This window comes from Hakea prostrata, chromosome 5 (assembly GCF_041222555.1).
Source record: "Hakea prostrata isolate BN-2017 chromosome 5, UWA_Hpros_2, whole genome shotgun sequence".
Lineage (NCBI taxonomy): Eukaryota > Viridiplantae > Streptophyta > Magnoliopsida > Proteales > Proteaceae > Hakea > Hakea prostrata.
The window spans coordinates 7,965,254-8,066,371 of record NC_142604.1 but is presented as its reverse complement, the minus strand read 5'-3'; the positions used below and the strand labels follow the sequence as shown (position 1 = coordinate 8,066,371).

At 37.7% G+C, this 101,118-nt stretch overlaps 8 protein-coding genes and 1 non-coding gene across 13 annotated transcripts; 4 read left to right on the top strand and 5 right to left on the bottom strand.

Moving 5' to 3' along the window:
- Positions 1 to 410: 410 nt before the first annotated feature.
- Positions 411 to 11,627, bottom strand: LOC149014832 (DNA-directed RNA polymerase subunit beta (DUF616)). Its single transcript, XM_089155607.1, has 6 exons — positions 11,037 to 11,627; positions 8,032 to 8,246; positions 7,619 to 7,795; positions 7,374 to 7,529; positions 2,024 to 2,300; positions 411 to 880 (listed from the first exon to the last, which is right to left on the bottom strand). Exons 1-6 carry the CDS (start codon positions 11,383 to 11,385, stop codon positions 648 to 650), a joined length of 1,407 nt encoding a protein of 468 aa, XP_089011733.1. The 5' UTR covers positions 11,386 to 11,627; the 3' UTR covers positions 411 to 647.
- A 3,392-nt stretch (positions 11,628 to 15,019) lies between these two features.
- Positions 15,020 to 40,390, top strand: SUVR5 (histone-lysine N-methyltransferase SUVR5). Of its 4 annotated transcripts, none has more exons than XM_089155011.1 (12): positions 15,020 to 15,074; positions 20,863 to 21,351; positions 23,935 to 24,237; positions 24,340 to 24,450; positions 26,077 to 26,187; positions 30,205 to 33,009; positions 36,006 to 36,167; positions 38,094 to 38,210; positions 38,294 to 38,397; positions 38,478 to 38,615; positions 39,118 to 39,205; positions 39,678 to 40,390. In XM_089155011.1, exons 2-12 carry the CDS (start codon positions 20,896 to 20,898, stop codon positions 39,783 to 39,785), a joined length of 4,503 nt encoding a protein of 1,500 aa, XP_089011137.1. In that variant the 5' UTR covers positions 15,020 to 15,074; positions 20,863 to 20,895; the 3' UTR covers positions 39,786 to 40,390. The 4 variants fall into 4 exon arrangements, with proteins under 4 accessions (XP_089011137.1, XP_089011134.1, XP_089011136.1 ...); XM_089155008.1 differs by lacking the exon at positions 15,020 to 15,074 and adding an exon at positions 15,248 to 15,735; XM_089155010.1 differs by lacking the exon at positions 15,020 to 15,074 and adding an exon at positions 15,752 to 15,957.
- A 744-nt stretch (positions 40,391 to 41,134) lies between these two features.
- Positions 41,135 to 41,207, bottom strand: TRNAA-UGC (transfer RNA alanine (anticodon UGC)). Its single transcript has one exon. It is a non-coding gene; the product is annotated as a tRNA-Ala (tRNA).
- Positions 41,208 to 45,443: 4,236 nt separating this feature from the next.
- Positions 45,444 to 50,698, bottom strand: LOC149014829 (putative E3 ubiquitin-protein ligase ARI2). The gene is made up of 7 exons (XM_089156983.1): positions 50,361 to 50,698; positions 49,565 to 49,597; positions 49,148 to 49,427; positions 47,824 to 48,304; positions 45,928 to 46,476; positions 45,708 to 45,854; positions 45,444 to 45,605 (listed from the first exon to the last, which is right to left on the bottom strand). The coding sequence occupies exons 1-7, from the start codon at positions 50,463 to 50,465 to the stop codon at positions 45,548 to 45,550; spliced, it is 1,653 nt and encodes a 550-aa protein (XP_089013109.1). The 5' UTR covers positions 50,466 to 50,698; the 3' UTR covers positions 45,444 to 45,547.
- A 1,586-nt stretch (positions 50,699 to 52,284) lies between these two features.
- On the bottom strand, positions 52,285 to 55,342 carry LOC149014828 (protein DETOXIFICATION 33-like). The gene is made up of 9 exons (XM_089155872.1): positions 54,905 to 55,342; positions 54,595 to 54,790; positions 54,155 to 54,500; positions 53,965 to 54,051; positions 53,477 to 53,533; positions 53,123 to 53,361; positions 52,903 to 53,021; positions 52,716 to 52,802; positions 52,285 to 52,503 (listed from the first exon to the last, which is right to left on the bottom strand). Exons 1-9 carry the CDS (start codon positions 55,154 to 55,156, stop codon positions 52,447 to 52,449), a joined length of 1,440 nt encoding a protein of 479 aa, XP_089011998.1. The 5' UTR covers positions 55,157 to 55,342; the 3' UTR covers positions 52,285 to 52,446.
- A 7,335-nt stretch (positions 55,343 to 62,677) lies between these two features.
- Positions 62,678 to 66,007, bottom strand: LOC149014827 (uncharacterized). Its single transcript, XM_089157207.1, has one exon. It carries the CDS (start codon positions 65,833 to 65,835, stop codon positions 64,753 to 64,755), a length of 1,083 nt encoding a protein of 360 aa, XP_089013333.1. The 5' UTR covers positions 65,836 to 66,007; the 3' UTR covers positions 62,678 to 64,752.
- A 1,959-nt stretch (positions 66,008 to 67,966) lies between these two features.
- Positions 67,967 to 73,534, top strand: LOC149014826 (BTB/POZ domain protein). The gene is made up of 2 exons (XM_089156369.1): positions 67,967 to 69,352; positions 72,158 to 73,534. The coding sequence occupies exons 1-2, from the start codon at positions 68,717 to 68,719 to the stop codon at positions 73,118 to 73,120; spliced, it is 1,599 nt and encodes a 532-aa protein (XP_089012495.1). The 5' UTR covers positions 67,967 to 68,716; the 3' UTR covers positions 73,121 to 73,534.
- A 983-nt stretch (positions 73,535 to 74,517) lies between these two features.
- 5PTASE11 (inositol polyphosphate 5-phosphatase 11) lies at positions 74,518 to 77,687 on the top strand. 2 transcript variants are annotated; one of them, XM_089156065.1, is made up of 8 exons: positions 74,518 to 74,883; positions 75,029 to 75,179; positions 75,329 to 75,459; positions 76,183 to 76,259; positions 76,349 to 76,474; positions 76,559 to 76,746; positions 76,916 to 77,053; positions 77,165 to 77,687. In XM_089156065.1, the coding sequence occupies exons 1-8, from the start codon at positions 74,807 to 74,809 to the stop codon at positions 77,324 to 77,326; spliced, it is 1,050 nt and encodes a 349-aa protein (XP_089012191.1). In that variant the 5' UTR covers positions 74,518 to 74,806; the 3' UTR covers positions 77,327 to 77,687. The 2 variants fall into 2 exon arrangements, with proteins under 2 accessions (XP_089012191.1, XP_089012190.1); XM_089156064.1 differs by having other exon boundaries at positions 75,026 to 75,179.
- Positions 77,688 to 92,219: 14,532 nt separating this feature from the next.
- Positions 92,220 to 97,530, top strand: LOC149014824 (BEL1-like homeodomain protein 2). The gene is made up of 5 exons (XM_089155870.1): positions 92,220 to 92,492; positions 92,745 to 93,943; positions 94,548 to 94,933; positions 95,340 to 95,400; positions 96,319 to 97,530. The coding sequence occupies exons 2-5, from the start codon at positions 92,822 to 92,824 to the stop codon at positions 97,051 to 97,053; spliced, it is 2,304 nt and encodes a 767-aa protein (XP_089011996.1). The 5' UTR covers positions 92,220 to 92,492; positions 92,745 to 92,821; the 3' UTR covers positions 97,054 to 97,530.
- Positions 97,531 to 101,118: the final 3,588 nt, after the last annotated feature.

The following is a 101,118-nucleotide window of genomic DNA, read 5'->3' as shown; positions in this document are numbered from 1 at the left end:
ATTTTTTTTTAAAACTTTGATCGAGAATTACTCCATTTAGCATGTTTGTCAAAATGAACTTGTCAGTGAGAATTGTAGCATTCATTGTATTGTCACACAACATATTTTGGGAAATTACGTGCGTGCTACTTAATTAATGCGCAACACCTACAATGAACGGCGGTCAAGATTTCGATTTAGATCGTTTATTTTCGAAAAGTGTGTTTTTACACTTTTAAGAAACGGACGGTCGAGATCAACCATTCACGGCACAATGTTGTACATTAATTGCGCAGCATTGAAGTCAAGCCCCATATTTTGGCCTACTCTTTCCCCCTGCTCCAAGAGTGGTGTCCTTTGGAAGCTCTAGCTGTGGCTCCCCCCCCCCCCCCTCTCCAAGAAAGGGGGAAAAAAGAAAAACAACAAAGTTGAAGCCATAGAGGATTTGAATCCATAAAAACTTTTGCTGCAACCTAACTCCGCAAAAATGTTGACAAACTTTTACATTGAAAACTATAGACAATACACATCAGATCAAAAATATATCAACTGTATCACTGAAAATGGAAAAGGTTGAAGAGGATGGAAAGAATAAGGCAGTTAAACTAATCTTGTTCAGTAAAAACCTACAAATTAATCAGCAATGACAACAATGGCACCAACAAATCTCATGTCACCAAGGGCTTTGCCTTGCGCAAGTGGCCCATACTATTCACAAGATCTTTGCGAGTACAGACTGGGAACATATTTACAGTCTTGAGCACTTTTAATTGCCTCAGAACATAAGGGAAACTCAGCTGATCACGTGACGTGAATCGGACCACCTCGTTGAACCATAGGCACATCAATAAATTCGTCAACGGTGTGTGCTCCCTCAAAATAACAGAAGCTTCAGAAAGAGCTGCATAGAAACCAGATCAGTAGGTCTAAGATAACCAACCTTCCAATCATCAAACATTAAAAAATGGATTATTTACCAAAAAATAGCATTAAAAATGGATAGAATTGAAGTTTCAGCACCCATTCCAGCAGGCCTAGTTTCCATAACGTATTTTTAAACCATCGCATAGACACTGATGGCAGCCGCAATGAGTGTTACGAGCCAGTGATTGTGTTGGCTTCAGTGTGGGTTTCAATATGGATATGGAACATGATCCCACCGAGTAATAAATCTATCTATTCCAAGCCGGAAAAAGTAAATCTATCTATCCTATAGGATATTTCCGTGCGCAGATTTTACTTTCAAAAGCAAATTGTGCTGTCCGTAATTTGTTCAAAGTTACTGGATCACTATTACTTCTTTTCCATGTTTTCTATCAACAAATATATTCTTTTCTCAAGAACAGCTATACTAGTTAAGTATTCCTATGTAATTTTATCTATCTACTCAATATTTTTTTTAAAATGCATTTGTTTGTTTTCTATGAATGACATAATGAACCATGCAAATAAATACATTTATTTGAAGCATTTATACTCATGTAGGTGCAGGTAATATAACGCTAAGGGTTTTTCGGGTTCTAGGATGGTCTTGCTTTTCATGTATAGGGTATATTGGGGTTCTAGGATCCCAGTGATCTAATGAACATTCTAAGGGGTGCCAAGAAGAGAGTTGAGAGTTGGTGTTATGTTTTTCTTGTATATGCGAGGAGAGATTACCTCAACCATTTTCATATTATTCTCACAGTACAAATCAATGTTTTTCCCAAGATAAGGAGGGGGGGAGGGGGAGGGGGGAAAAAACCATTGTAGACAACAAGTAATCCATGGATGCCAAACATGACATTGCTTTCAGCGAGATAAAGCATCAAGCATGATGAGAAAGCAGTTACCAGAAACGGGACCATTAGAGGACAATAATGAGAAAGGAGGAAATAACATGAAACAGATGGAAGGAAAGGATGTTTAATATGGCTTGACTACACGATCAGCATAATATTTTTCTCAGTTATATAGCATGAAGATATCTTCCATATTGCTAAATTAAGATTCTTCTCTCAAATTGAAGTACTGGAATAACAAGAGGCAGTAATTAGAAGCTCACCTTTCTTGCCATTGTACCTCTTGTCATCAGGGAAACCATCATGACGATACTGGCTCAACTGCACCTCAACTTCTTCTGGGCTCGCTTTGTGTTTCTTAACCACAGCCTTGGCCTCATCATAAACACTACTACGAGCTCCATGCTCTGAAATTGCAAGTGTAGAATTTGTACGCCAAAGGAGTGCTTCCAGCACACCTAACGGATCCCTTCGAAATTGAGACTTGGAGTCTACCCAAATTGAATACCTTGCTTGAGGGAATAGCCGATGGCTCAACATCTGTGCTAAGGAAAAGAAGGAAAAAAACTCCTGTGGTCAGGTGGGATTTATTCTTCTTCTTTTTTTTTTTTTTTTTTTTTGAGGGGGGTGTTTAACAAGAAAAAAAGGTGCTCACATGGAATTTGAGTTGGGAAATAAACCAAAAGTTTGACAGAGGTAATAGAATTTGTTCAGAAATAAGGGGGAAAAAAAGGGGCAGACCGATGACTACAAAATCTGGAAATTCTGCATATTTGACTTCAACAACAGTACATCATAACCTTGGCAAATATTAAAAATGAGCAGGCTTCTTTTTCTCTACTGTAGATTTTTTTTAGTTTGATTTTAGCAAGATACACAAATAAAATATCTCATTTGGGAAAACAACCAGACGTATACATAAAAGTAGATTTTACAAAAGAAAAGTGGTATAGGATTAGGTCAAATAAGTGAAGAACACTAACCTGGGGGCAGCAGCCCAACATGGACTTGAACCTGAGACCTCACACCTGTGGGGGCTTTATTTTCTTTGTACCTCACATCTCATTATTACCCAAAAAAAAAAAAAAAAAAGGGTGGGCTGGTGTCACATCGGCACAAGTCACAGTTTCCAAAACCATCATTGCATCAGAGCCCTAGGAAGAATGGACCTAACGAATCTTGAGCTTAGCCACTTGGTGATAAACTGGACTCCACTGCAAATTCTGCTTCCACTTTATCTTCTGCATGGTTACCTTCAGATTCTGCAACCCTAGGCATTTCTTTTGCCGGTCTTTGTGCAGCCACTATTTCCCAATTCTGGATTCTAGAATCTGGCCCTCATACCACATAACCAATAAGGCCAGTTTTTTAATCCAGAAACTCTCCGTTCTCTAGTAGAGACAAAGTTCAAATTGCTATGGCTCTCTTTCCTTTTTTTGGGAAGGGATCCATCACATAATCTCTCACCTTGACATTAAATTCTGTTTTACATGCTCCCTATCTTATCCAACACTTTCCTTTTGATAAGTCATCTGGTTTCTAACCTTGATTGTAAAGTGTCATTTTTCCCTTGAAATTGCTTTTTCAGAATCTACTAATGGAGGAAATGATTGGCTAGCTTAAAAAGATTATGGTGTATCTATTTACTTCACCCAGCTACTTCTCCTGTTAGTCATGTCATCTGACTGTTGCTGATCCCCGTTGTTTATTCTGATGTATTAATTTGGCATAGATGTTCAGGTCTCCCTTCTTGGCCCCCGTACCGCCCATGAGACCCGTATTCCCAAGACCGCCACCCTTGACAATTTCATTTCCAATGGGTCTTGGTCCCCTCTTCCCCACCCCAGTCTCACACTTGTGTGGAACTCTCTCCCCCCTCTTCACAACCTTTCCCAAGACATCATTGTTTGGACCCCTTCTCCCTCCAAATCCTTCACCACCTCCTCTGCTTGGAACCTTCTGCGCTCCCCTCATCCCTCTGTCCCGCCTGGTTTGGTTCAAAGGCCATATCCGCCCGTCATGCCCTAACCCTCTGGAGATCTCTTAACCTTGCCCTCCCTACCTAAGCCTTCCTCATTAGCTGCCATATCCCCGCCACCCCTTGTTGCTCCCTTTGTGGGATTGGTTCAGAGGACATTGACCACCTTTTCTTTTCTTGCCCCTTCTCCCGTCCCCTATGGATAGAGTCCTTACATCCATTTGGCCCCGCTTGAGACGCTCATACGAGTTTGCTCGTGATTGGACTTGAATCTTGAGGTCCTTTGCCGGTCACTCTATTTGTGATAGCCTTGGCAAGCTTGTCTTTGGTGCCTCCATCCACCAATGTTGGTGGGAGCATAACCTTAGAAGATGAACTTCCAAATCTCGATCCCTAGACCAGATTTGGAAAGCCATCTACTTTGATGTTTCTTCTAGGTTAGCTTCCCTCCCCCATCCCCCTGTTGTTGACAACCCCAGAAATAGGCTAATTGTTAGTTACTGGGGTCTTAGTTGCCCTCTCATCCCCCCCTCTTGAGCTTGTGCTCCCCCCCCCCCCCCCTCTTCAGCTCTTGTTGTAATTTCCCTTGTTGTGCTGTTTGTGCTTTTAATATATTATTTATTCATTAAAAAAAAAATTATCTTTCAATTGCACCCCAACATTTCATGATGATGCTTCCATTTTAACCAAGCAAGCTCGGTCTTCTTATTCTACTTGAATGCTCAAAGTAATTTCCTTTTATGTTAATCCATCCAGATGCATGGAGCCCCGCCAGTGTTCTTCAATTTCTAGTTATAAATGATTTGTTTCCTTTATGAAATATCATATTCATTGCACTTGGTTTTTATTTGATGCACCATGAAAATGGTATTTCCAATTGTTCCATTATTTAGTGTGTACCTAGTTTATTGCCCAGATTAAAATTCATTGTGGTGATAATGGGACAAAATATACAGATGAGACATTTCAGGCATATCATGCATCTCAGACATGCTTCACCAAACCAATTGTGTTGTCACTTGTCACACAGTGATACAGTTTCATAGCCCAAATGGGCGTCTTCTCTTAGGAGATAGTTAATGCATTGTGCACCTTATGGACCTTTTGCACTTCAAGATATGTTATACAACCACATGCCTTTGATCCTATGGATTGAACCTACACAGGACCACCTTTTTGTGGACTAAAATAATGGTACATAGGCTGCATACAGATATGGCTTAAATACTTAGTTTATTTTGTGTTTAAAGTGTATGGAGAATAATATGGACAAGTTAAATTGAAATTTTCTCCAGTGTGAGACAGCTTTGTCTAGTGCTTCAAGTCTAGATTGTTGTTTGCTTGGTGTTCCAAGTCCACGTAAGCTGAGCTCATCAGCATTTTGAAGTCCAGGAGAGCTGTTGGTGTTTGGTGATTCAAGTCCAAGCAGTCGGTGCTTGAATATCTGCCTCACAAGCTGCAGCCAGTGAAGGACCGCAATACAAGGAGATCCACCAAACCCTAGCCCCTCTTTCCCATTTCTACTTTTGTTGGAGATCCTCCATAACAAGAACTCACTCCAAGGCCTGTTTTACGGTCATAATTCATTCAAACCTACCCAAAGCCTCCATATTTCAGCTGCTTCATTAACCCTAACTGCTGCCCAGAACCATCAAAACCCTAAGTTTCTAATTTCAACACTAAAGTTTCTAGTTTTGACAATTTCAATTATTTTCCATCTAACCATTGGAATCCTTCCATATTGGTGCACACTAGGTCAAAACACACTTTGATGACCCAACAAGTTCCCAGTCGAAAAATATAAAGAGTTCATCCACCTTAACATAGATCTCATCTATTTGGTTCTAACAAAGTCACAATCTCATTTGAATCACTTGACTCATTTATGCATCAAAATCTAAGTGTTAAATTTTTAAATCATTCTAAAGTAAGAATAGTTGATAATCTCCAGCCTTAAAGTTTCTTTTTTTCTTCTGTTATTTTTAAATTTTTTTTTGAAGGTTCTTAGCAGAGATATCAATAAATCTATGTGTTATATTTGAGTGGTTCTGTACTTCTGTTACACATTTTTTTTATGTGAAATACAGAGAATGGGAAGGAAGAAAATCTTCTCTAAAATCAAAGTGAGTCGTTTGCCCAAGTGCAGGAATGGTTCAGGATTTTTCACCAATGATAAAGCCATGGCACCTAGATAGTAGATATTTAAGGACCCTGACACTGTGCATGACTTCATACTTCCATTTAAAAGTTTTTGCTTCCAAATTTTATATGTGCATGAGCATTGAGCACCCAAAAAAAAAAAAAAAAAAAAAACGTGTTGTTAGAGGGAAATATCCCTCTCAATTTGACACTAACTAGTGCCAGTGTCAGATTGAGAGGTTTCCTAATTAGAATATGACTCTTCTTTAAACTCATTAGATCAACTCCTAATTGGAGTGAGATACTTCCTTTAAAATTCTATCTTGATTATGTTTTTGTTTTCTTATTATCTTTTCTATTTAGGTTTCCCATTCTGTGTTGGACTGATTTCCTAATCAGTCTAGAATTAGTTTTTCTATTTCCGCTTGTTTTCATATTTCTTTTCCCACTCAGAGTAGGACTTACTCAGAGTATAACTATAAATAACCCATTGGGGCCTATGAATAAATCGTACTTTCTGAGCAATAATCTCTCAAACTTACATCATGATATCAGACCCTATGCTCAAATTTCGATCCCTCTTAAAGATTTTTTACCAAAACAATACAACTAGTAGCTCTTCCTCAAAATCACAGCAAGGCCCTTTTTGTCTCAATTTTTGTACCTTAGCAGTTCTTACCCTTTTACAATCTCTTTTTTAGGCCTGTAAACAGTAAACAGTTCAGCACCTTTGACTCTATGTTTTCCTTTTCTTTTAGCAATTACGCCATAGTTATTACCCTACAATTGGTTGTAATTCTGCCCTAGTTGGAACCCGAAATCTGGTCTACTACAGGATTTGGGTGTCTAAGTGCCTCTTCCCGTGATGCTCTATTGTGATAACAAAGATACTATAAGCATTGCCCTTAATCCAATCCAATACAAATAAGACAAAGCATGTGGCGATTGATAGACATTTTATAAAAGAGAAGTTGGAAAGTGGCAGAATCTGTATATAAAGTCTAAAGATCAAGTAGCAGACATCTTTACCAAAGGTTTACCTGGACGGATGTTTCATCCAATTGTAACAATGGGCACATGTGATATTTATGCCCACTAACTTGAGGGGTAGGGTTATGAGAAGGAAATATCCCTTTCGATTAGACACAGCTAGAGCTAACACAAGAGCAATAGATTTCCTAATTGGAGTAGGACTCTTTAAAACTCCTATTTTAATTATGTTTTTGTTTTCTTATCTTTTGTAATTTGGTTTCCTATTCTGTGCTAGACACTTAGACTAGTCTTCTAGTCAATCTAGGATTACTTTTTCTATTCCTACTTGTTTTTGTATTTCTTTTCCTAATCAGAGTAGCACTTACTCGGATCGTACCTATAATTACCCCATTGGGGCCTAGGAATAAATCACACTTTCTAAGCAATAATCTCTCGAATTTTCAACAAAAAAACTGCATAAAAACTCAGGAGGTAGTGGTGAAACAGGATGTAACTATTGTTACCTTAGGGATTTTACCATTCAGCCGTTGATCTGTAAAAGGAAGATCCTTGACAACCACAATGCGCCATTTACCAATCATATGGTTCTCATCAATTTTCCTTCCCTCTGCTTCATGAGTGTTGAGAGTAATATCATCCCAAAAAGCGACATAACAGACCTGCATGACAACCACAACTGTCTTCTAATTACAAGAAAAAGCAATAGTTAACCAAAGTGAGAAAAGTCAAGCAAGCTGCACAAGATAACCTTTCTAAGAGACTCTTCAGTCATATTTATAGGTTGATAAAGATCATCTCCACCACCGAATGTGCAAGTAGAGACAACAACTTTGCATGTTTGCATGTAATTTTTGTCCTCAATAGAAATCTTAAATCCTCCTTTTTCACTGTAGAAACCACAATGCACCACAGTAGTTTCATTCACCTGAAAGTTCATTTATGCACAATAACAACATAATAAATTTGACACCAACTTCAGCGTCAGAGAAGCAGTTAAAAGCACATTAAACCAGCACTTCTGGGAACATAGAAGATACAAATTTAAATCATAATGACAGTGGTTCTGTAGTAAAAACTTGGAAAGTTAACTCTGGGGCTTTCGTATTCAATAAGAATGAAACTATTATAGTTCTTGAAAATGTTGAGACGAAAGATAACAACCTTGAAGCTTTGTTCTCTTTCATGAAGAGTTTGGTATCCTGTGAATAAATTGAATCTTGTAACTTCTGTATGTTTCTGTAATGCTGTAACGTTGTCTGCATAAGATGACTCGTAATCAAATTTGTATTCCAATCTTTTGACAGGATTGGTTGGTTCTTTGCTTGGGGGTATATCCAGATGCTGGAGTTGTTCTGCAGGCAGAAGCTTCAAGCAAGCTGCTCAAATCCAGTAAAAAGAGAATCATTACATGAATTGGTTATAATTTTCATAATACAGACTACCAAAGAAAACCAACATCTTGTCTAAAGCAAATTTCAATAAGTCACTTCCCTAACCAGATGAGTTAAAAATGTCATGGCAAGAGTACAGATTTGGAGTGAAAGAAACAAACTCGAGCAAATTACCAAAAGAAATAACAGTGCTTTTGTGTAAATTACATACCAATGACTACCTGGCTTTACCACTAAACTAAGGCCCCCTTTATTTAGCAAATCTAGTATGATACCAATAAAGCATTGTCTTTATGTTAAAAAAAAAATAAAGCATTCTCTTCAACTTTGCAGTTAGGATTTATGAGATAAACCAATCTCAAGTGAAAGAGCTCTTCTTGATAAGGCTAAATGCACATCCCTCTTCAACTACGTATGTAAGTATTACCTTCATTTGGATGATTGTGATTCATGTTCCATGAAAAATACACCAGAGGCATTCTCCAGCAGCTTCTATTAAGATTGGTTGATTGGATAATGGTGAGGCCATCCCCATTTGAAAGATTAGGATGGTTGAAGAATTTAGTTGGGTGCTCTGTTTGGATTTTGCATTATAGAAGGTATGTTAGAATTAAACGATCATTGCTCAATGCTGATGCAAGGATGAGAAATTCAATAACCTTCCATCAAGTGTAAGATTAGAAAGCTATATGGAGATTCAGTTGTCCTCTTTTAATAAGGTTAAACCAAAAAACCAGAGATGTATTTTATGGCTTGGATTCAATTTGACATCCATGGGTATATATTATGAAGATACAGTTCCATCTGCCATCAATTATGGATTATGAAAGAGAAACTTCAAGGGTGTTTGATGACATTCACTAACATATATTGGATCTCGTTAGCCCAATATTTTGGAGGAGTGTCATGATGAAAAAATAGTCCGGATGGAAGCGAATGCATTTTGAGGTGCTGAAACTAATAGATAAATAAAAATAAAAAAATCCTGCAGTAAATGATATCTCTAAACTCTAAGCGTGGCATAATGGGCATGATGCATTGTCTTTGATAGCTCTTCTGTAGTTGCAGTTTAATGGAACCAATACCACATTCTTCCAAAAGGAAAATAAATAAAAAGAACATATCAAATCAAATACTATTGCTTTTAGTTTGGGAATTCTCATCCAGTATCATTTTGGATAACTACAAGATCCTCACTTATACTCTCAGCAACAACAACAACAACAAGCCTTATCACAAGTTCCCAACTAAGATCCAAGATTTCGTTTTGTCTCAAGGTTTCAGCCACCTCGAGACGACCGAAATCTCTAGATTTCTGAAAAATCTCTCCAAAATCAAGTACAAATTCTGCCAAGTTTTGGTGGGTTTTATGCATTTTATGGCCTCTAGTTCTTTTCTTTTCTTTTTGGGACAAAACATTTTAGGGCCTATAAACACATCTATGGTTAGTAAGGTTAAAAACAGCCACAATGGTCTTTTGGATTTGCACTCTTGCTTGTGGCTATGTGATCAAATCTGAATGTATTTTCACACATCTAAACATTCTTGAAGTATAAATTCACATTTTCTACCCGGAAAAAAAGTATAAATTCACATTCATGGAGATCCTATTTTAGGCCATGTTAACACAAGTTAACGATCATATTGCAAAAATAGTTACCTATATAGGTATTTTGAATTCGCCCTTGATTGGTAGTATACTTTGAACCCTCATGTATAATTCCCGAGATATTAACCAAAATTTTTGAAATTTCGAAAGAAAAAACCGAAATTTCGATGAATTTTGTCAAAATTCCAATCAATTTCATTTTGCATATGTTTCATTCCTTTTGACCTTAGAACATCCAAAATCTTGCAAAGTTTTGGCGAAGTTTCACGAGATTTCGAACCATGACCCCCAACCTATTCATACTCGCAATGAAATCAAAATATATCTTGCACATTACCCCACCTACATGCAATGAATCCTGTTCCACAAATTCACTCTACGTAGGACCTATATCTTCAATTAACTGAGAGCATCATGTTTTTTTTATCTCTCAATTGCCATAGCCAATTTGGTCTTCCTCACTGGCAACCATTGACCATCCTTGCATATGTCTTTACCTGTTCAGTAAGTTCCCCCATCTACTCAGAGGTTAAAAAACGAACATAAGATAAAATGGCATCTCCCAAAACCTAGAGGCCATAAGAGGTAAGCTACAACCCAGGTTCTTCAAATCCCATAATCATTTTAAGAACTCAAATGGATCAGTGTCTACCGCTAAAAATCTTGCTATTGACATACTTAAATAAAATATTCCATGGAAAGACGCAGGAAAGTTAACTAGCCACCTAATGACATACTAACAGTTATTAAGCAACGATATCTTCTATGCTTTATGAGTCCCGACTGCTGTTCAAATACTTAGTTACACCCTTAATTATACACAAAAGTTTGAACGATATCCATTGTTAGTAATAACCTTCACTAAACTATTTCATGATTTAGGGTTTATAAAGCAAGGATATCATCAAGAAATGGTTCTCAGCAACTTCGAGCTACCCAGATAAGATTACAATCAGAACACCAACAGAACTGAGGTCAAAAGTAGAAGAAGACACAATGTATAAACAGCAATAGATCAAGAAAGGCGGAGTTCCAGAGCAAGAACCACTTCCTTGGACAGCGTCCAAAGGAACACCATATAATAACTGCAATGCAGGAAATGCTTTCTTTGGCAGAAGTCATTTAAATTTCCTAGTAAAGAGATTAGAAGGGTTGAAGGGACTCACGTTGTCTGACGCCGTGGATCACCCTTGTCGTCGGATTTAGATGATTCAAGCTTCCCTGCGATATCCTTTCCTCAACGACTTCGGATTTCGACAATGATTTCGGCTCTTGATTGGGTTTTCGGGAAATTCTTGACACCTCGAATATGAGCAATCCAATTGCAGGCAAGAAGAGCAAAAGCATCCACCATTTCAACAACTTCCTACACATCCAACTTAAAAGATCGTCCTGCCCTCTAGACCTTAATTTCTTGCGTTTCCTTCGAGGTCGAACTCGCATCTTACCAGCAAGCCCATCCGACTCGTCGTCGGAGATAGAGATGGATACACTATTGAACATTGAAGAAGACATAAAAACAATTGCCAGATCAAGTGGCGCCGGCTGCAGCAACCGAACGATACAAGGAACAAAAATCAGATTTCTTCGACAACGTTCAAAAACTGAAATCGACCCACAAGGGTTTTCTAAACTGAAATACCAGACGCTGGAAGTAGATCGGGGACCTTATGCTAAACAGGCAACAGAGATACAGTCAAGGCTCTTTTGTTTTGAGCAGACAGTCACAGACGACTCCGCCAGAGAATCGAGCTTCTTCTCAATCTTGGATTAAAACATGACATCACATTTGAGGTACCTGTCGGTGAAATGATGTACTTGTGAGGTTATTTTAGTAATTACATATATGTTTTAAATGTTAATTATGTTATATATTCCTATTTACGTAAATACCTTTATCTGCTTCATTTTCGAATTAAAGAAATGGATATTGTCCATTTTGTTGTAAATGTATGATATGTGTCCAAACATCACATCGAATGATGAAAATCCATTTACAGGTCACATCAATCAATTCTTTAATATGACTTATAAATAGATCTCAACCATTTGATGTGATATTGGGACACGTGTTACACATCTATAAGAAAATGAATGGTCCATTTCTGATAAAAAAATGGACCTGATAAATTTCCCTTCCTCACTGGTCGTAGAATGCCTGCACTTTTTTCTTCTTTTGAAAAATATGTAGGGTCTTCTCTTGAGTTACCTCTCCAAATTAATGCCACTTTTTGAGATGACAAATTTATCGATAGACTCTTACCCAAAAAATATATATATAATATCAATAGACCCTTTATAGATCTCTTGCATCAAGCTCTCCGCCTCTTTCTCCCTCTCTTTGTCCTTTATCGCCTCTTCTTTTCTTCTTTTCTTCTTTTCTCTCTTTCTCCCTTCTCAGCCTGCCTAGAAGTTAAGATTGTTGAGATAGAAGTTATGGTCGGCGCTGCGCTTTTGATCTTGCCTTTGATGGATGAATTTGCTCTGTGTCACTGAAGAGGCTTTGCTCTTCGTGGCTTCAACGATCATAATCGGTTGAAGCTAATTGAGTTTGGGTTTGTTTAAATCTTTTGCAAGATTATATCTATTGCATCTTAAGTAATATCTGGGTGAAGTTACAATGCGCAAATTGGTGGTTGGAGTGCCGGAGTTATCCTATGCACAATTTTAGCGGGAATTCACCCTTTTTCCGGTGATTCGATGGCTGAGATATTCACAGTACTGCTTTGAGGGACTCATCACTTTCCAACTCAGATCGTCCATTCCACGTCAACGGCAACAAATGATGGTAGTTCAAAATCAAGCTCCAACCCCATGTGCCCTGATTATTTCAGATAGATGCATCATTTTTCAAATCCACTGTAGCAACAGCCTTCCTTACATTACCGATGCCACTATCGTGACAACTAAATCACCGTTAGTGTTTCTTAGCCCTTGTGGCGTGTTTGTCTTTGCTTTTGTGGCGTGCTTTCACATATTTTGACGCTTGTGATGGATGATATGTATTTAATGTATCTTAAGCTTAATTGTTGATATGGTTGTTACAACGTTTATTCTAAGCCTTCCTTACATTACCGATGCTTTCACATATCTTGTGTGCATATATATATATATATATATATATATATATATATATATATATATATATATATATATATATTTTTTTTTTTTTTTTTTTTTTTTTTTTTTTTTTTTTTTTTTTTTTTATTTGTTTTCCTATCAAATTCATTGAATGAAGTTTTTTTATTTTATATATATATATATATATATATATTTAACTTATTACCTCTCTCTCTCTCTTCTATATATGTATCAAGAACATTCTTTGCTAGTAAGAAATCATACTTCATAGTATTGATGTAAACAATCTAGTTATTTTAGAAAGACTATAATAACCTTGAATGAAAAACTAAGCTCAACTCATTTATTTGTCTCATTCTATCATCTATAACTTCTTCCTCTCTCAGTGATAACCTCACAAAGTTTGTGACATATGGTCTCTATAAATATTTTTTTATAACTTAGGTTGTGGGAATAATTATGGAAACTGATGAATAAAAACTAATGGAGATTAACGGTGTTAATAATAAGGGTCTAAATGATAAATTCAATAACTTAGCAAGTTAAATAGTGGGGGGTAATTTAGGGGTGACATTGAAATGATGTCCTCCCCTACAAGGTGTGCCGTCTATTGGTGCCCCTCCTTCTTCTAATGAAGACCCCTTTGGCTCATTTTTCTTATTTTTTTGTCATTTGGTTCCAATGTAATCGTGGTGCGCGTAATCTAGCCCGGATGAACCTCATTAAAAAAATAAAAATAAAAAATCAGCATTGTTCCTCCCTATTGAATAAAATTTGTAAGAGTAGAGACAATGGGTAGAAAGATTATTGTGGCCCCCTAGTATTGAATATGGACTTCACCCCTAATTTGTTGTCCCTATCACCAAGTGTTGTATGTGCGGTATTTGATTATTTGTTTATGAATTCATTTATTCTACAACGCTATAGATTTTATCTTCAACATAATATTTGTCGAACTTGTTAGGTTAACTCTCTAAGTTTATATCATAATATATATATTTTTTAATTTAATACAATATGAGATGTATTTTCTATTTTTCTAAGTATTTTCATGAATTTTCTTAGTAAATAGTTGTTGTCATAGATGTTTATTCCAAGACGTTTATTTTTATTTTCATTTGATTTAACTATATCTTATGAATGTCTTTCTCTTCATTATGTGTACCGCGACTGCATGTAGGAGTGGGACTTCACTTATAGCCCTAAGAAGATTTAAAATATTGATCTCAAACTAAAATGTGTAATTTTTATTTTGTCAACAAAGCCAACCCAGTGAGGTTTACATTGAAATTTACTATAATTAACCAAATGTTGTGGATCTAAGTCTAGGTCAGTTTGAATTGAATGTTATTGCTTTGGTTATAAATGTGTTTTTTTTTTTTTACATTAAATCGTTAAAAATTCATTAGAGCAATAAATTGAAAAGCTGACTGGACCTAATAAAAAATCTAACCCTTTGAATGCAGGACACTTTTCAGTGAAGAGGTTGTCAACTGACATCTCTTATGTATACAAAAGTCTCCCTTAAACTTGCAAAAAAAAAAAAAAAACTTGAAGAGAAACTAAATCCACTATCAATTTTTTTTTCCCAACTCTTTTCTTTATTAAATTTTTATTACAAAAATAATTACATTGAATTTAAGCCAACTAAGCCAAACCGAACCCAACTAAGTTTTAAATTTGGGTACGGAATTGGGTTCAATCAAAACCAAATTTTTTTTTTAAAAATTGTAAATTTTAAAATTATTTTTTAAAAATAATTTTTATATATAATTTAAATATACTATGAGAAAAAAAGATCGAACTTAATCTCTTCATTAAGAGACACTGGCGTTATCAATTTGACCAACTCTTTCATCAAAAAAAAGAAAATTCAATAAGTTTGGACACATTTTTTGCATTCCCTCCCATAAAAAATGCCACAGCACATACTTTTTTCTATGGTTTGATAAAACAATGTAAGTTATGAACCCTAATCTCGTGAACTTGACCATTATTTCAGGTTGAACTAACAAGCCTTATTTTTTCTTTCAAAGGCAACAGAAGTTGTTCAATGAAGATTTCAAAAGGGAGTTGATCAGAGATTGCTGTCACTGTCAGAGCTGACAACCAAATCCTATTAGGTAAGGCGAAACCATATGCTAAAGCAGAAAATTTTACCGTTCCCCTAACTTTAAATTTATTCCCAAAAAGAAAAGAAAAGAAAAAAGATTTGAAGCTATTATTAACATCGCTACCCAGAAAAGGAAAATCAATTATTAACATCTATGGTGGCCTTAATTTATGTTCTTTTTCTTTTTTCGTAAAAATATCTCCCAAACCCTAAGAGGTCAAGGGAGACAAAGTGGCCTCGCAATGTTCTTAACATGCCTTCAAGTGAAGAGATAGAGCTTGACCTGTAACCTGACCACGGAAGAGAAGTTTTGCCAGGTGGAGATTACAGGATTGGCCAAAATTCTTCCGCTAGTTTACAGGCCATAGGGGGAAAAAAGAAAAGGAAAAAAAAGGGGTAGATGCAGAGCTGTAGATTCGCATCAACTACAATAACAACAACCACAATTTGTTTAGATCTATTAGGCACCCAATTGTACCCCGTTGAGGTCGCCTTCTTCCCCTGCTGTATCGGTATTTTCACATTCAGATACACGAACTGGTCACTTGGAACATCATCTTAGGATAAAATCGCCAAATTTTCAATTGCACCCCACCACCAAACGTTCATGGACAAAGAAGATGATCATCATCTGGGCACTCTATCTCCTGCACCCTTTCCCCTTTAGAGAGGTACATTAACCTTATTTCTTATCACCTTCTACTACGTTAGCGTGTGTGTGTGTGTGCGTGCTTAGACATGTCTTGCATGTAACCTTGTACAGTCTGTGTTTTGTGTCCTATCTCAACTTTCAACACCTCCAGGCAATAATAACAATTGGGTTTACTAGTTAACTAGGAAAAAAAATGGAAAAACAGGGACGGAAGTCACGAAACCCTTGTTTGATTGAATGAGTTAGTAGTTTTTCCATGAGGGGAATTTGGGTTTTGAATTTTGATTGTGTTTTTATTTTAACAAATTGGTTGTTTGATTAAGAATTTTAGATTTGGCTTGGGCCGTAATTTTAATCTAATTCTTTATTTTCTTTTGCCTGCTATGGGATGTAACGTTTTTCATGTCGATGATCTGTGTACCTGTTAATTGTGATAAATGTGGGTTTCTAGAAAAAGTAATCTTGTTGTTCATTACAATCTGGGTATTTTAAGTTAGATGTTTTGGATCGTGATCGCTTATAACTCAGTGATTGTGGTTTTGTTCTTAGATCTGGGCATCTCGGCCATTGATAATAGTGGTTATACGGAGTGATTCTTTCTTATGTAGTCGAACAGGAAGAAAAAATAATTTGTTTCTTTTAAAAGATTAATTTTCTGTTTCTTTTAAGAGATTAATTACCTAGTTTCTAAGAAGGGTTAAACAACTACTAATAATTCTGGCATTTTTATTTCTAGTTTAGGAGATTTCCATAATTCGAGAGTCAAGACCTGAAGGTTGATGGCTGAAAGTTTTATTTGGATGGTTTTGAGGTGATTACTTTCAAATGCTTGAGTGTATGGGTATATCATTTATTGAACTTCTTTTAAGGTGCTGAAAGGCATCAATTTACGTCGTATTTGGTTACTGTCGTAATTGTTTGTTAGACTGGTTTTTTATCTATAGCCTTGGACAATTCTGACTGTTTTTTCTTTTCATCTATATTTTTTATTTATCCGCAGAGGGGTTAAGAAAACAAATCTTAGGTTTAAATGATAAAATTAGGGTAAGTCACTAAAGATGCGTTAAGAACACGATCCATGATTCAGCTTCTTTATTTTCTTTCCTTTTGCATACATGTATGTAGACCATACGTAGATGGAAAGTCTGAACAGTTAGTTTGAGATGTTATTGTTCAATGATTGGTTGTATAGCACAAAGGATAATTCCCTCGCCCCGTGCAAGCAACTTGACTTGAGAGTTGAGAGAGCATAATCAAGTAGGTTGGAAGAAGGGTTTGGATTTTATGACAGTTTTGTGGCATCTCCTTTTTGTCATGGAAATTTGTACTTTATTGTCATACATGGTAATTTTACCATATTATTGATGGTGGTCAGCTGTACATCATACATAGTAGTTTCAAAATCAAGAAAAAATTGGATGGAGCATAATCAACTAGTTGGAAGAGGGGAAAAAAAAAGGGATACTAGTGACAGATTTGTGGCAACAATTGTAATGGAATTCTAAATATACACGTATCTCTTGCTTAATATTATATCATGCAATCTGGACTACCTCCTCTGAGTTTTATTTTGATTATTTTCTTAACTTATGAAGTTGCTGGGAACGCTTTTCCCATTAAGTCGTATCTTTGTGTCTTTGTTCTAGCAAAGACTTGTGTTGGCATGTTGTAGTACATGATTGAGTTTTTCTGTATACTAGTCATTGAGATGCTACCATATAGGTCTGCTGTGAGAAAAACATGTTACCTTCATATTGAAAGGTGATGTTCAGGATCTTACCTACTCTTCAAGGATGGGGAAGGGAGGCATTAGATTATTTGTATTTTCTGTTTGAAGGGTCTTGGTTGAAGACTTTTGGTGATCTTTTCCACTTTGTACTCATTACTCTTTTTGGGGTTGCTCACTAGCTTAGAAGCTAAGATATGATCACCAGCAAACCAGGAGTTATATTGACAGAGCTTAGGTTGGCAATACATTGGCTTTAACATAATAGTGTACAAGAAAGTTGCTGGTTTTAAACTTTTAGATTTATCTGAGAATTTTTCATATGGTGACTAATGTTGAGCTCCACTTTTGAACTTCTAGTCACCAAGGAATCTTTTCAGCCATGTAGCGTATAACATTAAGTCCAGTCTTTTGATTTCTGAGACCCTTTCTATTATTTAGGTTCACATTTTGGCCTAATCACTTAGTTACATTGGTGGGTTTTTTCTGTTTCTATTTTGTAATTGAAAAATAAATCTTTAATCATATTTGCTTTGTTTCATGCTTCTCACAAGGGCAGACAGATGACAGAAAACTAGAAAGTTTGTAATTATAGGTTTGATCAATCAACATTTTCCTTGCAAGGAAATAGAACTTTGTTTGACTGCATGAATTTTTTTTGCTCAATTTTCGATTGAAAGATTTCAACGCTTCAAAGGTCAAGGACTAACATGTAGTGGTTGGCGTCTATATTCTCTACACGTGGTATGTATATGTTCTTTTACCAAAAATTGTATATATTTCTAAAGGTCCACGAGGATATGTGTTAGATGGATGTAAAATGGTGTCAATATTTGTTCAGAGATCTCTTTAAAATACTGGTGCTAATAGTACCATCTCTTCTGTTATATTGGCTGTGCTCTTGCCTGGTTTTGCCTTTGGTAGATTTTCCATCTCCAATTATATATTATTATATTTTCAGATTGTTTGGCAAGACTTTGCTAAGGCTGAAGGCTGCTTTTTTCTTGGTCTTCAAATAATTGGCAATTTTCTTTCAGTGGTTCGGGCATGGATGTGACCAGTTTCTCGGGTGACTCTCACATAGTTAGACAGTCTTTTTCTCTTAATAGTACAATAGTCCTACCTTCGTTTCATGCATCGCTTACTATTTTGTGAGAAAGCTAAATTTTGCTCACTCCTTACCTCCTTTTTCTTCCTCAAACCTGGAAGGTTGGGTATGGGGGTAAAGGCACATATTCTGATACAGGATGAGGGTGAAATTGCTACATGTAATCTATACGAGGAGAGTACTGAATTCTTGTTGGAATATCTAGATCTGATTCTTATGTGAAGCTAATGTTGTTTCTTGTATGCTTTACATTTATGATTGTTGATGTTGGGATTAGAATGAAAGGAAGGTCGGTGACTGCTGGTAGTTTTATATCATTTCAGATGAAATGTGTTCTGATCAAGGTTTGAGATTTCAGTCTCGGGTTAAAATCAAATTTTCTTTTGGGTTTCGACCAAAATCCAACTGAATCACTGCATGTTTTGTGTGGCCATTTTGGCGGTCTGTATTTTGGCCTAAAATCTTGAAGGAGACCCTAATTTAGAGACTTTAAACATATTGGAATCTTAAGATTGTGAAAGGAAGAGGGAAGTAGTTCTATGTGTGAGAGTATGCCATACATCATCACTCCCATGTGTTGTAGAGGTGTCTTTTCATATGGGGAAGAGAGAGAGACTCATGGGCCAAATTCTTGGACAAAGTTCTTCTTGCAAACAACAGAACACCTAAAAATGGTACTGCGTTTCATAGTCTTAGTTGGTTCTGTGCGCCATTCATGCTGTTTACTTTCTCAAATATAACCTAATTTAGTAAATGGTACTGCGTTTCATAGTCTTAGTTGGTTCTGTGCGCCATATATGCTGTTTACTTTCTCAAATATAACCTAATTTATAAATGGTACTGCGTTTCATAGTCTTGGTTCTGTGTGCCATACATGCTGCTTACTTTCTCAAATATAACCTAATTTACACATAATTTGGTATTAGAAACAACACAGAATTTAAAGGAATCAACTAAGATATGCGTGAGGAATAAAGAAACACCTTTTAATATTACACAATGTTGATGTATTATGTTGTAGAAGTGGTCCAATACAAGTTTACAACAATTTTTAAAATATCCTATGAAGCTGTTCTGCCCATGGTAGATGATCTCGCTACCATGAAAAACCGAGATCTCGGTCGAGATATGCCATTTTTTGGGCGTCAACTTGGTAGCCCATCTCGGTGGGTTTTAGGGTCACATTTGGGCTAAAATTTGGTAATTAGCCTATTTTAGGCCTTTCGAACACACTAGTGGCCTTGGATTTGTGAGAAAACAGCCCTAAGTATGATTTCTAAGTCTACCCATAGTGTGAAACCGAAATGCTGTAGGATTAGAGAATGCAAGGTTATATAACATGTAATATAAAACCATTAAGGCATATAAATGAAAATCAAGTGTATCAAATACATCAAATAACTTAAATGTCATCAAGATTCCATCCATTTGAGTATTACAATCTTGACTTTCGAGAATAGAATGATAAAAGTATACAATCGTTAGAAGTTCTATATAAGTCATTAACGTATAAGTTCATAAGACAAGTAGAGGATGATTGAGCTTCCTTTGATGTTGTAGATGTGCTAAGAGTAGTTGCAAGTGAAACTTTGGCTGAAATCCGCAAAAAATTGGACAAAAATTGAGAGTTCTTGCGAGATATGGCGAGATATGGCGAGATCTCGAGCGAGATATCCCATTTCGCAGATCTCGACCTTGATCTTGTCTCGGTTTATGGAAAAACCGAGATATCTCGCGAGATCTCCCACCATGGTTCTGCCTACTTTATGTAAATAGCATCGAGAAGGTTGAGAATCTTTATGCATCCACCAAAAAAAAAAAAAAACAAGAAGAAGAAGGTTGAGATTTAAGTCTTATGTGAATCTTGCTCTGTTGTAGCAAATCGTCACTGTAGACGCGCTGTAGTATTCCTCAACACTTTGTTCTAGCAAGAAATGTGGTGATTTGCCTAAATTATCAAACTTTTTGGTTGGATTTTTCTCCTCTGACAGGATAAACCACTTAAAACTCTCGAAGAAGGTCAATATTTCAATGCATTTCAATTGAAACAGTGCTTTTTACTTTTAGTGTTTTGTACTTGAAAGTTGAAACTGAAATTTCTGTCGAAACCCTCATTCCTAGTAACTCTCACTTAGTTCCGTTTTGACCTTTGTCAACACTGAAGTAATTTGCAAAATCTCGGTGGTTTGGACCAATGTTTTGAATTATGGTCTCTAGAAACTATCTTGGCTTTGGTTGGTTTTCACCAACTTTTGCATTTTTAATCCTTGTTCTGACTTTTCCATTTTGTTGGTCTTTGTTATTGTTTTTAGAACACTTTATGTCACCGTGAATCTTGAGGGCTTATGGAAGTGCTGCCATGTTCTGATGTCAATATGTTGGAGAATCCAACTGACTTCAGAGGAGACCAAGGACAGCTGTCGTCTGTGGTGGGGAACCCAGATCAACAGGAAAAACAAGTAAAAGTATCAAACGGTACATGCATGGTGGATGTCTCTGTGCCAAAGACTGAAGGTTCAAGTGGAGATATAGGGCTTATAGCGAGTCTACGTGCTCCAGAAGGTGTTGACGGTGGAATTTCAGATTTTGAGGGGCAAGGGCCTACTAACATCCATGATTTTCAACACGGTAACATGAATGAGCAGAAAGAAAGTTCAGAACCTTTAATAACCTCTGAGAACTCCAATCTGATTGTGGATAAAATTGAAGGTGCACTACAAAACCGAAACTTGGAAGGAGAATCTCATCTTCCAGTGGTTGAATGGCCAGATCAAGTTGAAACTGTAGCACTGTGGGTCAAGGTATCCCTTGCTCTTATTTCTTTTAAGTTCCAGATTCCAGACTTCTCTTTTGATAATCATGTTGTTTTGACTAACTTTACCATCATGGAATTGGTAGTTCTTTAGTTAATGAGAATTCTGATACGATTTGTCTCTTGGGCTGTGTTTGGTTAACAAGAGATGGGTAGAAATGGAAAGAAAAAAAGGGTACCTTGAAAAGAGAAGAAGATAGAGTTTTATACATTTGGCTTAATAAAAGCTCAAAAAGTTGTGGGACCAAGTTCCATGCTCACAATTTTTTTTTTGAGTTACTAGTGACACCTTACAAGAAAAAATAAAAAAAAAATTTGTCAGAAGCATCTGTATCAAACCAAATATCATGAAATTTTCAATCCATGGGAAATAATTACAATAAGGTGGTTTTTCTTGTTATCTCTAGTCATCTCTTGCCAACCGAATGCTGATTTGGGTTTTGGTTTGAAACGCATTCATGAAGCCATATATGTGATGGAAATCTAAGGACCTTTCTAGATTAATGATGATACTCCATTCCACCATACTAGTTGTTGCAGCATTCAGCATTGATGGTTCCGCTATGAAAATTTCTTGTGCTGCAGTTGTCTAGTGGCTGTAGCCCATGTGCTGTTACTCTTTATTCGATTCTTTTGAATAGTTGTAAAAGCAAGGCAAATTGACCAAAAATTGGGTTGCAAGCAACTCCTATTATGTTATTACGGGGATGTACACCTTGGTTGTCCTTACTTTTATCTATTGCCCTCTAGTGCATCATCTCAGTGAATAAGGTGTTCTAGTGGGTTATTTATTTATTATTTTTAATATTATATTATTTCTTAATTATCTCATTTTATTTGGCACAAATAGCATATTAAAATTATAGAAATCTAGTTATATGATAAGCAAATATAAAGAGTCATACTAATGCTAGATATCCATAAAGAAATACACTTCAACAAAATGTTTGTCATGCTATGACAGTAATATAGCATCTAAATATGTTCATCTCTACGAAGATTGATCAAATGATCTTATTGTTCCATGAGACCTTTTGTATAGAGAGGCAAATCAATCCTTATTGAAGGCTTGGATCTAATTTATATTGAAGGCTTTTTGTCTTGGTCAAACCTTATTTTTTTGGGGCAAATCAATCCTTATTTGGTGTGTGGCATGTGTTGTTGGTATCGTTTTAAATGAAAATATTTTTTTAGATATCAAAACAAATGAATGTTATTTCGCACTATTCGTTTTTACCAATGTTTGATGATATTTAGATCTTTGATTTTTTTTAGATATCAAAACAAATGAATGTTATATCGCACTATTTGTTTTTACCAATGTTTGATGATATTTAGATCTTTTTTTTTGATTTGAGAAAAAAAACCAGCATTAGAAAGTTGAAAATTCCACCCACTGCTGAAAACTCAGCTTTTGATCTTGAACTTGGGGTTTGACTTTTGATTCTTTTGGATTTGATTTTATGAATTATTTTTATTGGATTCTAATAAGGGTTGCATTTGCATATTTACAAATAGAGTTTTTTACATGTCACCCATTATTTTTGGGGTGAAACTCGGGGTTTCCCACTATTATGGCTAGAATTACATGTCACCCACTCACAATATTACAAGTTAGCCATAGCTAATGCCCTTTGGGCAGTTAAATTATCTAATTACCCCCATTTAATACCCTTTCATACCTACTTCGCTGGAAACTACCCACATTTACTAGAAACCACCACCACCTTGCCAGAAATCTCTTTGCCCACTGTCCACATTTACTAGAACCTCCTCTGCTCCCCTCATCCCTCGTCATTCCCTTACCCTTTGGAGAGCCTCAACCATGCTCTCCCCACCCAATCATTCCTCATTAGCCGCCATATCTCCGCCAACCCTAGTTGCACCCTGTGTGGGATTGTTTCAAAGGACATTGACCACCTCTTTTTCGCCTACCCCTTTTCCGGCCCCCTTTGGGATAGAGCCCTTGCCTCCATTTGGCCCCGCTCGAGACGCTCACATGGTTTGCTCGTGATTGGACTTGGATCTTGAGGAATTTTGCCGGTAACTCTATTTGTGATCGCCTTAGCAAGCTTGTCTTTGGTGCCTCCATCCATCACATCTGGTGGGAGTGTAACCTTAGAAGATGAACTTCCAAATCTCGATCCTTAGACTTGATTTGGAAAGCCATCTACTTTGATGTATCTTCTAGATTGCTATCTCTTCCCCAACCCCCTATTGCTGACAATCCCAGAAATAGATTAATTGTTAGTTTCTGGGGCCTCAACTGCTCCTTCATCCCCCTTGAGCTTTTGCTTCCGCTCCCCGATCCCTCCTTTTCGGTTCCTTGTTTTCTTGGCCTTTTTCTTGTTGTTTGCTTGCTAGTTTTTAATATATTATTTATTCATTAAAAAAAAATTTATGGCAATGTCTGGCACTTAACTTTAGTCTTTTCTTTTTCACCATAGTACTGTTTGATCATTACTTGTCAAAATAACGAAATATGACAGTCAGTTTATTATTTGAAAGTGTGCATGAAGCTGTTGCACTAAACTTCTAGTCTGATGTCTATTCTTCCTTGTCTTACAAATAGTGGAGAGGAAAGTGGCAGGCAGGTATCAGATGTGCAAGGGCTGACTGGCCATTATCGACTTTGAAAGCAAAACCTACACATGATAGGAAGAAGTATATCATGGTGTTTTTTCCCCAGACTAGGAATCATTCTTGGGTTGATACACTACTTGTCCGTTCCATCCATGAGTTCCCAGAACCAATTGCACATAGGACGCATCACATTGGAGTGGAAATTGTCAAAGACTTAACCATTCCACGTCGTTTTATAATGCAAAAACTTGCCATTGCCATGCTGAATATCAGTGACCAACTGCATACTGAGGTATGGACTCCATATCTCCCTTTCTATTCTTTGCTTTTTGGGTATTGTTTCTTGCATTTTCTTACATTTGGTTCTCTCTTTCTCTCTCTCACATATCAAAAGGCTGTAATTGAGAGTGCTCGAAGGGTAACAGCCTGGAAGGAATTTGCGATGGAGGCTTCGCAATGCAAAGGTTATCCGGAGCTTGGAAGGATGCTTTTGAAGCTTCAGAGTGTAAATTCCTTCACTTGGTGGCTTCTAATTATCCTCTCTTTATGTCACTGTTTAACATTCAGCTATCTGTTAGCCTATTTTCATTTGATAAATTGTAGAACTAGAGACAGATTAGTGAGCTCTTGTTGAACTCTTTGAAAGAATCACCATTGATTAATGCAGTCAGAGATGCACAAATTTTTATAATGTCTGCAATTTCGTAATGATTCTTTACTTTCTATGGTATTGACCTCTTGTTTATAGTTTCACATAACTTTTTTAACTTTGCAGGTCAATGAATCTTTTTTCCCAACGGAATGTATCAAGCAATTTACATCAACATTTCTATTGCATCTTTCATGTTGAATTTCCTTGCTCTAATCTCTGTGATGATTTAAACAACTCTGGACTTCATGGTGTTGATGTTGTTTTAATATTATATATTTATTGTCCCCCTTTCTTTCTTTGAAGGAAAGTTAATGTGTACTCTCATTGGGTGAATACAAAAAAGAAAAAAGAAAAAAAATCCTTCACAGGGGTGCACAGAATCAACATAGCAACCTTGGAAAGAGAATCTACCATATGGAAATCAAGCAATTCCACACCACTGAATATTTACTTTATCCACTGAAATCTGTGACTATAGGCAACAAAAAGAAACCATCTATTTTTCCCTTTCTGACCATTATGTACAATCTTGGCTTCGAAAATATTTGTTTCCCTCTCCAGCCCTATGCTGCAATACAACATTGGCAAAGGTATGATACACCATCTATTCTCTGATTGGTAAGAATTCCCCCTCCCCTCCCCTGCTTTTTCCTCCTTTGCAGCAAGTAGGGAATATAGAGACATCCATCTATACCTTATCAGTGATATCAAGCCACACCAAACTTCTGAAGCAAACTACACTGAAGAAAACGATATTCAGATGTTAGTGTACGAATAAGCTTGCATTCATTCCTCAATCACCCCTAAATACTTGTTGATCAATTAAATGTGAGACTATGACATGAATGGGTATTATCAATTTGTTACTCTAAACAAATATGGCCGGATAGGCAAGAGGGAGGTAGCCACTCTCTGGTCCACGTTTTTGGTAGGAACAAAAATGAAGTGGAAACTAGGGAACAAGGTAGTTTATATTAACCCTATATCTGAGCCTGACAGAGTTATTGTCTTTTATTTTCTGGAAACTTAATAGGATATGTGGTATAGAACATTTTACTGATAGAAATTTTACGCCCAGCCAAAACCCAAAAAAAAAAAGAAAAAAAAAAAAAAAAAAAAAAAAAAAAAAAAAAAGAAAAAAGAAAAAGAAAAAAAGAAAAGGAAAAAAGGAGAGTGGATGCAACCTCTCTTGGCTAATCTTAATCTGCTGCACCTGTCTCTAACCCATTTAGTATTATATGCTTGGTTTCATTTTGGGCCTCGGTTTAACTGTGCGGGGAGCATATACTAACTCTGGACCTCTTTGTTTGCTCCTTGTCTAGGTTTTCTGTTTATAGTTGACTGGTTGATGCATGTGCCTTGAGAATTTGAAATTTACCTCCATTTTTGTTTCTTCTATTATATCTTCTTTTTGTTTTCAAATTCTATGCATCTACAGAATTGCTTATGATCGACAAATGGATTTCTTTCTCAATGCAGATGATATTGCAGCACTTTATTGATCCTGTTTGGCTACAACATTCTTTTGATCTTTGGGCACATCGTTGTAGGAATGTGGAGAGTGCTGATTCCGTTGAAACACTTCAGGAGGTACTCATCCCATTTGCCAAACTTGTATAAAAAAAATACAAGGGGTACTTTTGTGGGATTATTTTTTCTCAGATATCCAATGTGTTTTTATAGCTCCCTTTTCTAGACTCATAATTTAGATTTTTTAGATGTATTCCAGATTGTTGAGGTTTCCTGCAACCTTGAGTTTCTTATATTGACGTGTGTAAGTTCATCTTGCTGCAATTAATCATGGCAATTTGAGTATGTCACATGGCATTCGTAATGAAATAGGGTATGTAACGGTGTCAGGGCAACATGGTTTGTCAACCATTAATCTTGATTCTATGCTTTAATGTGAAATCCTTTACTAGAAATGGTTTAAGGTGTTATTTTGTTTTCCAGCACTCTTCAGAACTAAGGTTTTGAGTGACCTGGAGCCAAGCATCTCCTGACACAAGGTCAAAGTCTAATTGTTCCTCCAGGACCCCCACTGAGATAGCAGAAACTCACATTCATGAGTTTATTGTATGAACATATAGACTAAAACATAGACTTAAAGCAACAATGAGAAATTTAGTGCTAGCTGAAGCTTAACAGGGCTTTGACTGGGAAATGGGGGTTATAACCAGAGCAGCGGAATATAAATTCATAGCGTGAACTTTCAATATTCCTCCATTCCCCCCAAACTTCCCCTTTTCCAACAAAAAAGGAAAAAAAGAAAAAAAAATTTACGTTGTTGATTACGTAACCACTCAGCTAACATATGGTTATCAAAATATTCAATATAAAGGGTAAACCTGGTGCCAAAGGCTTCTGCAGAATCTACACAAGCAGAGTCCTATGCAGTCTTACCCCAACAATTTTTGCTGGGAGGCTATTTCGATGCCTTGACTTTAGGGCTACAACCATGGTCACCAACCATTGTGCCAAGGCTCACCCTTCCATAATATTTCAATATAAACAGTAAAATGTTATTAAGAAAAAAGAGTAAAGAAGAGGGTGGGAAACATTTATTGACAGGATTGAGACAGAACTTAACCACTTGATCAAATAGAGATGGAAAAGAAGAAACAGATGATTGATACTAGGAGGGAGAGATCTCTTAGATGATGGAGACAGGAAAATGCAAGTACTAATCATGCCTCATACAAGGCAGTTTCTGTTCATATTCACTTTGTTGCAGAGAAATGCCAAGGCAACAATAGAAAGTCTAGAGTGGAGAATAGAAGAAGAATGAAAGAAGAAGAAGAAGAAGATGATGAAGAAGAATAAGAAGAACTGGATGGTGAGTTGGGAGAGTATAATTCAAGAAGAACGAGAAATAGACCAGGAATTGAGTGAGAGTTCCCGCTCGCACTGGGAGAACCTCTGTTAGTTCTTCAACAACATTACCAAGTGCTGTGGACTGCAGTAGTGTTTCTTAGGGTAAGGAAAGAAAAAAATTATAAAGGGGTTATAAGTTATAACTGGAGGAGAGGGGTTGGAATTGTCTATATACATGCTGTGGTGGGTAGTTATACACTTATGCTGACATACTACAATTTTGCTAAAGTAAATGATACTCATGTTGTACTACAAAGGACAGGCCTACATGCTGTGGTGGGTACTTATATGACATACTACAATTTTGCTAAAGTAAAAGATACTCATGTTCTACTACGAAGGACATGCCTTGGCTCAATTGTTGGTGGACCAAATTTGTAGCCTCCGATCAAGGATCAAAGCAGCCTCTCAGGGCGAGGCTGCATATTTAAATTGTCCCCCTCGACTCTGCTTGTGCGGAATCCTTTGGCACCATGTTTGCCTTTCTTACTCATTTTTGCTGAGTCTTTTTGGTATCAATTTTCATTCATTTTTTTTTTTGGACAGTTCTTCGTTTTTTTTGTGTGTTTGGCATCTGTTAAGAAGGCAATTTGGGACAAGATAGTTCCATCGAGAGCTCTCGATAGGAAAAAGAGATAGTAATAGGGGTTCTATACCAATCGAAATTAGTTGATACTCTCCTATTTTGATTCTACTTTGTTTCCTATATAGAATAGACTTGTAAATTAGCCTATAAATAGTGAAGTTATTTTTAGGAGTGCTCACGAGTTCTATCTGAGCCTCCTCAACTAAGTCGTCACTTCCATCTTCTCCTCTCCCTCGTTCTTCACCTTATTCTTTCTCAAATTAACAGCATCTATTATGGAACCTATTGTTATCTAAAAGAATAGAAAAAAAAAAAAAAATCTCATAAATCATAATCCATTTAGTCTATTATGGAGTTTGGACAAAAATTCATTCTTATCATTTTTGGAGTATCTTTAATGACCATGTGCTCATATTACCTAAAAAACAAGGGTAAGAACGTTATTTACTATATTAGAAAAACATATCCCTCCCTACCTATTTCTCTCTTAGATTCTTAACCAGCTTGCATCTCATTTAAAAAATATTACAGAACTATTTACAACTATTCATTTACCAAACATATTTTTCGTTCCATAATTTATTCTAGAAAAAGGGTTTTCAGTAATGAGAATGAAAATGAATAAAATTTCCGAATAGTTGCCGAATAAAATTTCATTTTTGATGAAAAAGGGTTTTCAGTAATGAGAATGAAAATGGATACTAAAAAGAGCCTAAAATAATAATAAACACAAAATAAAACTAAGACTATGCTTTTTGTGCATCACGTTGGGGGCCCACCATGGGTCCTATTAATATTATATCCCTCAAGCTCATCATCAGCCCAAAGAGATGCCATGGAGGGCTGATGTTTGTGTATCCTCCTTTGTTAGCCTCTAAAGCCACAGCTGGATGTCCTCATTTCAAGGTCAAGATAGTTTGATCGTATGATACACATGGTTGTCAAGGCGTCGCCTAAGCGTCGCCTTAGTGTCTGGGCTCCTTCAGAGTGCCTCAATTTGGCATCGCCTTATTTTTAGGCAATAAGGCGTCTTTTTTTTTTTTTTTTTTTTTTTTTTTTAATCACGAGAAAGATGCCTAATCGAAGGCATATATTGAAATACTTATTAGATTTCGATTGTAAAGTATCTGTTGTTTGAACCTATATGCATATGTATAATGATGCTACATGTGATCAAATGTTAAAATAAAAATAAAAACAAATAAAATCGAAAGAGAATAAGTTCTTGGCTCAAGTCTCACACTCTCACTCTAATCCCTATTCTCTTTCTCTCTTCCTCTCTTCTTCTCTTCCATTCTTCTCGCGACAAGCAACTTCTTCTCTTCCTTTCTTCTCGCGATTTTTTATTTAGGACCTATTATGTGTGGTTTGTAGTATGTTGGATGACTTGAGGTAGTTTGATATTAGTTTTTTTATTATATAAGATATGATAGATTTAGAGTGAATGAGATGTACACAAAAAATTTCACTTAAAACGCCTCAACCGCCTCAAAAGCGCCTCGTCGACTCATCGCCTCAATTAGCCTAAACCGCCTTGCATCGCCTCGTCGCCATGACAACTATGATGATACATGTCACCAATCTGCTGGAACACTGACATTCCCCCCCCCCCCAACATAAAATTGGATAATCAAAGAGTAGCCATTGACAGAACTGCATTTCCTCGAGCACAGACAGCTTTTAACAGCATGGCAAAGTTGTTGTTGGGTTCTTTTTTTAAACTTATTGGCATTTATGAAACTCCTTATTGAATGCCACTGAAATCACCATGGTAAGTCTCCTGGATTTAACACATGACACAATTATTTTTCCTGAGTACGGAGCTTCTGGTAGCATTGTAAAGGTATTATTGATCCTGTTCTTTTAGCTTGTTGGCTTTATAGAATTCCTTATTTAGTGCCATGGCTGAAGCTTTACATTTTTATTTTTTTTGGTTTTTAATTTCTGGAATATAAGGTGGCCAGGAAAAGTCAAACATGTAAAAAATCTTCAATATACACCATTGTCATGATATAAATTGAAAATTTTGCAAGATTTCCTTCCTACACTTTAGCTTGAATCTCTTCATTTTTGAATTGATCAAAGTCAGTTTCTTCCCATTCACATGCAGCCACAATCAGTGTGTTATTTTTTTTTGGTTGACCCAGGAACTGGTAGATTCTGTATTGTGGAATGATGTTGAAGTACTCTGGAATGCACCTGTGCAGCCTGAGTTGGGTTCTGAGTGGAAGACCTGGAAGCAAGAAATTATGAAGTGGTTCTCAACTTCACACCCCTTACCTGTTGGTGGAGACACAGAACAACAAAACAGTGATGACTATCCAACAATGGGTCCCCAAAGCAGCAGGAAAAGGCCCAAGCTTGAAATCCGTCGTGCGGATGGTCATGCTTCCCAATTGCAAACTGTGGCTTTGCATGGTGTTCACCTTCAATCCAAGACGACCGAGATTGATTCTTCAGTTTTCAATAGCCAGGGTCCTGGAAACACCATAACATTTGAGCCAGAGCGTCCAAAAGAGTGCGCAATTACTGAGGGAGCTGTTCCAATAGGGTATCATGGTACCATGGGTGACCGATGGGATGAGATTGTAGTTGAAGCTGCAAATCCTGAGTTCATCCGAATGGCCGAAGTGGAAGGGACAAATGTAGCTGGAGGGAGTAGTGGCAAACAGTTGGATCCTAGAAATAAATACCGCCAGTGCCTGGCTTTTATCGAAGCTAAGGGAAGACAGTGTGGGAGGTGGGCAAGTGATGGCGAGGTTTACTGTTGTGTACACTTGGCCTCTCGCTCCATGGGTAACGGTATAAAGGAGGAACAATCTCCATCTGTTGATGCACCAATGTGTGAAGGCACTACTACTCATGGCATGAAATGTAAGCATCGGTCTCGATATGGCTCTCCGTTTTGCAAGAAACATGAAGTTCAGAATAGTCAGTACTTGACTAATATTGAAAGTTCAACTACATCAGGTACTAAGCAAGAGGGTGATCTCAGGGAGAAGATCCCTGGCTCGGGAGCTGCATATGGCAAGGAAATAATTTTAGCTGAACAAAACAATAGAGTAGGACCTCCAACTGTGAAACCCGAGCATCCCATTAAAGACTGCACTGACATGGAGTTTCAGCAGTGCATCGGCTTGTATCACTCAATCAGCGAAGATCCTTGTCGTGAACGTGCCAAGCTGCATTCATTGTATTGTGAAAAACATAAACCAGCCTTTCTTAAACGGGCAAGGAATGGTAAAAGCAGGATAATCTCAAAGGAAGTATTTGTTAATCTTCTGCGGAGTTGCATCTCCCATGAGAAAAAATTACATTTGCATCAAGCCTGTGAGCTTCTTTATGGTTACATCAAGAAGGTTCTATCCCGCCGTAACCCAGTCCCTAAGGATGCCCAACTCCAGTTGATCTTATCTGAAGCTTCTAAAGATTTATATGTTGGCGAGTGCCTCAAAAAATTAGTTTACTCTGAAAAAGAGAAGCTCAATAAGCTCTGGGGCTTTGATGCAAATGAAGAAAAGCCAGTTTCCTCGTCACGTGCAGAACAAATAGTCCCGAAGCCTGAGCCTGTGGGCCAAGAGAATGCCGACATGACTCAGAAGTCTGTTAAGTGCAAGATCTGTACGGAGGAGTTCTGTGACGGGGAAGCACTTGGAGCCCATTGGATGGGTGCTCATAAGAAGGAGGCACAATGGTTGTTCAGAGGTTATGCCTGTGCATTCTGCATGAATTCTTTTACAAATAAGAAAGTTCTAGAGACCCACGTGATGGAGAGACATGGAGTGCAATTCTTAGAGCAGCACATACTTTCTCAGTGTATACCTTGTGGTAGCCATTTTGAGAATGCCAAACTGTTATGGTTGCACGTCTTCTCCGTGCATTCTGCGGATTTTGGGCAACCAAGCATTCCTGAACCTCAGAAAGTGTCTGCAGGTGATGCTTCTCCGAAGACCAAGCTAGGCAATGAGGATCGTGTGCTAAATAGCTCGAAGATTCAAGGTGGAGCCCGAAAGTTTGTTTGTCGGTTTTGTGGATTGAAGTTTGATCTCCTTCCTGATCTAGGTCGCCACCATCAAGCTGCTCATATGAATCCAAGTTCTATCAGCCAACGTGCACTCAAGAAAGGACTCCGTCATGAACCTTATAAACTAAAATCAGGGAGACTTACCCATCCTAAATTTAACAAAGGTCTCAGAGCAGCATCATACAGAATCAGGAACAGGGGAAATTTGAATATCAAGAAACTCATTCAGCCATCGGGGTCAGTTAGCAATGGGGGGATGAGACTGCACACTCAGGTAAATGAGAGTGATGGTCTTGGTAGATTGGAAGAACCACAGTGCTTGACTGTTGCCAAGATCTTGTTTGCTGGGATTAAGAAAACAAAGCCCCTACCAAGTAACCCTGAGATTCTTTCTGTTGCTCGCTCAACTTGCTGCAGGGTGAGCCTCCAAGCCACGTTGCAGGAGAAGTATGGGGTGTTACCTGAACGTTTGTATCTGAAAGCGGCAAAACTCTGCAGTGAATCTAATATTCAAGTGCAGTGGCATCAAGAAGGGTTTGTTTGCCCTAGAGGATGTAAACCATTGATAAATCAATTCTCCTCACCCTTGATGCCTCTCCCCTGTAGGGCAGTGGAACCCACATCTACACTTTCAGTAGGTTCTATAAAAAACGAGGAGTGGGAAATGGATGAGTGCCACTACGTAATTCATTCTCAGCATGTCAAAGAAAAACCCATGAGAAAAGTGACAGTCTTATGTGAAGATGTTAGCTTTGGGAGGGAATCAGTCCCAGTAACTTGTGTGGTGGATGAGGATCTTATGGGCTTGGTCTACAATAGTGCTGAGGAAGGGTCTACACAAAGAAATGCTGTCTGTCAGATGCCTTGGGAGACCTTTACCTATGTAACTAAGCGGTCTCTTGATCCATCCCTAGGCCTTGACATGGAGGTATGCTTTTGCTTTTTGGATTTCCTTGATCTTTGATAGACACTGTTTAGCTTGGATTATGAAGTCTGCCAGCATTGAACTTCTGGATGTCAGTTTGGTTTTTTCATGTCAATTAACAAATTTACAGGGCATGTGGACCGCAATGCAGGTGGTTTCACCTTGGAGATTGTGTCCCGGCATATATTATTTCCTTCTGAGCTGTACATTTTTGCTTTACTCTTTTTTTTTCTTTTCTAATTGTTAGAAGGGCATGGTATATTCGCTAGTTACCTTGCTATGTTGGACACTTGTACTTGGGATTCTTATCTCTGAATTCTTCCTATTTTTCATTTTATTTCTTTGTTACATACAATGTGTATATATGTGTTTGCCTGGAGGATCTGTTTGGTATGGTCTGTTGGCCTTAGGTGGTGGTTGAGGTGGCATTTGAATGTAATGCCAAGTTAGCATAACCCACATACAATTTCAGCTCAATACACTTCCAAGGCGGTCATGGTCCTTAAAACCATGCTGGTTTGGTTGAGCTGGGTTATACTGGTACTAGAAGTTCTTTGGTGACAAGCAACCATAGCTGTCAAGGTGACGAGGTGACCAAGGCCATGGAGGGACTTCCAAGGTGCCTAGGCAGTCAAGGTGCCTAGCATTAATTTTTAGGCGGTCAAGGCATTCTAGTGTTACTTTTACAATGTAAGTAGGATATTTGGTCCAAATATCACACTAAAAGTTACATAATTTATTCCTAGCATGTAAGTAGGAAACCTTTTGCAATCTTTGTAAAAAATCATCCTATCATAACATTTTAACATGAACATGGTCATTAGCTTCAAACATTTTGACGACATCAAAGTCAAAAATCATCCTTTAAGTTCAAAGTTTAAAAACCATAAGATCAAAACAATCCTACTCCCCTACATATCAAAAGTTCCGAGTATTCAAATACGTATCATATCATCAAAATACATCATCATTGAGTGATATAGGTGGCAATCCTTCTGATAAGCCCCTAATATCCAAGGTATACAAGGGAAGCGATAGGAGGGAGTATGCAACATTACCTACTGCTGTTACAGGGGATCTAAATATAGAGAATATAAATGGCAGCCTCCCAATGGACAGCAGCAAACACCCTGCTGTGAACAGAGGAGCAGAAGAGACAGCCAGGTGGCAAGAATTGATTGAGTGAATGTGTAGGAGTTGTTATGCGGCAGAGTTGGTTAGAATTGAAGGGGGCTATGTAAGGAGAGGGGAGGGAGAGAGAAAGAGGGGGGGGGGGGGAGAGAAAACAGGAGAAACAAGCTGTGCTTGTGGGAGAGGGAAGACCTCTCGGGGAAGCTCTGGGTGTGCAGAGGTTCTGGTTATCAGGGGAGTGGAGCTGTTCTTGTCATCTAGTCTTTTCTTTATTTCATAAGTTCTCATCAGTTAGTAGTATCAGTCGGTATTAGTATTAGTATGGATTCAGCAAGTGATATATCCACTGTTATTCTGCTGTTTTACTGGTTCTGTTACAATGAATGAATATCTACATTGCTATCAGTGAGGTTCTTGGTAGGATTCCGGGTAAGTTAGGGAGGGTCCTAACACATTCTTTTTCCTGGTGTTGTATACTTGTATTGGAGAAACTAGATGTTGTAATTGTACTATCACTCAACAATTAATACCTCAGGGTAGAGAATAACTGATGACAGAAACAGGAGTTGGAGGAAAACTGCCGGAGTCAGAGAAAGAAAAGTGCTGTACTTAAGAGAGATGAATCTTCTGGAGGGAGGAGTTGCAGAAAAACAAATGACACCCTAAACTTAGAAATGAAATAAAATAAAAAAACCTATTGGAGTTGGGGGAAAGAAAAAAAAGGCCTATCATCTCCTGAGAAGAAGTAGTTACTGGTGGTGCTGCTACAAGCCTGAGGTGGTGCCTCACAATATTAAAAAAAAGAATCGCCAGAAGCAGCTCACTTCGGCTGTGAGTGTGAAGTTGCCTATTGGTGAGTGTACACAAAAAAAGGTTGCCGGAGAGTCAAACTTGCTGGAATCAACCTTCGACTGAGAAGAATGCTTCCTCGAGAACTTCTGGTTGCCACTGTGACTCCTGCAAGTGTGATAGTGCCTATTGGTGCTTGACAAAGTGAAAAGAAAAGGTGCCGGAGAGTCAGGGTTTTCACCGGCGACGACTGCTGCCGGTGCTTGGGGGTTCAGTTTTGCAACATGGGAACTTAGGTGTTGTGAACTTGAAGTGTTTTGTGATTTTAGTTTAGTTATTTGTTTTTTTGTTTTTTTTTAAAATTATTTATTTAAAATAATAGTTGATCCCATGTAGTAATGCACATTTCAATACAGTTTACCATCCAATTGATTTGTTTAGATTAGAATCTATTGTAGTAGTAAATGCCAGCCCTTGGTTTAGAACATTCAGAGTACATATATTAAATAAAAAGGACAAACGAAAAAGCAGACGCCTTGACTCTCAAGGCGCCCACCTTATTGAATCCCCATAAAGTGACGCTTGCCTTGCACATGAGAAGACTGCCTAGACGCCTAGGCCTTGACTAGGTGATCCCTTGACAACATTGCAAGCAACAGTAAAATAGGAAACGGAGATGGTCCCAACTTTTTGATGTTCCGGATTTCAAATTTACAGTTTTAGCAGTTATTGTTGTTTCAGTGCCTTTACTAATAAATTAAATAATTCTGCATCTGTCATTCTTAAGGGAGTAAGTCCAAAACAATGCGCAATGTGTGTTTGACGTGGGTGAGGCCATTTGTTAGATGACCAGTCAAGAGGGATGGTCATCTGATGGATAATTTGAATTGGTTATGCCAGCACGTATCATTGCTATTGTAAAAAGTTATGGATGGTTAATGCATGAAATCACTTTGTCCTCTACCTTCCTAGGATCAAGTTTGATTGGTCTTGAGTGCTTAGTATGTGTGTCAGTGTGTGTGCACTTAACTTTGTTGCAACAAACAAAATACTAATGTATTCTGAATTTTTCTGCACAGAGTTCACAGCTAGGATGTGCTTGCCCGGATTCAACATGTTATCCTGAAAAATGTGATCATGTGTACCTCTTTGACAATGATTATGAAAATGCAGAGGATATTTTTGGTAAATCAATGCGTGGCAGATTTCCATATAATGAAAAGGGCCGGATCATTTTGGAGGTAATTATATGGGATATTTGCCTTCAATGACTTAATATTATATCACCTTTTTCATTTTCTATGCTCAACTGTTGGAATTATTGTCTTGACCATAGTTGTTGAGGCATCACCTAGGTGTCCAAGCGCCTTTGTTGATCTTGTTTAAAGATTATGATCAGATTAATGATAATGATGGGCGACGTCTTTTTAGTCATTCATTGAATGATAAATCACTATATGTGAGGGAGATAGATGATTTAAATAACGGAAGTTGGTATTGCCTCTTGCCTTATTCTTTTTGCTGCCTCAAATAATTTGATATACCTAGATGCCATGACAACTACTGTTGATGGGTTGAGGGTTTTCTTGGTTTTTTCTGTTCTTTTGGTTTATGCATGTTCTGAGAAGGCCTTTACCATCTATCCATAATGAAATGATGCACACTTCTTAATGGTGGAGAATTTCTTTTCTTTGTGCTCTGCGCTTAACTTTTGATTGGTCCTTTGAGAATTCTGATGTTGACAAATCTTTTGGTTTTAGTAAGATGATCGCATCAGATGATCATGAGCATTCAATCTAGAATTTCATTTTGGACTTGTATCTTCTTTAGGCCCAACAGACTATTGTTTGGCTTTTCCACCTTCAATGACTTAACGTCCTATTGCATTTGTTGTTTTATATGCTCAAGCATTGTGATAGAGCCCTGGGATCACAGTATTATGCTATATTGGGAGAGGAATGATTTGCTGAATATCTGGCAAACAATAGTTAGGGAAAGAAATCATATCTGGTCCTAAGAAAGAGGTTGATGAATAAAGAATGATTTGCAGAATATTGCAAAATATTTACTACTGAATAAGAGAGATTTGGGGACAGATAGAATATTGCAGAATGTTTACTACTGAATAAGAGGGATTTGGGGACAAACAAAATATTGTGAATGATTTGCAGAATACTATTGAATAAGAGAGATTTGAGGACAGGCGGAATTTTGCAGAATATTTACTATTGAATGAAAGAGATTTGGGGAGATTAAGGTTGATTAGGGGTTATAAATAGGGATAAGATGTGAGTAGTAGTTAAGGATTATTTATGTGAGTGTTTGGGCAGCAGAATGTTTACTACTGAATAAGAGGGATTTGGGGACAAGCAGAATATTCTGAATGATTTGCAAAATATTTACTATTGAATAAGAGAAAATTGAGGACAGACAGAATTTTGCAGAACATTGCAGAATATTTACTATTGAATGAAAGAGATTTGGGGAGATTAGGGGTTATAAATAGGGATAAGATGTGAGTAGTAGTTAAGGATTATTTATGTGAGTGTTTGGGCAGCCAAAGGCTGAGGGGCAGCAATGTGCCGTGGGGGTGACTGGCACCATTGTAACCAGTTTATCATTGTTCTTCGTTATTCTATCAATTAAATAATATCAGTTTTGCATTTGATTTGTGGGCTCTTATCAACTTGGAATACAAGTCTTGACTGGTTGAGGATTGTCCTGGTCTTCCATTTTTCTGATTTGTACATGTTTTGAGAGGGGCTTGGCTATTTATCCATGCTAATATGATGCAAAATTCTCAATGATGGAGAAGTTCTTTTCTTTGTGCTTTGCAGTACCCAGTTTTTGGTGGGTCTCTTTCACAAAATTCCACCCAATCTGGAATTTTCTTCTTGACTTATCTTCTTAATGTCCAACAGGCTTCCTGGTTAGATACAGAATAACATTGACTTCTAAATCCCCCCCCCCCCCCTTAAATATAATGACTTCTAAATTCTCTGCATGTTGGTTCTCCTTAAGTAACAAGCTTATAAAACAGTGTGTTGTGGACATCTTAATTCTTAATAATGACATTCTTTTATGGAATGTGGATTATTACACATTCGTTTTATACCCGAGGAAGGCCACTAAACTTGATACTTGCCTTGTTTTCCTGAACTTTGAAGGAGGGCTACCTAGTATATGAATGCAACTCCATGTGCAGCTGCGACAAAAATTGTCAGAATAGGATTTTGCAGAATGGTGTTCAGGTCAAATTGGAAGTCTTCAAGACAATTAGTAAGGTAACAATTGATGGAGTTTCTTGATGGAGTTTCTGTTGGTGTTCATGAATTCTAGATTGAACACCTCATTTGCTAATTCACAGGGTTGGGCAGTAAGAGCTGCTGAAGCAATATCACGTGGGACTTTTGTGTGCGAGTACATTGGGGAGGTTTTAAATGACCAAGAGGCAAACAGGAGGGGCGAGAGGTTCACTTCAGATATAATCCCATTATTGAATTCTATTTTCTGATGATAGGCCTACTGCTGAGCCTGTTTCAAAATTACAGGTATGATAGCGAGGGCTGCAGCTATTTGTATGACATCGATACTCATATTAATGACCAGAATGGACTGACCGAAGGTGCTGTGCCCTATGTGATTGATGCTACCAAATATGGGAATGTTTCACGGTTTATTAATCACAGGTAAGTAATGAGCTACTAGTGAAGCTGTATTGCTGAATTTGAATGTGATTTCTTGCCAACGAGCATAGTAAAATGTATTCCTTTATACATTGTGCACCTACAAATCAGTTTGGAGCATTAATAGAATCAGCGTAAGATCCTAATTTCTTACATGCTGGGAGAATACTTATTTTAGTAATTTTACTTCCTACTTCCCTTTCCACCCCCCCCCCCCCGTTTTTGCTCTTGAATGGTCAACCAAGTTAATTAATTTTGATGTCTGTATTTGGATATCTGGTCTATGATCCCATGTGGAACTTGTTGACTAAAGCACTCATTTTGATGCTCTAGGAAGGCAAACTCTATTGGTGTATACTATCATGAAATGATGCCTGTGTTCATTATGTGCACAAAATTAGATTTGGGAATTTCCTTTCCCTGTGGGTGACAAATGTTGCTTTCTATTTCTGCCTTGGATATATTGACTGCTGTTTGACTTACTGTACATTAATTTTGGTTATAGTTGCTCACCAAACCTCGTGAATTACCAAGTGCTTGTGGAGAGCATGGATTGCCAGCTTGCGCATATTGGTCTCTATGCAAGTCGTGATGTATGAACTCTAAACTTTTACAGTATTGAATGCATATTTCTTTCCCTAACATAAGACGTGGCTAGTAGTTTTGACAACTGAATTTTGTATATGGCTTGACAAAACTGAGGAACCTATTCAGTATCACTGACCATGATGCATAGGAAGATATTCTGCCATTTGATGTGGGATGGTTGAATGAATGGCCCCAGCCTCTGTGGTCCTTAGGCTGTTACTCTGAAATTGTCTGAGTTGGTAAGGATCAACTGACATGGGAGATCCATTGTGTGATGGGAAGAAGAGATTGTACCAAATATGGATGTTCATTGATGTTCTTCTACCACCAACTTTATTAAGGGAAAACTGTTTCTACGCCATCAGATGACTCGTGAAATTTATAGGCGTATCATCTAGTTTCTTTTAGTCAACACTGTATGCTGTCTAGCTAAAAAAAGAACACTGTTTATGCTGACTTATGGTCTCTTACGGACAGATTGCGGTGGGAGAGGAGCTAGCTTATGACTATCGCTACAAGCTGCTACCTGGAGCTGGTCAGCCTTGCCAGTGTGGTGCTAGTAACTGCCGGGGTCGCTTATATTGAGCTTCTGGACAGTTCCACCCAGAAGCATAGTGGAGGTCTAGCTCTTCTGATGCAATGTGAAATTTGGTACCAAGAACCATCGGATAATAGAAAGCTGCTGCTGATTATATGGGAAAGCTACTTGTGTTCAAGCAAATATCTCCACCATTCTTTGCCTTTAATGGCCTTTCCGAAAAATAAAAAAGAAGTCCCCAAAGATGATTTGTTGATTTGATTCAAAACAGTATAGAGGTTTTGTAGTCAAAATCAATTTTATTTATTTAGAGAATTTTATTCTGTTGTACAAGGCAATGCAAAAGCCTTCAATGTATTAGCATTTTACTTGCTGTACAACAGAACTTTGTTATTTGAGTGTTGACAGTAATTTTCTGGTGTTGTAAAAGCCACAACGCCAAATCATGCGTCGTTTTAAATAGTAAATTTAATGAAAAATATTAGCAAAATTGATAAATGCTATGAGAAAAGAGCCTAAATCAAATAAATTCAGAAAAATTATAATTGGGCACCAATAGAAAATATGAGAAAGCTGCCCTAAAGAAAGTATTAGCAGCAGTTTGGGTAGGTAGTGTTAAGCGGCTAAACCAATGTGGAGGCTTGTACAAAGGCCAAATTGTGAATAGCGGAGACGACTGAGTTTAGATCCTCAACTCCTATACCACTAAAAGTTTTCTCTCACAGTTCACCTGATAGGGTTTGGGAGATCTTTGTCGGACAGTCTGTGAGAGAGAATTTTGAAAATAAGGCGTAGAGAGTTTGATTTAGAGATGATGAGAAAAGAGCCTAAATCAAATAAATTCAGAAAAATTATAATTGGGCACCAATAGAAAATATGAGAAAGCTGCCCTAAAGAAAGTATTAGCAGCAGTTTGGGTAGGTAGTGTTAAGCGGCTAAACCAATGTGGAGGCTTGTACAAAGGCCAAATTGTGAATAGCGGAGACGACTGAGTTTAGATCCTCAACTCCTATATCACTAAAAGTTTTCTCTCACAGTTCACCTGATAGGGTTTGGGAGATCTTTGTCGGACAATCTGTGAGAGAGAATTTTGAAAATAAGGCGTAGAGAGTTTGATTTAGAGATGACTTGAGCGTAATTTAGAAATGATTCTCCAATGCTACACCATCAGATGAACAAAGGTAAGTTTAATTCATCATCAGATGAACAAAAGTAAGTGTAATTTCCTACTTAAAAAAAACTTTAATTCTTCGTGCTTTTACAAATAATCTTATTTACTTACTAAAATTAAAAACAAATAGTTTTTAAAATTTAGTGACTAATTATTTGAAGTAAATCAGATTTTTTACAGACTAATCTACAAAACAAATGGTTAGACATTAACATTTGATGACGATGGAGATGCAGGGGATCGAACCCTGTACCTCTCGCATGCAAAGCGAGCGCTCTACCATTTGAGCTACATCCCCACGGTTTAATAATATTTTAATCCCAACAATCTAAGCTTGTTTTCTAATTCAGTACTTTGATTGATCGGAGAAGATGATGATGAAAACCAGAAGCCATTGAAGCTGAAGTACCAGCAGTAAGCTTTTCATCAATTTCCTTCCGAGGCCTTCTTTATCTTTTGCTTCATCTATGAAGATTTCTCTAAATCCATTCTCAGCCCAGTTTGTACTGATAACTCAAGAGAAGACGCTCTCTCACTCTTCTTCTCTAAGTCGAAGGTTGAGAAGCAATGGCAGCTTGAAGGGTCGGCAGGCTTCGCATGTGCTTGGAGAAGATTAGACAATGGAGAAAACCAAAAACCATGAAGGCAAGGTGATGGAGATCGATGAGAAAGAGGGAGGTAAGGAGGAGTTCAAGGATGAAGAAGGTGGAAGGGATTCATTTCCACCTAGGAAAAGAGTATCAGGATTAGAGCGACACACAATGGGATAGAAAACAAGAAAGGAGATCCGGATTAACACCCTGGTTCACATGTTTTTCACTATATTCTTCTTAAAAATAATTCCATACAATATTCTGTTACAAAAGAAACCTAAGCCACAGCTATTCATGGGCTCAAGGACAAACTGTAAAGAAATCTCGAGGTCCATAGAAACATGAACCCTCTACAGACTACAGGCGAGGCACTGTCTTCATCGATAATACAATGTAAAGCATGAGCCATACTCAACAAAGAGGAAGTAGAGAAATTCGATGAGAATTGAATTTTCGACCCTTTTTGCAAGTGAAACTCCATTTGCAGAGAAAGAGAGGGGGTTTAAGGTTAAAAGCATTCTTTTTATATTGTATAAATTCAACCCAGCTAACAATGATAGAGTGCCTCTTTTCCTCCCAACAATTACACATTTTTCATAGAAATCAGAGGAGGCTAAACCTGTTTTGTCAAATTCTCATGGCATTTATGTATGTTTTTTTTTTCCGGTAATTGACATCTCATTAAAAGGAGTCAAAGGAGTGATTAAACACAGGCGAGCCACTCAATGGAAATAGGCCATTCAGTTGGGTTTTTAACATCGAATGCCTTTTTAGAAAGGAGATCCACCACAACTAGAAATATACTGAATTCTACACTCGAACCATTCTAAACTCAAGAATTGAATATCTTAAATAATAGGCAAAATGAAAGGGAGGGGTGGGTGGTCCTATGTATGAAACACATCAATCAGCTATTTGTAGTCATCCTCTAAATATAGTCAACCCCTTCTCCGACTGCCTCTAGTAATCCAGCCCTTAATGCCAATGTCTCAGCCTTCATTGCCGATGAACGCAAGATAGATATGGATTTGGCCAATCTAGGCATACTGTCCACGCCTCGAATAATTATACCCAATCCTCCTAACTTCCATTTTTCTTTCCAAGATGCATCTACAGTTAATTTCCAAAAGGGAGGTTTAGGTGGATCCCACTTACCTGCACTCTCTGATACATCCTCGTTGAGCTTAATTTCAGAATTGACTGTTTCATTGAATTCCAAGCATGGGCCCGTAAGACTTCTTCTAACACCTCTCGTGGAGACCATCTTCTTTCTCTAGTGACTCTATCAATATTTCCCTTCCACAACATCGAATCAATGAAAGAACCAAGACTTTGTAACTTAAGCGAGTCTCCATCGCTAATGTTCGTACCTGCTTTTCAAGATGCAATCTATGTTCCAAGAGAGTTGTCCACTACTTCCGGCACTTGCCACGAGTATGGGCTTCCAAACCACACAAGTTTTGCAAATTTACAATTGAAAATGATATGAGAAATGGATTTGTTGTGGTCGCGGATATCGCTGAACTAGAGGGATAAGTTTTGGAACTGGTTCTAGACAGCTAAGGAAGCCTCAGGCCAACTCACCCCCTACGAAGGACCTACGTGGCAGGGGACCCATGTGATTGAGCCGATTATCCAAACAAGCCCAGCGTCTGGTATGATTTGGGGTCTCTTCGAGCCCAGGGACGACAAGATCTCTGTCGAATCTTACACGCCGAAGGACTGTGGCGGCTGAAGGGACCCTTGTCTCGCACAACTGCCCATAAGTCACGGAGAAGGGTAAGGATCCATGATATAGTCTCTCCTCATGCCAAGGACGAGGTAGGCTCTACACACTCCAGCCTCCGTTTCTTTTAGCTCTCAAACCCTTCAAGAGGATGAGCTTCATCGTCTCTTGGGGTCTTGACTCCTCTATGAAGCCTCTTATTTATTGGTCTTAGCTAACTAGATCGTCGGAGGTGGCTTCCAGTCCTCAAAGGCGGCCCACTTTCACATTGCTTTGACCTCAGGAACAAGGGCTGGATCTGGAGCGAACCAAAGAGCCAAGATAATATTTCTTGCACCAACAGGATTCTTTCGCTACTCCACATTTACCACACTTGGAATTAGTTCTCAATCTTTGGGCATTCAATGCTTCAGCTGAAGCTACCCCTTCATTACAAGCACGTAACATGAAGGTTCTAATTTTAGAAAGTGTTGGGCAGTTCCATATCTGATTCCACATTTTTTCAGATAGAGTTTCCCAATCCTTTACTGTTGATGAAGAAGCTGCTATCTCTTTAAATCATCCATTTCCTTCATTTGAATTTTATATGCTCCCCCTCCAAAAAAAAAAAAAAAAAATAAAATAAAATTTCATAATATCATCCGTAGGAAATAGTGACAATGGAATAACTAGGATTGCATCACTCTCTATTGGAGTGAACCATTGCCGAATCACATCTTTCCAAGTGCGGGTTTGTTGACAAATCAGCTCTTTGACCCTTTCTAAACACAGCCTCCTGGTTTATTGGATTGAATTTGAAATTTTCTTAGGGCTGTTTTGGTTACATGAGTCTGGAGATTTCAAATATCTAGAGATTTCAAATCTATAGACTTCAAATCTATGGAGTTATCATATATAAAATTAAGTGTTTGGTTGTGGAATGAAATCTGTGAATTCATCCTAAAAATTTATTTGATCGACATGATTTTTGTGAATGTATAATTGTATAGATTTTTTGAAATCTCTGGATTTCACCCCTTACCCATAAATCTACAGATTCACCTTTTTACACTAAAAACGTGAATCTGTAGATTTCATGAATCTAGAGATTTTTACAACCAAACGGGTATAATTCTCAGATTCATGAATCCAGAGATTTGAAATCTCTAGATTCATGTAACCAAACAGGCCCTTAAAGTTGGCACCCATTTATATCATATTTTACCAAAACTTCCACTTCCCATCTTCAATACTTCCCTATCTTCTAAGTATACTTCTCTATGCCAATGATGGGTTGTCACCATTTCTTGCTTCAAAGGAATGAGGTAGCCGGGAAATAAATTCCCTTAATAAATTGTGCCATGTAGTATCAAAAACAAACGCCAAACCACTTTGCTCAATAATGCTCTGTTATAGATGTATGAATCCCTTAATCCAAGTTCGCTTTCGTTAACCCTTCCCATGCTATCTAGTGAATGATAGTTTCGCCCTCTGACCCTTCCCAATAATTTATAAGTTTTCATGTTTTTGCTTTTTCCTTATCCGCCATACAAACAAATAAATCAGATGTCAAGTCTCCTATGAGAGTCATTCAAATGAAATGAGCCTTTTCCCAGGACAGGAATATTTACCCCACAAAAAAAATAAAAAAAATATTGAGCTTCTAAAATTTATATCAATCTAAGAAAGAAATAATTATTGAACATGAATGTTACAATTCCAAATAACCTCAGGAGAGGATTATTACCCAACAAGAAGTAGTTCAAACTAAATTTAACGTGCTGTTACATCCTTAAAAAGGGAAAAAGAAATATATCAGGTGTGGAGAAGAGCCTAAATAATTGTTGTGGCTTCCTGCAGTTCAATAGAACATGTTGATAGAGGCTAAGCTTTGAAAAAACACCAAGCCAAAAATCTTGACCCATGTGATTGTCTACAAGATCTGTGCTTAGCAAACAGATTCAAACCTTAAGCAGAGGATATACATAACAATTTTGCACATTCGCCTGGACTGAGAAGGGCATCTACAGAAGAAGAATGTAAAACTAAGAACAAAAGAAAGACATCAAATCACCCCTTGAAGGGTGTTGATTGGGGTGTAAGTGAAATGCCTCAGGACTGGAAGATAGAGAAATGCAGTGAATTCTTCCAGTTAGGAATGTACACTTTCTGAGAATGCAGGGACAGACTGCACTAAATCAGCTCTTGTCAATTATTCTGCAGGCATGTTGAGATCAAAGAGGCCACCTCCAAAAGCTTTTCTAGCAAGTTTCTGAGAAGAGCAACCGCTACCAATTAAGATTAGGGAGCTTGAGGGCCAAGCAGTTTCCATCAATCCTCCTATATATTGCATACGACAGTAGCTTTTGAAAGACATGGTGGTTCGCTTCTGGTTAAGCTAAAATTGAGAGAAAAGTAATCATGGTGAATCAATTAAAATGCCATGTCAAAGTAAAAGAGAACAGTAAATAGGATATCAAAGGTTTCTATATATCAGTACCTTTTATAGTCGTCAATATCATCTGCCTCGGAATTCAGACAAGGAGAAATTTCTGATGCCTTCTCAACACCATTTGACTGGTAAGATGCTATTTTATGGATCGTTGACTGGCAGGAGCCCAATAAATCATTTTCAATGCATTCATACCTGTTTACATTGTCAAATTGATTAAGTACTCATGAATCTAAACAATTGAAAAGGTTTTAAATATAACACTTACATTTTTTCACAAAGTTTATCAATGACAACAGAGAGGTTGATGACTTGCATCCTTATCTCCGAGACCTTTTGCTCCACATGTGAATCGAAGGGTTCATCTATTAACTTAGATAGCCTCTCTACATTTGCTTGAAGCTGTTGTTGTTGGTCCTCAAATAGGTTTTTCTTTAACTCCCTTTCTTGTTTCTTCATCCCACCCCAGAATAGGACATCCCCAAACATGTAAAATGCAAATGGATAAGAATATGAGAGAACCCGTCTTGATCTGAACAGCCTGTTGAGCCCATTTGTTAGCCAACTGAAGTCTTTCAAAATCGAGTCCCTGCGCTCTAAAATTGAAATCCTAGCCTCAATGGTTTCCTTGAGCTCGCTTTCAAGCTTAAAGGAATCTGAGTGAGCTTTAAATCTGTCATGATAGTGCACATATCGAAGTAAGTCCCGTTTGGCACGCTCGGCTTTTTGCTCATGGTCTTCTTTATACCGCCCACAACTGTGACCATCAATATCCGTCCATGTGTGACTCCGGCCAGTGGCCCCACCACACAGCCAACTGCATCAAGACAACCCAAAAAAAAAAAAATAGAGGGGTCAGCTTAATATCAATTATTAAGCAAAAGAAACTGTGTAGTATCATGTGATCAGCAGTTGGAAGTCCAAATTGAGGAGGAAACAACTCAAGACCAGTAACATAACACATATTCAGTATCTCTAGCTACACAGAACTAAATATTCCAATAAGAAAATCAAATAGGAAGGCACTCGCATTGGTGATTCTCCAAGTCACACAGATCTTGACAAGAAGAGTAAACTAGTTTTGCCAAGAGAAAAAACCAACTCATACAGAGCCCAGGTTACAAAACCCAATCAGGTAACAACTACTCAAGTTACAAGGAAATAATGGCAACTTTGTAATTGACGGAAGCTATAAAAGAGGAGTGCTAATGATGTAATTAAACACAACTTGAAAGGCTAATGGGTAGGAACAAAGATAGGACACAAAAGGTTATATTCGGAGGATAAGATCACTTACAGTTATGGTCATAAATAGACAATTCATGCCCAACATATGAGGAATTAATAAGAGCAGAAGAGAGAAAACAACCCACAAACAAGAGGGCTATTTATGTGCCACAAAGGGGATGGAGAAAACAAAACCAGGGATAAAATGAGAAGAAAAATAATGAGGAAAAAGCTAGGGATGGAAGGTTCTTGCTGGAAAAAGCAGCAAGAAGAAGAAAAGGGTGCAAGAGAGAGACAGAGATTGTACAGTGTGGGGTCTGTGTATTGTAGTTCTCACAATCAGCGATGCAGGTTTCAAAATACAAGCACACAACTCAGCTTTTCATTATTCTCCCATCATTGGGTTATAGTAACAACAACAACTCATCCTTATCCCAACTAAATGGGGTGAGTCACATGGATCCTTGCCCAGCAAAAACCAAAGACTCCTAATTACTTACTAAAACATAGACAGCCAAAAATAGAGACTCAATAAACTTAAAATAAAAACTTCCGCTCATGTCTAATTAGCTACCCAAACTAAAAGATTATCTAATATATAAATCCTAAGTATCACAGTGAACCAAAACAAGGTTGAGATCTGGCTTAGCCCAGTCAAAAGAACTTCTCTTGCATCACCAACGCTTAGTCGGCAAATCAACTTTGCACCATATACGTTTATCTTGGGCAACAAATACAAATAGAGTGAAAGTCACCCTAGCATGGGCTGATATGATAATGTCATTACACAAATGCAACATTTGTGACTTTGTTCTTGTCAGATCTTTGGTGGAGATGAATATTGCATAATGAAGTCAAAAAATATTAGTATTGGAGGATCATTGAGCAGTCAACATAAGCACAATATTGAAACAAATACCATCTTTAAAGAACTCACCAAAATGCTTGTCCACAAAGACAGCTGACTAGATTGCAGCCACCATTCTTTTCTACAGGTTTCGAACACTTTGGACAAGGCTTTGTGTTGACAGTAATCCAATTAACTGTTTCCGATTCATCTTTACACTTCTTAGTCCAAAGCTCCCACATCAAACATGAACAAGGTGAGTGTGCGTCAGTTGAGCAACTGAAACAGAACTGCAATCCGCATGCACATTCTACCTCACAAAACTTATCATCCTCAACACGTATTGCATTACCGCAATGTGGAACACTGGGGCACCATTTTACCTTTCCATTATCCTCAATATATGACTCTAGGAGAAAACGTTCGAATTTCTCTGCCAGATGAGGATTCCTCGCACTCACTAGATTTCTGACGATAGCTTCATCACATATTGCATTACACTTGTGCTCCATGCACCTAATGCGTCTGCTTTGACCCTCCTGTATCTTTAAAATAAAATTCTCTGTCCAGCCTACAAGAAATTGTTACAATAATGAAAGCCTGTATTTAATGTATAGTGGAGATTAATTGAGAATGGCATTTTACTGGAAAAAAAAAAACTAGTGCCGATTTCCTAAAGCATTCAAGATACAGGGGAGAAAATGAAAATACTAAAACAGACTCATTAATATGAGAATGCATACACAGGCCTCCATTTTTTAACCTTATGCCTGCAGAAGGCTGATGTGGTCAATCCAACTGCTGGATAGACAAGCAACACCTTAGATTGTTCAGAGGTCAAATTTTGTTGCCCATCACCCGTGTGTCGCCCATCTAGCGGATTTCCTCATGCACTTTCAGCCATCAACCAGTTGAAACTGATCTGGCAATTCCAACCATACATAATTAGATGACCACACAGACTGGTCGTTTGTCACTATACACCCCCATCGTAAACTGAACTTTTATCCTTGTATGTTAGATCTCAACATGAACACAACTGTTGATTGTGCCATGGTGCAATGCATTTGGGCTGATACATATGACACGGGTCAAGTATGATGTTCGATGATAGTACACAAAATTAGATTGCATCTGAGCTTCCACATTAGAGATGTTTAGGTCCAAGTAGACTATCTTCTCTTCATGGACCATTAAAGACACTCGTATCATTGCAGCAATACAAATTTGTGACGCACTATTACAATTTTTCAAGCACATATCTTTTTCAGGCCACTTGGATACCCATGAGAGTTCTTAATTTCTGTAGATTTCAAAAGATTAAAAAACTAGCAATAGCAATGACAATATGCATGGTTAAGTATCTTGGTTATGCCATTATTGTGTAATTTTGGTGTAAGGAACCACAACTTACAATTGTTGCAGAAGCAGTGGCCACACTCCATTGCTGTAACCAAATTGGCAGGAATATCATCCATGCATATGTTGCACAATATCGTTGATGAGGACTGCAGGGAGAAATCAGCTTTCTGCTCAACTACTTTGACACCTGCTTCAGCAAATAATTGATCTTTCCCCTTCTCTACAAGTACTGTAAACAGCTTGTCAACATCCCAACGGTGGAAAATAAGTAGAGCCCGTGCATGCTTCTCCCTCAAATTTAGGCAGTCCATAACCCTATGCAACTCTTCTCTCTGCACTCAGTTAAACAAGTATATTAAACTCCTTTATACAGAACTAAAGGACATATACAGGACAATGCTTTTAATCATTTGATTGTGCCCATGTGTGACTATGGGAGTAGGAGAAAGAATTACAGTAAGGAACATACCTGTGCGCTCAAAAGGGATTCCTTTGTGATCACCTGCAAAAGATAGAATCAAATAAACAAAGTTAAAACTCATAAAAGCTCTAAATTGGATGTCAAAAGAATTCTTCAATGCTTGAATTGGCTAAGAAAGTACAAAACTAACTTGCATAATAAACAACCTCAATACTGTGTTTAATACATTCAAAGCTATTTCAGGTTTACTTTGCTTAGTTAGGACTAGAAATATGTCTTCTACACCAACGGGGGTTGGTCCAAGTGGAAAGCAGCTTGGTCCGCTTAAGGAAGGGTTCCGGTATCGAATCCTTGTGGATGCAAAAAGTCCCCACTGAGAGACTCACCCACCACAGCCAGGTGTGTGACGCGGTCTAACACCGGTTTATAAACCGGGGTTGGCAACAAAAAAAAGAAAATAAATATGTCTACTACAGAGTACATTGTTATTCCGGGCATCTATTTTAATTAATTCTTGAAGAAGAGAGGTGAAAAATCATCAAAACTCCAAACTTTAACCAAAGAAAAGAGTAAAAAAAGTCGTTGTCATCAAAATCCTCCCCAAAAAAACGGTTCTGCAACAACTATCAAATACAGTTAAAACTAACTTGATCAATAGACGCCTGAAACAATCAATCACAAATCATTACATATCATCAACATTGGACTACTAAGAATTCAGACTATTCTCATTCAGAATCATTGCAGTTGCTCCGGGGAAAGGAAATCGTGAAACAAAACGAAGCCAAAGATCATAACAATTTCTTGCCAATTTAAGAAAACTAATGCAAAAATAAAATTTTACCTGACAAGAAGCACCCTTAGACTGCCCGTTAATATCATCTTCGTCATTCTCCAGTTCTTCGAAGGAATCATAATCATCTTCGTCACTGCTCATGTAATACTCCATCGGACGGAAACCAGACAAAAAAAATGATCAAGAGAAATTCACGATTGCAAGAATTTAGAACTATCCGTATATAAACAATGAGAAATTTCAGAGAATGATCGCTGCAGATTCTCGTAGGTTTATAAAGGAAGAACTTAGTAATGAAGCAAAAGAAAGAGTAGTCAAATTAGCAAAAGGAGTTTCTGAGACACTCAGAACTCCACAGTTCTGCTGCCTAACAAACTAGAATTATAATAGGATTAGAATTTGGGAATATGAAGTGAGAAAACGTGGAAGGAAATTGAAAGAATATAGAAAAGGAAAAATATTATTTTTAAAATTTAATATAGTATTTAAATAAGATTATGAATTCTAGAATATAAATACTTCTAATAATAATCTCAGATTAATTCCAAATCTTCTATTTTAAATATTTAAATAGGGTTTATGGAATTGGACTTGGTAAACTGGTAGGTCCCACACATTACACATTTAACGGCGAAGAAGATCATCGTTAGTTCTGCTTAGTGTGGATACTTGTAAGTTGTAACTAACTTTAAGAAAATCAAGTAAGACTTTACGGCCGTTTGGAAAGTTTCTAACCTTTTACTTCCCGGGTCCGGATCTCCAATACGTCGGTGTATTCTCCGACGGTTTTACCACCACAAATAACAGGGTGTTCAGGAGGAATCTGGATCCTCACCTTGTCGGGGTAGCACAGAGTGCTCCCCGATGGGTTCCTGACCACACAAAACGTGGGGCCCACGGGTAAAATTTAAATTTTTTTTTTGTTTTTTTCAAAAAGTGTTTTTCACCGGGGCCCCACTGCTTTGTGTGGTTAGAAACCGTTGTGCTCCCCGTCGGGGGAGCTGATCCGGCCTAGTTCAGGAGTTGGGTAATGAATTTTTTTTACCTGTGGGGCCCACCGATTTTGTAGTGGTAAAAATGAGAGTGCTCCCTTGACGGGGTGATGATCCGGATAATTATTTCTCATTCCTTTTGTGTTTTTTCCTTTCTTTTTCTGTTTTGAAATTAAATTAAGAAAAATAAACAAATCAATGTCCACGTGTCAAATATGTAAGTTAATTACCATCTTTGATGGCAGCATTTGTGGCTTTCTTTGCATTCATAATTAGGTAATTAAAATTACAAGCTTATCAAGAATAGAATTGGAATTTAATTTCCCAAACTATCCATCAATTATATTGACAATCATAATATTTATAGGGTAAAAATATATCATTTAAATTAAATTAAATGCTAATGTGAGTAAGTTAAACTTTTCACGAAGACAAGAATAATTTTGAATGAAAAACCTTGTTCTCGAATTTTTTCTTCATATTTCTTTATTGTCTGTGACTTCTTCCTCCTCAATTACAAGTCTTCATAGTTTGAGCGATATGACTCGTGAATAATGTTTTTAAATTTAAGATATAGGGAGTTAACATTGAAAATAAATAAATAAATAATTAAATAGTGCTAGTAATAAGGGATCTGATTGATAAATTTGATAACTCAGGAGATGGCATTAATATCTGGGGTTGCTTAGGTTGCTTAGGGGTGGAACTGAAAATCTCCCATTATATTATCCCAAGTAAAGATGTATAGTTCATCTTGATCTTCAACATGAATCGCTATAAATCGGAAAAAAGTTGTTTATAAAGAGCCGGGGTTAATCAGGATCATGGTCTGAATGTTTCAATATCAATTACCCAATTTAGAAAATTCTGACAATAAAAGTAAATAAGTAGGACAAAATCATGCTTTTAACTAGTAGACTTGATATATATAGTAGAGTTCTTCAAAGCCAAATGACCAGAACAACCAAGAAGTGGTCATTGTGAGAATGTAATTGCTACTAAAAAAATTTAATGTCCTTGGCTGACTAGATTTGTTACAAAACTGCTTCAGATATTGAGTGAATGAAACCCTTTTCTTCTCCATGAGCTCCTTCCAGAGGTATATTATTGCCCAGGTGCAGCCATACCTCCTTGAACACAAATCACTCTTCAGCCACAGATCCTCCCCATCTTCTCATACGGTCTCCTGCTTCAGAGGCCTGTGAAACAGTAGCAAAAGATGTCAATTAGAAAGCTTTTCAGTTGAATCAGCACCTTTAAGGTATGATAGTTTTGCAAGAAAGACAAGAAAACTTTTGAGAAGAAGGAAAGAGATATGAGAAAGATATGGAAACTCAGTTAATGATTTAAAGCCTATTTGAAGAAAAGATTTGAAAGGAGATGAGTGAATCCCTCAAAAGGGCTTAATTACCTCCTTGTTCCAATTAGTGCACAATGTGACTCCCACCAAGATTAATGTCTGCAGAACAATGCCACCAATCATCCCTCCCCAGACACCCTGCAGCTCCATATAAAAATTTACAGAACATTAGAATTGAATACTTTTTAAATACTTAGCTTCATTGATTTAAAGAGAAAATCATGGTTAAGTTGATCACCTGAACACCATAGCCAAATTTGAATCCCAAGAGTATACCGGCGGGCAGTCCAATTATATAATAACTTCCAATGTTGATATAAGCTACCAGAGCTTGCCATCCAGCTCCAACAGCAACCCCTGAAGGAAAAGCAAAGAAAATCATCATAAAGCCATGGAAATTAATTAGATCCCATAGCTTGAAAGTCAAACTTATTGTTAGTATTATTTCATAAACTCACCAGACAAGACTGGTTGAAGGCTATTTAGAAGCACAGTAGTTGCTAGCAAGGGTGCAAGCTTGGTGACTTCCTTCCTTACATTTTCGCTGTTGGTGAAAAGAACAGGAAAGCTGTCTCTAGTTGCCAAGACCAAAGCCATACAAATCAGTCCTACGGCTATGGATGTTGCAGATACCACTGCTACTGCAAATTTTGCTGCTCGAGGCTTTCCTGCTCCCAATTCGTTTCCTACTCTCACACTATTTGAACAAAAACCAGAGGAAGATTTTCATTTAAGCATTATAATCTTATAAATAAGCACATCTTATTCCCAGCTCAACAGAACAGGGAAAGAAGGAGAATGGGTGTACAAACCTTATTGCAGCATTGAATCCAAGTGCAATCATCAGATCCCATAAGTTAATGTTCATGCTGCAACCCCACAAAAAGAATTAGTAAATATAACCAAGTAAGGATTCAAGTTTGGCCAGGCAAGCCTAAGCTTGCCCAAAATCCATCATGAGCCTGGGTCTGGACTATGCACCCATGTATCAGGCCCGGGCTAGAATTTTCAGGGTTAGGCCTGGGCTGAGATATCCCAGCTTGGCCTTGATGGGTCTAGGTCTGTGTTTCTTCCAAAAGATATTGCAGTAAAGACCTGAACCAGTTCTACGCTTGGAATCAGACATTAGTGTTTTCTCAATGCTCTGATTCTACCGGTTGGTGGGTTGTTTCTCAAAACCATGGTCATGGTCATGGTCATGGTCATGTTCTTTTCTTGTGTTTTCTACACAAAAAGCTATGTTTTTGGTCATTCATAAACAGAGAAAAAAAAGGGGGGGGGAGGGGGAGAAGAGTCATACCATACAGAGATGGCATCAACTGCTGTCAATGAGTTCTTTAGGTGCCCTGTTATGATTAAAATCACCATCAAGTACCAAAACTCCAAGCTGTCATGTAATGGAACCAGACAAATTAATATTAGGCACAAATTGCATAAGCCATAAAGGGTGGCGGAGAAAGAGAAAGCAGCTTAAAAGTGTTGTACCATACCATAGCATTATAGCGGAAGCCAAGGAAAGCTTCACAAAGCCATAGAGGTCTTTAAAAGCTTGGAAAGAGAAACCAGTCCAAGCTCCATCAGATTTTCCTATGAAAATGTAAGCCAATTGACCGAAGACGACAAGCCACCATGACAAGTTGAGAGTGATGGCAGCCCCAACTAAACCCCACCCTAACTTCAAGATAAGCAGCCAACTAAGGATTACATGTATCACCAACACCACTCCTGCTACTGCTGCCATTACAAAGAACTTCCCTTGAGCTTGCAAGAACTTCTGTATTGGGAAATTCAATGCGTAGGCAAACAGTTGTGGCAGCATCCAGATGGCAAACTGCCCTGAACCAACAAATTTTAAATTGAATTAATTCATGGATCACATTTTAATCATGTTTGTGAAATCAAATTGGTGTGACAGAGAGGGAGAACTGACCAGTGGCATCAGCAATTTCATCAGTAAGGCCAAAAAGCTTTAGCAGGGGAGCAGAGAAAACATAAACTGGGACCATAATAAGAGAAGTGACAAACAAAATGACCCATGATCTCTGCATGTATATACCAAGCATCGTAATCTTTCCTGCTCCAAATGCTTGGCCACACAGTGTCTCCAATGCACTCCCCATGCCCAACTAAATAAAAGGTTTACATCACAATTCACAATTCCGATCAGTTCACCTAGTTAACATTCAAGTTAAGGAAGGAGGAGATGAGATGAGATGGGAGGAAACAAGAGCAAAGCTTACCATGATACCGAAGGCCAGTCCTGCGATGACCGAGTTCTCGACGGAAACTGCAGCAAGTGCAACTGCACTTATTTGCCCTGCAAAGGTCTGAGTGAGTCCTCCCAGTGAGTACTGACATAAGGCTGTGAAGATGGCTGGTCCTGCTAGCATCCATAAGTTTTTAGACTCCTGCAACACCCCCTTCACGAACCCAACCTTCTCCTCTTCTTCGTATGTATAACTTCCATTTGAATGGAGCAATGGGGATTCCATTTCCTTGAAGACTGAATCTTTCCCCTTCAATAGAGACTAAAGAGGTTTCTCTATCACTTGGCTCTTCCGGTCTGTTCCCCACATACACATATATACCCAAACCCAAATTGTTGAAGTGAAATAGAATAGCATCCATTTAATCCATACCAACATTTCACTCAATCCATCCAACCAGCTTTCTCTGAGTCTATGTTGATCAACTAAACTGATAGGTACCAAATATCTCCACCAACATTCTTTTATCAAATACTTGGTGGGCGCGTCGGTAGGCATTGGACTATGGTCCTTGAAATCAAGTTCCAATCGTACTGTCGCGCAAGCGTCTGTTATCTTTATCTGATGTCATTGTCTTTCTCGTTGGGCAATCATCGCTCGTGTTTTATTTTTCATTCAGATTGTTGTTGGAACTATTGCAATCCAGAACCATACTTCAAATTTTTAAACACAATCAGCCGAAATACCAACGGTCATTCAAACCATTGCTGATATAGTTTTGGTATTCTTTATTATTCTCTCCTTCAATAATTAATTAATTTGAGCTCACTTGACGACAACAGTTTGTGCATTTATCATTCATTTTTAATTCCTCCTCCCAAATTTCAAATATATTTTTTTTGGGCCAAAATGATGATTATATTAAACGCTCCAATATAATACTGGAGGTGAGAAGACCATGCCGTACAAGAAAAGGGGGTGGAGACTCCCACCAAACATGACTCAAAACAAATTTCCTAGCACCCCTAGCAAGGTAATCTACATATCTATTATCAGGTCGACTAACATGGCAAAAACAAACCAAACTAAAATGAGTTTTTAAACTTATTACATCTCTCAAAATACCATCACTTGTCCAATCTATCAATTGAAATCGCCCATTAAGAGCATTGATAGGCAACTAAACAGTTTGAAAAAACTGCAATATGAGAGATATTAAGTGACACACTTAAATATAAAGAGTCCCTAATGGCTTCACACTTTAGTGCAAGAGTGGATAGACCAAGACAAGCAACCGATCTAGCAATGACAAAGTGTCCACCAGGATCCCAAATTAGACTACCACGTCCTCCAAGAGAAGAACTTGCTCCCCAAGTTGCATCACACTGAATTCGAAAACACATCTCCAAGTTTTTGTGGGTGTGGGGGGGGGGGGAGTAGGTGTACCAATGGGCAAAGAGTTCTACTACAAGACAAAAAAGGATAAGTAATGAATATCATCTAAAATCTTTAAAAGTCTAAACATGGAGCAAACTAAATAGGGATGACTCCTTGAAATAAAAAGTGGTTCCGATCATTCCAAATGATCCAAACCAATGCACTCCAAATAGAGTGAACCCAATCTAGTTGATTGGAATTGCCAAATTTGGCGTTGATGAATCGCCCCCAATTTTGGATGGATTCTCTAATGAATTCCTTGCTGTTTAACCTAAGCATGGATGCTCTCCAACATGCAGCAGCATGACTACAATGGAATAAGGTGTGAACAATTGATTCCACATGAGACGAACAAAGGAAACATATGGGGGGAGAAAGAGCTATCCCTCAAGAAGAGGCTGCTATTGGTGTGAAGGGCATCATGGCTAGCTCTCCAAACAAAATTATTTATTTTTGGGAGAGTGTCAATGTTCCAAATTGTCTTCAAAGTGAAGATGTCTCGGACTCCTTAATGGGGAGCTTTGTAGGTAGTAGGCCGATTTTTCAATAAATTTATCTGTTTTTGATCCTTTTCAAACCCATTCATCTTGAAGGTCCTGTGATAGGATGGGGAGAGAGAGAGGATAGCTCAACATTCAAAAGGGGGAACAAATTCTTTAGAAGTTGGGTATTCTAAGATTGGATGGCTAATTGATTAGCTCTGACACAAGTTGGGAGCCATAAGGAGTAAAGTTGTGGATGAGAGGGGTGCAACCCAAAGCCCAATGATCTAAGTAAATATGGGTCTCCCTTCCATTTCCCACCCTCCTCTGGAACCCCAAAATTTAAAATCTCCCTACCAACCATGATACTTCTCCACCCCCTAGACGAGTCTCTAAGTAATGAGGCTTTTAAGAAAGTAGTGTTCGAAAAGTATTAGACCTTCATTGTTTTAGCCCAAAGAATGTTTGGTTGTGTGAGATCACAAAACCCAAGGCCTCCTTGTTTTTTGGAAGACAAATTTTCCCATTTAACCCAGTTGATGCCGGAGTTACTACCACTTGTCTACCAAAATTGACAAATTTCTTGGGTAAGTTTAGAGGTTGTTTTCTTTTTGGAAGAAGGAAGGTGTACATAGCGTAACCCACATTTCAACCGAAAAATGAGAATTTCCTCCTCCCAACCATAAATTCTTTATTTTCCATGAAAGACACTTTTTGTTAAAACATTTGCAAAGGGATTTGTTGACAGTGTCTTCGATATTTCTTATTTTCCCTTATATTCTAAGTCATAAAGAATATTTTCCATAGTGTGAAAAAATTCTAAAGGTGATCTGCACCAATCAGATTTGGCTTTACTGCTTTAGTAGGTCTTTTTTAGTAAGGGAATGATCAAACTAGAAAATATTTTTCCTATCTGTGTTCATGGATAAATTAGTATTGTGTTTTGTATGTATTCTAGGATTAAAAAACAACAAAAAACAACCATTTTTACAATAAGAGAATGCAAAATCAACCTTGAATCTATGTCAAACACCACCAAGATTTATCCAAAGTTTTGTTACATTAGGCATCAAACAACCACTCAAATAGTGTTTCAAGGTATTAAGCATGAACTTGCAAAAAAACCCTAATGTGCTTTTCATTTTCTGATAATTTTGTTTTTCTCACAACTCAAAATGAAATCTTCTGACCATATGAAATCCAACTTGGCCACCCGCTTTTTGTTGCCTCCTTGCAATGTTTCTATCTTTGCCCATTGTATCTATTGCTTGTTCCTCAGCGCCCTACCATTCCAGTTGCTTGCTGTAATAGCTTGATTCTCGGGAAACTTGCACCACAGATGGTAATAATAATTGTTCACAATGCAGGGAACCCATAAGCAATAATAATCAGCTACAAATTCCACATTTGGTGGGTTGAATATAGTTCTAACCTTAAGAGTATGTTTTGCATAAATAGGCTTCTCCTCAATTCTCAAAGCCACAACTACACAGTAGCAACCCCACCATCTTATTATATCAACAAGAACCCATCCAAGAAAACATAATCCTTGTAAAGGTGCAAGTCACACATAAGAAAGTAAGTGAACCATAAATTTATGATGGAGCCCAAAAATGAATCAGTATGGAAACATGCATGTGATTAATCATACATCTCATTGCAAAGCAAGAAAAATGAAATTTTGTAATGTTGAAATTGACCACTAGAAGGGCTTCAATTTGCCAACAGTTGTACCACGTACAATCATGTTGAGAAAGTTAGCTGACGAATATGAAACCTGATAATTGAAATGGTGAATTATAGGTGGATCACTTGCCCAAGAAAGTCATTTGTGGAGGTCATACTTATGCCATGATATATTACAGTTGTCAATAGAAATTACCACCAAAGAGACTAGAATGCATCCAAACAACAAAATTCACTATTGATAATAACTTTGTAAGAGGGACACCGTTTCCCTTCACCCACAGTGGAGAGAAGCACTTAATCCATGGGGATTTAACTTTTTGATCAGATTGAGAATGGTATTCTGAACCTCTATGGGGGTCATTCACAATCCCAGGAGTCCAATCATGATGTCAAATCACTTGATGAAGATTCACTCTTTCTCATGGGTGATGGATAACTTTTTCTTTCTCTATACCATAACCAAATTTCTAGATATCCTCTTGTCTTCTAGCTGCTACTAGAAGCCTTGTGTTTAAAATGACCTTGTGTTTAAAATGACCTCCTTTAGAAGGAAAGAAGAAGGAACAAATTAATAAAACTACTATATTTCCAACATTAGAAATAAAAATACAAATAAATTTACATCAATTGAAATGATTAAAGTACAATAACATACAAAAGGAAGGATTATCCCTCAATATCAACCCAAATGTTTCTAATAGTCTTACAAAGAAAGAAAGAAATAAAGGAAAAGTAATGTGCAATATAAATGCAAATACACAAAAAGTCTCTGAAGAAATAAACTTTTATCAAAAGCAATATAGAAAAATAATTCCCGACCAACTACATTGTCTACTTTAGACAACAGGAACTTATGCTACTTCAATACCAAAATTATGACAACTAGAACTACTTGCAATTTGAGAAATGTGAACTCTTGACATTTCGAAAAATCCCCATTAGGAAGCAAGAATAGAAAATGTAGGGACAAGTACGATGGCACTGGCAACAACAAATTGTATTTTGGGTTGTCATACATGATGAAGAATTAGGATGACTTGAATATAGTTATATACAGAAGATTTTCTAAAGTATTACTTTGAAAAAATATGGTCAACCCACTGAGTAAAATCATCCAAAGATTGCTACATACATGAAGTTCTTAGTTGCGGCTCCATAAAAGCTTATACAAAAGCCTCCCACTACTTTAGCAATAACCAACACTATGGACAAGATCAACAACAAGAAGAAACCTTGTCCAAACTAAATGGAGTCGGTTACATAGATTCTTGCTTCCAATCAGATTTACTTGAAACCATACTAGACACAAGGCCTAAGCTAAGAATATCCTTTCTCAACACTTCTCCAAAGGTTATCTTAGATTTTCCCCTAGTTCTTTTAATTCCTTTGATCTTGATTATGGACAATATCAAATAGTCAAATAAGATTGTTGTACACACTAACCAAGAAAAATAAATTAAAGCTGACTACTCCTCATACTATAGCCTTTTATTTACTCTAAAAGGATTCTGAAAACCAAGGAAGAAGCTTGGCAATCCTTGCAAATAGAAAAGCAGCAGAATTCCTTCAGATAGCAGCACTCACCACATTCAAGATTGAAACAATTTCCAAAGAAAAGATAGTTTAACAAGAAAGTCACATTCTACTTGAGCAATGAAGAACTTGTCAACTACATCAAAGTAAAGATATTGAAAATATTCTAGGCAGTTAAGTAGCCAAGCTGACATTGAACATTGTTAGTTAAGTGTACACTAAATTGAAAAGATTTTAAAAAAATGCTTATAACTAGCTTCGAGTTCAAAGCAAATGAAAGCAAATGAATATGTTTTCAAAACGTAGTACACTATCAAAATACCATGCGTGAGAAACTAGAATTGTTGGTACAGGCCAATAATGTAACCAAACAAGCCAAAGAAGTAATTGGTGGCACATGAAGACCATTTAGGAAACTGAAGTAGAAACAGTTGACATAAGAATTGAAAAGATTTCAGCATAATAATGAAAGAATTCAAGCAACCTAACAACAATAAGAAGCCTTATCCCAACTGAAATGGAGCCGGCTACATGGATCCTTGCCTTCCAATCAGTTTTGTTTGAGGCTACACAAAATACAAGGACTAACTCATGCATATTTTTTCTCACCACTTCTCCTAAGATTATTCTAGGTCTCGCTTGGCTCTTCTAGTTCCTTTGACTCGATTAAATCACTCCTCTATACAAAGGGCCTTAAAGGCCTCCATTGAATGCCACCTCAAACGACTTTCTTGTACCATATCATTTACAAGGACTACTCCCAAACAAGCTTTAAGGCTACACAAAATACAAGGACTAACCCATGCATATTTTTTCTCACCACTTCTCCTAAGATTATTCTGGTCCGCGCCCGTCCTTGACTCGTATCTCTCTCCCCTCCGACTTTCTTGTCCTTCTTTCGGACTCTCCCAAACAAGCTTTAGTATGATTTTTTCTTACTTTATTCCTGGTTTTGCCACTCATCCATCTCAACATCCTCAATTCCGCAACACTAAATCTATCAACTTGACGTTATAACAGCCCAACACTCTGCACCTAAGAGTTGAGAAAATTAATGACCTACACTTTGAGCACATCCAGAAAGATAAACAAGAGAGTAAACCTTGTTCCATTTCTAAAGGAGAAATGAAGTAATATTTAGCATAATTTGATCAACTGATCTTTGATTGAGAATTTCTAACAATTTTACCTTGATAGCGGTTCGATTTGTATCATGACTTTGTAATTCCAGTTTTGGCAAAAGTAGATCATAGAAGGTTGGGCATGCCATGGTGGTCAGCATGTGGCACTCTCTTTCCTCCCCCCTTCTATAAAGAGCCCCCTTGCCTCGTATGTCAGACCTTGCGATTGATTGCATGCCACTAGCTCACCAAAAGTTGGCAGCGCAATTGTATCAAAATGTATCAGCCATTACTAATTGATTTGACACCAGATGTTCCTTATGTCGAAACCATTGAACCCATTCGGGTCCAATGCTCACTAAATGTTCAGCTGATATAGCTTGATATTTTTGAAACGGATACTACTAACATCCTAAAAAAACCCATTTCCTCAATGATCCACCCCCTATTCTAACAGGAAAATGAAGGAAAACCCTCAACCAGGAGTCTAAAATCTTCATTAAATCTTGGTTTTTCACACTTTTGGACTAAAAAACCAAAAAAGGGAAATCCAGAACATTATCCTCTGCGTCATCCAGTATTTTTCATGCATATAAACTATTACAATGTGTTGGAAACCTCATCTTTAATAGCAATATCATTTTTTTCCCGGATGAATAAATAGTAAATTACCCTAAAAAAAGGAGAATAAAGAGGGGGGAGAGAGGCAACATCGTCAGCTCTAGAGAGCAAGGACAAATCTAAAAACCAGGTAAGAACTACATGCCTGTTCCTTGGGGAGTCAGAAAGAGGCCTATGAGAGATCAAAAAGAGCTTAGATACATCCTTGCAGATGGCCTTCCAAATTTGATCAAGAGATACAAGCTACAGAAAGCCCAGTTGTAAAGTACAGTGGTTAGGGCAAAGACCTCTAGACATGATAGATGGAATTGTTAATTTCACATGCCACCCACTAGATTTGGAAGTCCATCTACAAAGGTTCCACTTCATGCCAAATGTGAGAGATACAAGCACTAAAGACTAGCTTCCCGATTATATCATTAATAAAGGAGACCTAAAAAGAGGAGGAGAGCCAACGAATCTCAAAGACCAAGGGGTCTCGGGCATCTACTATGGAGCCAAATGGAAGCGAGGGCAAGTCAGCAGATGGGATGGGAGAAAGGACTGGAAAAGAAGAGGTAGGGGGTCCTAGAGACCTAAGCCACAGAGAACACATTCGAGGAGATACAGATGTGGCAATGGATGAGGAGGGACTAGGTGGGGAGGCAGTTGGACAAGGCTCGCCAAGTGGTGAAGGCTTGTCTAGGAATGTGGCCTTTAAATCAGACTAGTTTAGACTAGGGAATTGGAATGGAGGGAGTGCAGATATGGTTCCAAGCAGACGAGGTAGATAAGAGACCATTTTTGGAGGGCAACTAGATGATTCTATCTTGGGACAGGTGGGGGGAAGGGAGAGGGGAAGGTGGGTCCAAATGGGCTCAAGATCGGGGATGGAGGGAGGGGGAACCATGAGCTCTCAAAGATAAAGAGGGACAAGGGGGCATCTTTGGGAATGCCAAAGAGTAGAGACCAGGGGTACCAATCACCTTGGTCAGATTGCGCCATGGTTGGGAGGAGCATAAGAAATTTAGCTCATATATTTGGAATTACCCTAGCTAGTGGTGTTCACAATACAATACTCCATGTTAACTTGAAATGACACAGATTGAGCTCCAAACTAGTCAGTGCTAGATTGCTAGTGTTGGAACCGAAACAGTTTTAAGGGTGAAATGTTCTACACACTGATTCACCCCTCTTCTTAACAGTGTTGCAGCCTGTTCAAAACATAAAATGTTAGTTTTACAACATAAGCAACAAGAGTTTATATGTGGACAAGAAACCAACTGTGCCATCTAACATCATTGCTTTAGCAATCCACTTCGCTTGAACAAGAAAAGAAAATCACCACACCTATGTGCCTTCAGCATATAAGGGAATGACCATTCTTGATGAAGGAAAACTGTCATGTGAATGCTATGTGAAGATATCCTGAATATTTACAGTAGAATGAAGATCACATCCAAAAGTGATACATTACGATTAGGACCTGAATAAACTGAAATATCTTAGGGAAGATAACCTTGCTTTGGAGTTTCTCAAGGACGAAGACCTTCAGGTTCTTCATGAAAAGGATGTTCTGAAAAGATGTCCATGCTAAAGCATACAGGTATCAAAATCTAGGTTCATGCAAAGAAACTAAAAAGCCATACCAGGAGGAAGCATTTCCACACTTTGGTGTTACTCTACAGGAGAAGTCTTCTGCTTGCTAATACAGTTGACTACATGAAAACAAATCAGTATAAGATTATACATAAAATGAAGAAACATATTCTTGAATACATCTGGGAAGAATACCCATTTTCTGCCCAAAATGACAAAGTGTCCTGTCTGAAAAAAAAGGGGCAATTTTAAGCAAAGCATGTCATAGCACATGTATTCACAACCTAGTGAATGGCCATTGCCATTTTCCAGGTAGCATTTGAGATAGCAAAAATGCACATCAGCTGACTAATCCTAACTTGAGATCCACATATTGTCAAATTTAACTATTTCATCCCAGCTGATTTTGAAGTAGGCCAATTTATATGAGAAATGAGTCTCAGCATCAAATCTATCTAACTGGGCCGCACATTCTAATCCTGAAATGAAATGAGCATCAATGACTAGCCAGAACCATTTAGGGTTGGTTATAGTGACTCTGATCCATGTATGCAAATTCTCTGGGGCTGTTTTCTCTGATAACAGAAATCCTAACCATTACTTACCACAATATAAAACGTGTCTGAAAGTCAAGAATTTTCCTTTGTAGACACTTCATTTCCCATGGACATGGCAAGCAACAAGGTACAAAAACTAAAATTGCAAATCATATATTATCAGTTTAAAATCAGTAAGCCAAAGGTTACGTGAATCACTACAGCTGCAAGAACATGGAGATATTATTAATGATTATCAAATAAGCTTTGGAACTAAGCAAGTTGCCACCACATGGCTGCTCCAACAGTTTGTTACAGTAAAGCATATCATCTAAAAGTAGACATGATGAGCTTAGAAAGAAAAAATTAGAACAAAGAGAGACAAGATGCTTATAACTCAGATCAGCTGAAGTATATCATCATCTTCATTATCATGTTTAAAGAGAAAAAAATATTCCTTATCTCAGCTGCTAATGCATGCTTTGCTTGGGCAACCAGAGAAATTATTCTAAGAATCTTGGAGTATGCTTCCTTAATACTTGTACAAACTACAGAGAGAAACACATAACAGAAGAATAGAACAACTGTTCAAAATTCTGAAATACGTTTGTATGATTCTTAATTATAATTTGGATACATGATACACAAAGAAATAAATAGTAACAGCACCAAAATTTCTTCAAAATGAAGATCAACAAGTACAACACCGCAGCAGTTACTAGCCTTTTCAGGTTCTTTCTTCAAACCTTGTAGAGGAAGCATTACCTACTCCCGTAAAAAATTGAATGATGACTTCTGAACCCTCTACTTCGTGTTTGCAAGAAATCCCATTTTCTGCTTATTAGTTGAGAAATTATGCTGAAATAGCATTACTGTGCAATAAGTCACTGAACATCCACTGATTGAGAGGTAATTGCCGTGAATTCTACTTCTCCATCTGAAGATTCCAAGCTAGATGATCTACACGTGAAATAGAAAACTGCACTCATCATAGAATCTACAAGCACCACAAACGAATGCATCATCACCAGCAAAGGTCCTTCCCATATCCTGGATGACCCATCTCCATAGCTGAGTGTCTTCACTCTGTGATCAAACAACCCCTCCACGAATGAAGTCCCCGCTGTCGAACCAAGAAATAGTAGAAGACCAACTTGAGTCTGGCCCTGTATTAAGATGCTCGACCTAAGCAAAGCCTGTGGCCCTGATATGTCCTCCAAGACAGAGATTACAACGGCAAGATTACAGATGATGATAGCGTTGGCAAAGATAACAGAGAACGCTAGTCCAACAATGATTGCAGCAAATACAATCAGATCTGAAGGGCAGCCTGCCATAGCAAAAACATTACCCACAACAACAAGCAGAAGAAAAAACAGAGCAAGGCAACCAACAACCACCATACAAGCCCATAAATAAGTCGAAATGAGACGTTTCCAGATCTTGATAATGGATCTTAAGAACTTCGACATTTCCAAGTTCCTTCTCGAGTAGGTGCAGTCAACAGAGTACACAACAGCAGCTTTGGATAATAATGAAAATGTTATGTACAAAGGGAAGTAAAAAGCAGCTGCAAGTGCCATCTCTGATAAACGTTGACACCACGGTTTGATATAAGGCTTCAAAGGAATTCCAGTAGAGTGTGCCACTAAAAGAAGCCTAAGAGTCAGTCTCTTTGCGATGGACTGTTTAATGAAAACATGGGAGAGGATTACAGCAGAAACAGGGCAAATAAGAACTGCAGCAATCACCATGAAAGGCGACGAATTGAACCGAAGGATTCTAACAGTTTCCCTCAAGATCTCCAGTGCATTCATGGAATTGAAACGTTGATCGATATAAAAGCTCCTACGAACACCAGAATCTGATGATTCCATCTCATAGTCCAGTGGATTTGACTCTTCCGAAACTCCATTATTCGAGCAACCCAACTCGGATTTAGGACAACCTCCTGTAGAAACTTCCATCTCTATGGATTTCTCAACAAATTCGTAATCAGACAACACGCAGTAGTAACAAATCCATAGCAATAAGCAATGATTCACTACCCAACTAGGGCTTGAACGAATAAGATCTGAGATTTACAATCTTCAAAGAGGGAAGAATATTTAATAGAAGGTCAGTTGATTACCGACAACAATCCTTCTGTCATATTGATTTTATGATTTTACGACAATTTTCAAATCATAAATATAATTACCAAAGAATGGATTAGTGAAGTAACAAGCTAAAGGCCCAGAAGGCCCAAAACCAAAATTTTGACACTAGTGGACTGAAAGGACATGTCAATTTGGCCCAGCCCGTCTCTTACAGGACGAACCTGGCTAGGATTTTCAGGCCCTTTTTGCAGGGCTTGGCCCACAGAGCCCACACTTAAATTAAGCCTTTGGGCTAGCCCGGCCCATCCTGAGCTACGTAACCATGCACAGCAGCACAGATGACTTGTCTTCAGTTTCTTCGTTTTCTAAGCTCCTGCATACACCATTTGACTCATTGGCTTCCTTCGACTTTTGTTTGGTTGCTTGGGAAATAGAAATATTTTCGATGTTGAGTAAAATTTATTTCCCAGAAAAATTAATTTAGTCAATTGGTAGAAGGTTTTCTTTCCCAGGTAGAAAAAGTTCACAATTACATCTATGGATCAAAGCCCAACCAGGCCCATACGAGGGCTGGGTTTTGCTAAGCCCAATAAGGTTGGGCCTGGAAGGAACTATTTCATCCCAATCTTGGACTATGCTGGGCCTAGGTTCTTGGCTTTTTAAATCTCTCCGATTGTTATGAAATTGCAATTATAATGTAGCTTGAATCACGGGCTGGAACTTGCTGGTTAGGACTTAGAAGTCAAAAGGAAATAGAATCCAAGTCAAAAGTTAAACTGGTTCTGGGTTTTCAAAAGGGCATTGATTTCTAATCTTTCCTCTCCTAATTGGAAGTGAAACCATATCCATCCATTTACAGACATTCTTCCGGTTCAATCTGATTGGAAATTGAATGCACTTTTGAAGCTTAAACAAACCCTAATTATGTATTACTGCTTATCTGATATTTGATCATGAATTGCACACTTCTCTTGTGGATTAAGTTTCTACAGTAAGATGAAAGGAAAAATCTCTTCACCACTGCTGAGGTATGTGCTGTTATGATTGGGTTGTTAGTTCATTATCAACTTTCAGGGCTGTTATGCCAACCATTGATTGATTACAAGTCATGTAAACCCTTACTTTTACTTTTGTTTCTCCGTAATATACCATGTCAAACTAAACCCACATAGAATCAATGGAAACCAAACCGAATGGATTGATTAAAATCAAAAATTTTTGCTAATTTTTTTATTGTACGTATCATCGTGGAACTATACACTTAGAGAATCTATCTTGTTAGAATCTATTTTGTTAGTATTCAGAGGTGAACTTCTTTCTTGAATGTGTAATAGAAGAGGCATCAAGTAACTGCGGAGGATTTCAATTTGATGGATTGAGGGGATGAAAGAAACCAAAAACTGAAATGTACCAAAATCAAGTACTTCCTTTAAGGCTTGGTTCTGGTACTTCAATCCAGTAACTTGAAGGCCATGGCAATGGGTGGAGCAACCGTGATTTGAGACATATTTGAGACACAACTTTAATGATGCGGGCCTGCTTATTATCTAACTGCTCTTTTTTAGCTTTTGCTTTTCTAGGGCTTTGCTTTTGCTTATGGCAATGTTGCATGTCTCTGTAGTCTTTCCATGAGCAACAGGCATGACAGCATGAACCATGGAGTCACAAGGAAGCATCATTAGCAGTTTCAATTATTCACACCCACATGGGTCAAGATTCAAGAACCTATCATTATGCAAAGAAGTTCTCCTACTCTGTTTCTTTATATGCTTTGTCCTCTTCTCTTCCTTTCTGAATTAATTCAGATCATATCAATTATACACTCTCTCTCTAGCATTCATTCTTTAACCCTAGCTACCTACAAGTTTTGTTTATGGATCTAAGAAAGAATAAGGGATGGGTGAGAAGGTTCAGCCGCAACTACTCCAGTGTTGTTATATAAAATTTGGGGTAGTTGAAACTTCGCACATTCAAATAGGTTAGGACTCAGGACAATCCATCAAACACTTCGATTTATCAGAATTAGGATCTGCCCAGATCGATTCAAATTCGAATTGATTGATGCAGCCCAAATTTTTTTTTAACGGTGATGTGATCTGCAGGCGTATTTCGCCTCACTGGGTGCACCCTCTCGGGGACAAAAAGGCAGGAAAAGAAAAACAAGAATGAGAATTTTCTGAGAGAGAGAGTGAGAGCGACATGTCCCTTAGGACATACCTCATTTTAAAGAATCAACATTCCAGGCTGATAAAGTTAGTTAAACAACCCCACAGCCACAGCACAGCTTTCCCTTTTGTCGTCCCCCCTGATTCTACTCTTATCACAGGGATTTCAAAAAAACTCACCAGTCATCATTTTTATAGTTCAATTCCTGGTCTTGGTTTCCTTGATGCTTGACATCGAAGCTCGATTTAATCATTTGGGACACTCGTAAGAAGGGAGAAGAAGAGAAAGGAACACTAGATTAGGAGTCACATGTGGTGCTTGACATGATGAATGAGTACCCAGTTTGTGTTCAATGCTTTTCTTCTTTTTGAAATTGTAAGATCCTTTCTGTTGGGTATTTAACCAGTTTCATTTTTATAGCTGATGAGGTTCTATGTTCTCATTTCGTACTTGGGCATGGGAGATCATGGTTACGGGGGGTTTCCTATCATCTACTGAGAAACCCATGTCCTGCTTCCAGAGATTGAGATGAGATAGATGTTTCGAAGAACTCTTCTCCCCTTAACATAGTGTCTGGCTAAGTATGGCTGAGTTTAGAGTTACAAGAGTAGAACAGGGTCAAACCAGGATCAGAAGTGTGCCTATTGCTGTAACACCAGAAGGGTTTTGGTGCTGTCCCTCTCCAGTTGTGTTTCAGAAGACCCTCAAAGCTCAAAACCCTCAGACCAAACCCAAGTCTGCCTCTTCTCCAACAAAAGTGCCTATTCAGAAGAAGCAAACATCCCTGACTGAAAGGAAGCTCCACACTAACCCATCAAGGATGAGATTTGTTCCCGATGATCAAAGATCTTTGGTCTCTGATACCGTTGTTCTTAATCCATCTGTGGTTACTGAAAGAGCACCAAAACCCAATGCGGAGAATTTGCATCGGAAGCTGGCAATCGAATTCGGAGAACCTGCAACCAGTGATCTGAAGGTGATTTTATCTGGAAAACCGGTTTTTTCTGTGAGGATGAGTGTCCATAGAAATGTACTTGTTGAAAATAGCAGCTTTTTTGCTCAAAAGCTCTCTCAACAACAATCTCCTTTGCGCTGTATTGAAATCGATGACTGCGAAGATGTGGAGATTTATGTGGAGGTCGTGGGGTTGATGTATTGCAAAGAAATGAAGCAGAGATTGATCAAACAAAGTGTTTCACGCGTGCTTCGTATTCTCAAGGTAAGAAAACCATGCCTGTAGATCCCTTCCTTCTATCTAAATGTTTTGGTTTCCTGATCTTTAGGTTCTTTTTACCTAGTTTGCTTTGCGCATTAATTTTGTAGGTTTCCTATTTTCTGATATGGGAAGAAGAAAAAATCAGTTTTCTTCTTTACTGTTGTTGATTGATTTGAACTATTTCTGTTGTATGAAATATGAATTCTGCTTGGAAAGTTTGAGACGAAATGGTATTTATTGACTATTAATTGCAGAATAAAACTACTGAAAACTGAGCCCTTGATGTAACATCATGCAATCTATGACTTCCATAATTTACTTATATAACATTGATATTTTTATATATTCCCTTGGTTCGGAATTCCATCCCATGGGAATGCTGCTCCTCCCATATGTAAATAACACCATCGATGATGCAACCCTGGTCCCTTGTCCTTCCCTTGATACGCTTACTCTGGACGTTGCCATTTTATAGAAGGTTTTTTTTTCTTCTTCCGGTTGCAATCAAAGGTGCCCTCTTTGGATTGCAGCACAATACTTGCATTTAGTGAGAGTTACTAGGAAGCCATTTATACCCCAAAGAACCCCCCCCCCCCCCCCCAAAAAAATAAATAAATAAAAAAGAAAAAAAGAAATGCTGTTGTGACCTTGTATTCTACATTATAAGCATGGTAGAGCCAAAGGGATTCTCCCCCTTCCCTAGTTAATATGTTTGCCGTGCTTCTTAGTGCTGAATGGTCAAAGGTGCCTTCCATGGATGGGGATCAGGATGACCTTCATAGTAATGCTGTATACTGATTGTGTGGTGATTGTGTATCGTTGTGTACCTACTACAGTTTTCGTGTATTTTACAGTTAGGCACATTGGGAAGCCTTTTATGCTCTTTATAGTGGAAAATGGAAAACAAGATTGTTCAGTGATTTCAAGATTTATTGCTGTAAGTAGTTCAAAGCTAACAAAATATTCTGGAAAGGGGAAGCCTGTTAATTTGTTTTAGATCGATAAGGTAATCATCCAATATTCTTCTTAAAATTCCATGTTGACCTGATTTTTTAGGGCAGAAGTAAACACAAAATTTGTTTCCTTGTACAGTAAGGGTATTGATGTAGAACAGGATTGGCAGATAATGATGGATGGTGAATTGAAATTTCTTGGTTATTCTGTCAATGGTTACTTATTCTCTTCAAATGAGAAGTGAAGACTCTAGGAGCGAAGTGTCAGTGGAGAAATCCGCTAAAAACAGCTAACCTGAAAAAAGCTCTACAAGGGCTAATCTGTTGGTCTTTTCTGTAGAATCATGCTTGTCAATCAAGAGGTCATTACTCAGATAATTAATGTTATAAAATTCCTAGTAGAAGATAATTATTATGAAATGCATATTCAATCAGCAAAATGGAAAGATAATTTATATGTAAAACTATTACCATAAATGATTAAGCCAAGGGGTTCATATAAATTTTCTGAGACTCAAGTTTTTGTTATATGAAGCATGAGAAAAAGTCTGGTGCTTTTTCTCTTCAATAATATGCTTGCACCTTCATAAGACTCAAGTTACTGCCCAAAGAAAGGAGAAAAAGGGGGGGGGGGGGTTGTAAAAATGTCTCCCATAGTATCTATCCTTCGAGGCATGAATCCGTACACTGTCCATGTAGCTAACCCTCTCCCTATGAAGCATAGAAGAACTCTAGAATGTATTTTAATTATAATTCATTTTTGTAAATATTTTAATTAGGATTTACATCTATGAATGTGTTGCACTTTGGGATTTCCAAGACTCCGCTAGGGAAATTTGAGCTTCCAAGTGCTGCAAGCTATTTCTGAAGTACAAAAACGCAGCCATTCATTAATGTTATCTTCTGATTTTCATGGAATTATTTCCCCAACTTCACACTGATCCTTTCCTCTTATATTTATATATTTAATTTTTTAGGGGATTGGACTGAGATAGGAGACTTCCACCCCTCACCTGCCCTCAAAATCCCCCTTTATGCATGTCAAGCTGAGTTTGGATTTAAGAAGATTGTAATGAAACTAAACTAGTGTATTGCTATATTTTCTAGTTTGCTTCTTGTGATTGCAAGCAGGGTAATATTTTAACTATTGCAGAGACTTTTTCTGTGGTCAAACAAGTAATCTGCACATGGTGGGACAGAATTTTCATGCGCTGAAGTTAGGATTGGATGTTGCAAGTGTGGAGCAATGGGTTCAGGCATGGATGAATTAGTGAATTTGTGTGAGCAAGTGTCATCTAATCCTAGTCCTGATTGCAGTGACTGGTAGAACCGCTTCCCAGACAATGACATCCGTGCAACACCTTCCAGTTAGACCCTTAGACCAGTTCTGTACTACTAAGTTGCTCCAGGATTTTCTTCACTTGTACTCTTGGATTACTGATCTATGTTCTAGTTTTAGTTATCCCATCCAATCAGTAGTTTCCTGAATAAGGAGAATATTTGGGAGTTGAATTGCCACATTTGGCCATTTCCAATTTATAAGTTTATCATTTATGAAGAAGGTTGGCCAGCACAGATGCTTCTGAAGTTTGATTGTTTAGGTTTACATTTTAAGAATAAAGCAATTAGCTAATCTGATGTCAGCATTGCTTCTGAGGCCCCCTCTCTCTCTCTCTCTCTCTCTCTCTCTCTCTTTCTTCTGGGTGGGAACTAATATTTGCATATAGGTTTATACTTCATAGCTAAAAGGGTTATTATGCAATAGGTTCTCTTTATTATTGCTCAAATTTTCTTTTGTATGATGATTGAATTGCAAAAGAATAACATCATCAATCTCATTAAAAATGTTTTGCAGGTTGCTGAATTACTTGGATTCAACTCATGCATGCAGTCGTGTTTGGAATACCTAGAAGCAGTCCCTTGGGTTGGAGAAGAAGAAGAAAAGGTGGTCTCCTCAGTCCTACGCCTCCAGAGTGATAGCATAGGAGTCACCCCAGTATTGAAACGAGTTTCTTCTGATGTCCCCAACCCTCCCAGTGACACACTTCTCCAAATAATGGAGCTGGTCCTCAAGAGCAATGAGGAGAGAGGCCGGCGTGAGATGAAATCTTTAGTACTGAGGCTCCTCAGGGAGAATAGCAAGCTTCCTGTCAATGATAGCTCAGTTGATATATGCAATGAGAACACTTACAAATTGTGCAGGAACTGTATAGATGCACTGCTGCTTTTGTTCAGGCAAGCTGCAGAACCAGGGTTTACTGATAAATCACTCGACAGCAAGGGTCCTGTCGCAAAGCAGATAGCTCTTGAAGCTGATAACCTTCTATGGTTGGTGGAGATTTTATCCGACAGACGAGCTGCCGATGAGTTTGTGCTAATCTGGGCCAGCCAGACAGAGTTGGCAGTACTTCACTCAAAGCTGCCAACAGTGTCTCGCCACATTGTTAGCTGCATAACAGCAAGATTATTCATCGGAATAGGGAGAGGAGAGATTCTTCCATCAAAGGATACACGACTGCTGTTATTGCAAACATGGTTACAGCCATTGATTGATGACTACAACTGGTTGCAACATGGTTGCAGATCATTTGATCAGAAGATGGTGGAGGAAGGAATTGGTCGGACCATTCTGACATTGCCACTGGAAGACCAGCAGAGTATTTTACTTGCCTGGTTGGGTAGTTTCTTGAAGGTGGGTGATCATTGCCCAAATCTTCATAGAGCCTTTGAGGTTTGGTGGAGGCGGACTTTCATTAGGCCTTATATGGAACAACAGGAAAATCAGCTCCCGTCAGAAAACGTCGTGACTTCCATGTAGCAAAACTAATAAACATGATTGTTATACATAAGATTCTGCTAATGTATGGAGAGTGTGACTGTGGCAGATGAAGAGAAGTAAAAGTGAGTGTTGAGGATAGAGTTAGAGAAAGAAGTTGTGAACTCTACTCTTCCAAGTAAGGGTTGCAACTATTGCTGAAGTCAAATGAAATTAATTCAAGTTGGTGTTCATTATGGATTTATTTTTTCCATTTTGTAAAATTGTGGAATCTTGACAGGAATGGATTACGGGCTTTCTTTTTTCATTTGAATTGGCTTTGCAATCTTACTCATAGATGTGTAGTGGCATGTCCAGGTGCATCTTACACTTCTACAGAAAGGGTTTTGAATTAAACAAGTCTAAAAGCATATTTGCACACTGCATGTACAACAATAGGGTATGTTCAAATGAAATGATTGTTTAACTGTGAAGGAATGCCAAATCTGGAAATTAAAATTTGGGATCTCTCAACCCATACCAATGGTGACATGGAAAATGTCATAATCCACATCTGGAAAGTATGAGGAAAAGGGGTTGTATAATTGTTGGACTCGAATCTTAATCAAATCCTTCAAGTGTAAATCATCTTTGAATGGAACCAGTTTAGTTGAAACCAAAAACCCTTGCCAGATTTGCTCTAACCTGTGAACCCAAAACACAATTTGACAAGAGGTATCAACTGGATTTGAATTTCCTCCAACCGGGTGCACAGTACCTCCAACTTTCCCCTCTCACAACCCACCAGACACAGGCCACCTCAGGCCCATTGTGTTGGGTATCAACCCTTTCATGACACTTTTTGAATAACTGAACAACTGCTGCAAGAAGGAACCAGTTTGGTTTCAATAGTTACAGCAAATCTAATTCATTGGCAAGGAGATTACCCAAAAAAAAAAAAGTCACTGGCAAGGAAATATTGTGTCAATTCATTATCCAGTTGATCTCTTGATGACATTATCTTTTAGGTATGAGAGACATCTAGAAATAGTTTTTTAAGTAACGTGACTGCTTGTATCTGGGCTTCTCTGTTCACAGAACATAACAAAACCAAATGCAATTGCACAATCTGTACGAAATGAAAGGTGTAGACATGGAAAGTGATCCATGGAAAAAGACGGCGAGAGCAGGGGCAGAGTTGCTTGTTGAACTGATTATCATAAGAAATTCTCGCAGTTGACAAGGAAGTCTTTGTCATTTTCAACTTGGATTAAACCTCTCTCTTCCAACCGTCCACCCCTGACCCCTCCATCGTGGTTAGTATATGTCGATTCGAAAAGGCAAACCCTAATGCAGAAAGTCAATTCAATGATGTAATTAAATACGAATTCGTACTCCAAGGTTGACAACAACTTTCTCCATTTATGAAACACTCAATTCCAAGTGACAGAAGAAAACTATTTGTGTTTCTGAACCTCCCCATTTTGCTATTGAGTTCCACTTAAAGTTGTATATCGCCACCTGTGAGTTTGTGACTCTGTAAACAGTGATGAAAGTTTTCATTTTCTATACCAACTGCTAAGGTCAAATATTGGATCTCCAGAAAATTTCATCAGAAACTGTCTACACTTGTTCCTTTTTTTCTTCTATTTGGACAGCTGTTCCCCGGTTCTCGTTGACCTTTCTCTTCAGAAGCCCTTTGAAAACAGAAATCAGAGAAGCTATTCTATAAATATGTAAAGGGTATCCATGGATTTGGCTACTTGGCCAACTGCCAAAATAACAAAGACAATGGGAAGCTTCAACTCCTGTTCCAGTTTTAGCAGGTATTTATTTCACGATTTCTTCTTCTTCCTCCTTCAATTTAACATTTTAATCCAACCCCACATAACATTTGGTCAGATGTTGGATGCCCAGCTCAAGGATGTTCATGTTTCAATGGTAATGACAATTTTTCTGTTTCTGCAGAAGATCCAAATTGAAGAAGACATCGTTTCAGACCATGGACAACTATCTTGCAAATCATCATGGCATAAAGACAGTTGCAGCGGGGCAGCTCTGCAAATTTTCAAGCAGTTCAACTCTCTGCATGAGCATAGTGACATGGAACATGAATGGGAAGGTGCAACATCCAACCCAAAGAAATCATTTGGCTTATCCTTTTCTTCTTCTAATTGGGTTTTAAGGGCAAAATAGAAAGACCTGATTAAGACTATAATTAATCATCTCTTCTGACGAGATTTCTTTGTTTAAACTTTGCCTGTTATGAAGGTCTCATACCTAGACCTAGCAGAGCTGGTGGGTATTGACAGGAAAGTTGATCTAATCATAATTGGTCTGCAAGAAGTCCCACGATGCAACATTGGTCGATTGCTGCAGGCAGCACTGGTTGGAACACACTGGTATGAGATCTACCTTCCTGCCTCTTCTTTCTATGGTTAAGTTTCTCCATGGCCATTCCTCATTGCTCCTCTGAATTTTCTGTAGGTTTCAAATGAGATCTAGAGCTGGAGGCTATTCTATCAAAATTATTTTTTTCCAAGTCTCTAGATCAAGGAAAAGCTTCTCTAAGACTCTTAAACCCAAAAGATTTTAGCTACTCTTTAGTATACATTTTGAATAGAGCTTCAATCTGAAATCCTTAAACAAATATTAATTTTCTGCTCTTAGCTACCAGCAAAATTGACTCTAATTATGATATCTCAGTCATTTTAAGACTAGCCAAATAGCAGTCATGGATTAGGCAAAGTTAGGTATTGATTGGTAGGCAGTTTGTTCAATAGTTTTGTTTATGGCAGCCAAAAGCAAGCTTCATTGTCAATGGCCATTCACCAACCCTGGAACTGCTAAGTGGTTCCGTTACACCTCAAATAGTAATAGCAGATCAGGATTAGTTGATTCCATTCTAGGGCTAGAGCAACTTGGGGTCAACTCTGATCAATTCCTAGCAGTCATGGCAGATTTTAATTTGATCTAGATCGGATTCGACCCTGACCAATTCGAATCCAAAATGTTATTGCTTTATCATCCTGCCTAAATGTGAATCACTACACTGATCCATCCTGTAATCCTACAAGTAATATACACACTAACTTATGGTTCTTATGTCTCTTGAATCACAAAAGCCTTCTAGGCAAAGCTACAATGCAATCTCTGCAACTATTTGTGTTTGGACCAAAGAACTCCAGTCACTTACTTAAAGGTCAGCTTTCTACCATTTCCAATGTTATGGCCTCTATGTTTACCAACCAAAATGATCATTTGGTACTCATTTTGTTACTTTATCTGCAGAATTAAAGGTTGACAAACAAGCTCTGGGGGGATTTGGAGGATTAATTGGAAGAAAGAAGGGTGCTGTTGCACTCAGTATTAGCTTCAAAGGAATCCGAATGGTGTTCATATCTTGTCATTTGTCAGGTCTGTTCCATATAACATGTATTCACAGGTCAAATTTTTACTGCTAAAAGAAATCAATTGACTCAGAAAGAATTCTGAATGCAGCTCATGCGCGTAATGTGGAAGAAAGGAATTCTCAATATAGGCGTATATCGCATTCCCTCTTCTCCAAAAACCAAAACCCTTATGCAAGACCCTCTCACATCACAGTATGGCTAGGGGACCTCAACTACAGAATACATGGTATTGACACAATGCCAGTTAGAAATCTGATTCAGAAAAACCTTCATGGTGTAAGTTCCTATTCTTGTGATGGAAAATATCATTTTGCTTTTCCATTCAGATTATTGCTTGTATAAACCTTTTCTGCAACATCTGCACAATTAGGTTTATAGATCATTAGCTTCAATTCCCAAGTGCTTTATTTTTGTGCTAATCTACTTCACTTTTGATGAACATCAGCTGCTCACAAGTAATGATCAACTCCTTCAAGAAGCTGAAAGAGGACAAGTTTTTAGTGGATACTCAGAAGGCACACTAGCATTCAAGCCTACTTACAAATATAATATTGGGAGTAGCAACTACGATACAAGTTACAAGGTAGTTCTCACTATTCTAAAGCATTCAGATACTTCTTCCAGTGCGCACATGAATTCCTTGTTTATATATCTAACTGGGTTTCATCTTCTTCTCTTGAATTGTTACTATCAGGTACGAGTACCCTCATGGACTGATAGGATCTTGTACAGGATTGATGAATCTGGAGACGTCGAGGCAACTTTACACTCTTACGAATCCATTGATGGCATCCACAGTTCTGATCATAAACCAGTGAAAGCTCATCTATGCTTGAAAGTGAACAAACTCCCATAAGCTACAACTACCCCAACTAAAGCAGTTCTGTAAATACAGAATAGAAACCACTTCATTGATTTGTTTTTCCTCCCAGAAGACATGAAGCTGAGAATCAATCCCAGTGGTTCAAATGAATCAACACCATTAGTTTTCTTATTCACCTGCCCCTCTCTTTCTCAACCCTCACCTTAAATGTATAGAAGAGACATTCAGAGTCAAAGTTATGTTTCTGTATTAATGAGAAGGTTTTCAAGCAGCCAAGCCCAAGCTCATGAATTTTGAGTGGGTAGTGGATTGGGCTGGGCTGGGGACTTTTTCGTCCAAGATTGTATTTGGTTCTACACTTTTACACCACAAATGAAAGTTTGCTTAGTCTGTTTCGGCCCAGCCCATTCTTAGGAAAATATAAAGAGGGAATCTTGGTCCAACAAACCTAAAAGGGCGAGCTGATGGAAAGGAAAGAAGCTCCTAAACCCCGGGCAAAAAAAGACCAAAAGGTCGAGCTAGGCGAACCCAATGTCAAAGGCTTTCGCACAAAGAGAGTTTTGGAGTTGTAGTCTTATTTCAATATGTTTTGTTGAAAGACTGTTTCAACGCCTTGACCTCAGGGTGAAAACTATGGTCCACCAACCGTTGCATTAAGGCCCATCTCTTACAAAAAGGCTAAGCTAGACTAAGCTAGACTAAGCCAAAACTTAGAAATTCTTTTCTTAGGGCTAAGGTGAAAAGGAAGGAGAAGAAGATTTTATGCCTACAAGATGCTTCTACTTTAGAATGGAATTGAGGTAGTGCCAAAACCCACCTATCATCTTTTTGTGTCCTTTCACATGACCCAGAGGATTGGAGAGATTGATAGTTTTTCTTTGGGACCATTATTTTCTATCATGTCACAGCGTGTTCTGTGTTAAAACTTTGTGTCCATAGTTCATACATTGTCTATGTCAGGCGCTGTCATGCATGTAGTCACATGAAGAAATAAATTTTGAAATGAAAATTTTCAGACATTATTTAAAACACAAGGGAGAAATTTGTAAGTTTTACTTTGTTATTAGGACCTGTAATTTTTTCGCGGATGTCCTAGCTAAGGTCCAGTTGGATTGAGGTCCAATTTTTTGGCCGCTAATGTTTCTTTGGTAACTTTGTTTGATCCTTCACACTATTGAATCTCCAAAACCCTAGTAAAACTAGAGGTTGTATGGTAATGTTCTTTTTCTTGTTTTTTGTGTTTTGAGCTTGAAAACTCAAATGGTAGAGGGCATTCTTTCCTGTTTCATTTGTTTTTTTTTTGTTTTGGTTTTTTTTTTGGGTAACAAATGACTTTTTTTCCCTTCTTTCTAGTGTAACTATATAAAATTTTGGCACTGAGAAGCAGTGTGAAACAATGAAAATACTTAAAAACAAAAAAAAAATTGTCCCCCTTTTCAAAAACAAAACAGAATGGCTACCACACAAACCTGTGATTTTCACCTCACAAGATAAGCCCCACAGAGAGAAACTCCAACTCCAGTATTACTTATCCATCCAGCCCAGCAAAAACTTCCAAAATTTTATTCTGGACACAGACCAGGATTCTTGGACAAGAAAGCTAGAGAACAGACCTCTCTGAATTAGATAGCGATTTGCCTTCACCCCTAACACGCTCACCTAAAACTGAAAGGGATTACGACCCATCACACCCTGTTTAGATGTAGAGTTTTGAAGAGGAAAAGGGTTTTGGTCATTTTGGCCTACATTGTCCGCCTGGTTATCTGTTCAAACCCTGCATGGACATAATTCCTAAACCCAGAAAATTTATTGAAGGTGTATCAGACCCAGACTGTTTCGACAGAGACATTGATTTTGTCACTTTAAACATAACATGCACAGAATCACAGAAAAGAAGGCAAAATCGAGGAAATTGTGTGAATGTGGGGGAAGGGCAGCTCATCAAGTGAAGCCAACACTGTAATAGAAGTCAGATGATTTAAAACAAGTTGGAGGACATGAACCCAAAATGCCTAGGAGTTCCAAACTATCTGCAGGCGCGCTAATAAATCCTTGGTAAGAAGGTCCAGTCAATCTTAAATTGGGAGCAGCATTCATAGTCTAGATCCTCTCCACTACCCAGCCGTACTCTCATCTTTTCACATTCACATAAGGTTTGGTAGGATTTAGGGTTTAAACAAAAGATTGCTTAAAACATTTCGCCCAGAGTATCTAGTTTGGAATATCCAAATCGTTACTTCTAGATCTGTGCTACCCCGACGGTTCCCAACCACACAAAATAGTGGGGCTCTCGGATGAAGTTTAAATATTTTTTTTTGTTTTTTCCAAAAAATATTTTTCACCGTGGGCCCCACTGTTTTGTGTGGTCGGGAACCCGTCGGGGGAGCTGATTCGGACACTTACTTCTAGCTAGTATTTGTAGAACAACACTAGTTTCTACCGTAAATTGGACTCTCTCTCAAAAGCCCATTACGTCGTTGCATTGTAACTAATCCGATGACTTATATTAAAACATATGTTGGGTATAACTCAAATACCTCAATCATATTTCGTATGACTAAAATACCTCAACAGGTCTGCCCAACAAGTGCAAATCTTCTCCACTTAATTGCCCGGCTTTCCGTTGCCCCACCCTCACAAATAAACCTGCCCGTGTACCAAGGGCAGGCTTGTGTCAGGCACATTGAGAGGGTGGAGGAATGGGGAAAGCTAGCCTGGGTGGAAAGGATATGGACTTCTATGGTATGCGAGTACGCCTTGAGTCAGGGCTTGTGTGAGTGTGAAAAGATGAGAAGACGACCAACCTAAGTGGAAAGGAACTACACTATGGCATGCATGCATGTTTCTCTCTCTCTCTTCTCCAGCCTGGCAGTTCCAGCTAGAAGATACGTTTTCGATTTCTAAGCCAATCTTTCTCTGATTGGACCACAATAACCACGTGGCCATGGTCGGCCTTTACCACGCCAGCAAGCCACGTGGAAACTCAGCAAAATTAATGACTGATACTAAAGAGAAGTATTGGACCACCTCATTGGAGTTTGTCCACGTCGACCCTCTGATCTTCACCAATATCTTCTTTCTTCTCCTTGAAGCATTACACAAAATTAAAGTGCTAGCGAATAGCGACGCCTTTAATAATTCCATGTCGTTATCTCATCCATAGCCACAGGTATAAACATGGCCTCTAAATTCCAAAGTCTCCTGCTACTTATCTCACTACTTGATCTTTCACCATCTCCTCCATTTTTACAGAATTTACAGGTTTTGTTTTCGAGCAAAGAAAAGATGAAAACGAAAGTTAATATCTGAAGAAGCCGTATATATATATATATATATATATATATACCACGAGAATGTTGGCCCTTTATGAAGGGTAATCTTCTTCTGCTGAGGGAATCTGACAACGACCCCTTGGAATTTGGGACTTCTTGAGAGGGATATCTTTGCCGTTTGTAGCTTTTGGCTCTGTGTCCATCTTTCTCTTCCAAAGTTAAAGCTCTTCACTGTTAAAACTTAAAAGGCTTCGCACGTAATTAAGAGAAAATTTTACTGCTACTATTACAAGTTTACAACCTTTGCAATCACAGCTTTAGGAGCCCACCAGTGAACTGAACAGACCAGACAGTGAACCAGGTGAGGGTCCAGTTTTACTATGTAATCACTAGTTAAATCTTTGCTACTCCGATCTAATTTTTACAGTACTCAGGCTTTTATGTTCTTTTTACTTTTTGGTAGAAGTCAGGCTTTTATGTTCTTTTTCTTTTTGATAGAAGTCAGGCTTTTATGTTGGAAACCCTAGATTGCACAACAGTAGAGACTACAATGAAAAAGGAAGTGATGATCCAAAAAGAAGTAGTAGAAGAAGAAGAAGAAGAAAAAAGCTATATATAATCTGCTGTTAAGTTTTTGAAGTCTTGGATCCAAACTGATGGAAAACAGAATTATTTTTTTCTTTTTCTTGTTTCGTTAATCTTTACCATCTTTTGCCATTGATTTTTCCTCTTGATTATGAAATATAGCCAGATGGGTATATTTCTTTGGCGTTAATTGATGTGTTTAATGCACCTAAGAACAACATTTTCAACACCTAACTTTAGCAAGTCTCTCTAACCTCAAAAAAAAAATGACAACTCTTAGCATTCGTAAAGGGTAGAAGGGTTGAAATCAGAAAACTTCATCTTACGCTATCTACTATGGATAAAGACAGATTGGTCTATTTCCACTCTCTAGTTTCAATCATTTTGTATTTCTGAGACTTTCAACACTCCCAAAGAAGAAAAAAATTGTAAATAATTCAGCTATTTCACATGTTCTATTTACTCATTTATTTTTTTGTTCTCTTAGTCCTGTGTGTTAATGATATTGTGGGAGACATCAAAGTTCTGTATAACTGTATTTAGTCTCTTGAATAAGTTTTGGTTTGATGAACTATTTATGTTGACATTGGTTGGCCCGTTTTGCATGCATTGAATTTGATATCAAGAACAACAGTATTAGACAAATTTGTCTTTAGATCTTCATAAAATACAATTTTTTGAAAGAGATGTAAGGATAAAAGTCGTATCTCATATTGCCTAAATACGCTACCTGATTCTATCAAATAAAAATTTGTCTCGTGTGATTATTATTTGCTATTTCCCTTCACTTCCTGCATTGTTTATATTATCATTTTCTATGTTTAAATACACTTTGGGTGTTACCATCAATATAGACCCGTGGTCCTCTGTACCTCCTAGTATTTTATAGGTGAGAGAATCTTTTCTAGTTTCTACACATAAATTGAAAGAGACAGAAAGATTGAGGAATTCCCACAGATTTGATAGACTTGAAGAGGAGAAAGATTGGTGGGTTTCTTCATTGACTAAGCTAGCAAGATAGGAAAGAAACTTCATAGTTTATGTAACTCACTCATATAAAATCACTAAGACCCACCTCAAACTCTATCTCCACTAACACACACAAACAACAGAAACAACAGAAATAGTGATTTTTTCAATTTCCCATTGATGATCTACTCAGAGGAGAAAGACTTAGGAGACTTCAGAATAGAAAAGATACTGATGGCTGCTCATGCATAAACCCATGATAAAAGGGTTCCCTCAAATTAAAATAAATCCATTCTTCTGTTATCTCCTCGTGTGACACGATTAAAATTATTTTAAAATTGACAAATTCAACATTACTCTATTCAGTTTCAAGATATAAATGATTGTTTGATCACCAAGATGGTTATTAGCTTAAGAAACCAAGAAAAATATATGGTCTTATATGGTTAGTTTCTAATTAATTAGTATCGAGATGCCTTGCTTATCAGGAAAAGAAGTAGATAACTACCTTATATAAACATTAACGAGAAATGGTTGTTTAGGGTTTACCATCATTAGGTAAGGTGTCCCCTCTTTGTTTTGTTTTTAAATTGACATACAAACAAGCATATGAGATATGATTAGTCCCGTGATTATACGTTTTTGTAGACAGATGAGTGTCACCTGCTTCATATTGAAGGGCGGTTTGTGTGGTGTGTTTGACAATTAATTAAGAATCAAGAAATTTAAGAGTTCCCGCAACTGATTGCGTGTCCTTTTAACTTATGTTGGGAGAGTCTCTCCATGCTTACTTGATGCCTAATATGATCTGCAACACAGAGATTAATGGGGGGTTTTTGTCTTTTGATTTTCTTAAGCATGCATGCTTATATTGATATATTGATCCATGATCATCATCTCATGAGTACCATATTGGATATATGAATATTGACTAAGAAAGTTAATATCATTATTAATTTTCTTAATTATCCAACCTATATTTTTAGGAAATTTTTTTAAAATTTACTAATTTTGAAAAAGATTTACCTGATAACTATTTCTAGATCAGTAGATATAAGAAAAATTTCCCACTTCTTCTTAAGTAGATCAAAGACAATGAAAAATCTATTGCCTGAAAAAGGCGAAATTTAAAATAGTGAGAAGATTAGTGTAACCACTCGTAGTTATACAAGCTCCTTTTTCTTTTTCCTTTGGTTGATATATTGACAATGGAGTAACGTGAACAATTGAACAACGGGGTAGGTCAAGTTCCTCTCCTTTAACTTTAGGAAGAATGTTTCCTACCAAGGGCATAGCTTCCCCTAACACTCACCTTTGCTTATCTCTTGCTTATTCCCATATGAAATGACCTCTCAACTCTTTAATTGAATAAATAAACAAGGAAGCATTCATTGTCAATCGCCTACTTGTGTACGCAATCTCCGTAAGGTGACACGTAATACCTTTATTGATGTGCTTTCACAATAGTCATGGCAGTCTCTTGTGCAAAGACATTCAAACTCAAAAGTCTAGAATTCGAACCTTCATCCTTCCACATCTTCCTCCCTTTCCCAACCCTTGAACCTTCAGATCCCCAATTCTTATGAGATTAAAATGAATCTTCATCACAACCAAGTTCCTTTTTTTTTTCATTTTTTTTTTGGAATTGAGGTATTCAAGCCAACTTACATACACCTTGACTAATCTCTAAGAAATAACTTACATATATGAGAAATAAACTCTAAGGAAATGTGAACTCTTGACCTCTTACTTAGTGGTTGATCTTTGGGATCTTGCTAGGCCAATGCATCTAAAGTGGTGCTGCCCGTGAAGCCCAAAGTTGGATGAACACCATATGAATTCCATTAAATCTCATTCAACAAAAGAGAATGTGTAGAATATTATATCAACTTAAGTCTGAATCAAACTTTTGTTTTGTGTGACTGAGACTTAATATCCACATAAAGTCCATCTAATGCTGACCACCAAAGGCATCACCAAATCATAAGCACCAGTGTAGCTAGATCATCATCTTTGCTATGAGCCAACCCTTTAGGGTTACATGACAGCCAAGTTCAATCAATTGTGCTTTTTTTCTTTTTTTTTTTGGTTATCTTAAATAGGGGACCAGTGTCAAATGAGTTATTGTTGTCCACATCAGTCATATTATTCCCACTATAATTATATTTCCTTTCTTTTTTTGTCATAATTGGTGATCATCGCCTGTACCTCGATGCCTGCCCTAGCAAGTAAACCACTGTATCTTTTTTACTTTCTCTGCACAAGTAAGTTTTCGGTAAAACCCTAGGAATTAAGACTTCTGTAATGGATACGTATGACAAAAACGTGTGTGCTTTTGCCTGAGAAGGCCAGCTGCAGATCTTCTGCCTCTGCAAAACCAAACCACGCTTGCACAGTTGAGGGTTTGCCTGCCTAGCTACACCTCTTCAGCGGCTGGTCATGGCTAGCTTTATAGGGATCTTAAACCTCACCTGATGAGCTCTGTGTGTGACCTTGTGGTCATTCGTATATGTTCTTCGTACAGAAAGTTCATGCAGCTCTTTTGTCTAGCTTAACTTTCTGGCTGGAAAGTATATATGTTTCTGTTGAGCAAAAGTTCAGAGTAATACAGAACAGAGACAATAGGCTGATATAAAGCTGAAGCTTCACCCCAACTTTGAATTTCTGTCCTCTAAATTATATAGTAGTCCCCTCTAGTGCTAGCTAGGATTTTGACTAGTGATGAACAATAGGGACTGTTTTATAGTCCAAAACAAAGGATGCACGGTTTAGTACCTACTGGAAAAATATCTTCTGCTGTGCATAACAGTACTAATGCACATTTATACCAAGAGAAAGCAAAGAAATTAGAATGCTATTTTGTACATTTTAACTTTAAAATCCAACTTTTAATCTCAGCCTTTTTATTTGGCATAAAAAAATATATTGATGTGCACAACACAGAGATGTGCATAGTCTAGTACTGCCTGTCAGAAAAACAAACAACTCAGGTATCAAAAGAGCAACTTGAGAAAGTGTAGAGAGAGAAAGACCTAGAGGGTGGTTTTTATTTTCTTTATTTTCTCAAATAATATTGTTTTTGGGGTCTCATAGTTTTTCATTTTGGATAAGTTTTATGGACACTAAACATTTTCTTGGATAGCAGTTACATGTTAAACATACAGGTAGCTAGGCAGCAGTGTAACACAAATATACAAAATTTTATGTATTGGTCTTCTTAGTAAGGCCTAAAATCTTGCTCAGTCTCTATTATGCCTGGATTCAGGTATAAAACTTGGATTCATGAATCCAAAAATTTCAAATACCCGGACTCAGATAACCAAATAGATCTAAAAAACTATCCAAGTCCTTAATGTATGTTGCTTTCTAACTTTACTGTACATGTATTGCACCTCTCTCTGCCATGAGAGCGAGAATGAGAGACTGTGACCTTGAAGTGTGAAGGGTGACCCACACACCAGCCACCCATCCTTGCCACACTCGTAGTCCCCCCCCCCCCCCCCTCCCCCTCTCCAAGCTTTAAGCCTTTAAGTACTGTTTCGGATATCAAAAACTGGTGGTTACTGATGAGAGCAAAGCCCTTTTTAAATATAGAAAAAAGAAGGAATGCTGTCTTTTCTTGGTCCCCTACCATGATAGAAACCCATACGATTGATAGGTTGGATTCCTTCTCTTCCTTGTAAATTGTCAAAAACTAACATATGGCTATGGTACCACCCATCTCCTCTTTGATTCCTTTGCCTGTCTAATTTTCCAAAAGCTTGAAAGAGCTATCATCATTGGATGCAATGGGTAGGGTTACTGTTATTACCTGCTTTTGCTTCTGCTAGGACCTTTTGTATGTATAGCCTTCAACACGCAATTGCTTGGTCAATGGCCACAGGATAAATTGATAGCCAAGTGGGCAATATATGTATTGGCTTCCTCTTCTTTTTGCTAAAAACATAAACCTCAATATATAATTGCATAGCTCCTATCTGGATCTTACTTGGGTGTTGCACAATAAATGCACAACACGCTACAATCAATGGTCGAGATTGAAACAAGTAGTCAAGATTTCGTCTCAACCACAAGTTTCGTTTCTATCCCACTTTAGTGACAGGTAGCATTTTTTCAATTGTCCTCTTATAAGTAGTTCTTGCTAGAATTCGAATCTTTGACGTAGTATCAGCTCTGATGTCAATGTCATGTATTTGATTTGTGTGCCAAAAATTTCAAAATTAATGAAACGAATTGAATCGAGTCTTTTAACCTATCACATATTAATTTGGCTTACCTTATGATACCAGATTAGATGGTGTCATGATTATGTAATCAATAAATAGGTGTCTAATATATATTGGTTGTGACTTGTCAATAAAAATTTCTAGTCTATAGATTACGTTGACTAGTCAAGACCAACTGGCTTGGTAATCAAAAGAGAATGATGGCCACGCTGCCGGTGTAATCATGCACCCTCTCTGGAACTCTTTGATCACCTTTACGTGAATTTCCTTACATAACATCTCTCTCAAGCTATCAGTCGCTTATAATGATTGAGGATTTTTTTTCATAAATTTGCACACTGACTGCGTAGAGATCCCTGGTATCATTGATCAGATTATGAAAAATGAGCAGCAGTAGAGAAAGGGAAACAGTGGGAGAATGGTCCCCGTAGACAATAGGCAGTGGACACGGCAAAGACTTGATCCAATCATCTATCCTTTCATCACTCTCCATACAAACCTCCAAACCCAAAAACAATTTTGCGTTTGAGAAAGAAGAAGAAACAGTACTAGCTAGGGACCCATGTCTCTCTCTCTCTCTCTCTCGCTCTCACTCAAAATCTGCAGCAGTAAAGTCTCGTCTCATCCCTCACCCTTAAATTCCAGAGTTGCAATATGTCTGTTTGTTGTTCTTTCGCTACAGCAACCCAGGGTCCCAAGCCCGAGTAGTGAGAAGCAAAGCCTTTATTACTCTTTACCGGTTGATGGGAGCTTTCAAGTTTCAAGCATCAATTCAAATGTAGATGTAGATGGAGTTATAGATAATGTTTCTCTGTGGAAATAATTTATACCAAATGATTTTTATAAACGGTGACCGCTATTGTGGCCAAGGTTGGTCACTTGGTTAAGCAGGTGACAAGTCTCCTCTGACAGTTATGTGTTTAAGGGTTGTTCAGATTCAAGTTTTGAGTATTTATGGGTATTAAGAATAAGATGGTCTATGACAATGATTTGACACTTATCTGTTGTTAGTTGGTCTTTGGGGAATTCCATCAATCACCATGCATGCATGGTGTCTTTCTCTGTAAAAAAGAATCATCCATGACAATATATATGGATTTGAAAAGTTTTTCATAGATGAACCAGATATGGGTGTAGGATTAAAAACTGAAGTTAGACTTTCCAATCACTGGAATCATATCAAAGTTTGATTTTATTGCTATAAGCATGGAAACAGTTACAGAAGGCTTAGTTGTTATTTTGTTCTATACCAAGTGCATCTGAAGTAAGAAGCTTAGCTTTAAATACAATGATACGTGCTTAGTTGCTTTGGCACATGAGATGCAGATGAGGTGTTCGACAAATTGCCGGAGTGGGTTTTTTGTGGTCCTAAGCTCCATGGGGCGTGTGAGGATGGGTGAGCTTCACGTGACATCACCCACAAATGAAAGAAAAAGAACTCAAAGAGGTTGGTAAAGAAGGTTGGCCAGTCATCAATCAAACCGGTTTGCAGTTGGAAAATTTTTATCTTCGCCTCCTTTGACGTATAAAATTGGTCATAAATTAAAAATAATAAATAATGAATTAAAACTCTGAATTTATATATTTTCTGGGTAGGTGTGGCCTAAAGCAACATGATCATGATTAAGACCCAAATTAAATAATTTATAACAATTCAAACTAAACAATCTAAAATTTGATACTTGTCTAATGCACGATTGGTAGGTGTTACATCATATTCTAATCCAACGGTTACATGAAAAAGAAAAAATTAATCAAGTACATACATTAAAAATTAAATAAATAACAACAGCTTAAGTTGCATGGCATAGGGGACCAATACTCATTAGCCATTGTGAAGTAGGATTAATTAGAATGTTTCAAAATGGGTTACAAAACATTGATTACAGAAAAGGAAAAAAAATTAACAAAAAGGAATATGGAAAATACATCTAGAAAAATTTGGGCCATAGGAAGTTTGGTGGAAACATGGCCATCTCGCCAAACCCTAAAGTAGTTTTACGTGTCTTTCGTTACTCTCACGTGCCTAGACTTTGTATACATCGCCATCTAACACGTGCCAATCTTCTTTTATAGGTAGGTTCCTATGTAGCTTTCTTTCTTTATTTGTTGCCTCACCTTTGCTCTCTCTTCTAAAATATCTTCGCCTAACCTACTTTAGCAATTAGTTTATATATCTATTTGATTGAAAAATGATTTTTTTTTTTAAAGGTGGTTAAATGTTACCAAAAAGACACTAGGTTGAAAAAGAAAAGAGAGAGGATTAACCCAATGTTTTGAGGTGTCTAAAATTAAATATAAAAGTCTGACGCTGATGACAACCTCTTATGTAGACACAGTAATTCCAAAATGGTCTTATTTGAACCCTCATCCTACTACATCTTCTCCCCTTCCTTCCCCAGGCAACTCAACTAGTAAGTAAGTTACACAAATCATTTCGGATTATCAACTTGCTATTCTCACCTTAAATGGGCAACTGTCAGTTTGATTGGGCAACTCGCAGTATATCCGATGAAATAGTTCAACTAGGAAATAGTTCTGACCGATGAGCGGAGTGATAGGGCAAGAACAAATGCAATTTATTACATTTAGTTGAAATAAGGCTAAGTCTATGATTGTTAGTACTATATTACACACTAGTTTATACATTTTGGAGTTGTATAAATAGGGTATTTTAGATAATTTGATTCATCACAAATGATTTATTTCCAATTACTTATATACTTATAGTAAGTTTTGTTTTCTTAGAAAAATTTATACCATCCATTTGGATTTCCTTCTATAAGAAAAATAGCCTTTTGTTGTACGATCCATTTGAGCTAGAAGCCTAGAATTGTTGGACAGACTGTTGTCGTACTTGTTTGCAATTGGAAATAGATTCTGTACTTGTTTGCAACGGAAATAGATGTGTTACTTGTCTTATGTTATCTTTTAACAATGAACATGGATTTCTATCGCAAATAAAGTATTATATGTGATAAAAATGGGTTTTCACTGCATAAAATGGGATACTAATAGGACAGGACATATTTTCTATTCTGTCACGTAACTAATAGTGTTGGGTGGGTAGACCATTCTATCCCTTAATTAATGTTGAAAATCTATTTCCAATGTAAGAACACAGTATATTTTTTAAATTTTATATACATAATTTGGGTTTCAAATAAGTTCCCATAAATACATGCACATCCATTTTATAAAATGATCCAATTACAACACAAAGAAAGACTTGTAGGGTAAGGAAACTACAAGTAAGGCTATATGCATCATATAACATAATCAATATAATAAAGTCGAAGGAATTAACCTATAAGAGTTCAACCCGAAGACTTTTTTGGACTTACTGCCTTCAGATAGGAGGCTACGACCACTATTGACCTCAATGGATTTCTATACCTTCGGAGGTATTGGCGGTTTATTTGAAAGTCTAATGTACTCCCAAAGATTAAACACTTCTCATGGAGGGGCTTTGCGGCGGGACTAGCTATTGTAGGTGACAATTCAAGTTCAATCTCAATTACATTCATTGTGGGCAGAGATGGAGAACTTTGATCATATTGTGTTGTGTATTTGCAAAAGCATCATAGTTTGCAAACTCACTCTAGTATATCCCCCCCCCAGCCTGATGAGGCGTGGGTTCATTGTTCGTTGAGCGAGCTTCGTTCCTCGCCCATGGAGACTAAAGAAGAGAAGGCTGTGTTTTTAACTCAGTGTTTCTTTCTTTGCTGATAGTTGTGGATTTCTCACTATGGTCTTCTCTTCAAAAATGCTCATGGACAGCCAAGCAAGTTGTAGTGGAAGCGGATTGTCAAGCATTAGAATGCTATCAGGGTGTTTTTCAGACACCAGGAGGCTATCGAGTTTCATTTGCAGAAACTAATATTGAGTGGGAGGCACCGCCGGTGGGTTGGGTTAAGTTTAATTTAGAGGCCTCATTCGTGGAAGAAGGCGCTCGGTGTGGGTTGGGCTTGTAGCCGTCGACAATATAGGGATGACACTGTTAGTAATTCAGGACCCAGCTAGGTTTGGGTCATTAATGGTTGGCGAGTCTTTGGCTCTTATGACTGCGATGTTGTATGCATCCCAGGAGGATCGGAGGTGTGTCATTTTGAATATGATAATCTAGAGTTGGTTAACTATTGCTTAGGGAGAATTTCAACTCACAGCTTGTATTGCAAGTTGCAACTATAACCCAAGACATTCTTCAACTTTCTTTCTTATTTTGAGGATTGTAAGTTTTCTTTTGTTACTAAGACCTACAACATTTTGGCGGATGTCCTAGCCAGGAAGACCCAATTGGTTGGGGTTTCCGTCTCCCTGATTAGTGATTGTATCCCTTTAGCCTCTTTGCTCCTCAATAAATTAGCTTTCTATAAAAAAAAATAATAAATAATAATAAAAAAGAAATTATTTGGATTTACCATAATGTTAAATCTCAAATCAATATATATCTCTTTGTTACAATGGGGCAAAAATTATAATGACACCAATAAAACATTAAGATTTAATCTAGACAACTAAATCATTTTCAATCTAGACAAATGCTAAGCCTAGGTTATGATATACAAATATATATATGTTTCTATACTTCTCAAGGTTAAAACAAACTAAAAAAATTTACTACCAAAGGATTTTAAGAATCCGGATCATCTCCTCCTTGGGGGAGCACATTACAACCACAAAATGCAATGAGGCCCAGAGGTGGAAGTGATGAGCTTTTTTCCCACATGTGGGCTCCACTGTATTTTGTGGTTGTAAAGCCATCGGGAAGCACTCTGTGTTCCTCAATGAGGAGATGATCCAGACTCAAATTTTAAGGTCCACCAATGAACTAACTTTCTGCCCCACCTGAAAGTTATCTCAACATCTTGCTCCAAATTATTACTATTATTATTATTATTATTATGGATAAATATCACTTACCTCCCCTCTTAGCTAGACAAATAGCACTTACATCCCCTCTTAGTTGGATAATATCATATATCTCCCCTCTTACCTAGTAAATATATCAAACACTTCTCTTCAGTTAATTTTATCGGTTAAATTTAACTTTTACTATTAAATATTTTTCTAAAATCCCAAATTATCATTGACTAAAAATAATTTTTTATTTTAAACCTTAAATTACCGTAATCACCCTAACACTTAAAAAACTAAATTATCCTCAATTAAAATAATTGTTAAAAATTAAAACATCATCGTTAAAATTCAAATTATCTTTAATTATTAAAAGCTCAACATACTTTTAAAATTTTTTTTATCAAACAATTAAAAAAATCCAAAATAGTGGTACGTGTTTAATTTTATCAACATAAAAATGCAATTAAAAAAAATGGGTATGTTGATAAAATTAAACATGTACTGCTATTTTGGGTTTTTTAATTGTTTGATAAATTTGAAAAAAAAAGTATGTTAGGAAGATAATTTGTGTTTTAACGATCGTGTGTTTTGGTTTTTAATAATTACTTTAATTGAGTGTAATTTAGTATTTTAATGGTTAAGGTGACTACGATAATTTAAAGTTTAAAATAAAAATACATTTTTAACCAGGGTAGTTTGGAATTTAAAAAAATATTTAAAGATAAAAGTTAAATTTAACTAAAAAAACTAATAGATGAGAGGTAAGTGATATTATCCAATTAAGAAGGGGTGTAAGGGCTATTTATCCAGCTAAGAGGGCAACTAAGTTATATTTAACTTTATTATTATTTAATATAACCATACCGTACACATACATGTATATTTCGGAGTGAAGGTAAATATTGAGACTTTTGGTGCGTGATGAGGTGAAGCTGAAGCATATATAGCTTTTCAACCTCTTTCTTCTGTGAGGGTGTTTTTCTCTCATAGGTCACTTGCAATTATTTATATAATTTCCTATTTTGATGGGTAATTTTATGTTCTCCTGTCTTTTCAGAAGGCGACTGTAATCTTTGAACCCTCACTACTGCAAAGAACGAAGAGAGAGAGAGAGAGAGAAGGAGAGAAAGAGAACCGAAGATAAAAAAAAATAAAAAGAGAAAGAAAGAGAGAGAGGGGACTGAGTGACAACAGAAGGTTTTCAGGAACTGAAGAAGCTTTCAATCAAACAGAAGGAAAACGATGTCTGAGAACATGGCACTCTTTGGATTCCTGCAACTATAACAGGTAAGCATCTAAACGGAAACCCGGTTGAAAGGAAACAAAGATTTCCAATGGGAAAAACCTACCAGTTTCAAGAACCCATTATGGTTCTTGATCTTCTTTTGTCTCTGCAATTCCCCTTCTTTTTCTCTCTTTTCTTCATTTAATCCTACCATAGTCATATTGTTCGGAATCCCATCCAAAGATTTCTCTTTTATTTTTCTTCTAACGGTTTTCTACTGAGTTCTAACCGATTCGAATGGCAAAAATGGGCAGTGGGTGGACTAGAAATCGGCGGAGTTGGAGAAAGAGAAGAAAGGGATGATGCAGAAGAAGAACAATTTATTGCAGATATGGAAGTAATGACACCACCACCACCACCTTTTCCGACATACTCTTCTACTAATAATAACAGAGAGTTGAATTCTATGTCCCAAGGCTTCCACCAAGAGATTTTCAGCTTCTCTAATGGATTTGATAGATCAGGAGAGCAACACCACCACCACCAACAACAACAACACCACATCGCGCAGCAAAGCCGGAGGGAGAAATTAAGAGTGCAAGGGTTTGAACAACCACCGCCGCCGCCGCCGCAATTGGTGGGCATAGAAGAGGAAGAATCCGGTGAGCTTCCCAATTACGAAACGGCTGGGATGTTGTCGGAGATGTTCAATTTCCCATCAGGGGCAGCAGCTGCTGCCGTTGCTGCCGACGTCTTTGATCATCAACATCATCAGATTTCAGGCATAAATGCAGATTCAGCAGCAGCCATGCAGCTTTTTCTCATGAATCCACAGCCAAGATCACCATCTCCTCCACCTCAACCCCCTTCTCAACCCACTTCATCTTCTACTCCTCTTCACCTTTTACTTCCAAACCCATCTTCTGCTTCTACTCACGGTCATGGGTTCCAGTCCTCCGGCTTCGGTAATAGCTCTTTACAATTCACATGGCCCACCGCTGGCGCCGGCGGAGGTAACCCAAGCAAACTCGGTGGAGGGCTTGTAGATAGCCAAGGGCTTTCCTTATCACTATCGTCGTCTTTGCAGCAATTTGAAGCGGCAAAAGCTGAGGAAATGTTGTATTTCGGGAACGCTGGTTCTACCCAAGCATCTTATGCACCGATGAAGAATTTAAGAACCCATCATCAAGAACCATTGCATTTACAGGTAGTTCAGAACCAGAACCACAACGGGCAAGTCCATGTTGGGTTTGGGTCAACATCTTCTTTAGGGATAGTCAATATTTTGAGGAATTCCAAGTACTCAAAACCTGCTAATGAGTTGCTTGAAGAGTTCTGCAGTGTTGGAAGAGGACAGTTGAAGAATAAGAGGCTCTCTACATCAAACCCAAGCCCTATTCCCAGTGGTGCTGGTGCTTCTTCATCTTCTTCCAAGGATATTTCTCCTTTATCTGCTGCTGATAGAATTGAATACCAACGGAGGAAGGTCAAGCTCATTACCATGATTGATGAGGCATGTAATCTCTCTCCTCCTCTAATCTCTACACAGAAAACCAATTATTTTATTTTTCTTTTCTGCAAAATCCGCCGGTGTATGGGAAATTCCGGGCAACTTCTCTGTTTTTTCATGTTTTTTAATGCACTGATTTAAGATTTAAAAACTAGAAGTAATAAATGAAAAGTCTTAGACCTTTTTCCTTCCATTAAGTTCCTAGTTATGGTAGTCTGCTTGGCTGTCTAAACTAGCAAGAAATTCTGAGCCACTGATCCAAGTTCATGACAATTAAGATCTAGAACTCAGTACCTCATATCTCATGTTTCAAATCAAATTATTAAAATTATCGTTGTTATTATATTTTCCTTATAGATGAAAACCTGGCTTCCTCCAAGGTTGGCCTGTGATTAATTATGACCGTTTTCCTTCTTACCCCAATTCCAAAGTCTTCGGAATAGTTCGGATGGTAATGGGTAGATGGTTGAGGCTTTTGTGGGTTGTGTTGATAATGATTTAATAGTTTTGGTTAAGCGTCTGTAATGAGATAACCTCCCTTTGTACGTGAAGTGTTTGATAAATGGTCTCTCTTTTTTGTCTCTTCCAATGATTATATGGGTAACAGGTTGATCGAAGATACAACCATTATTGTGAGCAAATGCAAATGGTGGTGAACTCGTTCGACTCGGTGATGGGTTTCGGAGCCGCAACTCCTTACACCGTACTAGCTCAGAAAGCGATGTCACGGCATTTCAGGTGCTTAAAGGATGCCATTGCTGCACAGTTGAAGCATACATGCGAGCTTCTAGGGGAGAAAGATGGCATAGGAGCTTCTGGAGTTACTAAAGGAGAAACACCAAGACTCAAAAAGCTTGAACAAAGCCTTAGGCAAAGAAGAGCCTTCCACCAAATGGGTATGATGGAACAAGAAGCTTGGAGACCTCAAAGAGGCTTGCCTGAACGTTCTGTAAACATTCTAAGGGCCTGGCTGTTCGAGCATTTTCTTCATCCGTAAGTTTGAATCTTGTTAGAGATTAGTTAAAACTTTTGATTCTCTCAAGATATCTCTCGTGGCAAGTACAATGAGTTGGTTATGGAGAAAGCTGGGGAGAAAAACAACGTGAATATGACTTCACCAAATCTTCTTCTCTCTCATAACTTTGATAAACCCATAGATAGTAATAGCTAATAGCTATTGAAAGGGTTTCAGATGTGTGGGTGCAGTAGTCTTTCTTTTTCTCCTGACTCCTGCATCAATTCTTGTCTCTTAGATTTTTACGCCTTAGCAGGGAAAGAAATTGTTGAATCCCCATCTACTGGTATATAAAGCTTGTGTTCTCCTTGTATGAATTGGGTAATGCGTAGGGACCTGGTGTCGTTTTCTCATCTCTCTTTTTTCTTCTGGGTTTGGTTTCAGGTACCCGAGTGATGCAGACAAGCTTTTGTTGGCACGTCAGACAGGTTTATCAAGAAATCAGGTATGCTACAGACCCACCCTACCTGTTATATTACTATATTTACATTTCCTTTCCAACCCATTCAAAAAGAGAAGGAATGGAAATACATGCATGTATAGAGAGAGAGAGAGAGAGAGAGAGATAGATAACCCTAGGAAGTCAGTGACCATCAGTTGTTTCAGTGGGACTTGCATGGTTATAGTATTTGATTTTATGCGGTGTCTATACTTTTATGTTGAAAATTCAGCTCTTTTTCTCTCTCTTTTCATGATAGCATATAAATAAGCAGGTAATGCAGACCTTTTTCTTTTTTTTTTTTTGGTGAAAAGCTGGTAATGCAGACTACTACTGCCGATTTGGCAACAGAAGGGGAGTACACCAGAAACGGTGCCATTAGATTTTGCAGCTTTTCCTTTCCATCTTCTTCTTCTTCCTTTTTCACTTTCTTCTATACTCAGAGTTTACTTCCATCTTCCAACAACTCAGAGACCTCAGGACCATGAGAAATTTAAGAACCCTAAATACAGTCAATGGCATTCATTTAGACCGTACTTTTGTACTTGATTTTCACATGACGTTTCTTTCATTAAGAAAACACCTTATGTCCATAACCTTAACCCTTCTTTACCTTTGCTTCTTTTACTCTACTTACTTTGGTTTCCCATACATGTACAACCCCATATTAAATTATTTGAGAAAGAAACAAAATTTCCCTCCACGGATTTGGTGGCCAATCTATCAGGAATCATGATCAAAGTAAATGAGCGACAGTGTGCAGGTGTGGGATAGAAAAAATGCAGGTCTTTTATTGCATATGGGTGGGGATAAAAGAAAAGAAGGCATATCTTTTATTGCACTAACTTTATCTTTTTCTCATGAAATCTTATCTTGATGGTTTCTTTTTCTTTAGGTTTGATGTTATAATTGCAAAAATTTCAGGTATCAAACTGGTTCATTAATGCAAGGGTTCGGTTGTGGAAACCCATGGTGGAAGAAATGTACCAACAAGAGGCTAAGGAAGAAGCAGAAGATGATAGAGGAGAAATAAAAACAGATAGAAGCCAACAAGGCCAAAGCAGCAGCTCTACCCAGACACCAATGACTACAATTACAACAGCAACAGCAACAGCAACAGTGACAGCAGCAGTTGCTGCAACATCATCAGTAGTGCCCCTACAGACAACTGTAGCAGGAGCTGCAATGACTACGTCATCTTCAACAACTACTAATACAAATGCAGCAGACAGAAGATCCAAAATCAATGCTCTTAGGGTTGATGAAGACCCTTCATTTGATGCAATCAATAGACGGTGCTTCTCGGAAAACCAAGCCAACCTATCTTACTCCTCCACCACCTCTCTTACTGCCATGGCCACCATCCCCACCACCAGCAACTCCTTGGCTTCTAATCATGAAAACTTGTCAACCATGGCCTTGCCTCAGCGATTCTCGACAACCCACTTGCTTGATGACACTTGTAGACAACATGGTGGCATCTTAGCTCCTGCTACCAACTATGGGTCCTCGGCTGCCACTCTTATAAGGTTTGGAACCACTGCAACTTCCACCACCACCACCACAACAGGTGATGTTTCGCTTACTCTTGGGCTTCGACATGCCGGCAACTTGCCGGATCAAAGCCGGTACTCTGTTAGAGAGTTCGGGGGGTGTTGAAAATTTTGATTTTCCCGTTCAAAAATTAGGGGAGGGGGGGGTGGTGGGGGACCTGTTTTTTGCTCTTCTCATAATGTGAAGTTGGGTATTATGTTATAAAGGAGGAAGTAGCAAAACCATATGCTGGAGATCTATTTAATTTGTATAGAGATTGTTTTGTATCCTTTGATATATAGGTTTTCAACTTTTTAAGAATACTTTCATAATTGATATTTAGAAGCAAATAGGAAGAGAAAATCTGATTCTGAATGTTTTTTAGGTGGTAAGCTGAAAAACCCTCTTGGTTTGTTACTTACTAATAGCCTTTCCGACCATCATTGAGTATTTAAGCCAAAGTAGAAAAGTTGTTGATAAATGTGTAGGAGAATCACATGGTAGAACCGAAAGGCTAGAATACTGATGATGAACTGACCTAAATTAAATAAAACTCAATAGAATATAGTGATTATGGTACTTTATATATCAATGCCCCCAAAAAAAAAATACTCAAAGTTATTTTTTATATGTTTTTGCATGAAGGTTAAAAATGCTAATTTTTAAGCTTGTTATGATTTTTTTTCAAGCTTCTTATGATAATATCTTGCATAAAATGTTAGGGTTTTAGGATTTAGGTTGGAGTTTATGATTGCCCAGAGTGAAAGGATGGGTTTATAAACTTGGTTATTTTTTATATTTTGATTAATTGGTTTTCAAATTATGGTCAATTTTAATCCTTCATGTTTTCCATTTTATTTTGCATTATAAAAGGTGTTTCTAAAATGGTGGCATTATCTTTATTTTGTATAGTATTTTTTTTCTGGTTGTATTTGGACTGTTTTTATCTATATGTTTTATTCTCTTTTTTAGAGTGGACTATAATTTTATAACCTTAAATGTTTTTATACAATTTATTTCTTAGAAAAACATTTCAAAAATGATTTACTAAAATTTTACTATTTCAGGAAAAAAAATTGATTCCATATTGATATTAAAATATTTATTTTTGGATTAGAGTCTTGTCTAGTTAATTACTATTTAATTCATTTTATGACAATAGGGATTAATTTCTATTCTTAGATGGCAGAAATGGGGAAAAAATAGAAAAGAAAATAAATTTATTTGTATATTCATGTTTCATTTCACTCCTTCAAAATCACTCATGGTTGGGAAACTTTAGCTCTAAAACATCAGAGAAAACATGGACTGAAATTGGCTGAAACTGCAAGATGTCCATCCATCAGCCAGTAAAGGAGATTGTGCCATGTGGATATTCTTTGAATCCAACGATAGTTGAAAATGCTCTTCAATAATACTTTTCAATAATAATAGATGGTTGAAGCTTAGATGACTAAAAACGATCTCCACAAAACATACATATGAATTATCGTTTTGCATGAGGTAGTGTCTTTTCTTACTACTTTCATCAGAATCAACCTCTGCAAGTTATTATCAAAAACAAAACAAAACAAAGCAAAACAAAAATTGAAATATACAAGTTGCATAAAGTCTAAAATTATATGGACCAGGCATCAGCATCATTTACATCCAGGCATCAGCATCATTCACCTAATTTTGTTCTTCAGTTTTAGAAGAAAAAAAATTAGAACCACCAAAAACATCTTGCTAAGCTGCCATCATTCAAAGGATCTCAAACTTTCAAGTGGTCCCCTAGGAAGAATTGATTCTAGCTGAACTTTGTTTCAGTTTTCTTCTTCATTCTTCTAACCAATATGCAAGGAATTGTCTCCAACATACATTTCCTTGTAAATTATCTAAATTTGTTTTGGCAAGGGTGGTTTATTTAACATACCAGTTATAGCAAAGCAAGGTTTGTAGAACAGATATGTAGAACTTTCCTCATCTTCATAACCTTTCTGAGATGACCATTTAATTTTTACAGTCAATGCACTGGAAACCTCCAGTCTGAATAAGATGGGATAGGACAGAAGAAGAAGTTGAATAAACTCTGAAGAGTTTAACTGTTCATTAATATGTTTGTGTGTTGAAGCTGAGGGTGGGTTAGAGATGAATCGTATCCATGTTTCTGCAAGTGCCATTTAATGTGTTTTAAATGTTTCTATTGAAAGGACATAATGCTTGCAAACCTAGTTATCACCTCAGATTATCCAGAGTAGTTGACGGGTTTATGAATGGTTGACCCACGAATAAGATCAAAGAAGAATCTACAGTTTCAAACTGGTTCTCTGTCATGATCTCAACAGCATCAATGAAAATAGCAGAGAAGCAGATTAAGAAGAAAGGAAAACAAAGGACAAAGTGTAATCGATTTACTTGATTTGGTGTGTTTATAACAAATATTTGAAAGGAATAGGATCCCCCCATGAACCCAATCTCGTTGAAAGCTACCCTTCAGGTACTGTATAATTAAAGGTGGCCAATACCAAACACTGTATGGGGCTTTTTTTGAAGGTAAAAAAACACTGTATGGGACGTGGGTCCTCATTTTGAAGAGAGATGGGACAATTCATTTTGCTTGGAACGATCCGCCCTGGTTAATGACCTCTCTCTCTCTCTGTCTCTCTCGCGCTATTGACTTTTCAGACTGAACCAATGGATGGCAATAACTCTATACGTCTCACTGATCTCCTCTTTGGAGCTTGGGCCTCTCTCTCTCTCTCTCTCTCTCTTTCTGACTCTCAGACTGAGTGACTCCATGCAAAGGGAAGAGTGTGCGTGCACTGTGCAGGTCTTGATGATTATAGTCATCTGATGCTATCAGCTTTTTTACAGCCTAAAAGATTCTATGAAGACAAGAAACCGAATGAAACAAAAGGTCTTCAACTATTTATGATTTTCGAATCCAATTGCGCTAGCTATTGTCGCAGTCATAATTTTAGATGGTGCATTTCACCAAAAAAAATATTTAGATGGTGCATATTTAACGGCTTTATTAACCAATCCATATGGGTGGATTTTGGACGAGGGGAGAGGTTTGTACTCTTCCCCATATTTTTTTCACCATACATTAATAAAGCCTGTATAGTTGTAAAACATCAATTGGATTGATAAACCAAAGATTTCATTTTATAGATTGAAAACATGAATTAAGTCATTCTTCGGTATTGAGTGAAATCCATAGATTCCACACTAAGTATAAAATGGATGAAATTTGCAGCATGCGGAGTAACTCGACAGAACCCTATGAACTACAATAGATTTGAAGTTAATCAAAGAATTACTTTCTTGAACCATAAATCCATAGATTTGAAATCCCATTTCATTTCAAATCCCTACATTCATGTAACCAAACAGGCCTTAAAGGAATTCTTCTTACGAGCCACATAATTAATGTGCTGCTTGGGCGGTTGATGGCCCAGCTGCTCAATCCAAATTTAAATTTGGACTGTTTAATTATCGACTCATTCAAGTTTTAACAATTTGCATGTGAGTCAATTGAAAAATCCAAATTTAAATCTATACCGAGCAGTGAATATGGGCCGTCAGTTGCACCAAGCATCGCCACTGCTCCCAAGCAAAATCCCACATTAAAAAAGGGCCAATTGGAGCCACCTCATATTTTTCTTGTCAAAATTCAGAGGGCCCCCCCTCTTAACGTATAGTGGAGAGTTGGACAGAGAGTTAATTCTGTTGGACATATAGCAAGTTAATTCATACATACCTGTCTCACTATCACTTGATTTCCATTTTCAGGTGTTTGTAGATGGGGCTTGGAGGGAGGTTTTATTTCTGTTGTTTTTAACTTTATTAGCAAGTAATCTCCGATGGTAATGGAGCCACTGATTCAGGATATTCATTATTTAATGGATAATTAATTCATACATTGTATTTCTACCTTTATACCTAGGAGTTCTAATGTTATAGTAGATCTCCTAGCCAAGAATGCCCGAAAGAAAGGCCGTCTTCCACTGTGTGGTTGGTGGAATTATGTTCCCCCTCACCCCTTGCCTGCTTTCAATAAATTAGTTGACAACCAAAAAAAAAAAAAACTTTATTAGCAGGTAAGATTAACTGGTTGCAGACTTTATCAATGGTGGGGCTAAGCTTTTTTATCTTTTTAGATGTTGGTGGAATTGTCCCCCTCTGTTTATGTTGGATACGTCTTTT

What these genes read in the sequence shown, in the direction of transcription:
- LOC149014832 (XM_089155607.1), bottom strand. Translation starts at nt 11,385, where the DNA reads ATGTCTTCTTCAATGTTCAATAGTGTATCCATCTCTATCTCCGACGAC. An exon ending in CTGAAGAGTCTCTTAGAAAG is followed by an intron (nt 7,530 to 7,618) that starts GTTATCTTGTGC and finishes GTTGTCATGCAG; the next exon opens with GTCTGTTATGTCGCTTTTTG. An exon ending in TGAATGGTAAAATCCCTAAG is followed by an intron (nt 2,301 to 7,373) that starts GTAACAATAGTT and finishes TCCTTAGCACAG; the next exon opens with ATGTTGAGCCATCGGCTATT.
- LOC149014828 (XM_089155872.1), bottom strand. Translation starts at nt 55,156, where the DNA reads ATGGAATCCCCATTGCTCCATTCAAATGGAAGTTATACATACGAAGAA. An exon ending in GGATTCAATGCTGCAATAAG is followed by an intron (nt 53,362 to 53,476) that starts GTTTGTACACCC and finishes TTGTTCAAATAG; the next exon opens with TGTGAGAGTAGGAAACGAAT. An exon ending in AATTTGGCTATGGTGTTCAG is followed by an intron (nt 52,803 to 52,902) that starts GTGATCAACTTA and finishes ATGGAGCTGCAG; the next exon opens with GGTGTCTGGGGAGGGATGAT.
- 5PTASE11 (XM_089156064.1), top strand. Translation starts at nt 74,807, where the DNA reads ATGGATTTGGCTACTTGGCCAACTGCCAAAATAACAAAGACAATGGGA. An exon ending in TCCTGTTCCAGTTTTAGCAG is followed by an intron (nt 74,884 to 75,025) that starts GTATTTATTTCA and finishes CTGTTTCTGCAG; the next exon opens with AAGATCCAAATTGAAGAAGA. An exon ending in CATATCTTGTCATTTGTCAG is followed by an intron (nt 76,475 to 76,558) that starts GTCTGTTCCATA and finishes TTCTGAATGCAG; the next exon opens with CTCATGCGCGTAATGTGGAA.
- LOC149014827 (XM_089157207.1), bottom strand. Translation starts at nt 65,835, where the DNA reads ATGGAAGTTTCTACAGGAGGTTGTCCTAAATCCGAGTTGGGTTGCTCG.
- LOC149014829 (XM_089156983.1), bottom strand. Translation starts at nt 50,465, where the DNA reads ATGGAGTATTACATGAGCAGTGACGAAGATGATTATGATTCCTTCGAA. An exon ending in CTAAGGGTGCTTCTTGTCAG is followed by an intron (nt 49,598 to 50,360) that starts GTAAAATTTTAT and finishes TATCTTTTGCAG; the next exon opens with GTGATCACAAAGGAATCCCT. An exon ending in GATATTGACGACTATAAAAG is followed by an intron (nt 45,606 to 45,707) that starts GTACTGATATAT and finishes TCTCAATTTTAG; the next exon opens with CTTAACCAGAAGCGAACCAC.
- LOC149014826 (XM_089156369.1), top strand. Translation starts at nt 68,717, where the DNA reads ATGGCTGAGTTTAGAGTTACAAGAGTAGAACAGGGTCAAACCAGGATC. An exon ending in GCGTGCTTCGTATTCTCAAG is followed by an intron (nt 69,353 to 72,157) that starts GTAAGAAAACCA and finishes AATGTTTTGCAG; the next exon opens with GTTGCTGAATTACTTGGATT.
- SUVR5 (XM_089155011.1), top strand. Translation starts at nt 20,896, where the DNA reads ATGGAAGTGCTGCCATGTTCTGATGTCAATATGTTGGAGAATCCAACT. An exon ending in GTGACCAACTGCATACTGAG is followed by an intron (nt 24,238 to 24,339) that starts GTATGGACTCCA and finishes ACATATCAAAAG; the next exon opens with GCTGTAATTGAGAGTGCTCG. An exon ending in CCCTAGGCCTTGACATGGAG is followed by an intron (nt 33,010 to 36,005) that starts GTATGCTTTTGC and finishes TTTTCTGCACAG; the next exon opens with AGTTCACAGCTAGGATGTGC.
- LOC149014824 (XM_089155870.1), top strand. Translation starts at nt 92,822, where the DNA reads ATGGAAGTAATGACACCACCACCACCACCTTTTCCGACATACTCTTCT. An exon ending in TTCGAGCATTTTCTTCATCC is followed by an intron (nt 94,934 to 95,339) that starts GTAAGTTTGAAT and finishes GTTTGGTTTCAG; the next exon opens with GTACCCGAGTGATGCAGACA. An exon ending in CAGGTTTATCAAGAAATCAG is followed by an intron (nt 95,401 to 96,318) that starts GTATGCTACAGA and finishes CAAAAATTTCAG; the next exon opens with GTATCAAACTGGTTCATTAA.